Here is a 144,179-nt window from a genome sequence, read left to right as displayed (position 1 = left end):
CAAATAAACTTGATTTCCACATATTCAATTGCCTTTGCCTGCAAAGCTGCTTCACTCCTTTAAATAATAATTTCATTTTCATTCAGTTTTTACAGAGAACATTGGATTCCTTTTTGTATTTGAAAATCATGGACTAAGCAAAATGCAGGGCTTGTGTTGTTGGGCCTAATTTCCATAGACACTATGGCCTATTGGCATTAATTAAATTTTATAACAGGACCATGTAGTTGATGTGGATAGAGTTGAGGTCCAAGTCTCAGACTCCTTTACTTTTCTACAGGACAGTAGTAGGACATGATGTGAACTAGCGTCAGGTCCTTGTGATATATTTTGGTCTGCAGTAACAGTACTAGTAAAAGCTGAGTATCATCTGAAGAAAATGGTTTTACCTATTCTGACATCAGCACACAAGTGAGGTAACATCACACAGCTGGACAATCCCAAAAAGTTTTCTAAATCAGACATATTTTATAGTGAAGGGTCAGAGCAAAGTGACTATTTCCTACATATTAAAACACTAATTGTGTGGGCTATTTTGCTATTTTTTACTGAAGGCAATATAAAGATGAAAACATTTGAAAGCGAGTTGATCTAGTGGTCATCCATCGCTGCATATTTTACAGGTTTGGTTCTGTGAACACAATGAAATGAAGCACATCCAATGTATTTATTCACTAGACTGGTAACAAAACACAATATTCAACTTTCTGCTTTACTGCCTCTCTTAAAAGCAGAAGGCAGAGGCTGCTAGTCAACATGCTTGAGTGTCAGTCCAGCTCTGCTCCTATTAGTGTGGCTTGGGGCATGGAGGTTGGGAAAATCCCATAAGAAGAGAATCTCTCTTGTGTTTTCCCATTGAGATATCAAAATTTACATCACACATGCAAAAAATGCCAGGGTTAATGAATATCTCTAGTGAGTCTTGAGGTTCACAGGAACTTGTAATTTTTAAAAATGTGTTTTCCCTGCAGCTTTTAGTCCTGCTACCATCATTTAGACTCTGTGACAATATACCTTGATTGCAGTTGTTCTCCCAGGATTCACCTGTCTTGGTTAGCTCTACTGTCAGTTCCTACACCGTTATAGCTTTTTTTTTTTTTTGTTCTTTTGTTTTGAAGACAGATAGTTCTTTTCACCTGGCTCTTAGTTTTACAACACTCATCCCAAACAGCTCCTGTCTGACTCCGTTTCCTTTTCTCTGTGTTCCTTTTTGAACACACTTTGTCCATTCTTGCAGTCTCTGTTGCACTGTTGGTCTGGCACGAATGCTACCGATGGTGCAAATGCTTGGATAAATCGAGCACACATATTTCTACCTTCATCCTCTAAGTCCATGGTAATATGGTAAAATTAACAGACAAACTGTGGAAAGGTCTAATGAAAATGCATGTCACGAAAACAATGCCTTTTCAAGGGCAGTTTAATTGAATGAAATATCCACATTTGCAACTTGATCTTTAAACTTGTACACCAATTTTTGATATAAAAAAAAATAATGTGTGCAGGTTTTTTTAATTTTTTTTTTTTTTTTTTTAACTACAAGAGGAAGAGGCATCTCAATTTGCTTGGAGAATACGGGCTCTGTTGTTTTGGAAGCAAATGCTCATATGTGGTAAACCACAGGTACAAATTAAAATAATGTATTTTAAAAACTGGAATCCAGAATGTTTTGTTTTCACATGGAAAGCATAGAAAATAGTCTTGTGAAATGTCATTGAAAAGACTAGTAATAAGAGAGAACGTTGATAGTGATACATAAAATAATGACTAATTTTAACACATGCTGTGTCACTGTATCAGAGAGGAACAAAAGGAGATTCAATGAATTTGGAAGGAAACAAATTTAAAACTAATATATTGAATTTCCCTTTAGTACAGTGACTAACTGGCATACTTAAGTCATTACCACAGGATACAGTATCAGAAATAAACATTTCTGTGAGTAAGGAGAACAGTTGTATTAGGCTGCATAGAAAATTTATGTGGGATATAAACCGTCATGATTCAGGACATCAACTACTAAATAACAGGGGTAGGCAAGACATGTTCCTTACGGACAGAGTAATCTTATATGGTGCTTCTCATACTTTGCTGTGACACACTTTGAGGTACCAGTAAGTCTTGAAGAAAAGGTACCAAATTAGGTGGAACAGTGATATAATTAAACATGGCACTTCTTTTGCTCAAGCATGCTGTTTCTGAGCAGGAACTTTCACAGGAAGTATCAGATATCTCTAATGTTTAGATTATGCTGAACATAAAAAGAAACTTTAAATCTTTCACCTTATGTTATTTAAAAAAAAAAAAAAAAGACAAAATATAGTTTCATACTCAGTCCTCTGTCCTAGTGTTCCTAGTTTCCTATCTGATGAATTGACTCACTTCAGTAGCCCTGATAGTTTCACGCATTAAGCCATGTCTCTCTTTGCACTTCCTTTTCCTTACTTAACTTCACACCCTGAATTTGAAGTAGTGCTCAAGGCAACTGCTTGTGGTTTGTCCTGTCAGTTCCTGAATGGGAAAACATGTGATATGGCAAACTTCTTGTCCTACTTATCTTCATTCAAAACATTTTGCCCTTTTAATCCTACAGGGACATTTTGCAGAAACTTCACACCTTCATGTCACTTTCTGTTTAGTTTCAAGGTTGCCTGAATTGCAATTAATCGACATCTGGACTTTCATTCGAGACAATGTCACTTCCTAAGAACATTTCCGGATGACACAGTTATCTCTTAGGCTCTGCTGTTTAATTAGAGATTCCAATTAATTATTCTTCATGTCCCTTCATATTTCTTGTGCTTTGCAGTGGCAAGTCCTCCTTACCCTAAGGGTTCAGAGAAGAATTTTGTCAGGATTTGCTGCCTTCTTCCAACTAAGTGGAAAAATGGCCTACATTGAGTAAACTGCTATCATGATCATCTGTTTGTTTACTTTCTTACTGTGAGAGGATTTAATTACAGAAGTTACTGTAGAAGATTTAGATCGTCTTATTTTAAATGCAGAAGTGAACCAAAGTCTTAGAAAGATCTACATGAAGGAAAAGGTGTAGTCTTGAAACCTGACCAAATATAAGATCAGGAGTTTCCCATGTTGTCTCGATTTCTACTATTGCTTTCTACTTTATCCATACCTGAATCTCTTTAATTCAGTGTTCTTCTGCCTCATCTCAGAAAGCACATGTTTAATCTTACCTTATTTCACAGGTTGATAGTGTGAACATCAGATAAATAGAACTGCATATGCAGCAGTAGAAAATAATTTCTCATGTCTTTTCTTGTCTGTAGGAAGAAGAGAAGAATAAAAGGTAGAGATTTGTATTACGAGCACTTGATGTTAAATGAAAGAATAACAAAAAATAGTAGGACTCAGAAGATCATTTGAATTCCATCCCTTCACTTTAGAGTGAAATCAGCCATAAGTATGTCTTCTGTAGTAGGTGATTGTGTAAGATGCTTTTGAAGGCCTCTAGTGATGGAGGATCCTCAGCTTTCATGCACATGGTATTCCAGGATTTTCTTCATCCTGCTGGTTCTCCTAGTGGCTCACCAACATCTTGTTTGTTGCTGTTCAAGTTCCATAGTTTTTATGACAACAATGAATACAAAAACAGTTGATACCTTTCTTCTTTGCTTTTGGCTTTTGCACAACTGAAGCCTGTTTTGGTTTGTTTCCTCACCCCCATCAGCTTCCACTTTGTTTTCTTTAGCCTAACAGTGTCAATTCTTTCATCCTTTCCTGGGTAATGATTTCTAAATCATTGCTGCTTCAGTCTTCTGTACTGTTTTTGATGAATCAGCCTCTTTCTTGATTTGTCGTCCCCAAACAAGACACTGTTTACTGGCTGAACTGCATGAAAGGACTATTATCTAAACATCAGATACTAGAAAATAATCCCAACCACCAGTTTGGTTGCAATAAAGGTTTTTGTTCAGCAAGGAATTTTGACTTGTGTGGTGATCTCCTGCAGTCCCCGAATTCTTATTGGAAGGAACATGTCTCAGCTACATTTTCTCCACTTCGTATTTCTGAGGTAGTTCCCCCATTTAGTTTCATTTTTTTGTTTTTCAGACCATTTTCTCCAGTTTGGCAGAATCATTTAGAATTATAATCCTGGTCTCTGCTACACTAACTGTTCCTGCTAGCTTTATGTTACCCTCATTTCAGACCTTAATCAAAATGTTTCATAAAACCAGAACAAGAGCAGACCCTTTCTGTACTCTGCCTGATGTGTCCTTGTATTTTGATCATTTCCAAGCAATTAAGGTTCTCTTACAGCAGTTCAACTAGGCCTTATCTATTAAATCTCTCATATCTTCCTAGTTTGGTTCTGGGGATATTACGTAAGGCTATGTCAAAAGTCTAAATGACATCAAGGTATGACACTTACTGCTTCTCCTTTATTTACACAACTAATTGCTTATTGTATAACAAAATGACAATTGTTTGACGTGGTCTGTTCTTGACAAATCTGTGTTTGCTATCACCTGTTCCCTCGTGATTTTTCAGCAGTTACAGGACTCATATCAAGTCTCTGTGTTGGGTGCAGGTGCCCAGGTGTTGCCCCTGGGGGACTGCTGGGTTGGCCCCTGTGAGGATCAGCCGGTTCTGGCCCGTGCCAGACACAGCTGGCTCCAGTGGCTCCAGCGGCCTCAGAGCAGGGCAAAGCTGAGCCCCTCAGCCATGGGCGGGCACCTCGGGGAAGGCCTGGGGAAGAAAGGGCAAAACACTGCCCGGCAGCCAGGGCTAAGGAAACCATGTGAGAAACAGCCCTGCCAGCCCCGAAGGGAGAGCAGGAGGAGGGGAAGATCTACTCCCAGCTCCCCTGCAGAGATCCCCCTGTGCCCCTGGGGAAGACCCCAGTCAGGAAGAAAGAATCATAGAATGATAGAATCATAGAACAATTCAGGTTGGAAAAGACCCTCAAGATCACTGAGTCCAACCATAACCTAACTCTGGCACTAAACCATGTCCTGAAGAACCTCATCTACGTGTCTTTTAAACACTTCCAGCAGACGGTGACTCCACTGCTTCCCTGGGCAGCCTGTTTCACTACTTCACAACCTTTTCCATGAATAATTTTTCCTAACATCCAATATGAACCTTCCCTGGCACAACTTCAGGCCATTTCCTACTGAGACTGAGAGGAGACCTTCTTGCTCTCTAAAACTACCTGAAAGAAGGTTGTAGCATGGAGGGTGTTGGTCTCTTCTCCCAGTTAGCAAGTAATAGGAGGAGAGGAAATGGCCTCAAGTTGCACCAGTGGAGGTTTAGATTCAATATTGTACACCCTGGAGGTGTTTAAAAGGTTTTAGATGAGATTCTTAGGGACATGGTTTAGTACTAGAGTTAGATTATGATTGGATTCAATGATCCTGGGGGTCTCTTCCAACTGAAATGATTCTATGATTCTAAATACACTTGGTTTATCAAGACTAAATATCTGAAAGATTTGATGCCCACTTTCCACAGTTGATATAAAATATCTCATCATGAAGACTTGCAGTTTCAGTTCTAAATTGCTTCTTTAGGTTGAATATTACTTAAGAGCCTGAGAAAAAGTGATAGAAACTGACTTTTTTTTTTTTTTCATCAATACATCTATTGTCATTGACTACACAAAATAAAAGTCAAAGGGTGATGAAGAAGCCAATATGATGTGTCAGTGCTTCTGAAGGATTTCCATGTGCGTGGAGAATGCTCATCACCTAAGCAACCTAAGCCTTTTTCTGTAAGCAGCTGTAAATGAATGGCAGGATCTGGAAGTTTGTGTAAGTTAGCAAAGCATTATTTCTTCCTTTCTTAAGACACTTTGATTTATGAAAAGCAAGAAAGAATATAGCTGCAGGCTGTAAGAATATCCTGATACCTCTAAACTGTGCAAAGTAAAATGCCTTTGATAGAGAAATTGTCATGTATTCCGTGTGTATACAGTATAAGTTATTGTCTATGGCATAGTTGGAGATTGCAAAATAGTGCCTCTTGATTGAAACTGTGCAGCCTGATAACTCCATTCTGTTTAGGCTAAACAAGATAAAGCCCTCTGCTTTGTATAAGCCTCCAAAAATACTTTTTTTTTTTTTTTGCAAATCAGACCTTTGTGCCTCAAGCAAATGAATCTTCCAGACTCTTCTGACAGGCAGTGAGGTATAGAATCAATTTCATTTAAGCTATGGATCAAGCCCTGAACAGAAGGCTTATAACTAAACAAAGAAACTATTTGAGGAGAAGGAAAATATGTACATGGTAATTATCAATAGGAAATGCTTGTCACAAAAAAATACCTGACTCCATTATTCTTAGGAAAGACCTCTCACAAGACTGATTTTGGACTGCCTGATTTTGCCCCAAAAGGTAACTGTGTGTATGGATGTGCATAAGTCAGCACAGAATCTACATAAATATGTAAAATATACACATACAGTAAAAGTATTAGTCAGATAGAAACAGCAGATGAGCTGGAGTAAGCACAGTGTGAAACTATTTCAGCAAGGCAAATTCAAAGCAAACACTGAAACAAATGAGGTGGCAGACAACAGTATGAATGTTAATGAACCAAAAGCAATACAGTAGAAAACTATTAAGTGCAGTTGGGGTGCACTCACAATATATTGCTTTAAAAGGTGCTTTCCTCTATTGGTGGAATGTAAAGATGTAAAATTTCATGAAATATTTATGAAAAATTCAGTCCAAATATCTCATTGCTCATCAATGCCACATAACTGTGTTTGGAATAGCTACAAAAATCCATAAACCTTTTAACTAAAATTTCAGAAATCATTCAGATGAGTTTAGAAAAAAAAGTGTCTGGAAACATCAATAGTGATTGTGAATTCTCACTAGATTTTTAAGCCATCAGCAGGATTTTGGAGTCTGCAGAGCTCTGTTTCAGCAGCTATTTTGTCTCAGTCAAATTATTCTGACTCAGCATTCAGCTGTTATCTATCTCTGTTTACACGTACCTTGCTGACCAGCCCCCAGCAGGCTGTTGCCTTAGACAGGCTTTGGGCCACCAGACTTCTGCACATCCAAGCCCAACGTGCAGAACCCGTTCCCAGTGCAAAGCACTTGTGCACTTGATCAGCTCCTTTGGGAAGGGAGAGGTGAATCTCACAACTTTGTCTCTTGTTTACATCCTCCCTTCCTGCCTGGATTTAGCTTACAGGTGAAATGCATGAAAATAAGCCACTTTGTAGAGTAAAAAGCTCATTATGAGCAGCCTGTGTTAAGTTAAGCAAAGTAAAAAAAGTGGACAGCTTTATTCCTGGTGACCCAGTACATTTGTGAATCATTTACAGCAGTCTAATTCTGTGCCATCACTTGCATATTTTGCTCAATACTCAATTTGCTTTGAAAACAGCACCGTTGTGCCATAAAAGTGATATATGCACCTCTTTTGGACATCTTCCTATTTTAATGTTCATGAAACTTGAAAGAAGTTGAAACGTGTGCACTTCTAGCTTTCAGTTATCCCTGTTAAATGTGTTAGGCAGAAGCTAAATAAAATAAGCTGGCTCTCAGAGTGCTAAAACCAATTCATACGCGTAGAACACAAATTATGGATTGGCAATATCTATATCAGGTTTGCAGAACTTCTGCATTACATAATTGCTTTATCTCAGCAGATTTCAGTGGAATAGGTGCTACTCTCTTAATAAAATTAAACTAGTGACATCTGGAGCAGAAATACTGTCCAAAATGATACAATTCCAGCATAAAATCATGAAATAAAAGCAAACCCATTTATTATTACTTTTTGTAACCTAGCCAGCACTATTGCTCAAGAAAACAGATGCTACCATCCCTCTGAGATGCTGTGAGGCCTTTGGCATATGCAAGGGCTACTGCACCTTCTCCTGCGTTGCTTCATTACAGGTATGCAGTGCCCATCCATGCAAAGCAGTTTGTTATGGTGCTAAGCAATATTTCTCAGATGGTGATGGTCCCCTCCAGGCTTGGGAGTGGGGATCCAGAGCTGCTGGCACTTTACATTACATTTGCACTTGCTGTGGACATTTTTTTAATAAAAGTGGAAGACATCAGGCAGTAGATAGTCAAGATTCATCCTCAGAGCTCCTTCATGTGATCCAAGAAGGCTCTTCTGTCACAACAGCTAAGCATCTCTTAGCCTTACAGCAGCAGATTTTCTTGCTGTTTGCTTATGACAAGCTGTCTCTGATGGCTACTTCTTGTCTTGCTTTGGTAAAAATCCATCTGTCACCTACTTGGAAGATGAATCCAGGGAGGAAAGAGTCGCAGAAATACAGGAAAACAGAGCTAAGCCAGGAAACAACTATTATAAAGCTGATTATATCAATAGGCTGTGCAGACAACAATGGGTTATTTGATAAAAATAAAAATATATTGTAAATCCATGGACCAGAAATAGTCCCTATTTGAAAAGGTGAAATGTTTAAAAGAAATATATTTATTGCTAAAAATAAATAAGTAAATTAAAATAATTCTCATAACTTTAGTTGTCCTTTTTTTTTTTTTTTTTTTTTTTCATGGAGTGAAAACTGATAATTGCTTCAAGAAAGATTAGGGTTTAAAAACATGGCTCAGAAGAAGTCATTTTGAAAACCTCTCTCAGCATGTATTATGATCTACAATGTGAGAAATAATCCGAGAATAGTTGGACTCCACAAGCATTATGTAAAATCAAATGCTAGGATTTTTCATGTGCTAACTACAGGGAAAGCCATTTGTCATTATGCAAATATACACAGTTGTAAGTACACTCCTTGGTTTAAAGCTTCTATAAATTCTGTTGCATTTCTTTTTCTGATATTAGTAACTGCTGGTGTAATCTTTAACCCTTATTCAAACAAAACTCCCAGTGAATTTTACAAAATTAAACTGAGGTTGGGCCCACAATTTTCTCAAAGAGAGCTTCTTCAGGGCTATTTGTAGTACACAAAATTGTCACTACAAAAATACCCTGTCCAAGTGCCACTCCTGGATGCTGATATTTTGAAGGTTTTTGGCTTGTAGTTCCTCTACTTATATTGACTTTACTCTCAATATTCTAACTGACTCAGACTTGCAGCAGGACAATAACTGGAGTGTATTTCTTGACAATTTAAAAGTAGGGCCAAAATGCACAGTAACTTCTCCAGGTTTTCAAAAGAGAAACAGTTCTGTTGATTTTGAGCATAAGATACTTAAAGAAAAAGGTACCTTAAAAAAAAAAAGATCAAAAGGCTTTATCTCACTTTCTGCCATGCAGATTTAATGTCTATCTTTAGTTGGTAGCTGTGGGTTTTTTGTTTCTTTGATTCTTTAAAATTAAAACCATGTAGCTTGAAATCACCTACATTAATCACAGTGTCCAGAAAATGTAATTGTTTGAATAAAACAAAGATTGTTTCATGATACCTCTAGAAACCTACAGGATATTTTTTTGCATGTTGCTGTTCTCTTAACCTAATTTGTTATAGGTTTTAAACATGTGTTCAGTTCTCTGTTTTTTTTTTTTTTGACAGTTTGTCAACATCTCACATACAATAGGTATTCTCAAAGCTCAGTTCTAATGGGGAAACAGGTTAAACCCTAAAACTTGCATCAAAGACAGAACAAAACAATTTTGTCAAGAGAAGGTTGTAGAAATGGTATTAACCTCAGCTAAAGTTTATGGCCAGGCAAGAGAAGAATAAATTGGTGGTTGATCAATCTTAGTCTCTCCTGGAATACAGGGAGTATTGAGGGCTGCAGCTGTATTGCCCTGTTTCACATGGGACACTGTTTTTATAGGGCTATAGACATGTGAGAATGGGGGTGACCGGTCTGTTTCATCAGTCTTGCTGACATCTTACTCCACTGCTTTAGAGCAGATAACATGTCCTAGTTCTCCTCTATGGGTACATAAACATTGCATTTCAACATGATTTGGTGGATACTGTACAGAAGAAAATATTTAAAATATGAAACAAACAGGAAACAGCTCTGGAATTTAACAGGCAGAATCAGAATCAAAGTAAGAGCAACAACTGGCTCTCGTGTATCTGTTCTTGTCTCAGTGGCATTTCTTACCACAGATTTCAGTGCCAGAAATGATGAAAGGATGTGGCACAACAACGAACGATCCCCTCTCTACAAGAGCAGTGGTCAGTCCTCCTACATTTGCAAAGGAAAACTGCCTGCTACCTTGTGTGGGATCCAGCAGTTTGTCCCATGCATCTGTCAAGTACTAGTGTGATTCTGGTGGTTTCATGCTTACTCAGGTTATCACAGAAGCACTGTTTAGTCAGACAAGAAGGAGTCTATGCAATTTGCAAGTATGAAGTACTAAGACAGTGACAAAAGGTGTTGTACCTGATAATGTGAAGACCATCCTGACAAATCACAGACTAGGAATAAGGTTGATATGACAGCTGTAGCAGAAGCATTTTTTGTATACTGTCTTCTACAACAACGATAATAAAAGCTATGGGAAAAAAATACTGATCCACAACAGAGGGACATTCTTCCAAAATGGAGTTCTAACAAAAGGCTGCTACATTGTTTAAATCCTTGTAAGCCCAGATTTGAGGACCAACACTAGATATAAGTGATATGCAGATACAGTTGTAGGATCTCTGTGATTCTGTGCTTATGCTTTGTATTAATGAACATATTTTTGCTGTAGTTCCAGAACTGTATTTCCAGTGAGACCATCTCAGGTGGACTCATTGAACGTTTGCCCTAAACTGTCATTGTACAGGCAAAATAGCTCTCAAGTGGCAACCTATCTGGTCACACCTACTTCACTCTGTATGTTTGAAAATCTCCAGGTCACCCTGGGAGCATCACCTGGCTATTTTCTATGAAGAACGTGTGTATGCAGAGTTGTATATATATTGATTTGTATGTGGAATACATATATCTGAGTAGTTTCTGTCCATTCTATAGCATAACAAAAAGACCCCCGTAACACCAGCAATATCAAAATGTAAGAAAAACATATGCTTTTCCAGTAAAACAAAATAAGTTCCAGGTACTTGTAAAGACTTCCATAGCAATAACTTGAGACATGTTTCATCCACTATGTTGTACATATCAGACATGATCGGTAACCATTGATGTCACAGCTGAGGAATTGCGAAGGGTGAAAGCAGACAGCAAAGGGATCAGAATGAAACAGTTACAGAAAACTGTCAAAAATGTATGCAAAAAATAGCATAAGAGATACCACAGACATGTAGGACATAGTGAAATTACTGAAAAATCACCACAGTTACCTAAAAAGGATATATAATCCTAAATTATTAATCTAAATGGCTTTGTAAAACAATGCCAAAAATTTCAGCGTAAGCTGGTCACAAACATCATTGATTTCAAAATGTGAAAAATGAGATCATTAGTCCTCTGCAATCTGTGAAGGAAATGTACAACAGAGTTGGAGACCTTTATGCAAATATTTCTGAAAACCTCTTCTATCCTATATTTGGGTGTGTGGGGTTTAATTATGAGTAGGATCAAAGACATCTCAAAAAGAACTGTTCCTGTTTTATGTGTATGCAACTCCATCTACATTAATTATATCTCAAGATCACAGAACTTGGATACGAGCAGTATTGACAGTGATGCAAACTATATTGTGGCATTTGTAGGATGTTTCACCTCCAGCAGAAGCAGAATGGATTACTTTTCTTTAATTATGGCATATAGCCTTATGGAGATCCTATTCTGTGGCATAAATGTAGGACTTCCTCAATTTAAAAAAAGCTTGTTGTCATAATATTGCTTTTGTATTCATAATGGAACTTCAGTGCAAGTGTATTTGAGGTTAAATTCTCTGTGTTCGAACATCGGCATTATTCTGTCGATTCCAATGAAGGATGTGTATCAGAGAATATGGTCTTCATAGCAGAGCCATTTTAAGTGTTGTCAAATTTGCAAAGGATTTCACTGCTTTTTTTTTTTTTTACATTCCATTCTACTTTGAGTTTTCTTTTATTCTGGATTGGGCAAAAGTAACATTTCCAAAACTTCATGGGAAATATTTTCCTAATTTTCAGTCTTTTGGTCACTTTTTTTTTTTTTTTTCCTCCCCTCCGAGGTATTTCCAATAAATTTCATGAGTTCTGTCCCATTTTTTTTTATTCTCATTTTTTCCTAAGTTACATGATGCTATTTTGGAATTTTTTTAATGTTGCTACAATATTTCCTGTTTCCAAAGTTTAAAATGCTCCTTATCAGCTTCTCTAGTGCATTTATTACAGTTCTGATACGAAGAGTGTGTTTACCTTAGCTATAAAGAACAATAAGTTTTCTTAAGGGAAGTTACATTGGTAAGAAAAATAAGTTTGTTGAGTGGAACTCTAGCTTTGTATTTTCCAAGCTTATCCCTTTCATGTATGTGTCGTGGTTGAGACGGACGAAGGACATAGACCAAGTTCTTCCAGGATGAAAGTAGTAGATACATTTATTGCCACAAGTGCATTTTTATACAGTTTTACCAATTCATGTGTTTCTTCACTACTGGTTACAAGTTACAGCAGTAACATGTCATTGTCTATTTTTGCTATCATCAGTGTTACTCTTTTACTCCCTTCTCTCTCACAGGTACATCCTTAACATCTCCGGATACTTTGTTACTCACAACTTTCTCACGGGTGGGCCTTAAAGTCTTCAAGGTTAATTTCTGTTCCCATGACCTCTGTCAGGGAATTGACGGACCCACCCTAGTCCCACATGTATGTTTTTCAAATGTGGATAAAAAGATTTTGTGAAAAGGAAAAGTGCACAAATACTTGCATGGAAGGAACTTTGAATGTGAGGGAAGGTAAAAATCTCAGTAAGTAGTGAAAGGACAGCGTGAAAGGACAACTGTAGGGAAAAAAAGCAAATGGTCATCTTTCCCTATGCCTTCTTCTAATCCTTGAGGCAGAAGAATCTACCTTGTCACACAGTAGGATTGATAACGCAAAGGACAAATATTATTTTCTACCATTATGTCTTTATAAGCCTTTTCCTGCTGTGCTTAAGCGGTGCAAACTCCCACAGAGTTTTCTTTTGTAAGGATGAAATAGTCAGTCCCTGACAGGATAGAACCGAGAGACAGGGTAGGTAAGGTAGCATTTTCCTCACACTTCCTGAAATACATGTGGGCCTTCTTCCAAAGAAGTAAAAGTACATTTCTGAAATCTTAAATCTATAGTAGTTTACTACCGGTTTATATAAAGATAGTCAAAGGGCTAGTAAATGGTGCCTGATGCAAATCTAATGAGAATAACTCAATTTAAAGATATCTACTGTCTTGCAACAAACAAAAGTGAATCACAGGAAATGCACATAGAGCTGGAAGGATGGTGGTTGTTTAGAGGTGGAAAAAGTCCCAAACATAGGCAGGAGTGTCAGACTCTTCAGAATACAGTTCAATCTGCCAAGAGAGAAAATAAAGAGATATATTACCTTGGTTGCAAAGCAAGAGAAATAAGAAACTCTCCATGAAAATAGAATAATATCAAATTAGAATACTAGGGTAATGATGGTAAGAGTTGTGATAAAAGGATGTGATAAAAGGATCTTTTCCATCCATGTACAGCTTGTCAGAATGTAGTAGGGTTGTGTATCTACATATCCAGGCTTAACTTAATCTCCTTCAGAGTTGATGATGAGTAGGAGGTAGAAGAAAGAAGCAAAAGCCCATCTGCAGTTATGTAATAACACATCAACATGATTTTACATCTATCGAACGGTATACTGAGGAAATGCATTTGCATGCACTCAGATGACCTTTTGAAGAGGACCCAAATTCTGAATTGATGTGAAGCTACTCTGAACTGGCTTGTCATTTGTCTCAAAGGAATTGTCTGACAAAGTGATGAGGCATTGAACGAAGACTCCTTTGTTCATCAATGTTGGAAAAAAATTCTGGAAAATAAATAAATAAAGAAAAGTAAATAAATAAATAATCCTGGAAACATTTGTTTTTCTTCCTAATTTGATACCCATTGTAAAAATAGTGCAAAAGTATATAGTTTCAAATAAACGTGTGCACTGTATTCATACCAGCATCTTCAAACATGGTAAACTATGGAAAACTGCTAACTCAAGGGGCAAAACTTTGTCACTAAATATCTACAGGTTTTAATTATGAAATTCTGAAACCTGACAAGCAGACAAGAAAAGTTAAACATAACACCTGTCAGAATCCAGATGAGCTTGGAAACTGCAAATGAAAATATTACCTTTAAAAAATCTAACAAGGACTGGCACTACTGCATTGAAAAGACTGCCTGTTGAGAGTCCAAGATTTAGAGTCTTGATTTTACTTTGTTAAAACCTTCATTGACTGAGATTTGCATTACCTGCAACACTGGTTCCCTGCCTTTTTATGAGAACTTCAAATAGGTTTATTAGCTGGACCTCATATTGCAGGTGAAATTCATTCATGCTCCTCATATTAGTCTATTTTGTAAAGGGCTCAATATTTTATATTTTGGTTGGTCTTTATTAAGACCAACATGAAAGTGAGGTTTCTGATGACCTTTTCTGCAGATCTGAACTTCCACACAGAAACAGATACAAGAAGGTGCTGGTTTTTGAAACACATTCCTTTCAGGTCTATGAGGACTGCCAATGTGCTGAACCTTCAGATGATCTGCTCCAGGCATTCCCTCACAAGAGTTTGGGAAGGATGTGCATTAGGAGAAAAGGACTTCACAGCACTATTTTTTTTCTTTTATGGATGTTAATATGACTGAAGACATTTTTGTGAGGTAGTTATGTTTTAAGGTGTATTAGGTGCTCTGCTGCCTCTTTATATGCATCCTCTGCTCATTTCAATATTTTCTAAGAGTATCCGTAGAATGTGACAGGTGTTAATGTCACTTATAAAATCAAATTAACTAGGATGTTCTGAAATTGTCTTTAAAGGTCAAATTATAATAATCTTACCCAGAGTAGTACTTTTACTCAGGGGTAGATCTAGGTAAATCGATATCACTATAGAAGGAATAAGGTTAGATACATAAAAGGACTTCAGCACCACCTATCCTCCAGAATGTACTTATGAGTGCCTAAATTCACCAGTTTAGATTTGCAGTCTGAAAAACTCAGAGACATTAAAAATTTTACTCCTAAACTGTCCTAGATTTTCAACTTTATGATTTCACAGTAATATAGAGATCTGCTTCTGAGTGATCAGAAGACTAAATAATATGAGACACAGAGATACTTGCATCTTTCTTGTGTTTCTCCAGTTACATAAACTACATTTTCCTCTACTTACATTGCAAAACTGGATCCCAGAGATATTCTTAAAATATCTGAAGTAGAGACAAGTGCTTCAATCATCAGACCTGTGAGTACTCTGAACTATAGCTCACTCAGTCTTTCTTGTCGCCTGTTGTATTTGCTCTATGCCTTTAAACTTGTTCAAAGCAAGAACTGAAACCTCAACACTGGTCTGCAGAGGTAATAACCATAATCTGTGGTGCCATATTTCACTGACCTAATATTTGTGTAACTCCTTTTTTTGGCAAAGTAGAAAGCTATCTCTACAAGGATTAAGAAAGACCCACACCAGCAAATCCAAGCGTTCAGACCACTCAGGTGAAGGATGTGTATATGTGAGGATCAGAAGGGAATTTGGGAACTTGTTGCTTATTTATTCCAAGCAGTTGCTATAAACATTGAACCGGGTATTTTGGGTCTGCTGTATGAACAGAGTGATCCACTGTACAAACCACATTGTGACTAAAAGTAACCAATATAGGATTGGGCAGCTCCAAGAAATCTAACATTATATTTTTACTTTTGATAATAGTCTTAATGATGACTCCCTGATCGCTCCACTGATTTCTGTTTCTTTCTTTCTTCAGTGCTTAATTCCTCATAAGAACTGTATTAGAAGAGATCCGTTCTATGGATGGGTAACATCTAGGTAGCAGTGACCCTTAGAGTTTGGCTGATTTTGCAGACAAGTTCTTGGAACAGCACAGATAACATCAGTAAAGAAATGTCCAAATTAGATGTGATTGTGATAGCACACCTACTGGGAGCCATAAAGATGTGCTGTTGACTGCAGCATGCTCTATTAGGAAGCAAGACTTGTAGAGGCTTAGGCAGAAAACAAGGAAGGGTACCAAGCTAAGAGGGCTACCCTGAGTTTGTTTCAGGACTTTAGCTGTCCACTTCACTTTTGAAAGTGAATCTGACATTTTTAAGTGACCTACTGCTTTTGAAAATGCTATTGAGAGTGCTTCTCTTTCGCTTTAGTGTACTCTTCAGCATGCCATGATTTTGACCCAAACAGCCTCCAGTACATCTTCTAACATACTCAGTGGTGAATTTTGTTGCATTGCCTTGTGCATTGTGCACACAGGGTGTCACAGAGCTTCTGCCTTGGCAGCCCATCACAAGGGTAGTATAGGAAACCTACAGACAGATAGTGCAGATAGCAGCTGGGAAAATCCTAGCAAATTTCTTTGTTCCTTTCTAGCACAGAAATAGCATTGTGAAAATGAGCTGGAAGCTTTTCCAGTAAAATATTCTCAAGCATGTTTCTGATCCTGCATTTGAGCATGCATCGCCTCTCAGCCATGACTGAACGTTTCAGGATACCTTTTCTCAATGTTGTGTGGCTTTCATTCTTAGTTGTTTGTTTCAGCAGGTTTTTAACTCTAAACAGTGACAGAAACAAGTACTTGCTTGTGAGGACACAACGTACTGAGGCAGTCATTTTTCATTTCTAATGACTGTCATGACTACCCTTCAGCTGTCAGGTGCATCATTTAGCTCTTTGTTCTTGATGTCATTCATTGAACTGTCAGCATTTGTCACTTGCTGTGCATACAATCCTGTTGCAGATGTTAGTGTTTCTGTTATTGCTCAGTTTTGATACTTGCAAAGAATGGCTTGTTTCCTGTCTTCATATGACTTTGCATGGTCAGAGAGGCAAACCCTCAGGGCACCAAGTGTCTGCAAGGTTCCTGCTTCAGCACGCATTTCTCAGACCATAGATGTAACTAAATAAAACCTTTACTACAAATATTTCCAAGATTTGGAAGAGTCTATCTTAAGCTTCCTTTTGCTAATGTCCAGGGACAATGCATTTTCTCTCAATGCACTGAAGCTTTAAGCCGTCTCTCTATGAGCCCAGTTGGCTGTCATGTTGCTATTTGAAGTCTCATACTGAGGTGAATGGGAAGGGAGGTATTTTACAGAGCACTGTTTAGATATGACATTAAACAAGTTGCCCATGGGAACCAGAACTGTGTATGGCTACTATGCTTTCCAGGCACAATTTTCTTATCCTTTCCATGTCAAAATACTAGTCTGATCTTGTGTGCTTGAAGTGACAGCAGTATTTGGCTCTCACAAAGAAATTTAGGCCAGCAGCAAGCCTTTTTTCCACATTCTTACCTCTTTTTCTCAAAAAGAGAGAAAAACAGCCAGAACCCCAAACATGTATAGCACTGATATGTGGAGGGCATGTCTTCCTGTGTGCTCATTCTTGTTCCAGAGCCCTTATTGTATTAGAACAGCAAATGGGATCTACTGTCATTTGCTCTGCTATTCACAATAAAGAGGACAACTAAGATGAGGTAAAAGTAACATTTTCTCATTCCTGAAAAAAAAAAAAATTGCACTCACACACAACCCTAAACAAACAAAAACCAAAATCAAAACAAGCAAGCAAAAAAAAAAAAAAAAAAAAAGGAAAAGCAATATAAAGAAGAGTTAGTGCTATGCACAATGTTCCTGGCTGCACCATCAGGTCACTGTGAGTCCCCTGGCAAGCTACATACTTTCTTTTCCCAACATACAAAAGCTGGGAAAGCCAATGATGTTGGTGAAGCTCCTTGAGACCTGTGGGTGAAAAATGCTAACCGTATGCTGACTATTCTTTTTTTTTTTTTTTTTTTTTGCTATTGTAAAAGATAGAAAGTAACAGTGTGCCAAGAAAACTTTGGCAAACCATTTGTTCCCTGCTGTGTTCCCTATTTCTGCTTATCCCTGCTATATAATTACTTTCTAAGTCTTAAGTTTCTGGTTATAGTCTGCTGCTCACTCTTGTGTATCATATTCATTGTACATCAAGCTCAGAGGAGCCCTCATCTTTACTAGGTGTTTTAGTGGGCTGAATGAGACAGAGAAGAAGAAACCACCTTCTGGAGAAAAGGTTATGGGAAGAAAAAAGGTTAATACACAGAGGCTTCTGGTTTGTACTTAATCTAAAATTTCTGGAACAGTTTATCTAGTCACTTTCTTCTGCCCAGTGACATTATAAACCCTTCTGCTGTCATCAGGTTCACCTGTAAAGAACTCTCTCTCATTTATTGGAAAGGTTTTATGGAGAAAGAAAATGAGATTGTTTAGTTAGGTAATAGTTCAGGGTTGTCGAGATAGGCAAGGAAAATGACAACTGCTACCTCCTGTCCAATACAAACTGTTCTGTCTGCATCTGCTGTTTCTCTTCCAACTGCTGTTCATTTCCCTGCAGTTTTCTGGGTGGTTTAAATGGAGAAAAGTAATTCTAATCTTCACTTGAATGAGAGCACAGAGAAACTGTATTTTGTAGATTTATATCTACATGGCAATATGGGGTGTATTTGCTGATATTTAGAAACCTTGCTGCAGATTATTACTGGCTGCAAAATAGGAAAAAAAACTCCAGAAAATTTCTGAATATGTGAGTACTTTTAATCAAACATTATCTTAACCACAAGGGTGGGTTTTTTAAATTGTTATTATTTTTTTTAAAGATGTTGATCAAAAAGCTACTATAACGAACAGGGTTTTTTTTGTTGTTGTTTGTTTGTTTGTTTGGATTTTTGTTTGTTTGTTTGTTTTTGTGGGTTTTTTTGACATTTTCTGCTCAGGCCTGTAACTTACTGACTTATTGTTGCCTTTCCCAAAGCTAGTACTGAAGTTAGAACTGAACTATTACGCTATCTTCTGGTACCTTTAGAGTACAATATGCACTGATGTGAAGGAGGAAACTAACTAATTATTAATTTAATTAAAGGACAATTTTGCAGATTCCCATAAAAGGAATAATTGCAATAATCCTCACTAGTGTAAAAAAGTGGCCTGTGTCAACAAAATGAGTGGGATTCTCTCCTTTCCTTCTGTTGCTTTTTGTCCCTAGAAGGGTTTATTGACAGGAGTCAGTTGTGTGCTGACATATATTGTGGCACCTGTAAGCATTTTTGGCATAATAGACATAGTCCTGCAGGGTTTTGACAAGTTTGTCAACCTAATGAATGGGTAACTGAGCTTTAAAACCTACACTAAAGGTCATATAAGTTGTTCAATGGAAGATGAAAAATTTTAGTAACCAAATAGTAGTTTCTGACTTCTTCTGCTAAGCTGAGAAACAGCAGTTTGCAACCTCCCCCCTCCAATATTGCTTATGAAACCTAATGGGAAGCTCTGAAGAAGTTTTTCTGTTCTTTTTATAAGCAATATTTGGAAAAACGACATTTCTAGTCATATATTTAACAGGAATGGCTCTGCTTATTTTAGTGTAACTGCAGTTTTCTACTTATCACAACAGAGTTAATCTTGTTTATGAAAGAAAATGACTCGCCATAGTAGTAAAGCATCTGTAGATTGTTATAGTCACATATATAACCTTGAGGTTATAAATGAGTAAAAATATTTACTTTAAAAAAAATAATCTGCTTTTAACCAAAATAATTTTATTTTGCAGACAACATTTAGACCAAGCCAAACAGCTTGTACTAATAGGTTATAACAAGTAGACAAGATATCCACAAATCATTGAAGCTTTTCTACCTGTGTAAACAATTAAATTTAATCTCATATTTAGAGGAGACTGAAACCCTGTCCATGGAGAGTCACCACTGTTCAGTTGACAAGCAATACTTCCTTAGATTACTAAAACTTAATCACGGTTCACATCATAATGGAGCAAAAAGACATATCCAAAGACTCAGGATTTTTCTGTAAAAGCCCTGTGTTTTCCTTGCCCATAAGTAGATCTTACAATATTTGAAATAAATATAATTTTGTCTTACAAAAGAACTTCATAACTGCACCTTTAACTGTGCCTTCCAAAGGTCAAACATAAATTGGCCAAGGACAACATATATTAACCCTACTTTAAGGAATTACTGGCTTTTCTTCAATCACAGTTCCACACTCTTGTTTAGGGGGTCCAAAGCACAGAGGACTGCATTTAACTGATATTTCTCCTCGTTGACAAGGCAATGAGTCTACAGACTGACCTCGCTGAGACTGGGTTATTGACTGTGGTGGGGTTTTGTACTCAAATGGCAAAATAAACATCCAATCAATAATATGTTTTCAGAGCAAACCACAGAGTGTTACACTTATTTTAGCAGTCATCAGATAAGTTTCAATAACAACCTGACCAATTTTTACAGGATTAGAATTGCTTAATTGCAGTTAATGACTATTTGCAAGCGCATATTCTTACGGACTGTACTGAAAAGCTTTAGCAATCGAGAAGGGAGAGGGAGCAGAAGAGGAGGACCTGAAACTTTTGTGACTAGATTCCTGTGTTTAATTAACTGCTTTTCCAGCTGCATAAAATGGATACATTTTCCTTTCAGGGAAAGGTAGTATTTGTGATGCAGAAGGCAATTTTCAAGCTGTCTATGGGGAACTCTGGCCTCTTATCAAGAAACCTAAACAAAACCTCTTGCTTTGTATACACTGCCCTGCACGACACTTCTCTCTGAATCTGTGGTCATCTGGGGGTCATTGCACTGGTGGTTTACTTGACCACATTCCTGCAGCCTGGATTCTGCTTTAAACTGAGACAGATGTTAATGAGCTGTTACTGGCTCTTCACCAGCAGGAGATAGCAAGAGGATTTTTTTCTCTTTCTGAGTAGAAGTAGTAAGTAAGAGATTTTGGGAGATTCAGTTGCTGAAAGAAGAGGGAAGGGCTGAATGTAAAATGCCAATATTGACAGAAGGTAATCAGCTAGGCTTGATGATATTTGCAATTAGACAAGTAGTCAAACCTGTATCTTCATTCTCCAGAAAGACTGCACTTTTGTAATGTATCAAACCAGAAACATTGGTCCACACAATCCTGAACTCACTGGTGTCTAAAAACCAGATGAAATCAAAATTTTTGGGGATCTTAGCTTGTTTGTCTATTTGTAAAAATAAGAAAAGCAAACAAAAAAAACGAACAAAAAATGTCAAAACCACACAAAAGCACAACTTCTATGTTTATTTGTTGAAGTATTTATGTATTAAATTTTTAAATAACAGTTCTCTCAGGTATTATGAATATTTTCTCTTGCTTGCTCATTTTGCAGTGGAAATATTATGCATATGTTTTTATAGCCAATATTGACTTTATGCTGTTTGAGGGCTTTGGAATCTCAGAGGCACAAACTAGACCTTCTGAAGTGCAGTAACTCTAGTAATTTTCATGCAATTTAATAGCTGTAAAGTAGAAACTACTTTTACTCTTCTCTTTCCCTTTTACTTTAATGTTTTTAATCGCATTTTCCACTCATGCCACTCCAGGCTATATGACTCATGTTTCATCTGTTAGATTTGAACAAAATATTTGTTTTTTTATTGTTATGCACATCATTGATATCATTCTGCCATATCTCCGCTGATAATTCAGAAGACATTAGGGGACTGAATGTATGGGTAAACTAAACATTTACTTTACATCAGCTCCCCATGAAGGCAGTCAATTGAATAGTGAATTAAAAACTGTTAGTCTGCAACAGTCTTACAAATAAATACACTAATTCTTTTAAAAGGTTAAAAACGTTGCATTTATAACCTCCTAGACCAAAAACCTTCAAGTAATTGACAACCGCAATGGTATTATTTTTTTCCACCTGTTGTAAATGTTCAGGTGCTCTGGAACATTAGGATATTATAACAGTAATGAATTTCACCTGAATATCACTGAACTTCAACTTGTCACCTTTAAAAATGAGTGCTGTGGAAACAAAATAAAAATTGTGAATACTTTCAGTTTTTTCAAATACTACAGTGCAGATACCTATGAAAGCTATAGCTGAAACTAGAATATCATGGATTCAGTCTCGTGTCTGTAAAGTGTATTTGGAGCATGAATGGTTTTGGATAAAAACAGAGCTTAAATAGCTGTGTATTTAGTAACCTTACAAGTTAAACGAGGGATGGATTTGCTTGGAAAATATATTGTGTTATCAAGTAATTAAAGGTATTTCTCATGGAATAACATAGTGAAGGTTGAAAAGGTCAGCTTAATTCTGACATTTTCTAACCCATGAGTATTTGACTTCGCAATCCTAATACAGTGTTGTTTTTTGTTGTGTTTTTGTTTGTTTGTTTGTTTGTTTAGTTTTTGTTTTGTTTTGCATGAAACATGAGAGTTTTCATGGCAACTACTTTCCTGAATGTCTGTTTCAAAACTAAAAAAAATTACTAATTTTCTCCTCACAAGTCTCATTTTAGCCAAGCCTTTTCTATCTTTCCAATGCAGATATTGTTTGAGAGACCAAAAGTACCATCAGTATTGCAAGTGCAGCTGTAGTAACCAAGGGTACAGAAGAAATATAACCTGAGTTGCCCTGTTACAGGTTCCTGTGTAGCATCTGTCCTCTAGAACTTAACTTGTTTATGGAAAGATAAATGAATTTGAAATCCATGTTTAGTCTATAGCAAATAATTTTCAAATTTTACATAATTTGTGAAGTTAGGCAGTGTGCATGGGTGTAGAAGACACCCAGAGACAGTGATTTGCTCTCTGAGTTAGTTAAAAACAAGCAAGCTAATGAATAATAATAATTAAAACTTTAAAATTATCCATGGGGAGATGCTGAATGACCTCTAAAATATAATTTAAATTACAATCTCTATATTAAATGTTAACTACCCTTTTAAGGAGAGTGGTTGCTACCAGGTATTGAAAGCAAGGTGTAGGAAACCTCATAGTAGACAGTTACACAACCATTTTGCCACAAGAGAATGTTTATGTTTAATTGCCAATGGTTAATAGCTGGGTTAGGTCTAGAAACATTGAGGAGCTGCATTCTATATTGGTTTTATGCTAACATGGCTATCAGTGATCTTTACAGCTCCATTATTGTAGGTAATCGAGGTCTGGGAATCACATACTTTAGAAAAAATCATGGTATCTAAGCAATAGGAAAGATAGTGTGGGACATTTGAGGGGCTTTTCATGAGGCCAGACTGGAGCAAATAAGCATTTTCAGACCAAGCTTCTTCTTGCAGAACTTCTATTACGTCCATTTACTTGGGCTGAGTGGTCCTGTGCAATGAGCTTTCTCAGATCTCAGAGGAGGGTGGAGCATGAGATGAAGATAGTGGAGTTGCCAGTCCAAGAGTTTGTTTGGTGTTATGAGCCCAGCTTTTTTTTTCTAGCCACAGCTGGCAGTAAGCAGGGTTGGTTGCTTTCTGTAGATCACATCTCCTGTGATCTGGGATAGAGCAGGTTGGTGCTGAGGCATCCAAGCCAGCTCTGAATGCCTTTTTTCTCATACTTCTCTCTGCTTCAGCTAGTTCTCCTAGGTATTAATAATGCCTGGATATGGCTGGTGTAATTGGCTGGGAACGTGTGGCACATCTGAACACAGACTATATATGTCATCCACAGATAACTGACATGTGTCTCCAGTTCTCCAGATTGTACCTGAATGCCTGTAAATTGTTGCTGTGCGTGAACAGCAATGCAGCTGGAAAGCAATCAGGACCCTGTCATGATAAAATATGTTAAAGAACATCACCCTACTTTGCAAAAGTGTGTCCAGTGAATTTTGTGTACATCTCTTCCTGGACTGTTGATATTTGAATGCAGGTGGGAAGGAAAACAAGCATGTATAGGGAAATCACTAACTCTGGATATGGAGCTAGACAGATCCAAGCCCAGTTCCATGGACTGGCTGCTCTTTTATGCTGTTCATTGATGCACTCTCTCTTCCCCTGTTCCTCCTCACACACAGGATGGAGCCTAGGATAACTTTTACATGGGCAGATAAAATGCAACACTAAGAAATAGTGATCCACCAACTTCAGTGGCAGGAAGCCTCATTTTCTTATCCTTTAACCTAGTTATGCTCTTCCCTGTCCTACTCTCTTTCCCATGGTGGGAGGAGCCTACCCTTATTCCTAGTTATCCTTAGAACAATAAAATCCAATATCATTATCTGCCACGTCCTGAGCTCATTTGACTTGGTGTAGCTACCATAAGATATCCATAAGCTCCATATTGTGTGGCAAAGGGCAAAAGACAATACAGGGCAAACAGGGCAAATACGCATCCTTCCAAAAGCTGCTATCACAAGAAGAGGGTTTGTTGTTCAGTCAAAATCTAGGAAGTAACATGCTACTTTAGTCTCCCATTTCTGCTTCTGCATTTTGGAAAGCTTTTCTACTCAAGATCTTTTCTGATGTGAATACCTTCCTCTAAAGTCATGACAACCAAAAGAAAAGCTATGTTTAAAACAAACAAACAATTAATATTAATCAAATATTGGTGAACATGCATGATTAATATTTATGAAAGCTATCGGTGTCTTCTGGATATGTAAGATAAGAATCAGTTGTAGACTGTGTGAAAACAAAATTATACAGTAACTGGTAAGTATATGGTTACTATTATTAGGTACCATTATAGCTGAGCGAAGCTTTCAAATGACTTATTCACTTGCAGATTGGCTGACTGAAATGATTCATAAGTTTGGTAAAATATTTTGATCAAGAGCAAACTCAATATTTTATTCCGAATTTTTCAGAATATTTTATTTAATTTTCAAATTAATTCTTTACATCAAATGTGCCACAGTATAATTAAATATATATATATATTTGACCCAGGTTCTTTTTAGAGCCACATCAAAACAAAATGCATATTCACAATTTTGTTGTTGTTGGTTTTTTTGCTTATAAAACTGAAAAAATATTACTGGAACTGGACATAGTTCACTAAATTAGAATGTTTTATAGAAAGCTCTACTGGTGGTATAGGATGATTCTAGTATTTCTGTGTGTAAAAGGGAATTTATTTTTCTGCTTTGAGCAGTTTGCATAGACAAAGACAGCAAAGTCGAGGCTGCACCCACCTCCCACCCTTCCTCATCCCTCTTTGTTCTGATATTTGCAGGGGGATTCCAGGTTTAAGTCTGCAACCTGGGGGAACTTCTACTCAGACATGTTATGTTGTGGTCTGCTTGAAAAGTCAGGCACTTGTAACCAAAAATGCACTACTTGGATAAGCAATGCAACAATAGTTAATTGGTTTGGAGCTGAGCAACATTAACAACCGATTAATTTTGTTACTATTTTTTATATTGGATATTTTTTTTTCTTCACTAATTGCTAGGGAGTTAGCATTCATCATCTGTCTCATAGACTGCACAGTTTACCACTTAATTGTGAAGTCAATTCACTCGTATAGCCCATACTGAGATAAAGAAAAGTATCTTGGAAGATGTATGCTCATTATAAAGCGTATGAACACTACTTGTATATGTCAAAAAACCCTCTTTGGTGTCCTTAGGAAATGGTCTCAAACACTAATAAAAAGTTTTCACGTTACCTTTCAACATCAGTTCAAAGAAGTCGTTGGTGTCTGCATAAAAATAAGTTTCGTTGCAGAGTGATTGAATTTTAATAATCTCTTAGATTTTTAGGACTTCAGTTCCAGTTTATTCCTGTCTTATTTTCTTTCTCTTCCTCCCTCTTTCAGAACTTTCCCCCTTAATCTCTTTCTCAGTAGAAGAAAACTTGCCTCTAGGGTATAAGTAGGAGGAGCAGAGACCATGAAGAATCAAGCTAAATTAGGATGTCTTGAAACACAGGGGGTCACAACCCCACATTTTTCTAAGAGCAAATTTCCTTCTATTGACTCTGTAACACTAAGGAGGATTCCAATTGATTTAATTTTCAGACTCCCCTTGCCTGCTCCCCACCCCCCCCCCCCATTTTTCCTTTTCCCTCTAGGCAACAGATGTCAATGTCTTTTTAAGTTGTTGATTATTAACTGCGAACACTGTACTGTTAAAAACTCCCAGTCACATTTTTCAAAACCTTCAGATGTGTAACTGATAAACTGCACACACCACAGCAAGGAGCATGATCTTATTGCAGGTTTTTTGAAGTGAGAAACTTATCTTTCCCCGTTTCCTTCCTGCTTCATTTTGAATAAATTTAAATTCCTCCTAAAATGTATGCATCCTTTTATTAGAGTGGCATATGTAAAGATTTATCAAATGACTGTTTTGTTGTTTTTTTTTCCTTTGTTTTCTATGAGGAAGAGGGTATTTGCAGCACAACAGTATTTAAAGCAATAGCTTTTGTTGTGAGGCTGATATCTAACACTGTTACTAACTTAACTTATTCAGACCAAAGGCATAAATTCTTCAAAATAAATATACACAAGCCATGCCAAAGTGAATATCCTCATATAACTGGAAAGGCTAATAGAGATGTGAAAGTATAGTTGACCCTACTTTATTCTCATTCTGAGCTTTTCTGAATATTTCCCTGTATTGAATCTTATCCTGTTGTTGGGGATTTAATTATTTATATAAGGGGGAAAAAAAAATAAGACCTCAAAGGAAAGATAATAATTTATTTCCTTGCCATACACTTGCACCATGAAATACTGGAGTTCTACATGGAGGTGTTCCTATCTAAAAACATGAGATCTTATTTTTGTAACTTCTCAGTGACAATCAATGGTAGGTCAAGGGGTAATGAGTTCAAACTGGAACACAAGAGGTTCCACTTAAATTTGAGAAGAAACTTCTTCTCAGTGAGGGTGACAGAACACTGGAACAGGCTGCCCAGGGGAATTGTGGAGTCTCCGTCTCTGGAGACATTCAAAACCCTCCTGGACACCTTCCTGTGTGACCTCATCTAGGTGTTCCTGCTGTTGCAGGGAGATTGGACTAGATGATCTTTTGAGGTCCCTTCCAATCCCTAACATTCTGTAATTCTGTGATTCTGTGTGTGTGTGACTATGAAAAATGCAATTTTTTGGCAGGGGAGAATGATTTTTTTTTTTTTTTTTTCTGATTCTGATGCTTTAACAACCTCCTCTCCTTTTCTTTTCTTCGGGTTTTTTTGTTTATTTGTTTGTTTTGGTTAGTTGGTTGGTTGGTTGGTTGATTTTGCATTTTCAATGTTTGTTTGTTTTTTCAATTCCTCTCATGTTTTTTTAACCTTCCTCCACAGCACACAAAGAAGGATTGCTGCTACCTGCTAAGGCAACAGCAATCATACTTCCTCCTCTGTTTGATCAGAAATAATCTAGATATTGGAGCTGTCAGGAATCTCCTGACAAGGCTGTCATTGGGTCTGTGGCAGATCAGTTAGAGCTAATGAAAAGAATTACAGGTGTGGTAATTTGCCACAAGAGCTGGGAGACTATGGTTAATGCTATTCTAAAATGATGAGAAAACTAGCTGGAGTGTGGTCTGTCTAAACTGAAATCTTAATCTGGCAAATTCTTAAAGCCTAAACTGAACTATTCATCTGTGCAAGTCAGTAGCCGTGCTTGCATGTGCTTGCATGTGGAGATAAGTATTTGCATAAAGCTTTGCAGGTTGGTATTTTTATGACATAAAGTCCTCAAAGCTGTTTGTTTATGATTTTTGTTTTCCTCTCCTGTCTGCAGTGTTGCTAAGCTTTGACTGGCATATGCTCCTTACAGAGCTGTTAGAAATACTCATTGTCTAAAGCAGAGGTGTCAAACCCCTTTTCACCAGGGGCCACATCAACCTTGCAGTTGCCTTCAAAGGACCCTATAAATGTAACTACTACAGTTATACAGTCCTGAAATCACATTCGGCTCTTTGAAGGTAACTGTGAGGTTGATGTGGCCCCCAGTGAAAATGAATTTCACAGCCCTATTCTAAAGAATATTGACATTTCAAAGCTATGGTTGGAGTGATTAGCTGGACCTTCTCTGCGGGCAGGTGAACTTCATTTCCACTCCCACTACTGTACACTGATATCTTGCTGCTCACTAATGGTCTAAGAAATTCCCATGCCCATTGCCAAGTAGTTCTGAGGAGAATATAGGAAATTACAGGACCACGTGTGTCAGTGAATCTCTGCAGCCAGAGGCATTTCCTCTAAAAGGATACTTGCAGGGCTGCTGCTGCTCCTGCCCATCCTCACTCCCCAGCATTGCCTTAAGCAGCTCAAGAAATTAAAAAAGTACCAGTGGGGTGAGCATGTTAATGTGATAGAAGACTAAATAGGTGCTTAAGAGAAAGCAGAGATTTGAGTAGGACGGAAAACGACAGCCTTTTAGAGCTCTCTGTTGTTATTTCATCAGCGTGTTCTGAGTTTTCAGCTACTTCTAGAGTTTTTGTGGGTTTTTTGTTGTTTGGAGTTTTTAAAAAAGAGTTGTTCTTAAAAGGAGCTTAATAAAGAACAAGATTAATAGGTTTCTTGGTGTTTTCTTAAAAAAAAAATATATATCCCACTGTATGAGTAATTAACCTCCTCAGGATGTGTGTTATTAAGATGGCTGCACGCTTCTTAGGTGGCCAAAAGAGAAGGCACAGTGCTTTCATCCTCTTACCTAATGCAACAAATCCAAGGTAAGCACCAGTCAGTTATTAATGCACACCATGTTGAGGCTTAATGCTATTGTGCTTGTTCTTTCTCAAGCTCCAGGCTGGTTGTACAAGAAAATGCTACAGAACAGCCTTGAGAGCAAAAGTCACAGTTAGGGATTACATTCAAGCATTGAAGAAATTGTAAAAACTCTTTTGTTGTTTTCTTGTTTTTTGTTAATAAAGGACTGTTTTATTGGTTATACAATTTAAAGTAAATTTCTCAGTCATCTTTAGAAAAGCTGGTTTCAGCCACCTACACGTTTCAGAAGGAAAAAGAAATCAGGCTGAATTTTACCTGCTTTTCATATATCACTGTGATGTCAAAGCAGTTGTTTATTCCTTAATGTGCCCTTCATTTTCCTATTGAAACAGCTTAAAGCAATCTATTTCTTTTTTTCCTAGAAGTTGGAAGCTTGCTAACACAGGACATAGTCCTCTCCTGAATAAAGCATAGAAAGGCATCTTTGATGTTTTCATGATCTTGCACACCAAGAATGGCTATTCAACACAGTCCGTGCTTTCAAAATGGAAGGAGAAGGGGAGAAAAATCTCTTTGTAAAGATTAGAGAGGGATAGAAAATATATTTTCCATGATGTCAGTGGACAGAAATGAAATTATGAAGAGTGAGAAGTAAGAGCTCACCAAAAACTGGAAAATTTCAGAACAGCATTTTCTCAATTACAAAACATTTCTGTGTTGGGGAAAAAAAACCCTGCTTTTGTTGAAGTCCATTTTTCCCTGCCCTTTCAACCAGCTCTGGAAAAGATGCATTTCTCCAGTCTGGTGCATGTGTGAAAATGTGAAGGGTTCTGGTTTGAACATTTAGTATTCATTTGGGCAGAGAAGCTGGATAAGAAACAGGGTATTTGTTGTTCCTGACACGGTAGTTGGTCCGTCTCCTGTTTGGCACAGAAATAGTCCTCGTCTGAGAGAAGGCATAAATGCACATTACTGGGGGCTGGCCAGGAGCCCATTCACAATCCCTATGCAAGGACTGATGCTGAATAGAAATGGGGAAGAGGGGAGGTTCCTCTCTGGGCAGAGAGCTCTGCAGCGCTGACCCTTCCTCTTCCTCAGCTTGCACCAGGTACAGCAGTTCTGTCACGCCTGGCAGGTTCTCTTAGTCATTTTTTAATCAGCTGTCTTTGTCCTGCCAAAAACTGGAGGTGGAGCAAATAGGTGAATCAAAATGGATGGTTTGTAACATAAAGAGCTTGGGCTGTTGTTCTGTCTATACAGTCTTGGGTAATACTGCCTGGATCTCTGGAGGGCGGTGCAATAAACAAACCTGATGCGTATTAGGAACACTTTTATGCCAATCCTTATGACTCTTCTTATTATTATCATAATGCTACTGTTATATCATACATCAGTAAATTTAATCAGCTCCAAAATACCCATTACCTTAACTAAAATCATCCTGCAAACATGATTTAATGGTGTACCCCTGCAAATGCTTTTGTCTGATCATTACCTTACAAGACCCCATGGGAAAAATTTGCAGGATTATGCTCTAAGAGATTATAAATAAAGGAAACAATGGCCCCACTGCTGTATTTATACTCTGCAAGATACAATTTTAATGTATTAAACATTAAATGAAATAGATTAGGAGCCTATGTTGATAGGTTCACCTGGGTGGTTGCGAAGAAATGTGTATTAGCTTGTCTTCTGAAACTCAGGCTTTAGGATGGTAGCTAGATATTTGCCTTTCCTCCACCTTCTTTCAATCCTATGGAAGCACAGTTTTCCAATTACAGGAAGGCCTTAGGATGGGTGTATATGTGTGGCTACTTTTTGTGGACATGTAAAATTAATGAGTACTTATGCTTACCTGAATGAAACCATAGTCAAGTAGCAAATATCTGCTACACATCTCTTCCACGGGATAAATAACTTAGGTCAGCATTCCTATATAAATGTTAATAATGTGTCTGACGTGATTGCTATCAAGCAGTTTTTGTGCTCTGCCACAGACTTCAACCACAAGAGTCTGCTAAATGAAGTTTTATCTGCACTTTTTTAATTTTTTTTTCCTAGGTTGCAGTTATTATTTGCATTTTTGGCTATGAAATGACAAAAAAAGCTGAGACTTTCGAACTGTGGTGAACATCTCTATTTCATAGGGTTATAATTCATGTATTCCTTGTCTAAGTTACTGCAAATTTGGCAGAAAAAAACTCTACCTCAGCTTGAGACCTAGACTACAAATCTTGAAGCAAATGTTATTTGTGACTCCAGAATTTAGAACTGGGGATAGGAGCCAAATTTTGTGTTATAATGGAAGTCTATACTGTAGCCTTAATTAGAGGACTCTTGGTGTTCCTTAATATATCTTTCTCAGCCCTTAATGCTTTGAAATAAAGACATATGAGTAATGAACATTCATTTTTGTCTGGTGCCTATTCAAAGATCCTCAAGTGAAGTACAGTGGCAGAGCTCCACAGAGATCAGCTCACCTGGTTTACACCATCTTCAGTGTTCGCTCAGAAGTCTGAGGAATTCTGTATAGTCATGATGTGCTACCACTCCCTGTTTTGCATCAGTCCCGTCTTTACTTTAATACCTTTAAAAAATACCTTTAAAAAAATACCTTTAAAAAGGGAAAACTATCAATATACTCCAAACTGTTGCTTGCATAAAGCCATGTGAAAGACCTCAGCATGAATTCTTTTCTTGCATTTCCTGTTGAAGCAGAGCTGTAGGGAGGAAGCTGAAGTGGAGAAATGCAACAAGAATCTTTTCATTATTTTGTAGGAAATGGTTTCTGCCTCGCTGGATTACAGCCATTTGTTGCAGTTTGTATTTCATAATTTTATCAGCTTTTCTTGAGTATGTTAGCTTCCACTTTAACACAGGGTCTTTCATAAGTGAGATGAATAGTTCACTGCTTGGTTGCTGTGTCCTGGGGCATCTTCCAAATATAATTATCAAACGTGAATGTAATGGCTTTCCATTTGTTTCTGCACCAGGTCCATAGAATGATTATTTCAGCACAGGATACCGTATCAGTTTATTACAATGTCAGATGCCAGTCTTTTGTCTGAGACCTGGAACTACTTATTTTTCTAATAAATATTGTACACTATTTGCAACTCCAATATTCTCAGGTTTAGTAATGAATGAAAAACACAATCAAAGCAAGAGTGTTTCAATTCCAGTCATTATCAGAATATAGTGAGATGAGGAAGGACAATTTCACCCTGGAGAAATCACTGTGACCTATACACAGTATAGAATTAAGTAATGAAGACCAAGTGGATGTACATGATATTTGATTTCTAGAGAGAAGCTGGATGTGTTCAGCTCTCCCATCTGTCCAGAAATGAAATGTTTTAGAAGTGAATGGTGTTTTACTGCTATTCCAATACAGTTTTTCTACATGTTTTTTTTTTTTTTCTTCATACACAGAATTAAACTTTTCCCCTAGATTTATCTTTATATCTTTGTGTGTGTGTGAGAGCTTCCTGCTTATTGACCATAGGGGACTTCTTCCAGAAGTGTCAGAGTAGTCCAAGGGAGCTAGGCACCTCAATCCTACTGTTTTTCAGTAAGAATGAGGTATTGTTCCTTATAATCTGCTTTGAAATTAGGATTTTCTCTCATTATTTAATTTAAAATGAGAATCATAATACTGAGAGTATGCAATCATTATTCACACAATAATATTTTGACAAGGCAATTCATACTAAGGGAGCTAGTCATGGTAGAAATGATGTTTCATCCAGTCCAGTTTGATGTTCAGACTCACATATGGTTAACCAGCAAATCCACCTAGTGCAAAAACATAGTCCTGAAATTAAACCAACCACTAAAGGAGGTATGAAGGAGAAGACACTAATATAGATTGCTCCATCTTTCCTCCCACTTACAAAATACCTGCTTAGTTTGTTTTCCCTGTTCAAGAGATGGCAAGAACTGTTTCATTTCTACACTTCAAAGAACTATTTTCACAGGAACTACCTATGTGTAAGATGTTTTATTTTCAATGGCTTATTTAAGTTTCTCTATTGTTCATTTTTCAGGAATGTGCCTAGTTCTTTAAATGGCACAGTAAAAGCCTCTGTGTTGACAGGAAGCCTTTTCCAAAGGTTAATTATTTTATGAGAAAAGAAATGGCTCCTATATTGCTTGTTAACCTTTGTTTTCTCTCTCTCTCTCCTTTTTTTTTTTTTTTTTTTTTTTCTCCCCTTCTATTTCCTTCAGTTATGCGATTGCTTGGGAGTCCCAGCAGCTTTTTTCACTTTCTCATTTAGCTTATCTGTTAAATATTTTTTCTCAAATCTGAATCTTATCTTGTTAATCTTGTTTGTTCTAGAGAGAATAGATTAAATTCCTTTATCTGTCCACTTTATTAAATTCCTGGTATAATTTATTAGTCTAACAAATTCAGACAAGTAGGAAATTTAATTGCCTAAAAGTGCATAACCTATTGCTACCAGAGACTTTCTTATAAATGTGTGTTACAGTTATGAAAGACAATTAAAATGAAAATTGTTTTCTTTTAATTGGACTTTCATAATGAGCATTTTTCACTAGCAAAATAATTAAATTTTCAAATGATACACTTTCATTTAAAGATACTAACTGTATAAGGATCTTACCTTCTCCCCCAAAAAAAGGAATATCTGATTTTGTTTCCATTAAATGTGTCTCCATTTTCACCAACCTTGGTAAGGTAGAAAAGCACACTGATTCCCATTCTACAGGTGAAAGGTGGAGGAAGGTGGCATCAAAAAAGATGTTCACTCTACCTCCTTGGTGCTATTACAGGTGTTTTACTAGGATTTGAACTGCCTGAAATTTGTTGGTAGACTCTCTCAGTAGGTACTGAAATAGGCTCTTGGGGCTCCTGTATACTCCAAAATGGGCATCCCAGCTACCCTGACTCAGATGCCTAAGCAGAATGAATATTTTCATTGTCCAAAATATCACACAAAGTCTTTAGCTGATGCAGAAAACTACTTCCATGGCTTTGGTCAATAGGCTTTTTGTGGCATTCCAGTCTGGTGCAACACTGGCAGTTCTCAGTGATCTGTCTAGAAGGCTACAACCATGGGCTTTTAAGAGCATTAGTCACACCCTGTTATAAAGAGCTGGAAAAGACCTCCAGGTACCTGACTTGCATTTTGAAGGCAGCCATTGTACCAACTTCAAAGGCATGTTCCACCTCTTATTTTACACAGAGCCATGTACAGGCCGGGATCTGGCTTTAAGGAGTTGTGTTGGCAGATATGATTAAGAAAAACAACAGTGTATATGTCAGTGCTGAATCTCAGTATCTGACTCAAGGAGATCCCAATACTTGGAAATATCTTGACATCAGCTTTATTAATTCAAGTGTTTGTTGTTCCACGGTCCACCATATTCTCCAGCACTATCAGGCACAGGTTGTTTTTATAGTTGTTGTCCCTGGCAATAAGACAGCAGCAGAATTCCAAGCGAACATACCATTTCATCAAAAGCCAGATATTTACATATCTTCATATATTTAAATATCTTCAGATATTTACAAAAGCTGGAAGCCCATTGAAAAACAGGCCTTGTTGCAAATAATTTAGGTTAGAGGGGATTTTATATACCTTGCATTTTCTGTTTTTTATGCCATACTGTGGTGGTGGTGTTTCATTGGCTTTTATTCTATTATTCCATGCCCAAGTGCATTTTCAATGGTAATTTCTTTTTTTTTGTTGTTTTGTTTTGTTTTGTTTTAGTATTTTTATACTCTTCCTCTTCCCTGAATATTAAAAGGTGTATTTTGACTTTAATTACTTACCTCTTCTTACTAGTGATGAGAGGAACTTTCTAGATAAATGTACTCATTTTTTTTAAGCCAACATAGCTAAGAGATTTGCTAAGAGATATAGAAGAACATTGACCAAAAGAAACAAAAAAAATGTAACAGAACACAGAAGCATAGTGCTGAGACTGTTTATTTCATGTTCTGGTTATGAGTTAAATGTCAGTATCATTGGCTTGCTATTATTAATAACTAAGTAAAAACTATTGTAGGTCTTGGTTTTACAAAGGATGAGGCTGAAGGATGAATGACTTTAAACACCAAAGAAGCATCTTAACTAAATTTTCTGAAAGGAAAAATTGCATGATTATAAGGTAAAATTCACTATGAAATATAAGGCTTACACTGTGTAAACCTCCAATTAAGACATTAAGTACAATTCATTCAGTAATGAATGGATTCAGTAAAATGCATACAGAGTGTGCCCTAGCTTTCAATATTTAGCTTTTGAATCTAGTAAAAAAAGGTGTACAGGGCTTTCAATTAGCTTTTGACATCAGAGTTGATCTTTAGTAGTGATAGAACGTAAAACCTGTAGACAGGATGATCATGGATGTCTTCAGATGCTCAAGATGAAATTTACCTGAGTTTTCATGAACTCATACAAGAACAGATAATGCTTTGACAGTTTTCTCTCTTATTTCTGATACATCCAAGTTACAGTGGAGTTGTGATAGTGTTACATGTTCTTAAAAGAAAAAGAATAATGATCTAAGAAGGTGAAGTCTGACAGATTTCTCCAGTCTTAAATTTTGAAAAACCTTCTCAACTTGAGCCCCAAAATAGGGATTCTTCCTCCTACGTGCTTCATTTTTCTGCATGTAACTTTCCTTGCAAATCATGTCTGTCCACCCCAAGTTTGGGTACAACTGTTGCCTATTTTCTTTCACTCCTATAGAAAAATATTCTTGAGTTCTGTACTGCCACACACATTTTCAACAACAGAGTATTTGTGTGACTACACTTGCCAAAAACTTTGTGATTTGGATCCCCACTCCCAGTGTCGTGTCATTGTCTTTTTTTTTTGCCCTGCAGTTGATACGGTTATTGTTCTTGTTTGCTATTCCAATCTTTAAACAAAATACAAAAGCACTTTGCAAAACTCACCACCATCAAGGAAGGACAGAGCAGACCTTTATTCTGCAGGGCCATATGCCTCTTGGAGAAAGGATAACTATTGGGAATGATTTTTGTAAGAACTGGTACTTTTGGAAGCCTGCTAGAGGAGAAGATCCCAAATGCCTGACTCATTCCTCTTTTTCAGATTTTGTTCTCAGAGAAAAAGGTTTCAATATAACTGTCTGAGACAGCACAGTATCTTCTAAAGGATTGAGGTCTTATAAAAGTACAGTAACAGCTGTCAGAAAACTGAGTTTTCTACTGAGAAGAATACTGTGCAGTCCGATACATAATTAGCAACGTATTCCTCATCTGAGAGAGGTGAATAAAACAGTTTGCCACATTTTCAAGAGCTTCAGCCCAGCTTGTGATATCCTGCTTACAGTTTTGCACATGCAGTCATTTTGGTCAGGATTCTTCTTCTTCCCAGAATTTGTGCCCAGGAATTGCAGCTATCAGAGCTGCTTCTGATGAATCCTCCTTGTATGACCCAATTTGGGCTTTCCACGAATTAAATCAGCCTTGTGTGACCAAGAGCATATTTTTCTTTCTAACCCTCAGGCTAATTTGTTGTACTTGAGAGACGTGTAGAACAGCTCAGCAACTCTTAACTCTGGTTAGACAGTTGATGAACACCTAGGATTTATTCCAGCTGTGGACATCGGCTGCAGGTGCTCACAACATTTTCAAAAACCAACTTATAATCTGCAAAACTCCTTGGTTAGAGGTGTTCTCACAATAATGTTGCTTCGTAGGAAGTCAGAGGGAAACAGTTGGTTTTGATATTCCTGCAAGGGAAAGTAGCTTTCAAGGCACTGTGCCTATCAGTTATTCCATTCAATACATTGTGAACATGTCCAGGTAAACGTATCTTTGATTTTGCCTGCCTAGTTCACTCCAATCTAAGCAAGTTCTTGGGTTATAGATTTCAATGAATGGGTTACACAGAGTGGATGGAGGGTATTTTGAGCCACAAATTCCATGGACACTTCTTATATTGCAGTAATATGAGAGTTTGTTACCTCATAGGCAAGGTCTCTGAAAGGTACTTGTTTGTTTTCCATAAATTCCACCAGAACTGGCTGTTCTTCATTAACTATTTCCCAGTGTGGGAACAAAGAAAAGCCAATAGTTTGTAAAGAAGAGAGTGTGCTGGCCAAAGAATTAGTAACTGGCCTAACAGACTTTCTCAGAATGTCAGAATTACTGTGATTTTCCGTCTTGTTTTAACCATGTCTAACAAATGGATCATCTGTAATGTATAATATTTTCTTTTTCTCATTTTTGTACTTGGATTTTTAAAATTTAACTTATTTTTCTTTTGAAGGGAATAGCTTTTATTTTCCAGCTCTACAGACATAGCCAGGTAGAAGTCCAAAAGGCCTTACTAACTCTTGTCTTTGCTAAATCTTCATGGCACTATAGGAAAGCTCATTTCAACCTCTTTTTAACTGAGCCTCTGATGTAACCATTTTTTCAATACCGCTTACAGACCTACGTGTGTGTGGAGGGGTGGGTCTGCAAGGCTTTTTTGCTATTGGAAAGGAATTGCTACAGAGTTAGAGAGTTGCCTTGGGGAGATCAGTGGTCTTTCCCCATTGCCAATGCTAAACTGGAGTTGTCCGGGGAATTTTGGCAAGTGCTTTCTGGACTTACCTGCTTTGAAAGAACTCTGTGTCTGTAGCTTTCTTTGATTTCTGGGAAATGACCATTTTATTTGGTGAATGGCAGGCTCCCCACTGTTCCTCTCCTTCCCAGTTAGAGAGGCTCCCGTATGCCTCCCATTGTCCATGGTTTGCTCTGAGGTTTTGCCATTTCTGTCTGCATGTTTGATTTCTCACGTAACACCAAAACTACTGGAGCTCTAGATAATACACATATAACTGCATCAATAGGCTTTTTGAAGAGAGTGAGTCCATTGGTGCACACACAACTGTAACACCTGGAAAAGTGCTCTTGCTGTCATTCTTCTGTATCGTCTCATTTTACATCTGTCTGGCCTTGTGACAATTAATCTTATTCTGTTACCATGTATGTCCCTTAACATGGGCCCCTGTCCCTTCAGCTTTACTTAGAAGCTTGACTGAGTTTGGTAAGGGAACCAGAATATGTGGTTTTAACATTTCCTTTTTCTTGGGTCTGCTACATTGATGTAAGATTACATCATTGACCAACTTGTTGTGCTCTCTCTATAGTTAAGGGGTGGAAAGTTAGCTAAAGCTTGGTGAGGTAGGAGGGACACAGGGAATTTATACTGATGATGTAGTCACCTGTGCAATGTTAGAATATTGCCACATCAGAGAAAGGACCTCAGACCAAGATATAGTGTCCAGTTTTATATACTGTACTTGAAGAAAAAGGTGGTTCAATGTGAGAGACTCCAGAGACTGAAGGGCAGGCTGTGTGATCAAGGACAGAACATGTGGAGCAGTTCAGTCAAGAGAAAGAAGGGCTGGGATGGAAAGCACCTGCTTATGTGACACAAAATATGAAAAAAAAAAAAGAAAAAGAGAAAAAAAAAGAATTTATACAAATGGAAAAGTAATAGAATGTTCTTTGTGCCCAGTGTGTCAGAAATAAAATGTTTCTTTTCAGCAAGGGAGATTAAGGTTGTGTATCCATCAAAGCTTGTAGATGGTCAGGTGAGTTAAACATTGGAATAAATTTTCTGGGCAGAGAGGCAAATATTCTTCAGTGATGGTCTTTAAGAGCAGCTTAGACCAACATTTGATGGTAAAGAAATAGTTTATAACTGATTTTGTCTTTGGGTAAAAGGGTGGAGTAAAGGATGCCTTTAGGTGCATTTCAGCCTATTTTATATAATTTTTCATGTTCAGAGCAGAAGGTGGTGGTGGTGAGACAACTTGTATATATCCAGGGAGAAATTTTTCTCTACAAAACCTATGGAATGTTAGCTGTCCCTCAGCCTCTCCACATGCAAATCATGGACTTTAGTTTACAGGTACCACACATACAGTGTGTTATGTAATGGACAATGTTTAAGAATAATGCAATGAAAGATTAACACTTTTCTATGCCAATAATCTTCAGATGCTCCTTGTTGCACTGCTTGCAGCACATTCCAAATTTGAACTGCTGAGGTCTACATAAATTCAGGTTATCCATACAGCCGTGTGGAAAATCTCCAAGATGAGTTCTGTGTTAATAGTAAGAAAGGGTGAGTCAGTCAGCTAACTTAATGATCTGGCTCATAATTTGAATCCATTGAAAGTTGTCTGTAAGCACCTCTGGGAACAGAGATCAAGCATGACCTTGACTTATAGTTGTATCAATTAAATAATCTTGTAATATTTATGACATTGTTGTCACACGAACAGTTCAGATTAACAGAACAGCACAGTTGACTTCTTGTAGCACATTCTGTTTCCTTTCAGTGTAGTCTTTCTTTTCTTTCAAAGGATGCTCTTACCACTGTTTTTGATTTCCTGCATTAAAGAACTGAAAGGATCCCTCTGACAATGTTAAAGCTCACACAAGGACAATGCATTTCATATGTATTATTGTACTTGCATGAGGACTTTCCTTTTTATTCTATTACATAAAAATGATTTCTGGTTATAATGGATAACATATAGCCTTGACAATAAGGGGGTAGGCAGGACCCAGTCTAGTATTCAAATACAGTCAGTTCTCCAGTCCTGTATTCAAATACAAAGAAAAAAAAGCCAACTTGTCTCTTTCTTCATACCATAGCATTTGTTATTCATCCCCTGGACCTGGCTACTATTGACTTTTTTCTATGTGATACATCATTCCTGTGGGTAGTTAGGTTAAATCCAACCTCGGTGCTTTCATTACCAGTTCTTTGACGTAGTTTATTTTTTTCTCGCTATTTTTTCTATCAGGTTGGAAAGTAGATTTCAATACTCTTTGCTCTTGTTTATTGACAGTCTTTTATACATTCACTTGCAGAGAAAATAAGTGAAAGCAAATATAAATAAGAAATAGAGTCTACTCATCCTTTTAGTAGCTAGAGTTATTTCCTCTTTTTGAAACAAAGGAGCAGAGAATTAGGAAGGATAAACTTTATAGACACCGAATGCATCCCATTTTTTGAGGCTCATGTTCCTTTTTGCCTTTTTTTGGGTTGTTTCTTTGCCATCTTGCTTGAACTGGTATATCTCAACAAAAGGGGATGAACTACTATTTTTTAGAGTTACACCATCATCATATTGTATTGTATAAGAAGCCAGCATAACCTAATGAGTCACAAATGAAAGACGTTTAGTCAACCAAAAAAACGCCACAAAAAACAAAACAAACACACACACGTATACACCCCAACCCAACGAACAAACCAGTTGAAAAATCTTCTTCATAAGCTGATTGTGGTAGTCATGAGAGCAGCATGTATGGTGTAAGCAGGTAATTTCAGTCAATGCAAGCTTGTAATATAAATTAATTATTATTTCCTTCTGTCTTCAAGCACCGCATAACCTACACATTTCAACCTACACATTTTAACCATTTCAACCTTTTCACATTTCAACCTGATTTCATCCTGCTCCACACAGCACATAGTGATTTAATTTTATTGTAGTGCCTCTCTTTTTAAAGACGTTTAAGAATGGAAGTGATATGAGTTTTGAAGGTTGTGTATTACAGAATGATATTAAAATATTTGACTGTTTCTGAATTGTAGGAAATTTTAAGTCTTCAAAACTGAAATTACTATGCTTCTCTTAGGAATAGCAGAGACTTACTAATTTTTAACATTTTCTTCAAGTCAAAACTTCAGGACCATGATTTGATGTATGATATGTTCCCTTCCTGCATTTTCATTTATTAGTAAATGATCTAAATTGCTGAGGAGTAATGTGGTACAATTTTGTCACGTGTGGTACAGTCATTTGCAAATAATACGTCTTCTGTGTGCTGTTTGCAAAGAGAACAGGGAAAGAGTAAAGCCACAGTGCCTATATTTCAACAGACTTTGGGAACATCAAACCAATTCTCACTGTAGGTTGACATCACCTCAATGAAGAAATGAAGCTTCATGTTACTGTCAATAGATATTGTAGTATATTCGGTGTCAGCTTCTTCATGGAACAGAGAATTTTACTTTCCTCTTTCTCCCCAGTGTAGCATTTGTTATTTATTCCCTGCACCTTGGCTGCTATGGACATTTATCTACATGATATGCTGTTTCTGTGGCATGTTAGGTTAAACCCAACCTGTTGTATTTAAGCGTACTTTCTGTCAGCCTCCTAGAACAATAGGAGATTTTTCTTGTATGAGTTTTTATGTGCATGCACGCACAGACACGCACAAGTGAATATTACAGCACAGGGTATGTATAGTGCACCTGTCAAATCTATAAACACAGAGTGGATACAGCTATCTGAAAGAGATAGTGTCAATCAGATCCATGAAGGCTGGGGGCGGGGAGCATTGTAGTAGATGGCATATCTGCTGAAAGCAGGTAATTTTAATTATCTACGAGAGTTTGAAGCTATGAATAATTTATTACCCATAGAAGTCTTTTTTAAGGCTTCTAATCCTGGTGAGCCTCTGATATTCAGATCACAGTCCCTGATGCTTCCCCGTTTGAATTGTTACTCTGGAGGCACTAGATGGAAACTATATGTTTCTCTGTAGCTAGTCAGCATAGATTGAGTTGTTTTGACAGCCCAGCATGAGACTGTAATAGTCCAGCTAAAGATCTGAAAAATACAATACACAGTGGAAAATAAAACATTTCCTTGGACACTGATAACCACACTGAACAACACAACACACTCCAGCACAAATAATGGAGAGTTTGGAGGCTGGCTTTGGCTGGTTGGGGCAGCCTTTCTCACAGCTATGAACACAGCAATATTTTCCTATAAGTTAACAACAATTAAGAGGAAAAATACTATTAGAGTACACTATTTAGGCTCATTCACAGGTCTGTTTGAATTCCTTAGAAACCTGCAGTTTGTGTGTTTCCTACACATTTGCTACAATATAGCAGCTAATTTTCCTCCCCAAAAAGCCTGTTTCTCTGTGGGCCACCTGTGCTGAATGAGACAGGATCACAGCATTGGCACATGGGCAGGCCGGAAGCTTGAAAGCAGAGACACTCACTCTCCCACTCAATACCTTTTTTTTTTTTTTTTTTCCTTTTACAAGTGTCTAAGCAGCAAAGAAGGTGGGGAGACTAAATAAGAATGAGGAGAAGGCTCTTGGAAGAAGAAGTGAGAAGTGAAAGACAGGAAAGCAGAGGTGGGAAAGAGGTGGGAAATTTACATGGTGCGTGCAGCACATGTGTGTCGTGAGGTAGGCAGGATGGATGGGGAAAGAGAGCAGCTGAGGAAACACAGAACAGGCTGACTTCATCGGGGTGGTTAAAAATAGGATAGACCTCCCTAGATCTTCTGAGAAGTCCATAACACTCAAGTCTTAAGTTCACAATGAAGGGCTAGGGGCTTCATTAAGCAAGGTACTCAAACAAAAGCCTAAGGCTTGTGACATACAAAGGGATCTTAGTGAATTGTGGCTAAAGGTAAACCATGGCTTAATATCATCTGTAAGCCTTTGCTACATTTTGAGAGGCTGATGCATATGACAGAACACGGTTTTCTGTCTGTATGTGTCCTTTTGAGGTGATGAATCTGGAGGCCTGGAAGGTGTTCAGACACAGGGTTCAAGAGCTTAGAGACTACCAGTGTGGCATGGAAGGGGACTGAGGAAGCCCTAAAGTCTTTGCCAGATTCCCTTCTCTACCCTGAACTCCCAGCCCAAACATGAACAGAATCAGGAAGTGGGAATTTCTTACATTCAATGAGGAGTAATTACATCAAAAAGAAGCACAGGATCAAGCTAGCCCATGAAAGGCAGGGGATGATAATATATTGAGCATGGAAGCTAGGTGAAGAAGCTGAAGGAAATCTGTCCTATGTAATGCAATACAATCTACTACCACTTTCCTTCTTAGTTACATTCTGTTCCTTGTTAACTGTACTGCTTTATTGTCTAATGCATATTATAAAATATGTGGAATTCATGAAGTGACTGAGGTGATTTTGTGGTAGGAACTCTTAATTGATTAATTGTTTGATTTTTACACGCTTTATTTCTCTAAGGCAGTAATGCAGTGTTGCTGAATTGTATAGGCAACATGCATGTAAAGAAGACACAGAACTACGTATATATACAAATGCCCCTCCTTGCATAACCCTGGTGAGGATTTTGCTGAATTTCCATTTTATAATCTGACTTCAGTGTCAGCCTTGCCACCAATTTATTTTAAAATGAGTTGTAGAGAAAAGCCTCTTGAGGCAGCAAAACAGCAGGTGGCCTGCTTAGTTTGTTGTGGTGGCACCTTATGAATAACTCAATTGATCTCCATATGCTTCCATTCACTCTTGCTCACAGAAATACTACCTTAAACACTGAGCATTCCACATCTGATAGCAAAGGTTTTATTCACACAAAAAATGACATACTGGAAGGAAAACATGTTTCACTGCAGACATGGCTTTGTCATCCAAACCCATTTTCAATGCCAAAAACTAATGCAAAACTCAGGTATCAAAGCAGTGAAAAACGAAAATTGCATGACTTGTTTGCAACGATATATTAAAACACACTCTAAGATCACATCAGATTTTTTTGGTAGAAAAATTTGAAATTCACCTACACAGAATGTTTTGCTCCAGTTTGAGAAATTTCTGAGGCCAATATTTCAGCTTTGGAAAATAAACCTGGAAGTTTGCATCTGGCGGATGCCTCAATAGTGTCCCTGTCCACCCACTTGCAGCACACTGTCAGGTATTAGGAGAGTAGAATCCTGTATTTCCTGTGCACTGGAGTGTGATCTAGGTTTCTAAGCTAATGCTGATAGGAACAAGCGTGTTCACATGTCATGGTGATACTAATGTAGTTCTGGTCTTAGTGTCTGATACCAGCACAGAAGCAGACTGTTCTCCTGAGTGATACATCTTCCTTTTAGCAGTGTGTGTGAGTTTCCTTCAATGCAGTGCCACACTAGTGCACCTCTACCTCTTCCAGTTCGGAGCTGATAGAACCATATCTCATTTAAGCATAACATAGACCTGGTGTACTAAGGTGGCCATGTGTCAAGGGAAAAAGATATAAATGGAAAGATTAACAAAGCAAGCTATACATCCTGCTCTGAGAGGCAAGTCCCAAAGAACAGCGTATAATGCTATATGGCTTACCAAGTTTTAGTCACCTGCCTATGGAATAGGGTCATAATAACACTCGATGTTCAAAAAGGAGAGGGAAGACTTGTATTTCCTAGGTTTGAGATACTTAGATACTTAGATATTCAATTTAGATAGTTAGTCATCTTAGTTAGTTAGATGAAAAAGAAACTTCCCCGAGAACTGCAGCTTAATTTTCTGTCATAAATAGTTCTGTGGAAGAGCCTTTCCCTCTCACTGCTGTGAAGTTGTCTGAAAACTTTACACTCTCATGGGGTGATCTCTCCAGACTGTATCCAGCAGTGGCTGTAAACAGCGTGGTAGTCCAGAAAGTGGCAAGAGACTCAAGTGACATGCATGGGAAAGGAGGTAAAGACATAGCATAGTGGACTGGGGATCATTCTTTTTTTAGTTCATAGCATTGTATACATGTGGTTATCCCCAACCCTTGGGTGATAGTTCACACCCCAAAAAAAGGAAAAATGTATGTATAACGCTTTTTTACCAAACAGATAAACCTGAGCAAAGCCACATGGTGCTGTAACTAGGATGCTTCTGCTATCAGAGATGATTCTGGGCTGTCAATGCATGGTAGTGGCAGATGCCTGTTGATGGCACAGAATAGGGCATTGAGCCTTGGAAACAGGTGCTGTTAAAGGTCAGATCTTGTTCCTGGTATTTCCTTGTTGATTAGTTTATCTAAGAATCTTGTCTAACACCTAATTTACATATCATCTTTTTCTTCTCAGAAGGTCAGCATTAACAATGTAGGATATGAGTGTGCTGATACAATAGATATAAAATTAAATGGTTGTCTGTCAAGCCCAGTAATCAAATTTCTTGAATAACTCTGTTTAGATCACTGGATGTCACTTCTGGTTTTATGCTATAGCTTGTTATTGAGAAACCCTCTCCAGCACAGCCTCCTTTAGTAAATGTTATCACAGGATTATTGCATTCCTGTCTTTCATATGCTACCCTGTTCACTCAAATTATTTCCAGATACACTTAGAACACACATTTAAGTATGGAAATGTGGTTTTAAGATAAAAAGTCATCATGGACTCATTTGAATGATCAGTTTATCCTTTAAAATAATCTGCTTAGGTTATATTTGTCTAGCTATGAAGTGGCTGAGTGATGCACTGAGTCAAGTATGGCCAGGTATTGCTACATATTACATCCCAGTCTGATTTGTTGATGGATATGAAAGATGACAGTTTTTAAAGGGAATGTAATAAATACATTTTATAGGGTTTCTATGTTTTAACTTTAGTGCATACTTTGGTTTCATGGCATTTTTTGTATTTCTGATGTGATTTTTTGTTTCACTTAAAAGACTGATATTGGCCTGCAGCTCAGCTATGATTCACGGTGGCAAAAATATCTATTTTCAGAAGCAAATGTTCTTTAGTGCTAGTAGGATGTACTACAGATTATATAACATTATGAGAAAAATCCTCAATATATGTTTAATTGTTAAGTTGCTTAGTATGCATACTTTTTTTTTTCCTATATCTTTCTTTTATTATCCCCTAACTCTTCCCAGTCCAGTCTTGCTTAATGAATCTGTCCTTAAGATTATTGTACTGTGTTCTTTGAGGAGACATCTTTCTAGTTTGAATACATACAAGATCACACTTAGAAAACTGTGCAAGGTGTAGAAACATCTTGAAGAGATCTTGTCATTTTTGTTTTTATATCTGTCTGTACTTATATCTTTACTAGAACATAATTCCTATTCCTTCAATGTGTCTTACAGAATAAATACTGTGAAAACAGTGAAAACAACTAATGCTATTACAAACAAAGCCTTTTGAAGGACAGAATATTAACAATAATAAGTAAATTCACTCCGAATAACTCAGTGCTTGTCTCTGAGGTTCAGAAAAAACATATTAAGGCCAGCTACTCTGTCCTAATGTAGTCATTTTTACATGACCAATGTACATTAGCAGCAGTAATTCCACTTTCACACTTAATCTGGGTGATGAGACCCAGTTGTGAGGATCAAGTAATGTTATTGCTGTTTCCTTTCAGATTCTGCAATAAAAGACATTTTAAACTTGTCCAAGACATCTTTGCAGCCCATATTACAAATACCACTCACAGTTGTACTGAATTGCAATGATGGTTCAGAGAACCTACTTTCCTGGCTTGTCTCAACAGTTTGCTTTCTTATCCACTTTAGCTACCTAATGTTTTACACATGATTCAGTTAACAAAAATTAATTGTCTCAATGCAGTGAGTTTGCATGGGTTTTTTTGTTTTTGTTTGGTTTTTTGTTGTTGTTTTGTTTTGTGGGTTTTTTTGTTTGTTTGTTTGTTTTTGTTTTTTTCCTTGTAACCTGAATGAGTAGGTTATAGGACTATATGTTGGTGGTGTGTGTGCATCAATCACTGATTGTTTCTGTATGTCAGAAAGAAGAAATTTCTGAGTCCAAACACTGCTGGAGGTACATCAATAAGAAGTCTACATTATCTATGTCACCTTGATTCCATAGTACACTCAGTCACAGCTTCAATCAGTTATTGTTAACAATAAAGTTCAGGAGAAATCCCACAAAATTGATAAAATAAATTAACAATTTTAGGAATAAAGAAGAACTTTATATTCAAAGTATTATGACTTTTCTATATATTTTAGGCTGGGGAGTGGGAGGAGGAGGATAAAATAAATCTCAGAATTACCAGATCTAATAGCTGTTGATTCTTTATTTCACCAAAACTCAGATGTGTTCTGAATCTTCCCATGGGAATATTTTACTCCGTATTATTGGAGGTATTTCAAAGTTCCAGTGAAACAGAAAACTACAGTGTTGAGCTCTTTCCAGCCATTGCTGTCTCCTGTTTGCCGCACTGCCACAACTTCTGTATCTATTTCAAATGTAGTCAGAACAACAGCAGCTGTGGGTAGCCTGAGGCTACTTGCCCCCATATAATGCCTATCTTGTCCTTGGCTTGTGCCAAATCCAAATAAATTTCCTTTCTTGCTTTAACATCAGATTCAGTGAAGGTGGCTATAAGTCCAATATTAGATCTCCTTTCACCTCTTCAGTCAGCTAAAAGACTCAGCTCTTGTAATTTCTGTGTGCTGGGATGAAAGTTCAGAGGCTCATTGTCCCTCTCCCCCTCAGTGCCCAACTAATGAGCTGTGCACCTTTATGTTTGCATATAATTTTGCAGATGTTGATTGTCTAAATGCACTTAGCCTGGCAGCTTTCATTCTAACACACTATTTTATCTCTACCTTTGTCTTGGAAAATTAGACAGAGAAAGCACTGAAGCACAAGCTTAAATCTATCTCTATGGAGGAAAGCACTCAGATATGTGCTTAAATGTAAATATGTGCTTAGATCCTATCATTAAGTCAAAGAGACTCAAGTGTGTGCTTCAAGTTAAGCATATGCTTACATCCTTTTTGAATAGTGATGCTTTCCTGAATTGGCACCTTAACTTGGCCAGAAAATTGCCACATTTCCTATGAAAGAAAGGAAATATTTCTGTAAAGTCTAAAGGCACATTGCCAGCTTTCTGAGTTATAGGTCATTTAAAAATATGCTGATATGAAATTTGGATTTCTGTCTTAGCTTGTCTTTTCATCTATCTAACAAGAACAAAAAAATATTTGTTAAAACTCAAGCTTTTGATATTGGCTACAGTTAATACCTTCAACTGTTATAATAAATGATAAGTAAGTTTCTGGAGAAGCTCTAAAATCTGATATTTATGTTTCATACCAATGGCTGATGTTTAAAGATCATGTATGAACTCAATGTGGAGGCACAGTTTACCTTATAATTTGTTGCCAGGAGGTACTCATGCACTTAACTGGTGCTGCTCTTTGGTGGAGACGTAGGATTGGACTAGACAGAACATTTAGCAGATTGGGCACGTCATCTCCTCAGTTACCACTTGGTTATAACTCCTTCAAAATAATTTGTCTATATTTGAAGGAAGTAGATGGTCATAAGGTTATAATCAAGTTAGTACAGATATCTGGGAACAAATCCAATTCATATGGCTCTATGCTGTTTATATGCTGTTTAATTGCTCCTACTCACTTGTAACTGAGGCAAAAGAGTGTTTTTTCTTTACCACAGAGCTTGATAAGTATCAAATTCCTATGCCATAGATGTAAATATGTCAACTTCTGCATTAGAAATACTAGAAGGATACTTTTATACTGAAGAGCAAAGAAAGCTTACTTTGGGTTGAGTAGGCTAGAGCTAGGTAAGTATGACACATATCTAAGAAACTTTTTTGGTTTGGAGACATTTCTGTGCAAGTCAATGGTATATGTAACCTTCATCACTGTGTCTTCCCTAGTGATTGTAAGGATTCTGGGAAATTTCTGGACTAATGAGCCCAACTGATACAGAGAGCTTTGCTTCCACATAAGAAAACTCTCCTAGCCTCCAAAATCAAGTAGCTACATGTAAACTGCATCTTATGAAGGTCCTTACCTGTTTAACTCCTGAACTATAGCATATGCCAGCTGTTTGTCAGGTATTACTCCAACAGTTTGGCAGCACAGATCTTTGGATCAAAACCATGGAGACAAGATATATTTTAAGTTCTATAGACTGCATAATGCTCAGGGATCTTCTTCTGTGGAGGAAGAGAAGTCATGACAGTTGGTAACATATACCTTTTCTAGAGTGACATTTTCTCCCTTTGACAAAGGGGAAAAAATTGAAAAGTTTTGAGTGTTACAGATTGGGATCTTCTATAGTTTGTTCAGGCATGGCAGTCTTCCTTCAAACTACCTCATGGTTTGGTGCAATAGATTAAAAACAAGGGCAAGAGAAAGTGATAGACAGCGGCCCTTCTTTTTTTTAAGGTTGCGTAGTATCTTACCTGGCTATCTTTGCAATACCCTGTGCTCCAACTGCAGCAACTGACTTTCAGTCCTCTCACCTTCAAATGACTGAACTTCAGAGAACTCTCATATGCCCTTGATTCCCATTCCTCTACATCCCCAGCATTTTCCCTGCAGTTGGAGCTCCAATAGGGAAGCAACGTAGAGTAGCTTCCCTTTATATTCAGCACTGAGGAATGCATTCCTGACACTGGAGGAGCCACAAAAGGACAGCAGTTTGGAACACAGTTGGGGGAATAAGACAGTAATTCAATTGCTGAGTGGAGCTGAAGAGCTAGAAATTGCTCCTGAGCTCTCTCAGTGAATCACAAATACTGCTGCTTTGCTAATTCAGAGACTTTATATGAGATGAAGTTCATTAATGCATAAGAGGTGTTTAGACAACACTGTGCTGAGTGGCAATGTGAAGTCAATGCCTCTATCATTAGTAGCTTGTGAACTGTTTTATAGTCTCTCCTATAGTGTTTTCTCTGTCTCAAATTATGTCATTTTTTTTCTTTTAGAGAGATACCATCAGCAGGAGGCTCAGAAATGTCAACTGTAATTAAAAATGTAATTTTCAAAGGCATTTTGCAGTTTATTCACATGGTAAATGGTTTCCTACCCTCTGAACTTTCAGCCTGCTGAGCTGAGCTGAAGAGTTAGACATTTTCTTAAAATCCTTACATTCTCTCACAAGTGTAACAAGGCACTTGTCAGCTGAACAAGTTGGCAATGAAGAGTTCAGTTAATGGTGTAGAGCTTGAAAATATAAAAAAGACCTTTGTTTGTTCACCAGAGTTTTCATCCCTGTCAAATTAGTTGCTGAAACTTCCATTCTGCTCTATTTTAATATTTTAGTCCCTTGTTTCTTCTCTCACTCCCTTTCTACTTCAGATGTGACTTTCTTGTTTCTCTATCCAAATGGAAATACAATCCTATTAACCTCTAGTCCGATCTAAATCTGTCTCTTTTTTGGTCTCTGATGCCCTAGGCCTGTTAGATAGCTGATTATTCTTTAAATGTTTTCTCACATCTGGTATCTGAGTTCCTAACAATCAAAAATGTTTTTTCCTTGTGACATTTCTGTGAGGAAAGGAAGTGATATTATTAAATACTTCATTAAACAAGAGAGAGGCTGATTCCATAGCCCAGTGATTAGGGCAGTCACCAGGTTCATGGTAACCTTAAGTCCCTTGTCTATCATTCCTTGTGCAAAGTAATTGAGCCTTACTGAAAGAAAATAGCTTGTTTTGAGCTATTCTGTGGGATGTGGAAGGTCTCAGGTGCAGTTTCTGTCCCACACTGGGATTTGAATCCTTATTTAGGACCTCTCATTTAGGGCTAACTCCATTCCTACCTATTTTCCTTGTAGTCCCAGCTGTCTGCTTGTAGGATCAGTGAGACTCTGCTCCCCATTACTAGCCTATCATAACTCTGCTGCCTAGACTGACAGGTGACAAGTTTTAGGATATCCTCCTGACCATTGTGGGAATCCCTTTGTGAAGATTCAGGGTGAGCCAAAACCCTGAGCGGCTTAGGAGTTGTTGAGTGGTGTCAGTGGTCTGGCAGATTTGGCAATGTGGACTGGCAGAAATGCGGAGGTTTATGAAATTAGGTGGGGGTTAAGCAATGGTTCTGAGACCTGCCAGGGTTTTACGTGATAAATGGAGGTTTCTGCCATCTTGGAAGGGCAAGGTAAGTGTATCAGGCTAAGTCTCTTAACTATCCTGGGGATTTATCTCATGGATGTATTGTACAGAGAGAGGGAGTTAAACTTTGGTGGAAGAGAGTCATAAATTCAGTATATTGTAACTCAGAGTAACTGTTAAACACAATGAATTTAGTGCATTAACTGAATTAACACATTTTTTTAAAAAGGAGGGTGAGGGGAGACATTCTGTAATTAACAAGAGCTACTGGCTACTGCCTTTATTTGTTTATTGTTTTTTCCAGATGTAATTTATCTTTGTCTTTTTAGACTTTAGACTCTGGAGCAAAGATTGTCTTCCTGGGCTTAGAAAATATGCCATTTTAATGTAAATGAGCTTCTGTAAAACACAGACCTTATGACTCTTGCCTATCCTTGTCTTTTAATGTGAAAGGTTAATTAATAATCAAACCTCAGACATATAGTTGAGCATTCTCTTCTTTATAGAATTTTTACCAAAACATGTCAGGCTATTTTCAGATCTAGTAGAAAGCTTAATCCTTTTTAGGTGTGAAGCTCAGACTTTACGTGGGAAGACAAACCTAAGACTCTGACCCTGCAGTGTGCTGCAGGTATGCAGAGCTTTGCACCCAAAGTCATTGGCACTGCCCACATGTACTGGAATGTGCACTGAAAGGCTACAACATAACCGGAGCCTAAAAGAGAAGTTCCTTCAGAAATTTGGTATCCTGAATTTTTCATATATGATTGCTCAATTGTCCTTCGGAAGCATGCAGTGCTCCGTGTTCACTTCAATCACAGACTTTGCAGAATGATTCAGACTTTCTCTGAGGAGGTACCACTGACCACTGGTCGATAAACAACCTTGGTTCATTAACATCCTGTGTTAGTTCACTATGATTAAATACCGACTCCCATATTGTCTATTACCTCAAAAAGTCTGAAATGTAGGAGGTCAGGTAATTGTACTCGCCCTTTTCTCTGTCAGACTTCCTTCTACCCTCCAGAGTAGTTCTGCAGGAGAATGCACTCTTTAGTACTGCACTCAGGAAAAAACAATGTATCAGCCTGATTTCATGACAGTGCATATTGTAGGTGTTCCACTTCCATTTGCAGTACCAATAAACTAGATTAAAGAGAATGTTGGCAGTCCATTTTGCCTTGGAAAATACATTTTCTTCAAATTAATGTATCTAATTATGTTTGTTTCCCCAAATATTAGATAAAACAATAAATAATAAGGGAGGAGAGTGACCATCTTCATAACACTGCAGTGTCTTCTTTGAAGTAAAACATTTGAAATTACTTCTGATTTTGAATGACAATATAGAGCATGAAAGAAACAATTTCCTGAGATAATTTTCTTTGGGAAAGAGTTCTGAAATGTTTGGAGCTTTTTTTTTTTTTTTTTTTTTGTTGGTATGAATCTAACTTTCAAGATCTTGAAATCCTCCTTAAATTGAATTTAAATTCTCAGTGTAGTTCTCATTAGCAATATATAATTGCCTAAAGCCACAAAAGGAATCACAGTATTTACTAATTGCATTTCAGACACTTTTCCCCACTTTGTTGGCAATGCCAGAACTCTCCTTCCCCTTCATCTGCAATTTTTCTTCCTCTTCTGCCCAACTCCTCTACCTGTTGCTTGTATTCATACCGTACAAGATGTTCTTGTACATTGCTGAGACTATGACAACAAAGCTAAAAAAAAAATATGCAGTAAATATATAAACTGACTACAAGAAGAGAACATAGAGGGAAATGTTGCCATATATTTAACAATTGTCAATGCAGCTTTAAAGAGCACTGAGACTGATTTGGATTTTTCTTTCTTTTTGCACTCTAGTGTTTAATTCTTTAGCTACATCAATGTACCAGTGAGAAGAATCCATTCCAGTTTTCTCCTAATGTATCTCCTAATAATGACTAGCTAAGACAGCCTTTAAGGGCTTATCTTACCTCCTGCAATACCTTATATTTGATGCTTCAGAGATCATGTAATTATTAAAAATTCAGGCAAGTCTGTTGATTCATTGACACCCGCTGGCAAGCTGACTAAAGTGCTAGGGAAATATTTTATTAATTTTAAGTGAAACAGCAATTAATTTAATGTGTAGAACCCATTTAGTACTGTGTGATAACCCAGAGGCTGGACCAGGTAGTTTTCCCATAGACCTTCATTAATTAGAGATAATTCAGTTGAGTCTCTTTAATACCCCTTTTGCAGAAGAAACAGTTCTCTGTCTCACAGTAACCTTGACTCTAGGCATCCATAGCTGTCCACTTTTGGTCACACCAGAAAAGAGTTTGGATGTTTCTCATCAAGCACAAGAATCATTCATGATGACTGGGCTCACTAGCTGGGTTGAACTATTTGATCTCTTTCATGATATTCAGTCCCAATGCATTTACTGCTCAGCAGGAGTCCTCTGATTTCAGTTTAGATAGACTGTAATAAACTTCCAGAGGAGAAAGTAATATACCGACTTTTAAAAACAGTATTGATATTTAAAATCTCATAACTGCAAAGCATTTAGCAGTATTTGAACAATGAGATTGCTTAATTGACTTACTGTACTGAAATGTGTATTCTATAGATTTCTCATTCACATTTCAGCTTTGGCAACTGTAGTCAGTTGACTTTCAGTCATGCAAAGCTCATTTAAGAGTTTAATCTAATGACCACTGCATTCCTCTAGGAAGTTTTTTCCCAGATAATGTTTTATTTATTTATTTATTTATTTATAGTAAGTAAAAATAAACACACAAACAATCTGTGCTAGAGGATGAAAGTCTGATTGGATTTACAAATTGTGTACTACTTGATTTTTCAAATCCTGTGTAAAGAGGCATTTTCTCTGTAGATTTGAAGAGTCTGCCCCAACACACAGCACATAAGTGACAGAATCAGTCCTGTATTTCACATTTGTGAACTTTCTGAATTGCTCAAAATTTTTCTGAGAGGGCAAGAAAATAAAAATTAAGCTAAACATAATTGCATAATGTACGTTAGTTTGTCAACTGTGCAATTAGAAACACATTTGCACCATGCTCCAAGGGAACTTTGTTTTGTAATTGGTGTCTTTCATCATAGTTTATGTTGATTATTTTTTTATTATTATTTTTTTTTTTTTTATGTGATCCTCCTGCCCAAGCAGCTCTTGAGTCCTTGTTTAATTAAGAGACACCCTTAGGACATCATGCAAATTTGTCAGCAATGTATTGTCACTTAAATACTTCAGCATTAATCATGAAGTCTTTGTCTTGGGTTTATTTGAGTCTAAAAATAATGAGAAGAAAGGTGAGAGTTGTGCTTTTAGTGGCTCTTCAGTGCTGTAGCAAATTGCAGTCTGGCATGTTTCCTCTCACAGGTCACATCCCTTCTTTAAAAATGTCCTCATCACTGCCATTTTGGGAAATCTTTGAATGTCTCAGCACAGCATGCCTGTCACTGCAGTGCTTTGCTGGAAGCATTAATTCCCTGAAGAACAGTCAACAATAAATTTGTGCATTTGATGTGGGAAAGGATGAACAAGAAAGAAAGAGCTAAGGAAAGGGAAGAGGCTGTTTTCTCTGAGATTATTCCTGGGTATTAGTTCATATCCTTTACATCTTGAGGATGTCATCCTATAACAACATGAAGCTGAATTTACAGCAATTTTCAGTGAAGCATGGCTGTCTTAAAACAGAGTACTGAAGCAGGGAAATAGTTTGGAAGCTGGAATAGCAACAATGCAAAGAAAGGACTGGTTAGGGGCTCCTGCATCATGATTATGACAAAATAGCTTGGTGTCCAACAAGTCAACGCAGTTTGGCAGTTTGCCACAGGTGGAGCTGAAGGGGCAGTCCTTGTCACAAGACTGAGTTAATGTCACTGGCACAACAACTTCTTCTCCTCAAGACACCTTGAACTACTATAGCAAAACCCTGAGGCCCAGGCTGTCCTGGGAAGAACAACACAGCCCCTCCAGCAAGGTTAGACTTGTACAGCTAGTGCTGAGGTAACAGTCTAAGCCTTGCACAGAAATGGCTTAGTCAGAAGCAGTAGCTAGTGGTCCTGTATAAATATATACCTGTGAATGCTCTAGCTTATTATTCTTTCTTCACAACAATAAGTAATGTTTTTGGATCTCAGCCTCCCTTGAAAAAAAGTGATAGTTTTGCATATCTTTTCAAGCTCATCAGCAGCTGAAAACTGCTTCTGCCATGGGCTTCCCTTTAGCCTTTGTTTCATCCACCACCATTTGGATATCTCACTGTTTCATTCTGCAGCACACCAAGCTCCTGGTACATGGTGCAGGAAGCCATGAGCTGGGTGGATGCAGAGCAAGCCCAGGCACAGAAGAGCTGATTCATGTGGGTCCTGTGTGGTCCTTTGGTCACATAGTGAGACTCACTTATCTTCCATGAGTGACTGATGTCATGTAACGGCTTTCACATGCAGTACTTGTGGGTAATACTCTCGTCTATGTGTTCCAATGGTCTCTATTTCTGTCCAGGTGTGCTCACAAATCTGGAAGTGGGAATTAACTGCTGTAGCTTCTCATAGTGCACTTTTCCCAGGAGAGCAGTTGAATGTACAAGGACTCTTCTCTGAAATGTTGCTTCTCCTTTTTTGCTGAAGAAATGTTAAAACTGTGAACAGCAGATTTTTGTATCTCTGTTAATTGCGAGTACAGAGAGTTGGCCAAGTATGAGGTACTGGGTCTGCTAAAACACAACTAAAAATATGTTTTCCCATGAGAGGAATATCTGGAGGGTAACTGTCATTATCTGACTTGGAGCTGAAGGGCGAGTGATCCTTGGGCAGAAACACAGGGACATTCTGAGATGGCTGTCCTGACAAGACATGGTTCATTCTAAGAATAAAAGTTTATGTCCAGTTTTATATGGATATGTGTTATTTTGTTTTAGTATCCTGGCTGTATACTTCCTTGACTGCATTTCATTTTCTGCATTCTTTTTTTTACATTTGAAATATTCTTGTAGTTGAAACTTGAATCTCTGACTTAGCCACTAAATCATGTTACCTTCACTTTAAAATACTCCTTCAAAAAATAAGAGGCATCTTTCTTTCAAAACCTGTCTGAAATTGTTGTCTAAGATTTTCTAAATAGAACTTAGGATTTCTGTCAAACACCTTATCCCAGATGCAGTACATATCTATCTCACTATGTATGGTGAAGTGTGTTTATGCTAGACAGAGAAAGACAAAGAAAGTGCAAGGGAGTTGTAGATCTTCAGTAGTAAAAGCTTTAATACATATCTATATTTTTTTCCATATCATATTTGGTACTTTAAACTGCTCCACTGCATATCAGCACTAAGTTTTACACCTGAATTTCAAACATGGACAGGTACTCAGCCAGTAACATAGATTGTTGATTTCAAATGAACTGTTCTGATAAATACAAGCAGAGGGCTGCCTGCATTGTGTAATATAAAGCCTCTTGTCTTGATTCTTGTATGAACAATAAAATGCAATGTATATCATTTTTCACAGAAAGTGTGCTGAGTCATTTGGAGAGGTGGAGCCAGGGATGCTGAACAGCTTATGCCAAGCAAAAGTGTGAACTGCAATTCCAGAGTATCCTGGAAGAAACGTGGGAGAGAAAACCTGTGTGGGTGCCTTTCTGCACTCTCAGCTGATCTTCTTTCAAAGAAAAATAATGCAGTGGGCTCTTTTGTGCAGGGCTGGAGTGCCCAGCATGTCACTGACCCCTGGTGTGGGGAGGGCAAAACTTCCCTGAATCAGTGTCCACATGTGTGTGACGGATATTTTTGTCTTCTGTTACTGACACAGACCTTTTTATTCTCTCCCTGAGCAGATGATAAAATGATGGACATTGAAAACTGCATCCTTCTCATAGAAAAGTTGTCTACTTGCCCAAACAGCAAGGTAGAATGAAATGCCCTTTTACGGTGGGTTTCTTGATGTTAACCAGTAGAAATTAGGGGGAAGAAAGTGGGTAGGGAGGGCTGCGGGGTACTCAAGTAATCATCCTTTATTTCTGTAACTGTTTGTGTACACGTGTATGTATGCAGGTATTTTGTCCTCTTAGGAGAAAGAGGCGTACCTCCCTTATTAGGCAACACTACTATCTTGTCAGTCCAAGGGCTGGGATTTGGTGCAAATACAGGGGACTAAAAGAAAACTGCTGTACATTTTAGGGATGAGATACAATATTATGTTGTAACTTCCCCTCCTAGAGGGACTAACATCTGTAATTACTCCAGTGTTGAGGGTCTTGGCTTTTTACATAGCTGGATCTCTTTCTAAAAACATGGATTTTGCTGTGTTTTCTGGGTCAGTTTTAGGTGTTAAGCCACCAGTACTTTCCCAGGAGTTTTCCCATAAAAGCCAGGAAATTACATAGCCCCTGGGCCAGCCATTCTGAGCCTCAAATTAATTTACTCAGTGGAGGAAGGTGGGAGAAATAACAGGGTAGAAGAGAGTGATGTGGGCACTGCCTGTAGCAGAAACATCTAGAGTTTGACATGCGTTTTCTTCAGCAGGACTGATTTTTTCTCTTGCTGAATTTATTCTATTGTTGTAGCTCTTTCAAATTAAAAGAAAAGAGAAAAAATGAAGCCTTTGATTAATATCTGATTTGATTTGAGCTTTGTCAGTGATGGATGCATTTAAATATTCCTGTCAGGGTGAGCAAGAGAGGTATTTCTATTAGGAACACAGCGTGCAGCCTTCTAAAGAAACACAAACCCTGCATCTTGAGTTTTGGAGCTGCTGAACCAACGGTAAGACTGGACATGAAAGTTTCCATCAGTTGGGAACTGTAAAATGAAGTAAAAAGCAGAAAGAAAATGTTCAACCCCTGATCAACCAAGATTGTATACATTGGGGATATTATAATAACCCTCCCTTACTTAATATTGTTACATTTTTTCTTTCATGATAGAAAAAATATAAAAGACAAAATCTAAACCACAAGCAGAACATTTCAGAGATAGATTCTTGGATATGGCTCGTTAAAACTTATGTACTGTAAACAGGACACCGGATCCACAAGTAGGGAAAATTGAAATACTTCTTCTGAAGGCAAAATCTCTGATAAAAATTGAAGTCAGCTGAGTAACACCAGTGAATTCAACCTGACAACCTGGCCTAAGGTTTCATCAGACATTTGAAAATCTATCTTTCTTACTAAAATAGGTTTTCTTTTTCTCTCTCTCTGTCTCTCTTTTTTTTTTTTTTTTTTTTTCCTACTTACAACACTTTTTATAGGCTTCACAGCAGTTGCTCACCATAAATACAAATCAACTGTTTGCCCATTCCCAACTTACTCATCCACACACCAGGACAGCAAGTTAATTGCAAGAGTTCCCCATGGGGAATGGTGAACTTAAATATGCCTGGTATGTATTGTTTAGGTAGCAGAGTAAAGAAAGGTAGAAGTCTTGAAGAAAGACACAAGAGTGGAGCTGGGCACTAAAAAGGATATAAAAAAATCCTCCCTGTCATGGGCCAATTGACTTTGTAAATAATTGCCTTGTCCCCCTGGGAGGCTCAGAGGTAGAAAGGAATTTAAAGACTGTTTATTGCTTTAGGGCAGGATCCACAGAAGGACTCTGGTGTTTTAGTGCTTTTTAGCAGAATCCGCAGTCACTTAGGGGTGTCTCATAAATGGTCTTTATCTGCCATTTACACTCCCAGATCCAAAATCTATATTTTCATAAATGATTGCAGCTGCTCCATCCTTGAAGGTATCTACAGAATTTAGAAACAAAAATTCATGGAAGTAAAGCTCTTTGGTCTGGACAACACTAAGTGGCCTGGTACTTTTCTCAGACCTGTTTCCCTGGTTAGTGTTTTGTCATCTCCAAAGCAAAAGGCTTTGCTTTCACAGATGCTCTCAAAAACAGGTTGTGTGTAAAGCACGGCTAACAGAACAGGAGCAGCACGTGCTTTTTAGCTGGCAGCATGCCAAGTAGCATAGTCTCTTTAAGTGGCAAAGACCAACATTTAGCTTCTCCCACTGCCTGAAGGGATGTGAACCCAGCAGAATAATCCTGCTGATGTTGTGATGCTACAGAAGCAAAACTCTCAATCTGTCCTACCAACAGACTTCAGCGTCGTATGGAGTAATAACTTTGGCTGTTGATGTAGACAGTACCAGCCCTAGTAACAGGGCAATAAGCACAAGGGGGGAGCTTTTTTCCAGTTTCAGCTCTGTGGACTTGCACATTAAGTACTCAGTTCAGCATGCCCTGGTGAGTCATGACTTCTTTCATTTTCCCCATTTGTTTCCGTTAAATACCCAGTTATTCCATGCAAGAAAAGATTCCCTTACATTCACGTACCTGTTGAAACGCCGATGTGCTAGCAGCTAGGGCACTGTGGAGGAGATGGATGGTCAAATCTCTTTAGCTGGAGAGTGGATGTCAGCTCCATCCTTCACTTGCTGGATACCAGCTGTGAAGCAGTCAGGATGCACTAATCATATTTGGATCCAAAATTGAGCTCAGCACGTGAGACAGGTGAATCTTTCTATATATGTGAACAGCATAGACTGAATATTGGGATGGTCTTGATGCATTTGAGGTGTGTCTTGCTGAAGAAACCTGTGGATGTGCATCAATAATACATTAGATAGTTTTGAACTGTATCTAGTTCTAGGGATAGCTGGAAAACAAGTGTTTTCAAGATTTCTGTTCTGGCTTTGAAAGCTTAGAGTAATGCTTGGCAGCAGGTGTAATTTCTTACATCTCTTCTTTTCCATGTCTCAGCTCTTGAGCTCTATCCAAATCGTTGGCCTGAACAGGAGATACATCTTCTTCATACAATGCTGAGATAAGAAGTAATCATCATTTGCTGTTTTATTGGTATCAAAGTAGTGGGAGCTGGATCCTCATTTTGCTAGACAACAGTCAGTAAGGGAACATCCACCTATGCTGATTTTAGGTAGAGGAGAGTTTGTTAGCTGTTATCAAAGCCCTAAGGGTATACACAAAGCCTATCAATAGAAAGGATACAAGGAAATAGTGATGCAAGTAACTAGTCAGTTTCTAAACAAATCACAGGTTTGCTTTAACAGTCAGGTGTATAAAGGCCTGTATCTTTAAAACAAACAAACAAACAAACAAACAAACAAACTTTGGGATCTGTGTTTGCATGATTAACTCAACCCTGGAAAGTGCAACACATAAGATGTTACATATGGCTTTGTTGTGTACCCAGCAGTCTGTAACATAAAACATCAAGAGGCTTTCAATAAAACTTCTGAAGCTGATAACATGCAAGATCAAATCTCCTTCTTGTGTACTTATTGGTTTCCTATCTGCTGCCCTTTGCATCAGAATCAGGGCAATGTGACATTTACTTCCTGCATTGGGCTGCCAAGATCCTGAGTCACAGAACCATCAGAGAATCATTTTTGCATCCTCCATGCAGGGTAGGTGCAATGAAGGGATGATCTGCTGCTTTTGGCCCTGTGCCACAGCTGAGCTGTCCTGGGTCCCACAGCTGTCTGTGCTGAGAGCAGACACTCAGGCAATCACAGTGCCCAGGGACCCTCCTCCAGGAACAGGAACAACAGTGACATGAGAACTTTTATGATAAGGTGGAAATCAAATGGGCACTGTGGGGTGGTGGAGAGATTTAGCTGCTGAAATTATTAATGGATATCATCATCTATGTCTTTGTTTCTTGTCTGTAAACCATGGAAAGTGACACTTCTGTGGCTCATCAGGAATCTGTAAGGATAGACAGACTGTGCTCAGTGAAACTGGTAATAAGACAGGTGCACCTAAGATATAGAGAGCTTTGTGTCACTGAATACATTTGGCCTCTTCTATTGATCATGATCTAATCCGATATGTTTAACATGAAGATATAAGTTATGCAAGTTTCCTTTTATAAAAGGAAATGTTATTGGACAGTTATAGATTTTCTCGTTGTTTTCCTCTGTTCAGGATTTGAGTAGATTCTAAAATTATCAAGGAGACTCAAGGCTCTTCTGCAACAACTAGGAGTGCCCATACACACTACCCTGTTATTTCCTCCACATTTTTATTCCATGTCTACATATGGCTTTACATGACAAATTGTAATGGTGCACTGCAAGCTGTTATAGCCTGTTGGGTAAATTATTAACATTTCAAATATATTTATAATTTAATTTCTAAATACTTACTCAAAGGACTACAGTGGCTCTATTGTAATTTATCTTATATTCAATCCAATTTTTGCAACATTTATTAATTCCTTTTATTACTGATTCAGAAGTATAACAGGCCACTTAGAAACAGATTAAAAAGCCTATTTACTCAAAACCAATGTATGCTATTAAGTAAATAAAACATTGTAAAAAAATCCCTGATTATGCGTAGTGTAATAGCCATGCTTACAATTACATATTTCTGTAGTAGACTGTAATATTTAACACATTCTCAGCTGGATTCACCACTCACTGGATTCAACTATGTGTTTACACTCTTGTATGAAACTCAAAAACTTTCTCAGGTGTTTCTACCTTAGCTTTCCACAGTCTTTCTAGCAACATAGAGCAGCTATAATTTGTGCTACCAGACTCCGGGTAAAGAAATGTGTTGAACAGCAGCTTCTGGCTGCTCTCACAAGACACTTGGCTGCTGTAGCTACATGGAGTTTTTCACATATTCAGTTGAGATCAAGAGGTTTCAGCATATTAAAGGACATAGGTTTCTTATTTATTTTTTTTTCCCCATACAATACAAGAGAGGGATAAATAGTTTCACCAAAGAACAGTACCAAAAACAGAGGGCTTTACATTTCCTTTCTATTCTGCTAAGCCAACAGCTGGAAAAGGATGACTCTTGTTCTTATTGGTTAATTTACAGCAGCTGCACGAATACTCCCTTAAAGTCACACAAGGTTGGAAACAGTCTTATTCTAAATTCCAGCAATCAAATTCCAACAATAAATTCCAGGCACCTTTATTTAAGCACCCAGAGTGCATGCTCTGAAAGGGTCTAGGGAGCCTGGGGTAACTCTGCTTATCATGACAGCAAGATTATGACTCCATTTTTATTGAAGTCAGGAGAAGAAATAGCTGCAGCTTTTTCTTTCCACGTAACTCAGCATTTGTTAGGAAATGCTGTCATTTTCATGTGAGCTCAGGCATGGAAACTAAGGCCTATGTTCCCTATCACAGGATTATATTGCATACCAAGCCTTATATTTGAGAAAGTAAGAACGTGCAAACTTGTAGAATATGCAAAATCCCCTCCAGAGATAGGAAGGAGCATGGGTAGGTAAATATATCTGACTACTAGGTGTAGTAACCAAGAAGGTGAAAAATAACCTATGTGTTTTTGACAAGGGGTGTCAGAGGCTTCTCTCACGACTCCACACAATCATTGAGCCAGCCCACAACTTCTGCTATGACATGCCATAGGATAGCAACCAGGTGTAAATGTGTATTGTTATGACAATATATGAAATAATGTTGGCTGCCAGAAACATTGGACAAGCCTGTGGCTTAAATCAACTCAACCAGAATCCATTAAATTATTTAATTTTTGTCCATCCAGCTATTGATTGTACTTACAGTGCAAGAACAGCAGTGACAGCAGCAGTCCTGAGAATCTGAACACAATTATTAAAAGACACTGCTTGGCAAAGTGAATGGATGTCTGATCAGAAAGACTTAAAACAATAAATCTTTTACAGCACTGATTCAGTCTTTGTGAAATGACTAACTGATTGCCAGAGACTTTTAATGTCAAAACATCAGATTGTGCATGTGCCTGAAAATAAGAATGCATTGTAATATTGGTGTCTTTTATTTTTTCCTGGCAGTAAGGAAATGTTTTCAGGTGTTACAAAAGAGTATGTGTGATATGAGAAATGAGGATAGCACAGACTACTGCTCAAAGGGGAATGCTAATGTGTTATTATGGGAATGACAACATACTCACTGTGCATTTGTGGTGCAGTGGGTTTCTATATCCAGGTAGATGGTTAATTCATCTCTCTAACACATGACCTATATCGATGGCACAACAGCCTCCTAGCCATTAAGGTTGCTGCATAAAGGGACACAAATATATTTTCAAGAGTCTGGGGCCTGGAATGTGCATCTATTTAGCCATAGATGCCTTTACTTTTGCCTTGCAGACTTTCTGGAGCATGAGAACATGAGAGAGTGAGTTTGCCCTCTCCTGGTTTGCCAGTGGCATCATAAGGTTTGCAGATGTGGTTCAACTACCTGTGAGTAAAGTCTTTCTGACAAGCAGAAGCAATGAGGTGAATAGAGCACATACTTATGCTTAATTTCAGTCTAGATATGCAGATAAGTAAGTTCATGTGGCTGTCTTCATGGTTCAGAGTATAGGTGAAGAAGGAAGAAGAATGGATAGAAAATTTGAAGCTATCAGAGCCTCTCTGTATGGTCAGTGTAGCGCAACTGGCACAAAGCAAAGCTGAAATCCACTGGTGGATTTCTGACAAGTGAGAAGGGGTTGGCAGAACTGATCCACAGAGAACTAAAGCACTTTGTCGTGGCTCTGGAGGCACTACCTCCCTGGCTGCTGGTCCTTACCTGCCTGCTCTGGTGCCTCCTCCAGCCCTGCCTATGGCTCTAGTTCTGCCCAGCCTGGGGCCAGCCATCCCGGTCACTATCCTCAGGTGCTCAGGCAGTGCAGGAGGGTGCCTTGGAAGGAACAGCACTGCCTGTGCTGTGGTTGTCCTCATCTCCTGGCTTGTCCTTCCCTATGAAGCTGCATTGCTCCTGCTGCTCTCTGGCACATTTGTAGGACCAGCCTCATCCCCAGGAAAAGCAGCACCTGCATGTGGGCAATACCCCAAATCTGTCTGGTGCAGACTGTCAGTTGTACACACCTGACTTTCTAAGCATGCAGTAAACTGTGTGCCAAAAGTTACTGCAGCACTATCTGATCTCAAGAGCCCAGGTGCTTGTAAGGTTTTCAAGAGTGCTCTAGAAGTATTGCAAAGCAGGCTTGCAAAAGGCAGAAGTAAAATGAGCTGAAAGCTAATTTCCAGCTTTTGTTAGGATATAAACAAGGGAATAAAACCAATCACACTACTGTACAATGTGCCTTTGTCCTCAGTGTTCTGTACCAATGCATAAGAAACATGTACTACAGTATCTTTGAGATGGATTCTTTGTACTAGATATTAATGACTTTCATTGCAGGCTTCCACTAAGGGCAGCTCTAGAGGTGGACTGAGTTAGAAGTGGGAGTGGGAAAGCCCAAGAAGACGTGGGACAAGAGAGAGAAGTAATTTGAGAAATGATGAGAAGGTAGCTAGTTTTCCAAAAAGTCTCCATCAAGCTGAGAAAGGCAGAGCAGTAAGGGTAAAGTATAGAGAATATGAGTAGTAAAACTAGTAGGATTCTTTATGAGCATACTTGGACTGTCCTCTCTGCCAGCTTCCTCTGCTCCTTGGCAGACAGACTGAAGAACACAAGCCTGTCTGTCTTTGTAGGACCACAGAGGGTCTGCTTACATCCTGATTTGCTACAAGTATTTGGGGAAAAATTGCCAGCTGCATTCCTCAGAGGCAGAGAGGAGCAGAGCAAAGAGACAAAGGCAAGTTCACAGTTGACAGAATATCCCTCCGGACATCAGTTAGTGACAATGCCGATGCAGTGTTGATTGGGCTTTAATTGTCAGTCTTTAAAGGACTCTTTTGTGGTAGTGAGAAAACCACAAGACAGATCCCTGTCTCTTCCCTTACATGCTGCAGTAGCAGAGGTTGACGAAGGAGCAGATTCCTCCTGTTTCGAATCCCTTTACCAGATTCCAGAAAACATTAACAGAAGAGATGTAGAGCGTTTGTTTCTCAATACCAGCCCTGTTGCATCAGACCCTACTGCAGTAAGGATCATCTGTCTTGAGCCTTGCTAGGTTCAAAGACTGTAAACAAAGGTTGTTATTCCTTTTCTACCAAAAGGAAGTCACATGAGGTTAGAGTTTTAGTATACAAACCATAGTTACAACACTAATGACTGTTTGATTGCAACAATGTTATTTTTGCAAGAGGCTTGAAAGGTTTTGCACTGTATTTAGCTTGAACAGTTGCCATGTAAGATGTTGCTGGTGCTATTCTTATTTTTGCCTTTGTAAGTGTGGCTTTACAATTTTGAATGCAGAAATAAAATAAATGCTTCTCCACAGGTTGTGGTTTACATTTTGCCTAACATCTTACTGAAAAATTTCATAAGACCTGTTTGTAATAAAAAGTAAAATCCATTGTCATGATCACTCCAATGGAAATGCATAGTACTTATGTATTACCTTAATACCAGTTTGTTTAAGGAAACATACAGGAAACAAATTTCTGCCACTTGAAGTAAGTTCTTTAGTCACATGTTTCATTACCCACTTCCTACATTGTACATAAGCCTTGCTAGAATAGCCACATCTGGCTCTTGTTGCATTTACACAGTTATAGCAGTGTGTAAGGCTGGACTCAGATTCTTCTTCTCCCGTAGTTAGACTACAGGGACAAAAGCGTATTTTTTAAATGTTATAATACAAGAAAAAAAAAAACCACACCAAAAACAAACAAACAAACAAAACCAAACAACAACAAAAAAAAACAACCACCTTCATTAGAGCAGAAAACAAATATGAAAATGAGAATTAAGACTAGGTATAAAATGAAGGATTTAGTGTGTCTAAGAGTTATTATTGAAACTGCTGCTGAAATCAGTAACAAAATTTAGCCCTCGTTATCTGCAGCATTTATGTTTGATCAGATGTTGAAGTGGAGGTCTGCCTATAGCGAACTGTTCTTTTTATGCTCTGAAATACAAGAACATAAACTCTGTGACACAGAATAATATATGAATATATGTTTTCTTCCATTGTTGGGGGGCTTCAAAACAGCACAATACTGCACTGTCTAGTCTTGAAATCCTTGTTTTAATAAAAGCTGTTCTGGCCTCTCAAAGATGTGCTCTTGTTAAAAGCATGGAAAAGAATCACAGTCACACGCTTATACATATATATATTCACACACGTATATATATATATATGAATGTATATGGTCAACTACATGGAGGGCATTTGCAATGGTGGTGGCAAATAAACAATTTTAATTCCTTTCAACTTAGTTTTCATTATATAAAAATTTCAATAGCGTGATAATGGCTACCATCTCTGTTTTTGCAAGATAAAATCTTACTATTTTACAGTGCTGGGTTCCTTGATGACAATTGCCTGTGATTTAGAGGAAATGAGCAGTTCTACCAAACTTACTGTTTAAAGTGTTGTAGGTAGTGTGCAGTCTCTGTCTCAGATGTGTGGCATCTGTGACAAATAGACTACCACACATTCTGCAGAAAGGTTGATGGAGGAAAGGTGAAGTCATCTTGGTTCCTGTCTGCAAAAACTGAACCCTTACATCTTGATAGAGTGTCAAGCATGGAAAAAAGCATGCCATGCTCTTGTACCACATTCATACCTAGCACTTAGAAGGTCATTGGGTGCCAAAAGCTAATAAACTGAATTATTTATCTGAGAAAGTATAGCATGTTGTCCTGTTAAATGTCACTTTAACATTTAGAAACACAAGGATAGCAATTCCAGGTCAGATAGATGGTCCATCTGGTCTGGTTACCCAGAGAAAGGTCAAAAAGTCAGTGAAGCAAAAATACCTGCTTCTGGAGAAGTTTCTTCTTGATTCCTTACCACCTTTTGCCCTTACATGTATTTGCTTTTTTTCCTTTCAAAATCTTCTGTGTGTGCTTGTTCCAGTTGCTTCCTGAAGGTAGACCTGTGGATGAGAAGTACAGGTGACAGCACAAGCTGGCATGCATCCTGCAGGCAAGGGTGTTGGAGGTGTCCTTCAGTGTGACATGTTCTAGGACCCCAAGTATGGTCAGCAGATTTGATACCAATCAACATTTTCAAGGTAATGGAAGGTAAAGCTGTCATCTGCAAAGAAGGCATGTGTGTGGGCCATGGCTGGAGGGGAGGATGTGTTGAGCTCATGGATGTTCTAGGGTCTGCTATTTCACCTTAATGGAACTGCAAGCATTGTCATTATCTGTGGGAAAGTAAAATACATTCCTGAATCTCAATTTATTCTTGGTCTCCTGTGATATATTTAGCAATAAGTTCCACAGGTTATTGATGTATTTTGATATGTATTATTTATTCATGGTGTATTTCTGAACATGTTAATGAATGTAACTTGATTTCGCTTTTAAGGAGGATAAATAAGAACTCTTCTTTCTTCACTCTTACTGTCATTTTTTATATGCTTTTCTACTGTCTTCTGTAAGACTGTTCCAATCTGTTGAATTCAGTGTCAGACTCCCAACAACACAGATGATGTGAACTTTAAGAAAGGATATAATAAAGTAGGGGATATTATGAATAAAAGCTACACATCAACCTAAGTCACCCACAATTTTATTTTTTTTTTTTTAAGCTGAACAGGAACACTAAGGATGTGTAATATGTTCCTCCTCCTTTTTTCTTTTCCACCCCCACTAAGAAGAACTTTGGAAGGAACAAGTCTCCTTGAACAGCCAAAACCACCAAACACTACTGCAGCTCAGGAAATAACTTCTGAAAGAAGTTTAATTTCTGAATCACCAGTTAGGAAGAAGACAAACTTAGTTAAACATTTAACATTAAAGTTTAACTAAAAGATCTCTGCCTGTTCAAATACTTAGAAGTGGAAGCTTTGATGTCCTTAATTTATGAGTATGAAATGAATGTACTAACTGAAAATAGAAGTGGTATTTTGTAAAAAAAAAAAAAAAAAGCCCACATGTTCTTTGGTTTCAGAATCAGAATTGAGCTTTATACTTTACTTTGCCCCTGGTCTGGTTGGCATTTTACACTCAGTCATTTCCCACCACAAGGTTTTCTCTGAGGACTTAAATATTTTGAGGTTCTTTTTTTTTTTTTTTTTCTGGGTTCTGAGACATTAGAGTGTTTTTTCCTCTCCCACGTGATGAAGATTGGAAAAATACTTAAGAAAATATAGGATACATACAGATTTAGTTGTTAAGGATGTAAAATAACATATCCACGTTCACCTCTGTGCCTGGGAAGATCATGGAACAGATCCTCCTAGAAGCTATGCTCAGGCACATGGAAGACAGGGAGGTGAGTTGAGACAGGCAGCATGGCTTCACCAAGGGAAGTCCTGCCTGACCAGCCTAATGGCCTTCTATGATGGAGTAATTACATCAGTGAAAAGGGAAGGGCAATGGATGTCATCTATCTGGACTTCTGTAAAACCTTTGACATGGTCCATCCACAACATCCTTCTCTCTAAATTGCAGAGATGTGGATTTGATGGATGGACTGTTTGGTGGATGAGAAAATGGTTGGATGATCACATCCAGAGGGTAGTGATCAATGGCTCAATGGCTGGATAGGCACCGGTGACAAGTGGTGTCTCTCAGGGGTCCATATTGGGAGCAGTACTATTTAACATCTTCATCAGTGCCATAGACAATGGGATTGAGTGCACCCTCAGCAAGTTTGTGGCTGACACCAAGCTGAGTGGTGCAGTTAGCACACCTGAGGGATGCCATCCAGAGGGACCTGAAGAAGCTCAAGAAGTGGGCCCATGTGGACATCATGAGGTTCAACAAGACCAAGCGTAAGGTCATGCACCTAGTTTGAAGCAACTTTCAGTATCGGTACAGGCTGGGGCATGAAGAGGTTGAGAACAGCATTGATGAGAAGGACTTGGGGGTACTTCTGGATGAAAGGCTCAACATGAGCCAGCAATGTGCATTTGTAACCCAGAAAGCCAATCATATCCTGGGCTGCATCAAAAGGAGCATGGCCAGGAGGTTGAGGCAGGTGATTCTGCCCCTCTACTCTGCTCTGGTGAGACCCCACCTGGACTCCTGTGTCCCGCACTGGAGCCCTCAGTACAGGAAAGACATGGACCTGTTGGAGAGAGTCCAGAGGAGGCCACCAAGGTGATCAGAGGCAGGGATGGAACACCTCTCCTATGAGGACAGGCCGAGAAAGTTGGAGTTGTTCAGCTTAGAGAAGGCTCTGGGGAGACCTTATTATGGCCTTTCAGTACCTAAAAGTGACCTGTAAGAAAGATGAAGATAGACTTTTAGCAGAGTCTGTTATGATAGGACAAGGGGTAATGGTTTTAAACTAAAGGAGGGTAAGATTCAGGCTAGACACAAGGGAGAATTTTTTTACAATAGGGGTGGTAAAATGCTGGAACAGGTTTCCCAGAGGAGTGGTAGATGTCCCATCCCTGGAGACATTCAACACCAGGCTTGATGGGGCTTTGAGCAACCTGATCTAGTTGAACATGTCCCTGCTCGTTGTAAGGGCGTTGGACTAGATGACCTTTGAAGGTCTCTTCCAACTCAAACTATGCCATGATTCTCTGATTCCGTGATAATCCCCAAATATCACAATAAAATCATGTGAGTTGCTAGCACTGCACACAATTAAAATCATACTGAAATGCAGGAATTCAAAGAGTCATGGCATGAAGAAAACAAACACACACTCTCTCTCCAGATGGTTCACCAACACTTGAACATATCACAGAGAAGGGAATGAGGATTACCTAGTGAAAGTTCTCACAGTGGTTTGAAGAACATTGCTAATTAACTTTTAGTCTTTATTATTTAATTGTGAAGTCCTCCAGATCTCATGTAGCTTGGGACTTTATTATACACTCCAAATTCAGCCTAATTTCAGTGAAAGGTTTATGTACCTTTCAAGGTAATTTGCAGTTAGCAAATAACAGAAGCTTTGTTAAGAATTTGCTGTGAATACAATTAGGACTAAATCATAGGAATTGTGATTTGTAAGACATTTAGGTTGGTCTTTTGTGTGTATGTCTGTTGACTGCACTCAACTAAACTCAAACTTTCATATTTCTCATTAAATGGAAACCCGCAAATATGTTTTGAAAAGAGAAAAAAAAAAAAAAAAAAGAAAATAATTCAAATAAAATACGCTTCCTAGGGACTTAAAGTTGCTGAGTAAAAAAAAGACGTTCTTGTCAGTTCTGCCTCTGATGGCAGGTTCTTCCAGCTACTGAAGGGATCTCTGGATATGGGACAGCACAGCCTTGCTCTAGGCACTGTCTTAAGCCAGGGACTCAGGTTCTTCCCACTGCCATTGACTCATTCAGACCTTGGCAGGACTAATGTTATTTTTATAAATTAATTTTTTTCCTAAGAATTCAGGGATAACTCTTCCCTGATCTCATCGCAAAAAAAGGAAGAAAAAGATGAGGAGTGAGGAGAAGCCTCTGTCAGCTAAAATATCTGAGCTTTGCAGACTCTGAGACCAAAAGAGACTGTTCAGAGGAGCTAGTCTGACCTCTTGCATAACACAGGTCAAAAATCCTCCACAAGTAATTTCTACATTAAGCCTATTATTTCTACTTGAACTACAGTATGCTCTTCACTCTCATTAGTGGTGTTTCTTCCTTATTATTATTAGAAATGCTTTTATACTAATAATGTTATTTGTATAGGTTGCAAATATTCAATATTTAGCTTGAAATAAAATGTGATGCCAGCTTTGAACAATTTATAATCTAATCTTTCTTTGCTGTGATGTCTGACATTGTCTGGACTCTTTACTGCAGTGTAATACTTTTTATTTACTGAATAACATTGTACCTATTTTTCCTTTTTTTTTTTTTTTTTTCCTCTGTTTGTTTTTCCAATCTGTCTGGATTTATCTAATGTTTGGGGGTTTTTTATATTTTTTTTCTGGGGGGGGGGAGAGTGTGTTTTTTTGTTGTTTTGTTTTTCTTTTATATATATATATATATATATATATGTATTATTTATAAGCTGTTTATCTCGTCTTTAACTTTAAAAATTATCCTTTGCTTTATAAGACTCACCTGGGACAGCCAGCCAAACAACTCAGAGCTCTTTCACTTAAAAAGAAAGAAAAGCTCAGCGTTTACTCTCTAGGCAGATTTCTTGGAACTTGTCCACCACTAGTTTAAATTATCTTCATGAGGCTGTTGTTAGCAGTTGCACTGTTGCATTATGCATGATTCCTGACTGCTCCTAGTATGAACAAACCACACAGTGTTTGGTTAGTGGTTTTCAATTTTATGCTAAGCTGTACAATTTGTTGGTGTTATTTAGGTTAATATGCTATTATTTTGCATATTTATAACTCACCCATTACATTTTTATTAATAATGATGTCATGTTTGGTAGCAAGGATCAATAAGACCTCTAGTGTGTAATGTTTACATATTTATATTATTACAGTATAATAAGTCTCTTAGGCAGCTCTCTGCATTGAATCACTTTGTAGATACATCTTTCAGGTAATTTCATGCTTGCAGTGGCTGCCTGAATAGCAATGATACACAGTGCTGAGATGAAATCTAACCTGCAACTAGCATTTAGGTATCAGAAAAAGCAATCTATCTTCAATGTCTGCATCAGATAATAAATGGTGATGCATTACATCCATTTCCACTTCCACTGCATGGATTCTCGTTTACCTATTATGCTTTGCCCTTCCACAAGTGGTATTTTCTTTAGCATTACTATGAAGAGCACTTCTGCACTCTATCCCCTAGTCATTCCTTCTACAGAGATATATTGATCTTGTGGATATGTACAGCATCTCTTGGAAGAAAACATTCAGATTCTTCCTTGTAAAATGCCCCTTCCTACTCTCCAGATGCTTTACTTCCCTCTGCATTGGCAGAAAGGTTCCTTAGTTGGTGCTATACCCTGCAAAACAACAGCAATATCATGAAAAAAAGAAATGTTGCCCCTGTTAGTGAGTAAACCACTTTCCTGACCCCTTCACACACCAGTGACCCCGACTCAGTGGCAGAAGTACGGAGCTGCACACCGGCAGCTGGTTGTTATAACTGGAAACCCTTTGGGCAAAAAGATTTTTTTGCTGATCTCACACTATACTGCTTATTCTCACTAATAATAGTGATCACTGTAGTGTGAATGAGTATCACTGACTAATTATATAGAGCTAAATTATGTCCTGTTAAGTCCTTAATGAGTGCAAGAAGCAATCCCTCTCACCTGTTCATCTGCCTGTGTGTTTGTGCAGGAGCATGCAAAGCTGCAGTGGTGCATTGGAGTGTGCAGACACCTTCCCTGCAATGCTGGCCAGCTGAAGATGGATGGGAAAAGCTGAAGTCACCTCTTCTCCAGTGGTTCTCTACCCTGCCTCCCTGTGCCCTGTGAGGACACAGGCACATCCTGACCCCCTGACCCAAACCAGAGCTTCCTGAACAAGAGTCCAGTAGGTAAGCTCTTTCAGGTTGTGTAGAGGAAACACAGTGGTAGGCTCTGAAGTCTGCAAACATGTTGAAAGGTCATTCAAACTGACTGGCACTGCCAAATCTATTGTCAGAAAGTGTCAGAACATGATGAAAAAAGCAAAATGGAAGTAAGTTTTTATTTAATATTGCAGAATAAGAAACAGGTCAATAAGTATAGCATTTCACAAAATTTCACTCTTGTGTTCCTTCTAAAGGTGTCTTGCTGGCTCACAGTGGACTCCTATTCCTCTGTGAAAATGCTTTTAGTTTATGATGTTTTACCTCAAGGGAAGAAATGTTACCCAGGACATTCTTACTGAGGCCCCAGAGTAGCGACGGAAAGCTGGATCATGGAAACTTTATCTAAACAGATAGCTTCTTCTCTTTTCACTCATCATTCTTTAGGTACTTTCATTTATTATTTTAAGCACTTAGTTCTTGAGGTTTCTAGGCTTTTGTCTTTTACAGTAAACATTTTCCTTTCTTTAACAATGTTAAAAAATATTCCTTGTTTAAGAAAGTCATGTCATAGCACAAGACTTACAATGCAACTCTGAGAAAAGTTGAACTTTGGTGATATGGGCTGTGGTGAACAGCCTCAGCTATGTCTGACAAAAATGCAGATCAAAAAAAACTCCCACGACCAGCCAAACTCTGTCAGGAATTGTACCTATGGATACAGCAGTGATTCCTGGAACAGTAACCTAAGAACACACATGCATTTCCTTTCTCTCCTCTGCCCTCCTTTTTCTCAAAAGTCATCCTTTGATCAGAGCCATGCCTTCTTGCAGAGGTGTTGCAGGAAGCCAGAGGTACAGAAGGTCTCTGAAAGGCTTGGGCATACATCCTCCTCTAGAGAATGTCAATTCGATGTCTGAGGTCATTTTTCAATTTCAGTTCCAAGAAAAATCAGATTTACACAGTGTTCCTAACATTTGTAACTCTAGAGAGAAGAACAGTACACAAATTTTATTATTTGCTTTTTTAGGATACATTGGTAATGAGTCAAACACTAGTGACTAATTACTGCAAAGATTTACAAAATGCTCAAATGTGGAATTATATGAAGTCGTCCATTCACATGCACAAACTCTGAGTATGGGTCTTAATTTCATTTATGCCTCTCATTCCTGAAAAGGACAATGCTGGTTGTAGTCAGCTGCATTACTTCTTTCAAACTGTGTTGACATCTGCTGGTCCCCAGGCTTTATTTAGTCTGGGCCTTTGACTCCTTCACATGATACTTCACATTGACACAGTTCCTTTAGTCTGGTGTCAAAATTTGCATTTTCATTAATTATTATTAAAAATTTAGGTTTGTGTTTATGGCATTAGGCTAAGGTTTGGCCACCATTCTCCACCAGTGTTGTTTCAGGGTCTTGTACACACATTTTTTATTAAATGTTGTGGTATCCTTAAGGCCACAAATGCATAAAAACAGGCTACACGTGTTTAGCTCCCTTTGGTGCTGCTGAAGAGCAAAGTAGTTTAAAATTTATCCCTTCATCTTTCTACTTTCAATTACTGTATTGTTGTTTCATTTTTCTGCTAGTAGTGTGATTTAGGTAGCACGTCACCTAATCTTCATACCAATAACCTAAACACAAGGGTCTTTACAGAGCAGCAGGTCACATTTGAATTTGTTGTATGAATCTGGTCTAGAGCTTTTGCCTCATTAGAAGTGACAAAGCTTCAGCTGTTTGCACCCTTCCTTAAGTTGCTAGTTCCATAAATCATGAGAACTAATTGTTATAATGCTAAAGTCTTAGGAAGAACTTGAACAGTGTTCTTCCAAAACCTAATCATGTATGACTGAAGTCGCTGTTCAAGCATTTTCAGTAGTGTATTTGTATTGTGGCTAGGACACTACACACACAGAAGAATATCTACACATAAGCAGCCATGACATACTTTAGTGGATAAAAATAATACATATTGTTTTGCATTCAGATGGTCAAACAGCAAGCATAAGCCTTACATTGCATGTAGAGATGACTAAACCCTGCTGTCTGCATTCTCTACAGTTCAGAAGTACACTTGCAATGCTCAGGAGACTTGTACAAGTGAACACAGGCACCAGAGCAGCATACAGAGCTAGTTTCTTATTCTGATGAGGCCAAATGTCGTTCTTCTGTATTCAACCTCTGAGACTCACTATAAAACCAGCCGACATTGATTCTGTTCTGATTTTATTTACGGACCATAAGAGAAGCTTATGAAAATGTCAAGTTGAGATCACTGAAAAATGAAATCCTCTGTTTATTCTAATTTCGGCTTCATCCACACACTTTTACTCTGCCTATATCTCCATCTATATGGAAATCTTTTGCATCATATTGTCATAGAGTGGAACTCAAAATGAAAAAGATGACTAGAATACTGTTTAAAAACTCCTGCACGGAAACACACATACAAAAATTCATACTCATCTTAGTAGCCATATTATAACCTCAGAGATTGTAAGCTAGGTATCTTATTCTCAAAAAAAAAAAAAAAAAGAAAAAAAGAAAAAAAGTTTACGTGTCTGATTATTCTATCTTTTGCAACAGATTTATTTTGCTTTCTCTCAGTTGTCTTGACTAGGTTATGACTGATGTAACAGAATGTGAAATCCAGTCAGTTGAACACATAAACACTCATTTTAGAAAGCCATTGTAGCAGCTGCGTGTTAAAATTAGGAATTTAAGTAGTGTGACATTTTTTGTGTGAGCAATTGGATGACTGACCTTTTAAAAATGTGAGATTCAGGCTAGCCCATCACCTTCATGCTTCTTTGGAGACAGAGGTTACTTTTTAAAGTGTATTTATGAGTGTCTTGAAATACTCACTTTACTCATCCTTCTTACGGTTGCCAAATCATGCTGTATTTGGCTGTCCATCACAATCAGTGCAAGTTGGTATGACAGGGCAACTTTGGGGCCTGTGTTCCCAAAGATTCATCCTCTAGGGCCTTTGCTGTACTGGAAAGGATATTCTCAGTTGGGAACACAGTGTTTACACAGTTTACTGGTGTCCCGTTTATCCTAATTAAGGCCCCAATAGTAATTATTTTCACATGGGGACAAGTCCTGGTTTAGTCTACTCCTCCAAGCCTTGCTTTTAAGCTGAGCTTCTTCACAACTTTACTTCGGAATCTATAAAAAGAATACAGAGAGTTGTTTTTATTTTAATACTATACAGACAAACACATATGCCTTTTACATATATACACATCTATATATTCATAGAATCTATTATACACAAAATATATCACAGTATCACAGTATCACAGTATGTTTGGGATTGGAAGGCACCTCAAAAGATCATCTAGTCCAATCCCCCTGCTGGAGCAGGAACACCTAGGTGAGGTCATGTCCAGGTGGGTTTTGAATGTCTCCAGAGAAGGAGACTCCACAACCCCCATGGGCAGCCTGTTCCAGTGCTCTGTCACCCTCACTGAGAAGAAGTTTTTTCTCAAATTTAAGCGGAACCTCTTGTGTTCCAGCTCGATCCCATTACCCCTTGTCCTATCATTGTTTGCCACCGAGAAGAGCCTGGCTCCATCCTCATGGCACTCACCCTTTACATATTTGTAAACATTAATAAGGTCCCCCCTCAGTCTCCTCTTCTCCAAACTAAAGAGACCCAGCTCCTTCAGCTTTTCTTCATAAGGGAGGTGCTCCACTCCCTTAATCATCTTTGTTGCCCTACGCTGGACCCTCTCCAGCAGTTCCCTGTCCTTCTTGAACTGAGGGGCCCAGAACTGGAGACAATATTCCAGGTGTGTTCTCACCAGGGCAGAGTAGAGGGGAAGGAGGACCTCTCTCGATCTGCTAACCACCCCTCTTCTAATACACCCCAGGATGCCATTGGCCTTCCTGGCCACAAGGGCACAGTGCTGGCTCATGGTCATCCTGTTGTCCACCAGGACCCCCAGGTCCCTTTCCCCTACACTGCTCTCTAATATGTAATTTCCCAACCTATACTGGAACCTGGGGTTGTTCCTGTCCAGATGCAGAACTCTACACTTTCCCATGTTAAATTTCATCAGGTTATTCCCCGCCCAACTCTCCAGCCTGTCCAGGTCCCGCTGGATGGCAGCACAGCCTTCTGGAGTGTCAGCCACCCCTCCCAGCTTAGTGTCATCAGCAAACTTGCTGATAGTGCACTCTATTCCCTCATATAAATTGTTAATGAATATATTGAATAATATTGGCCCCGATACTGACCCCTGAGGCACTCCACTAGATACTGGCCTCCAACTAGACTCTGCACCATTGACTACCACTCTCTGGTTTCTTTCCTTAAGCCAGTTTGCAACCCACCTCACTACTCTATTGTCTAGACCACACCTCCTCAACTTAGCTGTGAGGATGCTGTGGGAGACTGTGTCAAAGGCTTTACTGAAGTCAAGGTAGACTACATCCACCGCTCTGCCATCATCCATCCACCTTGTTACATTCTCATAAAAGGCTATGAGGTTGGTCAAGCATGACTTACCCTTGGTAAAGCCATGCTGACTGCCCCTAATAACCCTCTTATCCTCGATATGCCTTGAGATGGCACCAAGGATAAGCTGTTCCATTACTTTCCCAGGGACAGAGGTGAGGCTGACTGGTCTATAATTACTTGGGTCCTCCTTCTTGCCCTTTTTGAAGACTGGAGTGACATTTGCTTTTCTCCAGTCCTCGGGCACCTCCCCCGTTTCCCAAGACTTGGCAAAGATGATGGAGAGCGGTCCAGCAATGACTTCAGCCAGCTCCCTCAGCACCCATCTGGATGCATCCCATCTGGACCCATGGATTTATGGATATCCAGACTATTTAATTGCTCCCTAACCCAGTCCTCATCGACTAAAGCAAACTGCTCCATTGACCTGGCTTCATCCGGGGTCTCAGGGGTACAGGGCTGACCAGGACAGCCTCTAGCAGAGTAGACAGAAACAAAGAAGGCATTCAGTAATTCTGCCTTCTCTGTATCTTCTGCCACCAGGGCACCCACCCCATTCATCAGTGGGCCTACATTGCCTCTGGTATTAGTTTTATCTGCTATGTGTTTGAAAAAGTTCTTTTTGCTGTCCTTGACCCCTCTCGCCAGCTGTAATTCTAAGGGGGCCTTGGCTATCCTAGCTGCCTTCCTACATCCTCTAACAGCAGCCTTATATTCCTCCCAAGTGGCCAGCCCCTGCTTCCATGACCTGTAAACTCTCCTCTTCTGCTTGAGCATGCCGAACAGATCCCTATTCAACCATGCAGGCCTCCTGGCTTCCTTCCTTGACTTCCTTCGTGTGGGGATGCTCTGATCCTGAGCGTGGAAGAAGCAATATGTAGCTGTTAGTTCTAGTTCTCATTTGCTGCATGGTCAGGAATCTGGTTAGCAACACAGGACCTATAGTACATCATTATAATTTCAGTCTGTTGTTTCAGAAACACTTCCAGACCGTAATTTCTAATCCTCATTCTTCTTTTTGAGGGATGAGGTGGAGTGAGATGGGTTGTCTTATTATACTGTATGCAAAGAAACACCTCTTGTGTTAGCCAGATTAACGAAACTGAGGTTACAGTACCGTGGTGGTGGTGAGGTCACACTTTGAATACTGTGTTCAGCTTTGGACCTGTTACTAGAAGGTGCTGGAGAGAGTTCAGAGGAGGGTGATGGGGCTGGTAAGGGCTCTGGAGCACAAGTCTGATGAGGAGCAGCTGGGGGAACTGGGGCTGTTTAGCCTTTAGAAATAGAGGCTGAGGGGAGACTTTATTGCTGTCTACAATTGCCTGAAAGGAGGCTGTAGCATGGAGGATGTTGGTCTCTTCTCCCAAGTAGCAAGTGATAGGATGAGAGGAACTGGCCTCAAGTTGTGCCAGCAGAGGGTTAGATGGGATATTAGGAAAAACTTCTTCATGGGGTTGTGAAGCACTGGAAGAGGCTGCTGCAAGTGGTGGAGTCATCATCTGTGGAGTTGTTTAAAAGGTGTTTAGACAAGGTTCTTAGGGACATGGTTTAATGCTGGAGTTAGGTTATGGTTGGACTCAATGATCTTGAGGGTCTCTTCCAGATGGAATGACTCTATGATTCTATGATTAATAAAAATCACAGTTAATCCCATGAAGCTCAGAGATTGTTGTTGGTTTTTTGTTTTGTTTTGTTTTGTTTTGTTTTTGGTGTTGTTGTTGTTGTGTTTTTTTTTTTTTAGTTAAACAGGACCCATTTTTATTAAAATACCTTGTTGGTTTTAGAGACACAGAGAGGATTTCTGATGGATGGTATAATGGTGTTTAACAGAGAAAATCTGCATGGGTGTTGCTTCCCTCACCCTTCTCAATCACCAGAAAAGAAATTGAAAAAGTGGAAACAACAAGATCAGGTCATGTGAGTGCATACTTAAACATTTCATAGAGTGCAGGGTGCAGAGCAGTGATCTGTTCTCATGTTCTATTAATTCAGAGACAGCTGTCATTTATCTTTTCATGGAAGCTAGAGGTTGAAATGCTTGACACAACATATCAGGCCTAATATGGAAAGATAAGAGCAATGTGGAATGTGGGCTCAGTTCCGTAAAAGTGAGTTACTGTGAAAAGAGATTCATAATTCCCCTTCTGACATTTAAAAGAGAACTTTGGCCACATTTCAGCAATAGCCATAGATTAAAAAAAAAAAAAAAAAAAAAAAAAAGGATTGCATGGGGAATTAACCACATAATTTCTTTGAAAGACTATATGAATTGCATGGCTAAATCCTTGTGAAGCTTCCCAAATGCTTAAGAGCTTTATGTCTACAAAAGAGTCTTAAAGACAGCTTTTGAAATGCAGGTAGGTAGGCAAAAAGTTAAATAAATTGGTAGGGAAGCACTTCTTTCTGCCTCTGGAAAAACTGACTGCAAGATGACAACTCAGACATACCTACTTCTTTAGTTGTCAAAGTATCAGCATCTGCAAGTCAATTTGGTGGGAAATGCCATTAAAAAGATAAAAGAGAGCAAAACCTAAAACAATTTCAGTAAAGACTCACACTGATAGTGCTGTAGATCCAAGAGAATAAAAATGCTTTCTATAAAAACCAAAGTGTGTGGGGGGGTTGACAGGAAGATGCAAAAGTGAACTTCTAAAAATCACATTTAATGCAAGAAGCTTCACTATATGCAACAGAAATAGCAGAGAAAATCAAAACAGCACATTCCTGACTGAAGGGATCTTATATGTCACAAGGGCTTTAGGGGCTTCAGGTGATGCTTGTTCAACCCTATATCTTACCCTTCCCTTGTTTTATGAATGAAAATGATTTTCCACCACCTTCCACAATTCAGATGGGATTATTAGGGGTATTAGGGTAAGGCATGTTTTTTGCGCTTCTGGATACACAAGTCTTTACAAGTCACATCTCTATGAAGACAGTATCTCACTGACACTTCTGCCCTTCTGTTAACAGTTGAATGCATCTTATCTTTCCTCGCATGTTTGAACAGATAGTATTAACAACTTGGAAAAGAGGTGTTGGGAAGATGTCGATGTGCTTTTGCACAATGTATGGGTTAATAGTGGACAGCCCAAAGCATCAGCCCGTGTTTCACAGAGGAAAGCTTCAGAGACCACCTGGTCTCACTGATCTGATTTTGGGAACCACAACTTTGAATTTACAGGGTGACACTTTGTTCTCCTTAATTTGTAGAGGTCACAGAGAATAGGTGAGACCAGACTTTCAGTGACCAGATATACATTGTGAATTACTGGCTCTAACAGCTCCTGTTCATGACACACATTTTTTCCAGCCTAATGTGAGGTGTTGATACTAGTCATATCATTTTGGTGAAGGTCTGAATTTAAATTTGGAATTACTGCCTCCTGAACTGAAATGTTCTCAAGGTCAGATATTTTCATTAGTTCCGTCTCTGGCAGGGGGACAGAAGCAGCAGAAATTACTGACATACTTTCAATTCAACTTCTCATGACTTTTATAAACTTATTCTGTCATAGAACAAAAAGTTCTGTGCTTGCCATTGCCTAAAAGTTATTATTGTTTGGTTTTTGTTTGTTTGTTTGTTTGTTTGTTTTGTTGTTGTTGCTTTTATTTGTTTGTTTGTTATTGTTGTTGTTTTTATCTTTGCTTTAGTGTAACAATTTTTGAGTCTGAAGAAAACAGAGGTAAAACCCTTTTCCCCTGATAAAGAAAAATCACTTAAAATATTTTCCTGCCAAGGCAAGAAAGAAGAGAGTTGAAAACAAAAGAAAAGATCTATAGCAAGAATTGCCTTTGACTGCGATAGAAAAAAAAGTTTTAATTGGATCAAGATGCCTATCTTTTTTCTTTTTCTTTTTTTTTTTTTTTTTAAATAGCATACTGAGGATTAATATTTTGATTTGCTTTCTGAAAAATTCTTCACCTCTGCCTTTTTAGGGTTTTTTTAAAGTATTATGAAATACTTTGTTTCAAAATACTAGGACATCCAGTGCTGTGGGAAAATCTCCTGTGAATCTTGTAAGATGTTAAGGATCTCTAAGAAAGCTTTGGTATACTTGTAGGAAAAACAAAACAAAACAAAACAAAAAACAACACCCATATGATTCAATATCACATTATTTAAGGAATGTGTCTTTCTGGGCTATTCTGATGCTACTCGATGAAATACAACGTTACTTGGAGTAAGCAAGATAAATGAATCTGCACATAAGAGCTATTTCGCTTTAGCTGCAAAAAATCATGGGCGGGGGATTCAGATTTTATGAGCTGTTTTCAGGGTAGAAAAGTAGTGGAAGGTGCTGAGAGGGAGGCAAGGAGCGAGGAGCCTCCTTTTCCTGTGGTCCCCCAGACCATGTGTGAATTTTGTTATTCCACTCATGCAAAAGAACGGAATATGCATTTACATATTGCAAAGACACTGGCAGTACCCTAAAACAATTAAGAAGGGAGAAACAAGAGTCTTTGTGTTCATTGCCATGGTTCTGTCATGCCTTGGTTCTGTCATGCTGGGCTGCAGCACAGGGTCCTGGTGCATTTGAGGAATGTAGCATCAGGCATGGTATTGGGTACCTGGACAGCCCTGGACAGACAGGCTGCTGCTGCGTACCTTTCCAGTAGGTTTGTTCCTCTACACAACTGTAACGCTTTGGTGGCATCACTGAATCTCGCTGTCAGAGCATCAGTCTGACTCACCTTGCCTCCAAAACATCTCCTGCCAGAGGTGGGCAGCAATTTGCAGCAGGGTCTGTTTGGCGATTCTGTGTTCACGTTGTAACATCCCACTGCAAAACAAACGTGTCTCTGCTTTTGACATACCTCCAGTTACGTAGTCAGTGCTGCAGTTTGAAATGCTGAGCCAACTTGGTGTTTTAATTCAAATTTCATCTGAGATTTCTTTGATCCTTCTGTTCTTAAGGAAAATAATCACCATCTCTAGGGTTTCTTTACACTTTCTGAGAATATACATAATGACTAGGGAGGCAAAAGTTCTCTTGAATAAAAATGAAAGCAAAAAGGTGAAAAATGTAGATTTTCTCAGAACAACCTTAAGCCCTTTATATAGATCAAGGTCATGATGACTAAATAAAGGGGATACAAAGTTCCTTGTGCTATTGTATGTCCTCCTTAGATCTTTCTTAGGTTCATTCCACAGAAGAAAGAAGGAGTTTCCCACCCCACTGTGAGCAGGAAGGGACTGCAGTGCATACGAAGTTATCAAGTGTTAACTGAGCTGATGCAGAGGAGGTGGCATGTCTCCCACGTTGCAAGGCTGGAACAGATTGTGGCTTTCCTGTTCTAGGGGAGAAGTAATTCTTTTGCAACTATATTTGTTGGATAGTAGCAAGACCTTTTTCTAGAGGCATAGTCAGTTCCTTAGGGCTTCTACTAATTTAATTAAAGATGGGTTGTTTTTTTCTGCCTGTTTTTTTATAGCAAGCACTAAATGGTGATCAGAGATTACCTCTAGATGGAGGCTTTGACAACATTTCCGTAATCTGCCTTGTTAAAACAAGATTGGCACCTACTTCAAGACATATACAGTAGCTTTGAATTGCTTATAAGTCAGATTGGATAGGGTAATATAACCTTGCCTTCCCCTTTCTCTTTTTCTATTTTTGTTTCAGACTGTTCAGATTTAAGGAAAACACTAATTTATATAAGGCATGCTCAGAGGCTTAGCATAATTATTCCCAGAGTAACATGACTGCTTCCATTAGCATAATTATGCCCATACTCATTACAAGATTCATATTCTTCTAATTTTTTTAGGAGTCACAATTCCCCACTTTATTAGATTAGTCTTTTCTAAAGAATTGTTCATTTTTTTTTTAAGTTGTCCCTTGTTTTTCAATTTAACTTTCAGAGGTGAAATAGGAAATTTGGTTTCTTTCTGAGTAACTTTGCCTAGTTGAGACTGTGACTTGAGCCACTATAAACTATGGGAAGATAAACTAGAATTGAAGCCTATGGCTCTTAATAGCTGTGCCTACCTGATTTTCCTGTTACATTTGGCTTTCATTTTTGTTCCTAAGACATGGGGTTAGAGCTGCATTCTGATCCGTACTCTCTGCACTCTCACTGTTTCCTTCTAGTTGTTAAAAGGATCATATCACCCCTACAGCTCCCTAACTACGAAATACATATTGTTTGAGTTTCAAGTGCTGCAATGTGGGTGGGTGCATATAGACCTAACCAGAAGCTGAATGGACCATTTAGCAGATAGTATTTTCCTGTATCCAGATGCTTACACATAGAAATGCAATAGGGATTAGCTGACACAGACTATGATGGGTTTCTTCAGGTTTAAAGAAGTTACCATATCCTATTTTAGAATGCTTGGTCATATGGCAGCCTTCAGGAAACTGTCCTGTAAAGGAAAATAAATCCATATTTTAGAAGTCTCATATATATATATATATTTAAACCATTTGAAGTTTAAGGATGATTTATTCAAAGAAATTATCTTAATGTACAGGCCAATGAAAATCCCATGTCCCAAGAAACAAAGTTAAATGAAATGATTATGCTTCCTACAAATGACTGGACTTTGGCGGGGTGGGAAATGAGGAAGGAGACAGTGGAAATACAAAGCTACAGTATTTCTTTAATTACTTCTTACGTGGGGGGAACTGATCCCAGGAAAGCAATGTCCCACCTTCTATATTCCGTATGTAAACTACTATTATGTTTGTAGCTTTGTGTCAAACAAATATGATGAATCTTCTTTTTCCCTGTGAAGGCACATTTTAGTGTGTTGCTCTCATTTTTACATGGACGGAGATGTGCAGAGTTTTCAATTTCCTGGTTAGAACAGTGCACCTTTTCTGGCAGTTCCCTGATTAGGAGAAGGGCTGGGAGCTAGATTCCTCTGATCAGTGTGATGCTCTGAGTGTGGTTTTTTGGTCAGAATTGCCAGCTGATTAGAGCATGGTCTGGAGGACTGGCCTCTGCTTGGCCTCAGGAAGTCCTCATTAATACTCACTGCTGCTGAATGACAGCCAATGCTCAACTAAAAGGAGAGAATAAAGATTCATGATGTCATGATCTTCAAACATCCAAATTAGGTTGGAAATCTATGCTTCACACAAAAGAATTCCTTTATCTAGAGCTCTGAATTAACTAACTAAAAGGAGTAGACTTTGGTAGAATGATCATTCTCCTTTGCCAAAACAATTGATTCCTCTGCCTCAGTTAGTAAAAGTCCAGATAGTTCTACTGAAACTGATAGATCCTCACTCCATATTCATCATTGCACAACTCCTCTTGTCTCTTTTTCCAACATGTTGAAAAAACCAAAATTATATTTACAAGGGCAAAAAGTGGCTTTTATCAGAAAGGGTGTTGTTTATTCCAGCTCAGTGTGGCAAATTGCTGTGCAGATGCCTTTGAAGAGTTGGACTTGGAGTTTCAAACTGTTTCAGCATCCAGCAATTTACTTATTTTTTTCTTAGAATTTTTTGAAGTCTGTGAATGTAAAATTTTTGATGCTTCCCTCTGTCTTGTGACAATGAATGTCAATTGGCTTCTTGAAGAAGCTTATCCTCTGAGAAGCACCTAACTGAAGAGTTCTCTTAAACAGCAGTAGTCCTCCATTCTACCTTCAGAATCCATAAACCTGGTGGATTTAAGCACCTGCGAAAGTTTCCATCATGGTGAAATTTTGGTGAAATATAATCCTAGTGAAGCTGCTGATGTCTCTTTAAGTCCTTGAGCTTTCTCACTATATGAGCTACTTCCTCCTAGCAATACTATTTTGCTGACACTTTCTTTGACATCCAGACTGGCTAAACAAAGTAACAATGCCTTATTTTGTTTTTTGCTTCATTGCTTTCTGCCATCAGAACAGTTGTCATTCTGTTGGATCTTTCCAGTCTCATCAGAAGGCCCCTCATGTGGGACATTCATGTCTTTAAAAAAAGTTGCATTGGGAATGAGGTGATTACTACTGTAAGAGAAACTGATCAGAGCTGTTAAGTCCTTTGTATTACCTAAACTTCACCAAGTTTGGGAATGTAATCCTTCTAAGATCCCTATTATTGTCAGCTGAATAAAACCACACTTTTAGATAATTATGTAGTCCACCTAAAGTCTGGGGTTACATCTTTGTCCCTTCATTGATGATAAGAGAGAATATAATTGTTTCAATTAAGTGAGATGCCTCTAGGTCTGAGTATCAAAAACAGAAGAAAAATTTACTGGAGAACAAATACCCAGTACTAACTGACATTGCTTCTCTGAAAGGATGTTCAAAGTCTCTATGCTTGAGTGTGGTTGTTTTGGGTTTTTTTATTTGTTTGTGGTTTGTTTTTTGGCTTTTTTTTTTTTGGGGGGGGGGAGGTGTTTTTGTTGTTTGTTGGTTTGGTTTTGTTTTGGCTTGTTTGTTTGTATGTTTTGTTTTTGTGTGTGTGGTTTCTTTGGTTTGGTTTGGTGTTTTTATTCGTAAGTTCTTTTCACATAAACCGAAGAGTGCAATAGATTATGCATTATTCTCCTTTTGGAAAAAGAAATAATGATGCCTTTATTTATATTCTTGTACTGTTATATGGATGCTCAGGAGCAGATAGTTTGATTTTTTAATGAGAATATTAGGAGTGGAGAATATTAGGAGTGGAGCTCCTCCAAGAATCAAATCATAACTTAGGCTAGACTAGAGCTCACCTGCCCCAAATGTTGTCTCAAAGCAGCTCCAGTCAGATCAGGTGCACAGGACCATTTCTAGTCAAGTTTTTAACATTTCCAAGGATGGAAATTCCACAGTCTCTCTGTGCAACCTCTTCCAGTGTTTGATCACCCTCTTGGTGGTTCATTTGTTTGTTTGCTTGTTTTTCCCCTTATACCAAATTGGAATTTCCCATATTCAGGCTTATGTCTGTTACTTTTCATCCTGCCAACAGAAATTGTGGATGTCTCATCATTGGAAATGTTCCAAGTCAGGTTGGACGGGGCTTTGACCAACCTGATCTAGTAAGAGATGTCCCTGACCATGGTAAGGAGTGGTTGAACTAGATGATCTTTAAATATCTCCTTCAGCCCTTCCATAATATTCTATGATTCAATGATTTTATGAACCTTCCTCTGTGCACCTCTGAGAAGAGCATGGCTTATTCTTCTCTATCCCAACACATAACATTGTCATTCATAGCAATAAGGGTTCTCCCCAGACTTTCCTTCTTTCGGATTGATGAGCCCAGGTCTCCTAGCCTTTCCTTGCACACTATGAGCTCTGGCCTTCAGTCACTTTGGTGGTCCTCTGATGGACTAGTTCCAAGTCTATGGACAAGAGTCTGTCTTGTACTGTGGAGCTCAAAACTGGACACAGCAGCCCATACTCCCAGGTCCTTTTTTGCAAAGCTTCTTTCCAGCTGGATGGACCTCTGCCTCTATGGATGCAAGGGGTTATATCTCCTCAAGAGAAGGACTTGGCGTTTACTTTTGATCATCTTCACGAGATTCCCATCAGCTCAATATTTCAGCCTGCATATATCCTTCAAGAATTGACCAGTTTGATGCTGTCCAGAATTTTCCTGAGAGTATACTTTTTCTCATCATCCAATGTCATTAATAAAGACACTGAGTAATACTTGTATTAGTCCCAGAAGGACACTGCTGGTAGCTGACTGCCAGCTGGACTTCATTCTTCTTTGAGCCCAATGATCCAAACAACTTTTCACCTGTTTTTGTCTACTTTCCCAGACACTTCCTAGGCCCATCTACCTTGAAATAAATATTTTGCAATGGAAGGGCAAGTTTCTGCTTTGATCTTTCAAAAAATCCAGGTACAATAATATAAAAATATTTTTCTACTATTTCATGCAAAGTTTTCTCACTAGTATCTCTGATGTAAGTGGCCCATTTTAATACAGGTATGGTTTAACATTTTGTGGAAACCCACAAAGGGAAGTGGATAAAGTTGAAAATTACATGGGTTAAGCATATTTTATTATTATTTTATTATTTTATTTCAATATATTTTTTCACGCATCTCTGATAATATCATGTGCTATCTCCAGGGTGAAATGTATTTGAGATCTTTGGATGAAAAAGTACACAATAGCAAGGATCTGCTGTCAGCATGGTGGAGAAAATTACTATTTCCTTATATTATTCAAATATTTATTTAACAGAGAGAAACTAAGTAAATAATTGGTCTCCTGAAATGTTGATTCTGCTCTTATACACTGAAAAATCTCTTACTTCTTTTCTGTGACAAGTGTACTTAAAAGAAACAAGAGAACATGAACTATTTTCCTCTCCATTTAGCTGTGAATGAGTCCCATGACAAATGAGCACCCTAGGGAGACTCTGGAGTTAGTGACGAGACCCCCCCTCTGTGGCTTTCCTGATGATTTCACTTTTATCACTGCATAGCAGGACTATAGTGGCATAGTGGTATAGTGGCAGAGTGACTGAGTAAAGCAGACAACAAATGCTTTACTCCCCATACATACTGAGACAAGGTGAGACATAACTATGTTATATTTGAGATAATGCTTGTTTGCCAAGCTACCTCCTTGGACTCTGGACCTCTCATCCTTAGAGTGCAAGTAATGCCCTTTTTGTCAGTGAAATGGAAGAGTAAAATTCAGCCTTCATGTAAGTAAGTGTTTGCAGTGTTGGGGCCCAGCTTGGTGGTATTTTCAAGGAAGTACTTGTTGTCAAAGCTAGACTTCACCTGATACCTGACTAGGTCAAGGCTAAGCGCTGTTATTTGAGTACATTTTGGTCACTGCTACATACACAGGAAAATATGTGGTGGTGTTGTATGCATGTTTATCATAACCTAACAGATAGTCACCCATTAATCAGCAAAATAGAGACTGCTACACTAAAACAGTTCAGATGTCCTTGTCCCTTGTCTCATGTACACTAACACCAGTCACTTTGGAGAAAAGCAAAAGTAACCTTGTAGAACAATTATGCCATATATTGGCTTAGGAAATGTTCCCTCTTAGTGATGATGACATAGCTAGATTACGCCCTGAAACATGACAGATTAAATCCTAGAAACCTGAATTTGATCTTGAAAGTATGGATTTCAGTAATGAGCATCTTTGCTGCCCACACACCTGTGTAGCTTTTTCTGAGTCCTGTAAACTGCCTTGATTTTGCAACACATTGATAATGAAAAACATGGAGGGAGTAGAAGGAGGAGAGAGGGGGTATATTCATATAACTTACCTTCTAACTAGGGAATGGAGCTGTATCTTTAAAGAGGTTTATTTTCCTGGGCTCCCTGTATTGCTAATGGAGACAAATAGATTCCTCTAGAGAGTAGCTCGGGGCAGAAGCACCACTTTGGTGCTCTGACTTCTTCCAGGGTAGAGTGTCATTTCTCTCTCTGTTGATTGTACAACCAGCACAGAAACATTAACCTGCTGCTTGAAGCTGTCACTCCCACGGGCTGCAATGGCTTCCACTGTGCAATATCCTTTTCCAGTTTCCTGTGTGCATGTTTAAGAGCTGGGATTATGGTCTGAATTTTTCAGTATGCACAAAGGGCCTTTGGAGGATGAGGAGTAAGGGTAGCAAGAGAAAACAACATCTGGAAGTGAAAGCACATTGTACTTATTGGATGTGACTGCTCACATTGTAACTCTGTTTTCCAGGTTTCAATAACAATCTCACATGGCTGTGGCTGAACCATCTCATGCTATACTTTTACCGACTTTTTAGTATCTAACAAAATATTTTGAATCAATATATCCAATAGGGTGTCTCGGTGCTGTTGTATAAAGTAATGAATGGTTAAATAAACCTAGAGCTAAAAATGGATTTTTGAAAGATTTTTAATCTTATCCCTTTTCTATTGCAAGATTTTTGCTGTTACAGTTAGAGCAGCCAGTGACCGTTTAGAAGTATGATGCATGCAGGCCCACATTATAATGATAGCTGGACCCATATATGCTTGGCTTTGTGTGTTGGCTCAGTGTGATTAGTTACAACACGGAGTAGTTTCACAGCTGGATTACTAAGGGGAACCCTGGCTGGTCGTATGCATGCCTTTACCTGTTGAACATGACTGCAGAAAATGTTAGGTTGTGAGCCCACAGCATTTTGATTAATTTTAATAGTCAGATGTAGAGGAATTGCTAAAAATGAACTAAGTATAGAAAAGAAGTAAACTGGTCTGGGCCACAGCCAACATTTAATGGTCCATATCTATATGATCACAATCGTTGGTGCTAATCTCAGCTTCTGCCTTACATAAAAGTTATCTGTCAGTATTTTTCCAGGGTAACTAGCCCTTGAAGAATTTATCCATTGCTAGAGGTGAAACTGTTACAAATTAATTAATGGTGTGCTCATAGCTGCTTATATTAAGACTGATGAAATGTGAAAACCTTAGCTGTAGCTCTTGTGACAACTGGAGGCAGATAGGGGACCACAAAGAATGTAAAAGGATGTGTGGTACCTAACAAATAGCTTTCCCCACCACACTTGTTTTCATGTTTATTTCTTCAATAGATTTGTATCCCCTTCATCTATTCAGAGAAATTTGCCTGTTCTAGAGCAGGTAAAACCAAACCTATTTGGTCACCTGGAAAGCACCATTTAAATGGGGAACTGCAGCACACCAGCTAAATCAGAACCTCCGTATTAAACTACATCTTCCTGGATAGGTCAGTTTCAAACAGTGCCAACCTGGTTACACTAAACCCCTTAGTGAATCCAGTGCCTGATCTTTTTGTTTTCTGTTTCTACACGTCATATTCAACGAGTGTGTATAGACAATCCAGAGAGCAAAGAAAAATGCATATTTCTTTGAATATCTGCTTGTACAGCACATGGTGCCTCTACTCCTTTTTCTGAGCTCCAGAGCCCTCTGCTTTTATCATCTTTCCCACTTCTGCTGCCTTTTAGAGCGACTTGCCTAACCAGCCAGCTTCCTCACCCTAGAAAGCAACAGAATCTCCAGGGTTATCCATGTCATTAGAAAGTAAGCACTCTTACATTTTTCTCAGCATAAAAGCCAAGTTCATCCTAAGGACCAAGGGCACCCCACAAAAAAGCAGAGCCATAGAGCGGTTCTGTGACTATGGTGTCTTATGTCTGCAGCCATTGATTTTCAACCTCCATTTCATACTGTGAGCAATGCAGAGGAAGGAATATCTCTGTGCTCTCAGATCTCCATAACTTAGTTCAGACGACATTGTCTGTGAATATGATTTCAAATGGCAACATCTGTGTATTTCTGATTGAACCATAAGTATGTTAGACTGAATCAGAAATATCCTGAAAAAAAATGGAGAAATACTGATTTTCAAAATCACAGAATCACAGAATCACACAGAATCACAGAATCGACTGGGTTAGAAAAGACGTCAGAGATCATCGAGTCCAACCCTTGGTCCAACTCTAGTCCATTTACTAGATCATGGCACTAAGTGCCGTGTCCAATCTCAGTTTAAAAACCTCTAGGGACAGCGAGTCCACTACCTCCCTGGGCAGGCCATTCCAATGCCTGACCACTCTCTCTGTAGAATTTCTTTCTAATATCCAGCCTAAATTTCCCCTGGTAGAGTTTAAGCCCATGCCCCCTTGTCCTATTGCTAATCGCCTGGGAGAAGAGACCAATCCCCACCTGGCTATAACTTCCCTTCAGGTAGTTATAGAGAGTGATGAGGTCACCTCTAAGCCTCCTCTTCTCTAGACTAAACAACCCCAGCTCCCTCAGCCTCTCCTCATAGGTCTTATGTTCAAGTCCCTTCACCAGTCGTGTTGCTCTTCTCTGGACCCGCTCCAGCACTTCAACGTCTTTCCTGAACTGAGGGGCTCAGAACTGAACACAATACTCCAGGTGTGGCCTCACCAATGCAGAGTACAGGGGAAGGATCACTTCCCTTGTCCTGCTGACCACGCTATTTTTGATACAGGACAGGATACCGTTGGCCTTCTTGGCCACCTGTTGGCCTTCTTGGCACACTGTTGACTCATGTTGAGCTTCCTGTCAATTAGTACCCCCAGGTCCCTTTCTGCCTGACTGCTCTCCAGCCACTCTGTGCTCAGCCTGTAGCGCAGCAGGGGGTTGTTGTGACCAAAGTGCAGCACCCGGCACTTGGCCTTATTGAACTTCATCCCATTGGAATCAGCTCATTTTTCCAGTCTATCCAGATCCCTCTGCAGAGCCCTCCTGCCTTCCAGCAGGTCGACACTCCCTCCCAACTTGGTGTCATCAGCAAATTTGCTGATGATGGTCTCAATCCCCTCATGTAAATCATCAATAAAGATGTTAAACAGGGCTGGACCCAACACTGACCCCTGAGGAACACCGCTAGTGACTGGCCGCCAGCTGGATGCAGCCCCATTCACCAGCACTCTCTGTGCCCGGCCCTCCAGCCAGTTCTTAACCCAGCGTAGAGTACACTTGTCCAAGCCATGGGCTACCAGCTTTTGCAAGAGTATATTATGGGAGACAGTGTCAAAGGCCTTGCTGAAGTCCAGATAGACCACATCCATGGCTTTCCCCTCATCCACCAGCTGGGTCACCTGATCATAAAAGGAGATCAGGTTGGTCAGACAGGACCTGCCCCTCCTAAACCCATGCTGGCTGGGTCTGATCCCTTGTCCATTCTGAAGGTGCTGTGTGATTCCACTCAGGATGATCTGCTCCATAACCCTGCCAGGCACCGAGGTCAGGCTGACAGGCCTGTAGTTGCCAGGGTCAGCTCTGCAGCCCTTTTTGTGGACTGGGGTAACATTGGCCAGTTTCCAATCATGTGGGACCTCCCCAGTGAGCCAGGACTGTTGGAAGATGATGGAGAGCGGCTTGGCAAGTTCTTCTGCTAGCTCCCTCATCACCCTAGGATGGACCCCATCTGGTCCCATAGACTTGTGAGGATCCAGATGGCTCAGTAAATCACCAACTATTTCCTCCTGGAATACAAGGAGCCTATTTGGCTTCCTATCTCTGTCAACCACCTCCAGACATGAGTTGTCCTGAGGGCCACCTGTCTTACTGGTAAAAACTGAGGCAAAGTAGGTATTAAGTACCTCAGCTTTCTCCTCATCTTTGTTAACTATATTTCCTTCAGAGTCCAAATATGCAAGGAAGTTCTGTTCTCTAAAGCTTTTAATGACTCATTCAGAGATTTTTTTTCTTACGCTTCATCTCATTCTCTAACTTACCAAGTTGTTTACTGCCTGTTATTTTTCAGAAGTTTTTCCGTTCTGAATTGCCATCAGGTTCTTCCTCATCATCCGCTCAGGAATCCAGTAATGGTGATGAAATTTTGCCCAAACACAGTATCTGTCTGAAACTTCACATTATCTATGTTGCATTCAATTTTTTTAATAAAGTACAAAGAAATAGTAGCAAAGGATTCTCTTAAAAGTTGGTTTGCCTCTATAACTGGAAACCTTACTAACATCGCTGTTCCCTGTTATATCAGAAAGAGTAATCTTGGGCAAAGATCTATGAAGAAAGTTGCTCCAGTATCTGATGCTTTCTTCTATTCAAATTGTTTTGCAATGTATTACTGTGTTCGTTCCTACAAAAACACATCCAAAGCTGTAGGACTACTTGCAAATATTGTACCCCACCACCTTCCCCCAATTTTGCCTTTGAGTAATTGCCAGGAGTCTCACTCTGCAGTATAGAGACAACAGAGACTGTGTTCTGCAATTAAAAGGGAGCTTTTAATGAGAGCTCCAAGGCTGATTCATAGTTCAAAGTTATGCAGGTGGTTTCTTCTTTTTTTGTCTCTTTTTCTTTTATTTTTTTTTTTTCCCTTAATCAAAAACAGACAATTCATTTTTATCTCAGACAAAAATATGATAATGATTAATTCATTGGGAGGACAGAAAGAATGTAGGGAGTTACCGATAGAATTTAAGTTAAAAAAAAAAAAAAAAATAGAGGTCTAATATTTTATTTCATTTCAGAAATGTAATAAATCTCATAAAAGACCTTACACAATTTCTCCTTGAATACATTGCACTATGAAAATGATGTCATGCCCTTGCCAGCTAGTTTTATGATTTGTTCAGGTTATTTCAATAATATCTACATTTAATGGGAGAGTATTTACATTCAAATCTTCTCTGAGATTTGTCATGCCCAGTTGTCATCATGTTTTCTTCTGTGTCACCTTCAAGGACTGATAGGGCATGAGAATCCTTAGGAATAAACAGGACTTGAAATCCCCAGTGAAAGAAGCTGTGCCTCAGCCCTGTGGGGAACTGAGCTCCTTCGCTCCCACTGATGCCATTAGCACTCCAGGAGACTCAGCGCTTTGGAGGGGATGCTCAGTCCCTAGCAGAATTAGGATGTAATTGCAAATTTCAAGCCTATGCACTGAACTGTGTCTCAATCCAAGAGATGGGAAGGAAGTAGCAAGTTGGTTACAGAAAGTCATACGTAAACATCGGCATTTGCATTTGTAGAAGTAGCTGTCGCTTCGGAGAGAAACTTTTTCATTTCTAAAGACTCCTACACTGTATTAATGTACAGCAGGTTACTCAAAAAGAAGCACAGCTGTGCTCCCAGAAGTGCATATTCTCTCTAGCTAGCATGTTTGATTCCTGGAAATGGAAAGGAGTGTAAGGAATAAAAATGTCTGTGTTTAATCAGTTTACATGCTTATCTTATTAGTTACTCCACATAATCAGAAGCTTTCACAAACTGAAAGAATTAACCTCTAGCATAGCACAGGGAAACTGGGATTTTATTGCTGAGATTGGGGTTAATAGGGAAATTTAGATGATAGAGACAGGTTTGAGACAGGTATGAGAGACTTGGAAGGCAGTGACTGGAAATTACAGTGTAACGGATCCACTAACAAGGGGTAAATAATTTAGGATTTGTCTTTATAGTCTGGGACAGTTATTTTCAAGACAGTTTTTGTTTGCATATCAACTAGTTAAATCAGACCATAAAATGGCAAAGGTGCCTTTAAAGAAACTTTAATCTTTAAGAAAACTTATTTTGTCACCTGAATACTTAGTTTGGGGGAGTGGAGAGGTGAGGTAGCCTATGAAAGTGTAGAAGGGTTGGTCTTTTTCTGACTTATATTTTGTTTGTTTCAGAATATTTGAAATGTTTTATTTTTGAAAGCAAAATCATTTCTGGTCAAAGCAAAACATGGAGATAAAGATATATAGAATTACCACAGTCCCTCAAATAATCTTATAAACTTTTAATGCTTTCAAAATAGCAACAGTATACAGAAGGATGGACTATGTGCCTAGTTTTGTGGTTAATCAGCATTTTCCTTTCCTAATAGTGTAATGAATGTGCTGACTTTGTTTATATTTAATGCACAATAAATCAGCCCTGCATCTATCACTGAACAACTGTTAAAATGCATAGTGTTTTAGACACCTAAGAAGTGCTGCCTTCAACAGCAATCCTCATTAGAGCCACGCTATGGCCCAAATGTAGCATTGACCTCTGTCCATAGTCATCACTGTCACTGACATCACCTTGAGTATCACTACATATTTGAGCATAACCTTGCATGGAGAATGCAAGTGTATTTTTATGATGAATGCCAAAGTCCATCAGGAAATAACTACAGGGACTTACACGAAATTTTGACAAGTGTAACTACAGTCTAAGAAAGATCCTAAGTTGAACCCTGTGGGTTTTTTCCACTTCTAGTTTGCAAGACTGATTTTCCCGGTGCTTCTCATAAACTGTGCTTTGCACAAAGTTGCTACTATGAGAAATGAGGCAGTCAATAACCTACAGACAACACCTACCCCTTCCCAACTGGCTCCCATCCTAGAAGGAAATGGGGTTGCCATTATAATGTCTTCATGGCAGTGACAAACTTTGTGAGCACAAGTACAGCTAGATAAGCTATTCAAACTGCCTGCAGCTTCCAGAGCACATTTGGGCACCAAGGTTGGTCTCTACTGCTAAGCATTGCACGAGTCCTGGAGCAGACCTACAAACATTGAGTCCCTGAATGTGCACATTTTCCTTCCTTTCCCGAAAGCTGGATGCAGTATGGCTTGATCCAAAAGCATGCTAGGAGTTTTTCCGAAGCAGGGTCCTAAAACTGAAGGTGTCTACCACAGAAGTGCCTGAGGACAGAGCCCCCTGACCTCTGTATGTTTAGACACCTGGGCACCAGCACTGAGGGTAGGTGGAAGGCTGAGTCACTACTGTGCTTATTTTTTGGTGCAGACACCGTAGAAGATGGTGTTTAAAAGTAACCTGTGGTCAGAATTAGCAAATGCAATTTACACAGCCCAAGCAGTTCACTGCTTATCAAAAATTCCCTCCAGTCGACCTGATTTGCTCAATTTGTTCAAAGAGACAGAGCCAATCTTTGCCAGCTAGGTGGTGTTACACATTCCCAACATTAGCATATTTCTATTAAAACATATGTTATTTTGTTCAATTATGACATGTTTCATCGTTTTTAGCCTGAAGCAATATTTGAGATATCACCCCAGCACTCTGTAATTATAAAGATATATCCTATACATTGCACTGAAAAATTGTAAGACTCAAGGAGCATACAGACTACTCAGGCATTCTATTCTTTGAGTACAGTATGAGAATAATTATGGTTTCTCATATTCTCTGAGTAATTAATTTGAAGAATTTAATTATATTTTGCATATTAATTATTAATGTATTATTCACCCAGCATAGTCAGTTCATAATTCATAGATGTATTAGTCAAGTAATTTAGTTGATGAATTTCATAGTTTTGAATAAGTTATTTAATTTTTTTTAATTATTCACCCAGTTCTAGGAGTATCTATTGATGCTGAAATATTAGTTATAGTACGGCAACTTCTTTTTCTGCAGTCTTGTGAACATTTGATGCTAAATTTAAAAGCTGGCAAAATGCTGTCTAGCCTGAAATTTGTATTTATTTAAGGTTAGTTTACAAACAAATGACAGTTCAACCTGATTGGCAAATTCATATTTGGGCGCTTTATGCCTACTTACATTTAAATTTCAGCTTTCTTACATTATATTATTTTTTTTTCCTACATTTTCTTCTCATTTAAACTCATATTAGAACCTATGGCAAAAATCAGTCCTCACATTTACTTTTCAGTAGTGCTATGATTACAACCATGATTATCTACCCATTCATTAGTCTATTAATTTCATCTTGTAGCTCATTAATTTTATGCTCAGACAATTCTATTTACATCAGGAAACTTCTAATTGGGGTAGAAGAGAAGTAAGGTTTCTATGCTGCCAGTTCAGTAGGATACTTTATTTTCCTTGGAAATAGTCTAGTCTACTTAGATACTTATCGTTTTGGCTAAGATAATCTCATCACACTGGGAGCAGCGCCTCTGGATGTATATCAGGCAGCAATTCTGTTGTGGTAATGGGATAACACACAGGATGAATTATCAAATCTTTCTATATCAGGATTCGGTGATGGTATTGCATAACTGGGATCTGGTAATGCTGGTGGAAAACCAGAGTAAAACACATGTGTATATATATATATGTATATGTGGGTTTATGTGTTTTTTTAGACCGACTCTTGTGTGTGACTACATACCGTAATAGTAAATACTGAGAAATGACAGGGTAAGTGAAAATCTTTTAGTGACTTATAGCTTATTCCTGATATTTCTTGGTCCTTTATTATTTCAAACAAAGTGTTTGGGTTTTTTAATAATCACATCTTTTTGTCTAAGAAAGTTTGCTCTCTATTCTAAAAATAATTGCAAAAACCTAAATACATTCACATGATGATTGGAAAGGTTTTAATAGTAAGCATAGCACTGTACCACTGGTCCTTGGAATGCAATGCGTATTTTGGGATTTTCTTCCCTGCACGGACCTCAGGGAAGTTTATTTTTAACAGTTCTTTAAAAAATAAAGGCATTTTTTCATTGGTTCCAAATTCTTTGCTTATTAATGTTATCACATTTACCATTTGTATATTATTGTTTTATACAACTTCAGTGTCTATGTTAAATCCAAAACACAGAGGTATATGCCAAACCTTTCATGACTTCCAAATCCATGATTATGATACAATATTCTAAAAGAAAAATCTTCAGCTACAGGTTGCTTCTTAGACTGCAGAAGATGTTTTTGTTCTGGGTTGTTACCTCACTAGCAGGCAAACCATATGGTGCTAAATCCTGTAAACTAACTATAACTAGGTATAAAATTCATAGAGAAATAATGTAATTTATCACAAGTGCACAGCTGGTGTCTGCTTCTAAGCGGTTGTTTCCTAATCTGATACCAACCTGTTCACAGCCCTAGTATGTTATTGAGCTATAAGATCAATAACAAATAACATGCATGATCCTCTGAGAGATTAACCGTTTATTCTTGCTGTGAAGAACATATGAAGGTTAAAACAAGGGAGCTGCTTTAAGAAAGGTGTGTGCATGTTTGTAGGTATGTGTGCACACAAAATAAAAGAAAGTGGAGGAAGTAAGTATCTTTTTTTATGCTAATTGATGATAACTGCAATAACAATATAGGGTGGTTTGCTTGTTTTTGATTATGGTTGTTTTTTTTAAGATGCTGATTTTCAAGCTCAAATTTACATGCAGTTTGCTTTCTGTGTACTCCCCAAAGTGTTTGATATATGATTTATGTCTATTATTTTCCCAAAATGTTTCAGTATTACTTTGCTTTAATCACAACTAATATCTGAGGGAGTACTGCCTGGGGCAGATTGAGCATAAGCACAGAAAGCTGTAACAGTAAAAAATATAGCGGACAAAAAATTGTCATGCTCTTTCTTCCTGGTTCACAGCTGTAAGAGCTGTGGATGTTTTAATGTGTGCATGAGCAATGGGAAGGAAGTGAGAGATCAGAGTCATGGTGAGCAGCAGCAATGGTGAGAAATGGGTGTAAGGAGGGAAAGCAGGGAGCTGACCAGGTCCAGGTGGGAAGATGGGCACCAAGGGTGACCAAGGGACCTGGCAGGGCACTGGGGAGAGCTGCAGGTGGTGTGTGTGTCATGGTGGCCCCTGAAAAGGGGACCAGGGACAAGTGGAACTGTCACAGGATTTTGTGTTATTCCTAGGGACTGATTTTGCTGGCAGCATATAAAACCTCATTTTTTGAGCAAAATACAGATCTTATCTTTAGATGTGGCAGAACTGAACTGAAACCAACAGCTCCAAAGGGAAAAAACCACCCTTCTTCTGAGTCAAATTCCTCACTGTTTGATGTGCAAAGATAGCTGGTATAATCTTAACACCAAGACTCTGTCTGTCTCCCTGCACAGCAGTTAGAAAGATGCTATTACCATTTTAATAAAATTAAGCGTTCCTCCTGTGATCTTTGGATTTTTTTCAACCCTCTTCATGACAGTGCTTAGCCCCTTGTATCAGTAGGTCTACCTTCTTCATCTCTAAGTCGGTTGCAATCCATTGATTTGTGCTGTATGTAGTTTGTAAACACTTTAAAATGAAAGACAGCTGTCGTGATTTTACTTGAGCCTGACTCCACCAACTGCAGAAGTATTGTTCCCAGTTTTGCTGAAACAAGATCAGGATTTGACTGCAAAACACCCCAGTGAGAACAGTATTATTAATATTAATATGTATTTTGTGGAAGGCTAAATTGAAACACGGGGTTTTAGTGACTTGCCTGAAGGCATTACGCTTCTCTGTACCATAGCAGAGACTTGAATGCATGAATCCAGCTGCCAGTGTCCTTGCTCTAAATGACAGATGAACTCTGCAATCAGAATTGTGCTCAGGTGGAAAAATCTACTAACATCCATGGAGTTAAAAAAAAAAAAATGAAACAAACAATCAAAACCAAGTTAAGCCAGAGAAGAGTCAGACCTCTGCCTACTTTCAGGAGCATAAAAGCAATCCTGAAATACTTCTTTTTTCTGCAACTGTGACAGCTGTTTATGGGATAGGGAAAATCCTCTTTGGAAAGGTGAGCTCTGCAGGTTTGGAGACTGTTCTGTAACGGAAAGCTATTTTTTTTTCCTTCTTACCACTGTGAAGGGTACAATTAAAAATAACAAAAACAAACAAACAAAACTCTCAAAGAAAAATGTGTGCCAAGTTCAATTTCATATTCCTCCCCCACCTCATACACACTATTTGTAATGTAATGCCCTAATTATAAAGGTTTACTATAGCATCATAATCGTTTATTCATCAATCTGAGACACAGTGGAGTTCCTTCACTGGGAGCATTGCAGTAAAATTACAACACACAGGAGATAGATCAAGCTTGTAACATTGCAGTCTCATGGTAGGTACTGAATATCTTCAAAGTCAACACATTTTTTGATCGACAATAGGACAGAAGACCTCCAGTCCTCTGTTCTCTTTAGTGGCTCTCCGTATTTTTTTTTTTTTTTTTTGTGTAGTCTGCTTTATCAATCATGAAGCCAACTCAGCTCAGCTCTGGTCTTGGTGGCGTTCTTTCAGACTGTCAGATGGATACACTATCCTCAAAAATGCTGCATACCCATTGTAAATGATGGGCAGCAGAGTCAGAGCAATGGGGTCAGTGCCAGGTCTGAGTTTTATACTGCTTGGTCCCTTTGCAGATGTAATGTTAGAAGAATGATGCACTTTAATGCTGAATCTTGGGAACTGTTTTGCAGTAAGAAATTTGGTGTAGTGGATATTGAGAAGAGCTGACAAAGAAATTATTTGATGGTCCTTTTAAGCCTGTGTAAAGCCTGCTCTCAGACTGTAATTTCCTGGATTTTATTATTCACAATTAGTCACTGTATTTTGTTTTGGCAAATCTTTTTAACTCTATTTTGATCATGAACAGTCTCCCATGGACAATCATTATTTCAGACTGGAGCTGTTGTGATAGGTCAAAAGAGAGATATGACACTGTCTGAATTTGCAAATAGAAATGGAAGAAACCTGCTCCGGCAGGGGGATTGGACTAGATGATCTTTTGAGGTCTCTTCCAATCCCCAACATTCTGTGATTCTGTGTGATTCTGTGAAACCACTTCTAGTGCATCATTTGCAAATGTGGATATAAAATTTGGCACCTGTAAATATTCATGTACCTACACTTGAAACTATGCTCTGGGCTTGATCCAAAGCCACTAGAGTAACAGGAATAATGAATATTCATGTTAGTAAAACTTAATTCCTAGATGGGTCACTAAAAACAAATGTAAAGAGAAAGCAATATAAGCAAAAATGCATTATTGCCACTAAGTATTCACAGGAAAAGAGGTCCTACTTATTACATTCAAATACAAGTGGGGTTTCATTTTACATATATGTTAAAGAAATAACACACATGCACACAAACTTGATTATGGTCTCCCTTTTAATGCTATCATTCTAAACTATGGACACGTTGACAATTAAAAAAGAGAAGATAGAAAAAAGCTAGAAGTTCAACATATGTGAAACCAGTCCAGTAGAAAGGAAGCACTTTTTTTTTTTTTTTTCTTCTCTATAGCAGGAAACTGAAACAGTTGGAGAATTTTATTTGATTTTGCATACTTTTCCACAAAGCTCGATATATAATACTAACAGGAGCTAGTTTTTCACTGTGGACTTGTGAAGCAGGACATGCATCTAATCTCCCAGTTATGTAAAATTACCTATATTTCAATACCCCAACTGAGCAACATAGTAGAGCAACACAAAAAAAAGAAGAGCACATCTCATAACTTTGAGTGAGCTGTTACTATTTCTTTTTTTTTTAATTTCTGTTTTTCTCTGACAGAAAGGTAAAAGAAAAAAAAAAAATCAAGAGACAAATGCTCTTGAATTAGTCTGAAGAAGCAAATGCACACCAAGAACACAGAAGTGTCCCTGTCAGACAGATATTGAATTTGGGAGATGCCATCATTTGAAGCTATGTTGGTTTTGCTTCAGTTGTGTTCATCTGATGACATATAGTCAACTACACAAAAAACTGCTAAGGGCAGCCTTCAGATGTTAGCCTCCCACACTGGACCTGTAAGTCAAGGTCAACTCATTCGAGAGAAAATGAGGTGTTAAGATAGAATATCAATCATATTAGATGATAGATCTTTATACTTTACAAAACTATATCACGCCCATGATCAGATAATTAACAGAATTAGTGCTTATAGTGCTCTACATCTTTATAATTTGCACAATATCAAGCTGAATGGAGATGTTCATGCATGTCCATTTGCCTGTTTAGCAAAATATGAATATATACAGTCAAGAAAATACATTTTTGATGCAGAATAACCTGTTGTTCTGTACTATAAACATACGGGCTGTATTATCATCTTGTATAATAGAAGTCCTACTGCCACTTGAAAAGAGCTGTGCTGTCTTGGAATGAGCTCTCATTTTTTACAGGCTTCTTAAAGCATGAGCATAACCAACAATGCAAGTAACAGGGCAATATTCCATATCCTTTGCTTTCAGAGTCCAAGAGTATTTAATAGTATGTTTGTATGTACAGGGAGGATTTGTCTGGTGTTATAAAAGATGAGATTGAACACCAAAAACATTAACAAATTTTAACGCAAAGGTGAACAACATCCTGCTGTAGACAAAGGAAGCAACCATAAATGAAAATAAAAGCAAACAAACAAACAAATAAATAAACAAATAGATATAACACTAATTATTTTCCCAATGGGATAGTTTGTTCTCAGCACAGAGTATTCAGAATCTCTGAGACTCCACAAGACCGAGCTTTGCACTTAAACCACCCTGTTTCATCTTCCAGGTGTTAAGAACAATGTCCTCTTTCCACAGGATTCAGTGACTGATTAAGCGGGGGCAGTAGCATTGCAGATTTGAAGGAACAGCCTCCTCATTTGCACTCCAGAGTTTAGATAAATAAGCAGATTCTTTTTCCCTGTCACTACTTCCACTGCAAGCTTTATAAATTGGGTGACAGGAGTTTTTCAGAATATTTTGGTAACCCCTTTTAAAACAAGTGTTCTTTTGCCTCGACAAATCTGAAGGTCAATACTGGGCAGCCGTGAATCACAGAATCACAGAACCATAGAATCATTTAGGTTGGAAAAGACCTTTAAGATAATTGAGTCCAACCATTAGCCTAGCACTGTCAAGTCCACCACTAAACCATGATCCTGAGTGCTAAATCTACATGCCTTTTAAATATCTCCAGGGACAGCAACTCAACCACTTCCCTGGGCAGCCTGTTCCAATGCCTAATAACCTATTGTGTGAATAATTTTTTTCTACTATCTAGTCTAAACCTCTGCTAGTGCAACTTGAGGCCATTTCCTGTCATCCTATTGCTTGTTACTTGGGAGAAGAGACCAACACCCACCTCACTACGACCTCCTTTCATATAGTTGCAGAGAGCAATAAGGTCTCCCCTCAGTCTCCTTTTCTCCAGGCCAAACAGCCCCAGTTCCCTCAGATACTCTTCATAAGAATTGTTCTCTAGAGCCTTCAGCAGCTTCATTGCCCTTCTCTGAACTCTCTCCAGCACCTCAATGTTGTTCTTGTCTTGAGGGACCCAAAACTGAACACAGCATTTGAGGTGGGGCTTCACTAGTGCTAAATACAGGAGGATGATCACTTAACTAGTCCTGCTGGCCACACTATTGTTGATACAAGCCAGGATGCTGTTGGCCTTTTTGGCCACCTGGGCACACTGCTGGTTCATATTCAGGCAACTGTAGACCACAACTCCCAGGTCCTTTTCTGCCAGGCAGCTTTCCAGTCACTCTTCCTTGAGCCTGTAGGTTGAGCATGGGGTTGTTGTGACCCAAGTCAGGACCCAGCACTTGACCTTGTTGAACCTCATACAATTGGCTTTGGCCCGTTGATCCAGTCTGTCCAGATCTCTCTGTAAAGCATTCCTACCCTTGAGCAGATCAATATTCTGCCCAACTTGGTGTCATTTGCAAGCACAAAAAGACCTGCAAAGGGTCTAGTTGCTGTAACTGGCAAGCAAGGAAAGCAGCTCTTCAGCATGGATTCTAACTAGAACAAAACATTTCATATAAACCATATACAATTGTATTGCACTTTAAATAATGTGAAACAGATTTTTTTATTCTCCAGAAGTCCTTGGAGTTTGAGGTGAGAGGAGGAGTTACCTGGAATTCTATATTCTATTCTTTATTCTATTTCAGAAATGTCTTTTGTCTCGCACAAAATATGCTATTTCTTAAAAGATGTGATTTCCAAATCATTTCACTTCGGAAATATCTAAGCAGTCCCATGGCTTGCTTGATTTTATTAAGGGTAAAGCATTTTTTTTTTAAACTTGTTCTGAATTTTCTATTATTAGCTACAGAATAATAAGGTTTTTGTTGAATAATATATATGTTTGTAAAATCATAAATCAAAACAGTTGCTGAAACAAGGTTCTTTGACCTTGGCAAAATGAAGTATTTAAAAAAATCTTGCATAAAAAAATTTGTTTATTTGTACATTCCAGAAAAAGTTTGATGTAATTGAACCAGTATTTTTCATCATGAAACTGCTCTATCTGTGAAAATAATAGATCAACTTTTATCACAAGGCAGAAGTAAACAAATAAGGAGATGATGAAAAAAATCTTAAATGAAAGACAGTGGTTGTGCAAGATTTTCAGAAGGCATGAGAGGTACAGGAGGTCAAAATATAATATCACTGAAGCTGATGGGAACTCTGTCAATTACTTTAATGTGACTATTGTTCTACCCTGTATCTTACAAAAACTCAGCAATGTCCATTTGAACGTCCAGAGAACAGCAGATATTTCTTGAGGCTAAAAATGGCAGAATCCCAGTCCCTTTGATTTCTTTGGTGAATAAATAGGGGTGTGTGTGTATCTCTATATATTAATATTATATAAATATACACAGTTAACTGGGGATGCAGCACACCAAAGTGTAGCACCTGAGGCTGTGGATATTGGAGCCCAAATGTATAATGAAGCTCCAGTATTTGTATTTTAAGTCAAACATGATAAAGTAAGTCTGCTGGGCAATGCCCCTTCATAAGTACTTTCGATGCACAGTGGATGGATCAGAATGAGATGTTGATTTAATTTCTATTTCTGCCCTTACATCCACAGGACTGCAGCTTTAGCATTGTTTGCTTTTGATGCAAAATTCATTTCTGTATCAGCATCTGTTCGTGGACAGGAGTGTGCTTCTTTTATGGTACATTTATTGCTATTTCACCAGTGTACGTTGCTTGTTTGTTTGCTGCTCCTGCTTGCTTTTTACAACAGCTATGCTCTTTCTTCTCATGTGTGCTGTGCCAAACCTGTATCTACATTTAGCCATGTTTCTGCCTCAAGCATTTGATTTGTCCTAGCGAGGGATGGTCTTCAATTCCATTTTAAATTAATCTGCTTCTCACACAGATCTGAAATACAGAACCAGAAAAATAAGAAGAAAGGTTACATACAATACAATAATTTATATTTTTCAGCTACTTTTGCAAAGACATAGGTTGAGGCAGAAAGTTTCTTGTTTCCTATTTAATGTCCAGTTGTTTAATGTTTGTGAGTATATGTAGAGCTTTTATCAAAGATTTAGCTGCATGTTGCAAATCCTACTGATATTGATAGTAATTATATAATAAAGTATTTGTAGAAATATTTGAAAATATAAAAACAAATAATCTATTTTTTAGTGTAATTTTTCCTCCTTTTTTTTTTTTTAATTGTTCATTTTGTGATTAGAAATTTTCTCCTACAAATTCCTGATCAATATCACAAAAATAAGTGTCTTTCTGTAGCAAACATTCTGTAAACTCCTCAAAGACTACTTTTAAGACTTTCCAGAATATTTTCTCCAGGGTTTTGTTGCTAGAGAAGCTGGTTGTTACTGTGAGGTGCTATGGCGTTAAACAGGTAAGCTTTCATCCATTTCCATCCATTTCCATCCATTTCCATCCATTTCCATCCATTAATTTAAAAATTTAATGAACTATAACAAGGGCAAGTGTAGAGTGTTGCATCTGAGCAGGAACAACCCCAGGTTCCAGTATAATTTGGGAAACAACCTGTTAAACAGCAGCGTAGGGGAAAGGGACCTGTGGGTCCTGGTGGACAGCAGGATGACCATGAGCCAGCACTGTGCCCTTGTGGCCAGGAAGGCCAATGACATCCTGGGGTGTATTAGAAGAGGGGTGGTTAGTAGGTCAAAAGAGGTTCTCCTTCCGCTCTACTCTGTCCTGGTGAGACCGCATCTAGAATATTGTGTTCAGTTCTGGGCCCCTCAGTTCAAGGACTCAGTTCAAGTTCAGGTAACTGCTGGAGACAGTCCAGTGCAGAGCCACGAAAATGATGAAGGGAGTGGAGCATCTCCCTTATGAGGAAAGGTTGGGGGAGCTGGGTCTCTTCAGCTTGGAGAAGAGGAGACTGAGGGGTGACCGCATTAATGTTTATAAATATGTAAAGGGTGAGTGTCATGAGGATGGAGCCAGGTTCTTCTCAGTGACAACCAATGGTAGGAAAAGGGGTAATGGGTTCAAACTGAAACACAAGAGGTTCCACTTAAATTTGAGAAGAAACTTCTTCTCAGTGAAGGTATCAGAACACTGGAACAGGCTGCTCAGGGGGGTTGTGGAGTCTCCTACTCTGGAGACATTCAAAACCCACCTGGACGCCTTCCTGTGTAACCTCATCTAGGTGTTCCTGCTTTGGCAGGGGGATTGGACTAGATGATCTTTTGAGGTCCCTTCCAATCCCTAACATTCTGTGATTCTGTGTGATTCTGTGATGAGAACCTTGAAGCGTACCTGTGGCACCAAATGCATCTAGGATTAGCTCCAAGGGATGACAGAAGTTCACCAACCATGATAATCTCTTTCAAGAGCCCCTGCTCACAAAGGAAATTGTCTGAAATAACAAACCAGTGCCAGAGATCACACTGTAAATCAAAGAAAGAGCCTCTTGGTTTGAAAGCTTCTTAGTCACGCAAAGGATGATGTTCAGATAAATTCCACGAGTCATCTGCTGACCTTATTTGTGCTGAAAATACACTTGGAAGTTGTAGATACATCTGTGTTAGTGAACTGAACATTGCCAGGGCTTGTTTTCTTATTCTGATGTTAGCTGACACAGTCTGGACCCCTTCACATTGCTAATTTCTCTTGTCTACAAGGCAGGCTGCTAACAACTAAGCTACCAACTGAGGACAAGTGGAGAACAGTCTTGCTTTGTGCTGACCCCAATTTATGCCCCAAACATGTTTGGGAAAGGCTTCATTTGCTGGGACAAAACTATGTCAATTACTGTTCAATTATGAATAGAATGTGAACAACTAAATTCCTAAAATCACAATTTAATTTACTGGTAAATATGTTCCCTATGATTTTAATGAAAGGTATGTTGTCAGGAAAGGAGGTGTTACTTAGCATAAGTACCCCATTCCAAAAGTCACCTTTTAAGGTAGCATTTTCCTCTTTATATAGTGTCCACAGAGAGCAAAAAGCAATAAGTTCTCTGTGAAGAACCTTGCACTTGCTATTTGCTATAATATAAGAAATGTGCAATTTTACATATGCATCTTTAGAGGCTTCTGAAAAAGAAAAGCAGCTTGAAGACTATGCTGGGAATATGATAATTAAGAGATGTGATTGAAATGTTAATCAAGATTGTCTAAGGCTAACAAAGGAAGGAGATGTCTTAATCTCCACATTAACATGAGGTCTCCCATTGCCCAGTCAAAGCAAAGAAAAACCAAGTAAAGACAAATTGAGGTGGGGGGAGACCCCACCCATAGTGGGTTAAGTGTCTCTTCTGTGCCTCTAATATTTGCAGTCAATAATGACAGAAAGCTGAAACGGAGCTCTGAAACTTCTCCTGAGCACGTCAGATCAGGAACAGACTTTCAAGGCTAATTAGTAAACCTCAAAATCTTGCAATGATGAATTGTTAACAGCAGCCTTAGCAATTTATTTTTTATTTAAGTTGTTTGCAACTTTGTTCTTTAACTGCAGATCTGTTTTAAGTAAACATGCCATTTAAATCTTGTCTAGTAATAAAGCGGATGCTAAATAACCTGACAAGACATTGCACTTCAAAAAGTATGTTGAACTCAAAACTGTCCGAAAAGATTGGACCTCCTTTTTGGTGTCGAGTACCTGAATGCATTTATTTGCAGCACTTAGGTGGCAAAACAAGATGCACCTCCACTGAGTCAAGAGAGTTTAGGAGCTGGTAATGTTGTTTTGGGCTAGATGATCTGCTTGAAATCAGTGCTAACCAGGCATGTTTCTCTGCCAGCAAGATTGTAGTGAGGGGGTTTTCAGACATATTGGTGGTTTAAAAAAATCTCATTAGTTAATTTATCTATGCAGCAGTTGTTCTTGCAAATGGTATGTATTAGGTTTCTATGTGGCTTTTGGAAGGAGTTGCCAATTTGTGCTCATGAAACTCAAGGACAAGGGAATTTTATGTGCTGCTGGCATGCTCCTAAAGTTAAAGATGTCTTACTTGTTGTTTTCCCCCCCCCTTTTTTTTTTTTTTTCCCTCTGAGTAGTGTTAACAAATACTTTCCTGCCCTAACAATCTTGAACTGCCTCTTTATGTATTGGATGTCTGAAGTGAACTTGTTAGGGTTGAGAATTCAAGTTGTATACTACATCTGTTTCTTAAGGCAGGAATATTATTTCAGACTACGCCTAGTGTGGTCCCACGGACTAGAAAAATTACTAATATTTGAACCAGGTTAGTTGTGCTCTTGGTGTTAATCTTCCAGTTTAATTTCATCCAAGAGGGATATTGTTCATGCTCTGTTAGACTGCTACATGGTGCAAAAAGATTATGTGGCATATGGGAATGATTGAGCTATTTGCTTCAAAAGTGCACTCCAGATCTGGACTAAAACACCAATGTGGAAAAACTCTGTTGTTGAGATGTTGTGAAAATACAGCTTCAAAACTTACTAGAGATGTCAGGGTGATTTTGATGACACTATTCATCTAAACAAGCAGGAAGAGGGCATTTAAACATTTTAGAAAATTGTTCTGAAACATAACATCCTTTGCAATTTTAAATATCTCTTGTGAACACTCCAAATATGAACATTAAAAAATTCAACAATGAAGTACTACAATTACAGAAAAAATATTAAAAGCTTATGCAACCAAACTAATGTGTTTACACCTGTCATTTAAGATTAGTTGGCATTGGTATTTATGTGGAGCATTAGGATTTTTGGTTGGTTCATTGAGTTGAGTGTAGAATATTGTTGTTCTTCTTTGCTTTTAATTCTTTATGTAGTTGACCTTTCTGGCACAGCAGTTCGGGACCACCACTGATGAAATGTTATTAATATCTTAGCACAGTTACATTAATAATTCAAAGGAAACACAGCTAAACATGCTCTTTCCAACCTGCTCAGTGACTTAGCACCAATGGTGTGCACAGCTGGTGTAGGTGACCTGTTTTCAGCAGGAGCACTGGATACCCTCGTCCCCTGTGGTGAAGAGATGATCCTGTTGGCTGCATCATCCTGGACTGACACCTTATTCAAGGCAGAAGCTGTTTCTCAGTACAGTCTTTGTGAGCTCAGGGTAGATGACTTTGCTGGAACATCAGTTGCAGTGGATGTTCAGTACCTCTAAAAACTCAATGTAATATTTTTTGGGACTCCAGAACCAAAATACAGACATTTGAGTGACTAGGCAATTTTGAAGATGTGACAAAAAGAGTTCTGTTTAAAACTGCATGAAGATTCTCTGGCAAGGCCAGTGAGAGGGTGTAAAGCTTTCTGCCTTCCAGTTCTCTTTCCAGATCACAGGCTGGATTGCTTCGTCTTAATAGTTCATACGAACTGTTGATATTATTAACATTTATTAATATTTATTAACCCCTCCTGCAGACTGTCAATTAAATAATGCAGTCAAACCTTAATTCCTCTGGTGCTGACTAGATATCTCTTCCTCTTGACACAATTTCATTTGTCATTACCCTTCTTCCCTTGTGTTTAATTTTGAGATAAACTAAATGCCTGCTTTTGGTATTTAAGTTACCACATTAAAAGTGGCTGTGAACATAACAAACAGTGCTACCAGAAGTTGGCACAGTGAAGCCAATAAACAAGCCTGACTGTAGAAATTGCATCTTCAAAAGTGTGAGGAAAGAACCTTGAGCAAGTCTGTCTTCTAAATTAAACTTATGAAGAATAGTAGTTGATAAACCCTTGCTGAAATGTGGCAATGTTCTCTGCATGTGACAGGTTTAGGTTTACACATAAATGTTGGAGGGAATGGATGAGCTGATTGCCCAAAATGTGATCCTAAGTTATGGTAACCCTTTACCCTAGCTTGACTTTTTATTATATCATGCAGCTGTGAGGCATACCAGAACTAAAGGAACAACTTGATAAATATTCTTTTAAAGCAGTTAAGCTAATACTCCAATAAAACTTGGGGAAGTATGCAAAGTAGTATCCTATTCTGGATGCTGATAAAAGGCACTATTTAGAAATACAAAATAATTGTTTGGCAAGCAAGATAACCTTTTTCATGGTTGGTGCTGTACAATAAACAATATCAGAGGTTTCAAAATTCTGGTAACGAGCACTGGGAGAGTGGTGCTTCTCCCACCGGAATTTTGTATTGATTCCCAGAACTGACTTGAAAGACAGGCTGCAGTTCAGAAAGAGAAGACTGGTTTGAGGATAAATAAAGACTGCCTCTTAGATGATCACCCTTACAGCTATCCTTTGGTAGATCTGTCTTTTCTCATATGCATTTTGCCCCAGCAGTGCTACCTGGGGACATGATTTTCTGTACTGAGTGTGGAAAATTTGGAAAGGAAACCGACAGTGGATAGTGCTTATCCAATAGGGCAGAAGGCTATCACGAAGAAAACAATTACCATATTTATTCTTTTCTTCCACAAACATTACTGAGAAAGGCTCCTCCACCTCAAAAATAAAAATACATGTGGTGAAATACTGAAAAAGGTACTACACAAGTGCAGAGCTTGTTGTGTTGGTGTATCTCACAATTCAAAAAGGGCAGAACAGACTTTCTTCATCTCTATAAATAACATGCTTCTTTTTATCTGTGTTAAAAGATTTACAGAATCCTTTCTTTTGGCACTTGATCACTCTACCTGGCAGTATAAACATAGGAACTCCATGAACACAGAAAATCAGAGAAGAAAAATAGCTGTGCAGTCCTACTGGGATCTCTCAAACCACAGCAGTATGGCCTCTCACACATTAGATATTGCTGATTTTTTCACATTTACTTCCAACACGGACACAGTGGACAGAGTGCAGGTAAGGTAACCAAGTGTCTTTCCCTCGGATTCTGTCATTGGTCACAAAAGAGAAGAGGTCAGTGCCTGACTCTCCTCCTCAACTTGTGACGAAATGGTAGACCGCAATGAGGTCTCCCCTCAGTCTCCTCTTCTGCAGGCTGAACAGACCTAGTGATTTTAACTGTTCCCCATACACATCCCCTCCAAATCCTTCAATAACTTTGTAGCCCTCTTCTGGACACTTTCCAGTAGCTTTATATCCTTTTTATCCTGTGGTGCCCAGAACTGCACACAGTGCTCCAGGTGAGGCTGCACCAGTGCAGAGCAGAGCGCGACAATCACCTCCCTTGCCTGGCTGGCAATGCTGTGCTTGATGCACCCCAGGACACAGTTGGCTCTCTTGGATGCCAGGGACACTGTTGACTCATTCTCAACTTGCCATCAACCAGAACCCCCAGATCCCTCTCTACAGAGCTGCATTTCAGCATCTCATCTCCCAGTCTGTATGTACAGCCTGGGTTGCCATATCCTGCGTACAAAATCTGGCACTTGCCCTTGTTAAGCTGCATACGGTTGGTGGCTGCCCAGTTTTCTAATTTGTCCAGATCCCTCTGCAGGGCCTCTCTGCCCAGGCTATATCTTAACTGGATTTGATGCTATTAACAAGAAGATTAAAAATGTAATGTTCCTTTACTATCTGCTATAAATATTCTCTAAAAAATTTTGTTCAAAATCATATTCACAGATACACTTTTCCACTAAATTTTTTTTTATGCAAATATTATATTGCAAGCCTGCTTTTGTATGATTTGTATTTGTATGTATTTGTATGTATGTATGTATGTATTTGTATTTGTATGATTACATACAGAAGAAAAGATATGAAAATGAATGAGATCATGTCTTTATCTATAACTGAAAAATATTTTTTCTTACCCAAAGTTGATACATGGTATATATTACCCACATATTTTAGAATTCACTTTATTCAGCTGAGTGTTTTCTTATAAAAATCCAGTTGTGAGGTCTATCCACAGAGTATATTACTGACCCATGTTGATTTGATATGCCTGTGAATCTGATGTTATAGGGAAGAAATGTGTACCTTAATTAAAATCGTCAATGAAATAATATGTCATTATAAGATCTCCCTCTCCATTTCTTCTTCTCAGCTGTCTGAACTTATCTTTTTCTATAGATTTTTGTATTTTCATAACATAAACTTTATCATATGTTCACATCAATTTAATGTACAATATATTTTTCAGTCATTGTATCCAAACACCTCATGCTAGATACAAAAATAATAAAAAAAATACTTTAGGTCTGTCAATTCATGTTCTAGGAATTCAGTAGGCAATGACGGGCCTCACTGACAGTCCACATACAGCAAATATATCTCTGCAGGTAGGTAACAACAGGGCACTTCGGTGGCTGCAGAAAGGGGACTCCCATCTTCACTGTGAATGTAATACTGCATCTTTCACTGTTCCATTAAAGAGAGCTAACTAGGCATCAGGGAAGATGAGTTCAATGGAGACATACCAGGAAACAAGACTAAAACAGAACAGGAGGTATCAGCCAGCAAACACCACTGGGAAGGGAAAATATTTGGGATTGCTGGGAAATGGGACTGCTGCTTCTGAGACAGTTTCTGTGCCACCAAATTAAATTATGTCTTCTGTTTGGGTTGAAAGACCTAATCTTAATATATAATTGTCTTAGTGACTCCATGAATCTCATTGTTTCCAGCACAACAAGGCACTATTATTTCAGTATTACAGACCCACGAATATCTTATTTTGAGAAATCATACATTTACAGACATGAAGTCTTGCTAAGATTGTCTGGTGTAAATGTTTGAGCTATGTTGATTCACAGTAGCTGAGATCTTAGTTCTTTATTAATAATAATAATAATAATAATAACAGTAATTTGAACTATCAGCACATTTAAGTATCCTGAAGAAAAAAATGAACTTTATCTTTACAATTCTTATTATGTAGTCACTGTTGTTATCTTGGCTCTCTCTATGCTTGAACAAATAATAGCAAGGTTTACATCACCAAAAATGCGCTGCTTTTGTGCTTACTGTGTCAAGACTAGTTGGTCTTTACTGTAAACTTTCAAAATTAAATACCCTTACTTAAAAATGAACATTGCTTAATATAAGCAGATGGCAAGACTTCAAAAGATTGTTAGAAAAAGGAGTAAACAGAATTTTTTATATTATTTGAAAAATGGCCTTACAAATGTTCTTTTCAAGTACTGTTTATATACTAATATCAGTGTGTACATTCTACTGTCTGAATCTAGTTCTGTTTAAGACAGTGAAGTATATACAATTTTTCTGTGATAAGAGTTAAGAGAAACTTACAGCTAGAAATATTGTGAAAACCATCTTTCTTTTGCTACTTCAGCATTTCTGTTCTAATAATTCATAATGAAAATTTACAAGAAATTTGAAAAGAAAAGAAGTAAAAGGTTCTTCATCTTTCCTCCTTGATTCTGAAAATTAGAAGAAATGAACAAATATTTGGAGATAAATTTGTTTCTATTCTTTTTTCATCAGTCACCAAAATTCTTTTGAAAACACAAGAGAAACGGTTGTAAAAAGCATCCATTTCAGTCTAGAAGACTGTGATGTTTCTCTGGCATGTTTATTTGTACAAGAAAGAGGAGGTAATTCTGAGTGTTTTGCCTGTATTTTAAAAACAATGCTTTGTGCTCGGGTTTATTGTTTTGCTGGGTTTGTTTGTTTGGTTGGTTGGTTGGTTTTGGTTTTGGTTTTGGTGGTTTTTTTTGAGATAATTTGGTAACAAAACATAGTATTATGATCAAGACCTCGATTTGGATGCATTTAATATGTAGTATAAGGTCTTGTAAAAGTACAGAGGATATACTTTCCAGAATACAAGTACATGAAAATACCACCGCACATATGCATTTTCTCATAATAAGACCAGCAGGTCTGTAATAAGAACTGTATATCTGATGCTGAAAATGCTACCTTTCAAAGATTATTTCCTTTGGCCCTGACCTCTGAGCCTGAAATTGTGCTTGTTAAAAATTCAATATTTAAGTTTTTAATTTTTTATTTTTAAATTTTCTGGACTGTGTATCTCAGGAGCATGTAGCTTTGAAATGTTACATCAATTGATTAGTATTAACACATGCAAAACACTGAACCATGGCATTTAGAAATATAAACAGGAAACTTGATTACACTTAACTCTCTAGCTGATATCTGAGGGACACAATACGCTATACAATCAGGCCCTGATGGCAGCACTAGAAAGAAATACCCAAAGTAGTGGTTTTTAAAATGTTTTTGTGTTTTTTTTTTTAAATAAAAAACTAGTTTCAGCAAAAGTGAGACTTCCCATGTTAAAATGTTGACACATTTTTCCTTAACATCTAAAATTTTCCATCACACAAGCCAAACCAAATTATTTTAAGAAAGGTAACATTAATATAACCCCAAGATTTCTCAGTATCTTACAGGTCCTGAAACTTAAATATTTAGTGCTCCTATTTTCTTCTGTGACTCACACTTGTTGTTGAGTCCATTTTCCCTTGTACAGCTCAGCCTCCCCCTGGGTTGAATACAGATCCACACTGGCAGCAAGTATAAGCTGCATTCAATCCAGTAAGGCAAAGCTGAGTTTCTCTTCAATCCAAAGCTGGTCCAGTAACCAATGTGCAGTGCATGTACATCCCAAATCACTCCTGCCTGTAAGAGGTCACATTAAGGAAAACTATTACTGAACCACTGGAACAGGCTGCCCAGGGAGGTTGTGAAGTCTCTTTCTCTGGAGACATTCAAAACCTGCCTGGACACGTTCCTGTGTAGCCTCATCTAGGTGTTCCTGCTCTGGCAGGGGGATTGAACTAGATGATCTTTGAGGTGCCTCCCAATACCTAATATTCTGTGATTCTGTGATTTTTTTTTTTTAATAAAACACAACAAATTTTAAGTACTGGTTTTGGCTTTTTTTCTTGTTTATGTACTACATGTGACTAGCTGATTTTCTCATCAAAATGTAAACTAAGAGGAAGATAAAGCTGAACACATAACTTCCCATGAAATGGACTTTGGGATTTTTGAAGACCTGCAGAATGACACAATGGTACTACCAGACTTCCCAAACTAGAGACGAGCAGGACAAGCACACATGCTGCCTCACAGCCAGTGTAGGAACTCCTATAGGGCTGAAATGCAAATTGTACAGAGATTTAGGGCACAGGTTTAAAAACCTGGAATCTTTTGGGGGGAAAGTCTAAGTCATTTGCCACAAATATATAAGGCCTATTTTTACATAGACTAAGGACATTTTTAGTACTTTCACATGGAGTAAATAAGCTTTAGTGGAAACATAAATACAATTTGTTTTGCCATTAAAGACCTTTAATACTGCCACAGTGAGAAAACAGCAGTCTGATTCCAAGTATTATTCAAGTCAATACAAGTTTTACCTTTTCTTCTGCGAAGTTTGCCCCAAGTATTTAGCTCCTGACTCTTCAATAACCTTAAGTGCTTTGTGTTGCTCTGTGACAAAAAATGTCTTTTAGGTTGAAAATCCTCTGCTCTGGTAGCTTGTAAATGATTTTTCTTTTGAGACATGAAGAAAATATATTTCTATGTATCCTATTCAGTTTTCTTGGATATCACATTGAATTGTAAACTTTTATATCTGTACAAAAGTTGTAGATACAGGTTTGGAGATAATATTAAATATTTTTCAGAATTTTGTTTCTAGCAGAGAGACCAAGAGTTTATATTCATTTGTACTCTATTTTTCTGATATATTGCCATGTTGATGTGTATAAAGGTGATCAACATCGACTGAGCACAAAACTGTTTAGTAGAGGAAAAGCTGGCTTTATTTTTTCTTATTGTTTTGCCTGTATTCAAGCTCTTTTATTTTTTAGTTTCTTGTATTTCCTTGCTAATGGTAAATAGGCAAAAAAATTAAGAGAGAGAGAAAATAAGGAAGGAGGTAAACTACAGGCCCAGGATGTTTTTTTGTTTTGTTTGTTTGTTTGTTTTCTTGTTGTTGTTTGTTTTGATTTTTGTTTGTTTGTTTTTGTTTGGCTTTTTGTTGTTTGTTTGTGGTTTTTTGTTTGTTTGTTTGTTTGTTTTGCAAGATTATCAGTGAGAGAAGACAGAACTCTTCAAAATTTGCAGTTTGAAGACAGCCTCCTACAAAGCATGTTCCTTCTCTTTCAAGCATCTCATTTGTATTTTTGCAGAGTTATGAGCACATTTCTTCTGTGTGTGGCAAAATGGAAGGTGCATTGTGAGTGGCAAGGAGGTACCAGGATTTCCTCCCTCTCCTTACCAAGAAGTCAGCTAGTTATAGTGGCTGTAGCTGCATTCCTCAGTGTTTTGACTTTGTCTTCTCTGAGTGAATATTACAGCCTTCCTCTTCTCTCAGTTGCGACTTAATGATTTTCTCAGTTAAAGTAGACAAAATTAAGGATCTGTTCTGCTGTGTGTGTTTAAACACTGCAGGGGTGTGTACATGGATACAGGGCATAAGAATTCCTCTTCTAGGTTTGTGAGAAATGCCACCTGGAAAGAGCTTAGAAAAAATACAACAGTTTAAATTTCACATCAGGTTTCTGAATATAACTTACCAATGTCTTTTTTCTGGTCATCTGTTATCTCCTGACAGCCTACTTTCTTATCTTCTCATCTGTCAGCCCTCTTTGCATGCATGTGAATGATGATTGAAATGCTTCAGAAGCTGTTGTTTTCAACTTTTATTTATGTTTTGCAACTCATTCTCTTGTTTTCCTGACAACAGCCTGCCAAAATCACTCTCTGGTGAATTCTAAAAGGGTCTGGATAGCAGAAATTGGACACAAAATTTGTTGCAGATAATTACTCGATCAGACTTTTGTCACAGAAAATATTGACAGCCCACACCCCTGTTTTTAAACAGTCTATAATATGAAACTTCTCTTTCTTCAAGCATAAGAAGCATCACTTTAGATCAAAGATACTTCATTTAACTGGGTAGCATATTTGATTCTGCATGATTTTTTGTTGATTCTAGAGACTCAGCTATTACATTTTTGAACTCATAAAGTTTCTTGTACAAACAACAAACAACCACTACTTCAAAACCTGTCTGTCATGGTCTAGTACCCTCTGAAGTCTTTAGACTTTTCACACATACATCTACTGGAGTATTCTTTTAAACATTGTTTGTGCCTAACAACATATGAATCAGTTAAGGTTCACTGTTTGAGCGCAGGTTAAATCATACAATGTGTGATTACTTTCAGCAGCAGCGCTAGAGGTCTTGCTGTTTAGGTGAAGAGATTGTGGGTGATTAAGTTGTATCATGTACTCCAGAGGGCACACATTTGTTGGAGAAAATCTTGCATGAGATATCCCTTTACCTGTTTGTTATTCCATCAATAGGAAATGCAGCAGTGAAAGCTAAACTCTGGAGTCACACATTCTTACAGGTTAATGCTAAATCATCAGCATGCCTGTCTTCAGACATTACCTGACAAATCCTCACAGCAGCCCTGTTTGTGAAGCACTTATTATCTGTTTTATAGGCTGGGTAGACAGGAAGGCTTAAACCAGTCATTTAAGACTTAGACGTTGCTGGACTCCCCAGACAAGGATTTCTGACCAAACACCAAACCCATAGGTTAATCTCAAAATAGGCCTCTTATAAAAAGAAAAATAATACTTGATGGTGGAGTAAACACAGTCAAAATGAATAAATAATCACTTCATTAGAAGGCAGTAGAAAAATTATCTGTAAAACAATGAGCAAAATAAAGAAACATTTTGTTTAATTTATTAGGTAAGTAAAGCCTTATATGTACATAAAATTATTGCAATAGCTGGGTTTGGTAATCTTATATGTACATAAAATTGATGTAACTCTGGCTTTAGAAATTAACCCCTCCATAGGTTTAGAAGCTGCATGATTCTTTGAAAAGAAAAAAGTCATGGGTATTTGCAAGTCTGTCTGTTTTCTAATAAGTAGCTGTGTTCAAGAAAGACCTTGATTCTAAATTTCAATATCACATTTTAAGTCAAATTGCCTTCAATTACACTGAAATCAAGTATTGATTAATAAAATCTGGTACTACACTGAATTCAAGAGGAATTTTGTGTTCACAAGACTCTGGAACAGAAAAATAGAAGAGTATAAAATTATTCAACTAATCTACTTATAAAATATGGAAAATAAAGCAGTTGAATCAAGTAGAAAATAACAAGAAAATATACAACATGCCACTCACACTACCCCCATCTTGGAGCTTGCAGCCACCCTATTGATACAACAGGAAATCCTAATTTTACCAGGCTCTTGCAGTGACTATGGCTGAATATGCTGGTGGGGATCCTCAGTATACAAACAATTGACACTGCACCCTCAGCAGGGTTGAAGCCTTCAACTTGTAATTGAGATACCTTGTATTAGGAAGAAAAAAATATGTCATGTAGTAACAGTACTGTACTGTGTGTGCACAATAAGCACCTGATTGTCTGTTGGAAAACTCTCTACCAGCAACTCTTTACCTCTTCAACAGCATCTTGTTTTTAATCTTCATTGTTTTCAACCCTTTAATTTATTTTTTTTTTAACATCACAGTTGAAATTGGCTACATCTGAGCTCAAAGTTGCCAAAACCTGTCACATACAAATTACAGCCATTTGTTTTTTAAAATAATACCCCTGAACCTCCTCAAAATGTTCAGACTCACAATTCTGACATGTAGAATGAATCTAAATTATTAAGAAATGCATGTGTGAAAGGTGTAAAGAGGGAGGAAAAAAATCACTGGTCCTGAAACACCATGGTCAATAATACTAATTCTTGTTTTTGTATTAGGCTGAAATGTGAAAACAGTGGAGCACAGCACAACAGAATTTAAGCACTTTTCTTTGCTTGGGTCGGGTTTGCATGGTCTTCTTGTCAGTCTGGAATATACAGGGTTCTTAATTTGTAGGACTACAATTTACAGCCATCCCAAATAACTTTTTAATTTTTAGATCCTTAACTTAGTCATAAGAAGGTCTGAATGTTAATAGTATAGTTCCAGCTGGGCAATATAGTAGGAAATGAAATTTAAACTTTTTCAACTAAGAGAAGTGGTGAAATTTTTAGGAAAATGCTTATTGTTACCTTTGCTTCTCACTTCTTGTTAGCTCTAGCTTTAAATGTAGCCAGAAAGCTAAGGTTTAACTTACTGCTATGAGCTTTGTAGACCACAAAACAGTGGTTTTGGCACCAATGGCAACATCTACAAAGACTTCCAATATTAATGGTGGTAGATCAAGAAAAGCTGATTCAATGGCTGTATTAAGTAGCCCAAGAAACTTTAGTGTAAGTTGAAGGGATCATCAGAAATATGGTGCTACCAGAAATGTGAGGAAAGTTGACAATTGGGCAAGGCTGTGAACATAAAGAACACTTTATTAATGGCAGAATTATGCTTGCAGTGATTTTTCAAATGTGAATAGCAAAACAACCACCTGTTAAATCATATTGATTTAAATCACAAAAGCTATTGAATTTTCCATAAGCAACTGGATGTTCTGCTGTCATGTATTTTCTAAAAGATAAAGTAAAATGAAACTGTAAGAGACAGAAACTGTGAGAGAAAGAGTGGGGAAAGAAAGGTCTGGAGTTCCCATTATCTCTTGGATAGATAAGCCTTTGCTGGATAATTGTAATTTGGATTGATTTGCTGCCTCTGGCACTTTTTTTTGGAAGATGACTTCTATTTGTCCCTCCTTCCCAACTTCTTCCACCTTATTATTTAAAACCTAATTATGTTATGAAATACTAATTGCCAAGCTGGGCAACCAAATTTCCAACCTGCAAAGTCTCCAGAATCTCCACTTGCCATTTTTGATGCAGAAACACTTGCAGGAACAGTTTTACTTTTGTCACTAGTTCTCCAGCCCACCATAGACAGGAGTTCAGACACACCACAAGATCCCACTCTTTTGCCCGAAGCGGATCCCTCCATTTCAAATTCCTTTTTCCTTCTCCCAGCCTTTGGTAGAATAAGGAACCTGATATCAAATGAGGGTGGAAACTGGGAAAATGAGACAGCTCTAAAATCAGTGTGTGAATTTTCTAGGTCTTGTTAGAACACAGCAGATGGACCTGCCTGCCCCGATGGTAAACAGCAACTGCCTAGAACCAACAAAATCCTGCAACTCTCTACTTTCCAAGACTCACATTTGTGGGATTACATGATGCACAACCCATGAAACATGAAATGAAACTCAGAGATTTTAATATTCTTGAGAAGTCAAAGATAGTTCATCTGCAGGTTGTTTTACCCCTACATGTTATATTCGGTCTTTTTCTTCTCTTTTACACTTCTCCTTCTGTAGAATGAACCTGCTGAAGGCAGATAACACCTGTATCCTTTTTGTATTTTAAATAGCAGTGATATAGCCCACCTCCTGCACACTTCAAAGATAAGGTTAGCAATATATGACTTAAAAGTACCACTATATTTCTAGCTTACATCTGCTCTGATGTTAATATTTTGGTGCTGCTATGGAGTGACAAAAAAGAAATCACAATAAAACCCCATTGTGTGGCACAATTCCCGAGTCTATTATAGGTGGACCTAGAAACAAAGATCAGACCAATACAAACGTATTTTTTTAGCTATGTCTGGTAAAATTAGGCAGCTCAAGATTATTAAAAGGGATGTATATTGAATTTTCAGTTACCACCCTTGATGCACTGTATATGAATCTTTTGTATATGTCTCTGCCAATATGTTATGTTTATTTGTCTTTAAACAGCTCCACAGCAAATCCCTTTCCAGTTCAGAGAAAAGAACTTTTATCCAAGGGAAAATTAGCCAGCCTACCTAAAATTACTGAAACACTAACACTGAGAAATCAAGAGCCAACAGCTTGATAGGGTCAATATTTTGCTGCTGAATTACCATGTTTATGGGTGAAGGATGAAGTACTGTCTCTTTTGAAAGCCTTATCCAGTATCAGTTATTTACACTCATCTTTGCAGAGTGTATTCTCAAACAGAAAATAGGACTGAAAGGCAGAATGAAGGATAAATAATTCAAAAAGGAGACCATGCCTTCATTAAGGTAATCTTAAGGACGGTTTTGCCAGATTATACATGTTTAAGTTTTCATCTGGAATATCATGTTAAATTTTTGTTATAAACTATGGTATTAGCTCGGACATTTTTTTTTTTTTTGTAGTCTATAGAGTTGTCCTTATTTGCTTTTGTTTTAAATCTATGTAGCTCTGTAAATATCATTTGAGTTGTTTTACGCTGTGTAAATTAAGTTAACATCCAGCATTTGCTTTTTCTGACCTGCTCAGTTATCATATTTCCTCCCTTATGAATCTCTGACTAATGTATTTACAGCAACAGTGCTCACAACACCACATGGCTGGTGGTACAGTCTGGCATTGGGTTAATCTGAAGGAGCGGAGAGTCGACAAGACTGCAAAATGCAGCAGTAAAAAAGGCTTTTTTTAAAAAAAAAAAAAAAAAGCATATAACTTTTGGGGGATGCCTCAGGATAATGCAGCAAAAACTTTCACATTCAAAATGTAACTGTAAGGAAAGAAAATTAAAAACAGGCAACCTAGAGTTCATCATGTATCTCCTGTGCTGGGCTCTATACAGGATCTACCAACTGCAAGATGTTCTTCCTACAGTACCTGCCTATAAGGTAAGCTGGAAATAGGAATTCTAAACTGCTCTAATGAGAATCAGTGAGAAAAACTGCACCTAAAACTTCTCCTTTTCCAGCAGAAAATGGCTGTTTATCACAAATAAAATGTTTCTTAGGAACAACACAGTTTCAACTAATTTTCTAAGCACATTTCATGTTTGTCTTTAAAGTAATTTCCATTGACCAGAAACACTGGCTCAAGCCTGCTGCTGTCAGGACTTCCAGTTTCCCAGGGGCTCCCCATGGTTGTCTTGGGGAGAACAGGTGTGTTAGGTTGCCTGTGCATCTAGGTTCTTTTTTATAGCTGGTCAAGTAAGCAGACAGATTTTGGTACCGGTTGTGGAACCATGTTAGACTGCTTCAGGAAAACTGATATGGAAGTTTGGGCTTTTGTCTCAACTCCAGAGAAATGTAAATAACAAACAAACAAACAAACAAACAAACAAACAAACAAACAAGTTGTTTTCTCCTTTTTTTTTAATATATTAAATATTTATCATTTGTTAGCATCTTGTAATTATTTCTATTTTCATGGGAAATTTTCATTTTGTGTTTCATTTACTCTGGGTCTTAATTAGTACTGACTAACAGAAAATCAGAGTTTAACCAGAAAGGTGGAAATTCAAATGAAAGTCTATAATTTCTTAGAGTTCTTCTCCCTCTCCACAGATTTTTATAACTGTCCTTGATGCTACAGGATTTTCTAGTTTGACCTGATGAGACCTGAAGCAGTAGTGGATGCAGTTTGTTATTTGGATCTCTGCTGTGTTAACAGTGTTTCTAGCAAGTTGGGTTTTTTTTTTGTTGTTGGTAGTTTTTGTTTTGTTTTGGATTTTTTTTATGTTTTTTGTTTTTGGTTTTTGTTTGTTTGTGGGTTGTTTTTAGCAATTCTTTCTGTTTCTGTCTTTGAGTGATTTAATCCTCAGATAAATCCTGCTGACACACCGCTCACTATGCAAGCAATAGAGGTACCCTTTACTTCTTCCCTGGTTTTCTGCGAGAAACAGTGTCACCGGTTTTAAGTAGATACCTTGACCTCTTATTAGCATGCCAGGTTCCATACTGTAAAATGAAAGAAAGTTCTGATACAAATTTGACTGTGGGAGACTTCTTTGACTACTTGTGGATTTTTGTGAGCTTTGTTATATAAAGGTTTTAGCTGGAAATAGCCTAAATAAAGGGCATTGTTCTGCATTAATGATTTTACACAAGCTCTTGAGATGTATTTCTATTATACTGTGTCTTGTTGGTGAAGAAAGACTGACTCTTCATAGATGTGATCTTTGTGCTTCTCTTCTGGCATCGTATCTTCATGAGCAGAGTGACTTTATTCCTAGACTCTGCTTCCCACAGTCTTCATCACTTGCACACATCAACAATTTTATGAGCATTTTTGCGATGTTACAGTTCCTGGGATAAAGGACAAATCCTTCTAAACAGGAAAACTCATTCCTCATTTACTTTTTGCTATTAAAAGTTTGCCGAAATTTATTTTATTCAGATGAAGTAACAATAAAGGAAAACTAAAAAAGCAAAGTACTTAGAAGCTTCACATAATTGCATGGTATTTTTCAATGTCAGAGGCAAGTCTTCAGTATGGGATCAATGTATTGATTTATATCTACTGAGGACCCAGCCTGACAAAAAAAAAAAAAAAAAAAAAAAAAAGTGCCTATCAGGAAGTGGTGGTCTCATAAGAAAATATTCTCTGCTGTTTATTAAGGTTGTAACTGTAGTAGATTCCTAATGTTGCACCTAGAAACCTTGTATTATACTTTTATTTTAATACTTAGGTGCATTCTGTGCAATAAAACAGTTTGATGAAGGGGAAAAAGGTCTGTTTAACATATTGGTGATATAATCCTTGTGAAGCTAACTTCTGTTAGACAGAGGCTGCTAGGCATGAGACAGGCAAGAGAGGAGGCAAAGAGAAAAGTTGGAAAATGTTGCCAAAATGACAGTAAATGTTAATGATCCGATCACAAAAATTGTCCTTCAAACTAGAGTGTGTAGTAAATAGTAATGAATAAATGTACTTGTCAGGAAGATTTGATTTCTCTAGCAAATCCTTACTGACATATACACTCATTTACTACTATATAGCCTTTTGAAAATGCCATTCCAGCAGAGCATAAAAAAGGTTACTTAAATTAAGTATAGTAACAAGATGAGCAGCATACTGAGTTCATTGGACTACAAACACACTCATTTAATATCCAGTGCTCCATTACTCTGAACGAAGCTGTCCCTGAAAAAAAATAATAGGAAAGAAACAGCATATAAAAACAAGCATAATGGTCTAAAATAAAAAATATGATCTTCAGTGTAATGCCTTACACCACCAGTATTGACATTCAGTCTGTGGATGATAATGTTGGAAACACAGAAAGGTATTATATAGTGCAGAAATCATCACTATCACCCACCCCCCTTCCTGACAAAAAAATTGTGAGAGCTAAAAAGATAAAAATTTGCCTCCATGAGTAACACTTGAAGTCAGAAACTCATGTTAAGAGTGGGAAAAAAAAAAAAGTCGAAGCCGATGTTACATGGTACCCTTAGGTCTACCTTCCTCATTCAGGGGAATTAGTCAAGGGGATCACATTCTGCACCCAGCTTCACTTTGTCTTTCTTGAAAGGACCATCAGCTATTAAAAAAAAACAGTCTTACTTTAGGATTCATTAAAGCAATGATAATATCTCATTATGTACTATTGGCTTTGAGTTTAATGGATACATACCAGCTTGTATTTTTTCCACACCTTCTCTTAATTTTTTTGCAAACTCAAGCCAGCTTAGGTCTTTCTGTAAACATTTTCTGCTCTTACAGGTTAACAGCTTCACATTCTCTTCCTTCAAACCAGCCTTTTGTCAAGAGCAGTTCAAGCATGACTGTCAGGTCAGTCATTATTATGATTGCTTCCTTGCACTTTGACAGTGCAGGTCTGACAAAGAAATAAAAAAGGAACATTAAACTAAATCCAAATATGGAGCCAGAGGAATGTACATGCATGCACACACACGAATGTGTGCTCGTGCATGTGTGTGTGCATGCATACACACACACATATAGGTGCAATATAAAGGAGCAACCCTTTCACATTTGTGAGCAGTACCACTCTACGTTGTGATGAAAAATATGTGCAGAATACTCAGATAGCAGCATATAGATAATATATGGCTATGCCAGGGGTTTCAACTACTATTTTTTATACCAATGAGTAGTATATAATGTAAATATGCTTGATTGTGTTTTGTTTTTTTTTTTTTTTTTTCCTGGAAGCATGTGCTAAAGTCTACATTTCTCCAATGTATGCAGAAAAGAGAGAAAGAAAAAAGGTTATTGCACTGAACTGTATTAGCTAATAAGTAATATGTTATCTTGTTACCCTGGCCCCTGGGTCAGATGCCAAAATAAAATGTCTTCTCTCATTAGCAAGGCTGAGTGAAAAACATGTCTGAATCTGCTTAGCTTGTGTGGTCTTTAATATGTCGACCCCACTCTGCCCAGTAGAACTCGAAGGTCCTCGCTGAGGTCCAGACTTTTTTCCTAGGCAAACCAAGCAGCAGTTTATGCACAAAGACTTTACACAACACCTGTGTAATTGCAGCTACATATTCTGCTTGTATCTAGGAGGAAAGTGCAATTGTTTGAGCAGAGTATGTTGTCAAATTGGCTCGTTGCTATCTCTTGACTGAACAGTGGAAAACAGAGAACAACTTTCTACTTCTACTTTCACAAAAGGCAATTACTGGAATTATTCTGGGGGCTAAAGAAGGATTCCCTAGAAGGTTGCATGGGCTCATTAGCTCCACCGTCCTTTATTTCTTTCTCTTTCCCCTGAGGTTTTTCCATTTTTGTAATCCAGGCTTGGCTTTTTTTCTTTTCTGAGGAAGAAACAGTTCTGGCATACTTGCGGCAGAGCAGAATAATCAGACCAGTTAAAAGGGCAGGAGATGTAGAGAGGAGAGAGGAGGAATAGAGGAACATGTTCTTTCTTCCTCTGGCTTCCTTTCCCCAGGTCCTACTCTGTTGTCGTTCCAAAGATGAGGACCAAATAAATTGGCTTATGCTCCTACGAAGCCTTGAATTGGTACCATGCTGTGGCAGTAGCACAACATGCACAAAATCTTCAACCTAGTTTAAAGAGTTTAGTTTATTTGCTCACATATTCTCATTACAACTTACTGGAAAATAAAGCCTGGTTTTCTGTAGGATCTCTTATTTGTTCATTTGTTTGTTAGTTTTGTTTTAAAGTGATTATGGCATCAAACTAAATAAAATTGTGAAACACAAGACTGTTCATTACTGGATTTTTTTTGAAGAAAACAAAAACTATGCATTGAAACATTGTTTTTATTCAAAAAACTCATTTCTATGAAAAAGGTAAAAAAAAAATCAAACAAGAGCATTTGACTAGCTACAATCATAAAACAAGCACTCATAGAAAGCTCTTTTACCTTGTGCATCTTTGAAAACCAACCTACATAGGCTCAGATAAAGCCTCTCCTGGGTACCTAGCTATGTCTGCAGAGGCTGATACATGTCTCCATGCATACTAATAAAGATCCACAGCAGTGCCATGGTCTCTGTCTATGTGTCTTTCATTTTTTCTCTCCCTCTCTGTTCATAACAGTATGCTTTCCTTGAGTGCTTCACTGTAAAGCTGAATTATGTGCTTATGCACAGCAAAACATTCTAGGATCACAATGTGAGTTTAATTGACGGAATGGATGTTGGCTGAGCACTCATATTATGAAACTTCCTAAAATGTCAGATGACACCTTTACCATATTGCCACTTCTAGCCTGAGCAACAGACCTGCAGTTAACAGCTAGATCCAAAGCTCACTAAGACAAATAAGAGCTTTTACACTATTCAGAGCCAGCGGGATTAGACCCAGGATGTAATTTGGGCTCGCTCATTATCACCTTTATGCAGGACTGTGAATCACCATTTCAGAGCCTTCACCTCTTCAAACAAAAATAGTTGCTATTGGACAACTGTATATAACAATGAAGATTCCTGTCCTCATATATCCCAAATCAATAAATAACTCACTTGTAATTGAAATTACAGAAATTTTCTTGCTCTTCAGCTGCCCATTGTGAGAATACAAAACACAAAATCTTATTAAATTATTAAGCAGAAACAGAACCTTTTAAATTCCCTGTTTAGTACTCACGGTACGATGCAAGTGCCTTATTTCCCCTTAATTGGCTTATCTATAAAAATGATAATTTTCAGACAGTTGGTAATAAAATCTCTCAGGACTTCAGGAAGCATAATTCTCTTTTTAAAATTCTCTACATTTATTAATGAACTTGAAAAATAACACTTAAAATTGCTCAGTAGGTTTTCCCTCCTGTGCATTGTACTCTCTACAGAGTTTCATGGTGAACTTCAGGCATTTCTTCCTCATTTTTACCTTCAGGCTATCTTTCCCAAGTGCTAACTCAGATAATCACTACTAAATCCTGCCCATTGAATATTTGTGAGAAAATGGAAGGTTGCAGATCACACATAGTTCACCAGGGCTAATACATGGGAAGGGAGTGGTATGCTGAGGGGAAAAAGTCACGCTCACCCTGTCTTTCATCACCATGCTTTTCAAGTCTGCACTTTCTTATTTTCATCATAAAAGAGAACAAATTAACTAATTTTAGCCTTGCTAACCTGGTTCACATTGTAGGAAATGGGAAGGTTCAAAAGTGGATTCTCAGTTAACTCTTAGGTACTAGGCCTATCTTTTTTGTTCTCTCATCTGTATAGGATCCAGCAAGTTAGAGTCTAGACCTGTCATTGGACTCTTCAGTATTATCGCAATGCAAATAAAAGGTTTTAATAGCACCCTGGAAGCCACAAACTGGTCACATATTCTATAAATGCTGCAATTTTCTACAGAGAGCTAGTAAGAACTGGACGTTTTTCTTTGCAAACTGATGGATCATTGAATCTTGTTGTAGTATAAGAAAAAACATTTTTTGCACACATGGACTCAGCTTAAAGCCAACAAATTTAGAATTAGTTCTCCTCAACAGAGGATGTTATTCAGAAACCATTTTATAATTTTGGTATAGAACAGAACATAAAGCAGTACAGGACCCAGCTGGCCAAGAACACAAACTTCTCACACAAAAAGACAGGATTTTTTTCTGTTGTCTTATGTAGGATTTCCTTAAGCGTAACCACCAGAGGAAGTAATCTCAAAGGTTTAGAATAAACAGTAGTCTAACATTCCAGTCTTTAGTTTCTTATTGAAGACCGTAATAGGGACATCAACTCAACTGACATCCTTTGAAAAGTGATCTAAGACTTCATGTAGGTCCTAGAGCTGAAGTTACTGTTGATTTGTTCTCTGTCTAATTAGGTCATTTTTAATTTGATAACCCTGAAACAAAATCTGCCATGTGGTTATTATAGTTCCTAATTAAACCTTGGCAAACAATGCTTGTATGGTGCTTTGGAGAGCAGGCACTCTTAGTCTTGAACAAATAAGATCCAAACATGTTGTCCAAGCATTATCACAGAAATACTTATCTTTTCCTAACATCCTTTTCTCACTTCTCAGGACAAGAAGGCAGAACACTGAATATGCATATGCCTTGTAGGAAACTTTCCAGTAGATTAAAGCAAGATTTGTAACATTGACTGGGATGAATGACATCCAGGGAGGATTTGACTGCTGGTGGGAGAGAGACTTGGACCTGTGAAGATTGTGGTGAAGAACTGGAAATGCTGGCAAGTGATAAGAGAATGTGGTAGGCTGAGGTATGAAGGGAAGAGTGTCTGCAGAAATTTGGCAGTTAGGTTGTGGGTTTTTGGAACATAGTTTTGCAAAGGTGGTTTTAAGGGATGCTAAGTAGCACTAGTCAGGAATAATTTTCATGTGCTATGTTCAGATGAAACAGTGTTTACAGTTTTCAGCCTGGGTGAGAATCCTTCTACTCTACCAGATCTTGTGAAAAGAAACCCTGTCCCAATCTGCAGACAGTCCAAACAGGTAAACGGGAAAGAAGGAGGAAGAGAACTACAAGATGTTTATACTGTGACCAGAATGTGAGCCCTTTATCTCAGGTAAGATTTTGAACATTAGTGTTACAGATCTGCTCTTACTTTCCTCAGGAGAATACTCATTCACTTTGCCATGTAGCATGCTGAGTTTCATTTCTAATTGAATTGGGATCACCTGGTAAAAGCCAAGCCTGCAGTCACATCTGCATTTGAGGGAGACGTGAAATATGACAGAGGTGTAATTCAGTGTAACTGGCTAACTAGCCAATTTTTGGAAAAAAAAAAAAAAAAAACAGGATGAAAAAGGAAAGGCGAAAAACAGAAGAGCTTTTTCTTGTTAATTAAGTTAATTCTGCCAAGGCAAATCAAGAGCAACATCACTGTACCAAATGGAACTATAATGGTGTAAAACCAGGAAATGCAAAGGGAGAGTAAGTCTCAAGTTTTGTTAACGGCCTGGATTTATCATTTGTGGCTGTGGAAAGAATGCATATTTGTGATTTTTCTGCTTTTTCTCTAATGTTTCAAAGAACAGATACTTAAAAATCCCTCAGGAATTTCAAATGGAATAGAATTTTGTTTTATTTTATTTTATTTTATTTTATTTTATTTTATTTTATTTTGTTTTGTTTTGTTTTATGTTATTTTTTATTTTTTATTGTATGTTTTGTTTTGTTTATTATTGTCCTAGTAAATTAGAATACAAAATTAATATCTTTTTACATTGTCTGTTTCCCTATTGCCTTAATTGTTAGTTAGTTCATTTATACTCTTCTTTTTTTTTTTTTTGTCATATAATCCTAAGGTACATTAAGAAAGACTAGTGTGGACCTGATCAAGTCAGTGGAAGCTGCAGAAGACTGAAACCTAGAATAAAAATATTATCTTCTTTTATGTGTAGGCAGATACTTCTAGATTACAAAGAGCTTGACTGCAAAACAGGAAATACGCTCATTTTTTAGATTGGGAAGATACAAAACAGTGATGTTGCAGTAATCAAAGCATCTGGGTTTCTAAGTTTGAATACTTTGTCTACTGAATCATACTGATAAATAAATGAGACATGATTATCTCTTTTGCATTACTATCCTTGTGTGATCTATTCTGTGAATTCAATTAAGAAACATTTAACACAGTGCAAAACCAAAATCCCTCCAATTTATCTCTAGCAAGGATCCAACACAGAGTTTGAACCAGGGGCACTGTTAACAAATCATCTATGCCAACTTATCTAGGTGGTTAGGTGTTTCATGATGTTTTTTGTTTCTTCACTGACTGAATGATCATGATAATACTGCAAGTATAAATATTATCATTCACTTTTGCCAATATACTGTCAATACTCATCAAGTTTGAACATAAAATAAGGTGCAAAGAAAAACTGATTTTATTTAAAAAGTGGGCAAATATTTGCAGAAATTATTTTGAATTATTTTTCTCCTCTGTTCAGCATTCTCAGTTCCCAGTGGTATGATGAGAGTTTGAAACACAGAATGTCTCCCAGAGGTGCTCACCTATTTGCAAGAACAACCCTGCAGCTCATATCTCTAGTTCAACGGCTTCAAAATAAATTAAAATATTTCTGTTTTCTACTGACACTGATAGAGACTAATCCATGAATAGGCAGAAGCTATTTGAACAACTAATTAGGAAGGCACATCTTGCTGAGTTTTATTCCTTTCAGCTGGACATGTTCACCAATGCATTGTTTTTGTTTGTTTGTTTGTTTAAAAAAAAGAAAGGACACTAATCTTTTTGTAACATGATTAACTGTAAAAGTTCTCTTTATAAACTGCAGATCAACTACATTTAGTATACAGACCATCAACGTTGTGCAATGATGAACACTTTCATTGAAAAAAGGTGGTATATGTTCTGAGGCACTGGCAGATATTGATTATGCTGGCGAACTAGATATCTAATCCAACATATTACAGGTAATGGACAGGATTAATCTGTAAATGAAGCTTTATTTTATCAATTGTTTCAGAAAAGTCATGGGGACAATACCTGGTAGTTAAATACAGGCATGTCCATTTGATTTCCGACACTTAATATGCAAGGGATTACAAGCTATGACTATAAAGAATTAAAGGATGTTTCATAAAGTATTACACCCTATGACTCATAGATATCAGAGTGAAGGCATCAAGGTGATGCAAGTCATACTGTAACACTAAGAAAGCAAACTATACATGTGAAGAGAGAAGTTTTAAAGCATGTCATAGCAGTGTGATTACTCCTTTAAAAGATCTCTATACCAAATCTTTTTGTTTTCCAGACCTTTGCTCATCCTATGAAGTTCTCTGCCTATTTCATTTTGGTTAAACTTGTTTTCTCTCCATTGGGCTTTTGGTGAAAAGATTGATACTGATAATCGGGTCCCAGCATTCAACATTTAGATGTTGGTTAGTTATGACTGATAAGACAAATTACATATTTTTCAAATTCTCTGGTGTAATGGGTCACTAAACAATTGACAAAAAATATCTAAGTGTAAGCATAAGAAATCACTTACTTTTTTATGATAAAGATCCAGCTCTCTAATTTTAGGCCTTTGAGTACTAAACACACTGTTTTCCCATTGCAGAATGGGACTCTCTGTCTCATTGATACTTTTTTCTTGGCTGTAAATTCTCAAGTCTAGGTGCAGAGCCCTGAAGTATGACAATAATATTTTTATTTGCAACCCTTTCAATAAGATCTTCAAAACATTTTCTCGAAAACCTATTAAGAAAGGACCTAATTCTGACCTGCCCAAGAATTAATACAGCTATTAAAATTACTAAAATATTTTCCTGTTTAATAAAGCAGACTTGAGGTTAATAACCCGTGAAACTGACCTACTCTTCGTTACTATCACCGTTATTTTTTTAATAAGTTTGCAGAATCTGTTTTTTTTTAGTTCCAGATGAAGAACTTGGTAGTATTTTGTTTACAATAAGGGTGCTTTCATGAGTTTCTCTACAGAAATGCGTCGTGTATCTATTCAATGGTAATGTTCCAAGTATTGTGATACATGTAAACTTTGCTAGAATGTCATATGAGGTATAAAAAGTAGATTATCTGCAGAAAAATGGCTCCCAGAGGGAAGCAGAAATAGCACAGCTTGAAATGCCTTGTGCTTTGTAATGTCCTTAGCTACCAGCCAGGCAAGTGTCCTGTGGAAAAGACAAATGCCTAACATGACAGTATATTCAAGGATGTAGCACACGAAAATTTGCTGCATAATTTTGAAAACACAAGTGGGAATTGGTTCTTCTCTCACAGCACTCCTATTGGCAGACAACTTTGGGGGACTAATCCTGACTGGGATCTAGATTAATAAAATAGATGTTTTCTATTTTTCCTTAAACCCTTAGCTTGAGAGTAAGAGAATGGAGGGAAAGAAAGATCACACTTTGTTGCAGAGGAAACCAGTACAAATTCTGCCTACAAATATTTCACTCTCTAGTTTCTCAAACAGGAATCTCTACCAGAGGCATTATATAGCTTCCCCAAAGGGGTGACACCTTAAAATTTCACATTTTTTTCCTTATTCACTCTGTCTTCAATTTATTCCAGTAAAATCAGCCATAAACTGTAAAAGCAGCTACCTTCTCATTTATACTGAAGGAGATTTAAGAAAAATATTCAGTTGTTATTGATATCTGTTGACCCAAGTTTAGTAAATGACTTGCCAGCAAAACGTTCAACTTGACCCACTTAGAAGCTACCGTCTACAGGAACAATGATAGTTGAGTATTAACTTAACTTTAAACTTTATTTGTTTACTTTAGTGAAAACTAGCAATTTCAGAAAAGCAGCATGCTTGGCACAGATGTAAATGGTAAGGAAATTTCCAGGTGAAAACAGGATAAGGGCAGTATCCTGCTTTATCCTCTACCACATTCAAAACTTGTACTTATTGTAGTAGGACTGGTTCAAGTGCTTCATCACCTAAAATTTGAAGCTTGTTTAAATTCCATTCCAAAGAATATGTTTTATAACAATAAGAGAAGTATCCAAGGTGTACAGTATATTAGAAATCCACTGAGGTTAAATACTGGTAGATTAGGTTAAAACATACCAGTTTTTAAGAGGACTTGCTCTGTCTGTGCATGTGTGTTGGAGAGAGAATGTGTGTTTTGCACACCTATATACACCCAGAGATGATGACTTATTTTGTTACTGCTCCTTATTTTGTCTAGTATTTAGTTATGTCAGTTTAAATAAGATATAAATTCTGTCAAATGTTACCAATTTAAAAAAGTAGTGTTTTACAGGCTTCACTAGTATACATGTTCTTATGAGCTACAGAGCAATTGTGACTTCACTCCATTAAGTGCATGCCATTTGCATCACCATCATGAACCGTGCTGTAAATCAATGAAGGATTATGAATACCTGAAGGAGATAACAAACACACATTCCTACTACTATAGCAAGAAAAGCAGGAGAAAAACTATTGCTGACAAACTGTAAACAAATTCAATCATATCTTTTGTAGTCAAAGTAAAAACAAAGCTTAAGGAATTCTTTCTTCTAGGGAAATTGAAATACATGCTGATGAAATGCAAGCTGATGAAATTCTCATACAGCAACTGAAGAAAATGCTCTTGGTGAATGTGCTGCCGTTCAGCAAGGCCTGTACAGTCTGGAGGACTGGACAAAGAAGAACCTGATGAAATTCAACAAGGGCAAGTGTAGGGTTCTTCACCTGGGGAAGAATAACCCCAGGTAACAGTACAAGTTAAGGGTTGACCTGTTGGAAAACAGCATTGTGGAGAAGGACTTGGGAGTTCTGATCAACGACAAGTTCACCATGAGACAACAATGTGCCCTTGTGGCCAAGAAGGTCAATGGTATCCTGGGGTGCAGTAGGGAAAATGTGACAAGCAGGTCAAGGGAGGTTATCCTTCCCCTGTACTCTGCTGCATCTGGTGAGGCTGCATCTGGAGTATTGTGTCCAGTTCTGGGCTCCTCAGTTTAAGAAGGATGAGGAATTACTGGAGGGAGTACAGCAGAGAGCTACAAAGATGATTAGAGGTCTGGAGCATCTTTCTTATGAGGTGAGACTGAGAGAGCCGGGTCTGTTCAGCCTGGAGAAGAGAAGGTTGAAAGGGGATCTTATAAATGCTTATAAATACCTCAAGTGTGGGTGTCAAGAGGATGGGACCAGACTCTTTTCAGCGGTGCCCAACAGTAGGATGAGGGGCACTGGGCACAGACTGAGGCATAGGAGGTTCCATCTAAACATGAGGAGAAACTTCTTCACTTTGAGGGTGACAGAGCACTGGAACAGGCCACCCAGAGAGTCTGTGGAGTCTCCTTCTCTGGAGGCACTCAAGACCCGCCTGGACACATTCCTGTGCAATCTGCCCTAGGTGAATCTGCTTTAGCAGATGGGTTGGACTAGATGATTTCCAGAGGTCTCTTCTAACCCCAACCATTCTGTGATTCTGTGATGACTCTAACCCAATCTCCTAAACACAATCTCCAGCTTTGCCAGTTTCAAGTCTAAATGTCTTCAATAATTACACAAAATCAGGGTCAACTGAATACTGTAAATGTTCAAATGATTGATAGATTATCAGTAGAGTGAGCAGGAAGGAACACAAAAGGCTGTTTGTTTGCCTTGTTTCAGCATTTTATAGAGCAATTGCAACTGTGTGTATGAAAAGATTTCAACATTAAAAAAAAAAAAAAACACAGCGTGTTACATGGTTATTACTAGCTGGGTAAGACATAGAAACCTAATAGTAACAAATCTTCATGATGTTGCTAAATAATGTTTCAAAACTTAAGTCATTTCAGTCTCTAGATAGATGGAGGAAATCTCTGGTTTCCCATGAAGGAGAATAGCATTAGTCCTAAAAGATCCTTTTTATAGCTACTGCTTGGTTCAGTAATAAGAGGGGTGGTCCTACAAACTGACATTTGGATTTAATTTCAAAAGTTGACCTCTGCAGCTTTTCATTAAAATGTATAACATTATGTGATTAAGACGTTTAGGGTTATAAATAACATATCTGTGACATACAACAATATAAACTTTTTCCATGGAATTATGAGTATGGAATAATACTAATAAAAAAGTAAATCCTAAGTTTATTTAACATGTCTATGCTCTTTGACATTTAATATACTTAGATTTCGGTTCATTCTCCTTCAAAGGCAACATTGCCAGTTTAGGTAATGTTCCATGGGTTTGCATAAAGAAAAGTCGGAGATTATGATATCTCAACGTCAAAGGTTTGCAGAGATAAAGGTAGAAAGAAAAAGAAAACACAGATAAACACAGATCAGACAAAAAAGAAAAAAAAAACACATAAAAAAATGAAGGGTGGGTGGATGGAAGAGAGAAGGCTGATATAAAAGCTAATTTTGGAAAGGAAAATACTTTGTTTAGGCTTAGTGTAAATCTCAGTGTCCAGCTGAGTAACATCACAGATATTAAGCATACAAAGGAACTATGGTAAAAGTTCATTCACAGTGTAAACTTTGAGTAGTGTTTTTCTTTGTTAATGCAGGGGGTGAAAGGAGCAGACATCTCCACTTGTTTGGGTTTTATTCTCCTTCAGTTTGTGCTGAACTTCATCTGTATGGGTTACAAAAGCCTGGCACATACCATAGTTCAGGGAGGTTTGCACTGATGGTTTTGAGTGGACCTATGACAAAGAAAATGAATAGCTATTTAATTTCTCATGTAGGTTACAGGAGGTTAATTTTTGCCTGAAATTTAAATTAAATAATTGGGAATTAGGTAATTTCAGAACTATTTCTTTTTCTTTCTATTTTCCCTCTCTCCAAATCTTGAGAAAAATCAACTCTCCTGTGGAGGGTCAAACAATTTTCACTGTGTTCATGGTGGCTGAATATTACCCTGGAAGTTACCATATTATTGGCAGTTGTCTCTCCTATTACTCTTATAATCAGTATGAGTTTTTTTTAAGATTCCAGTTTTGATCTTGAACTGTCCTATGGGTTAAAATTTAATGGTGCACTTAATTTTTTTCATATTGATTTTTATGCTTTCTGTTATTTTGTTGAGCTGTCTTCAGAGATTTGGAGTTGAGCTCAGTAAAGAGCAAAACAAGTCCATATTTACACTTATTGAAAACAAATCTGTATTAAAAATTAAGATGGTGAATTTTCAGAAGTCCCTACAGACTTCAGTTATCTGTTTTAAATTTTAACAGAGGTAATTGCCAAAGACTCTGAGACTCCCTTGAAAGACTCACCTTTTAAAATGCTCCTGAAGACAAGAATTATGTCAGAGAAAATGTTCAACTCCTTTGCCACAGATCTAAACAGATCTGATGGCTAACTTCATGCCCATCACATGCAATACTTTTCGCTGTTTTATGCAAGAAACACTGAAGATAAAGATGATACAGGGCTTTTTTGGAGCAAACTTTTCTGAAAAAAGGTGTGAATTGGGGACTGTTTATTCATTCATAGGTACAGTATGTTTTAAACATTTCTTGAAGAGTGATGAAATATTTTGTAAGTTTTTACAAGAGTTAGGAATAAATCTATCCTTCTAGGGCTTTGGTAACTTGAGAAAACACCTATCTCCTTCTGCGTTCTGCCTGTTGTAACTGACCTACCATTTGCTCTCCATTGCCTTCAGAACATCTTTTACCTTCCTAGAATGATGCAGTCAGACCTCTAACTACCATGAAAGGATTAATGTTCAAATTTCTGTTTCACACCATTGCATATTTAAAAGTTCCAAAATGCCAAAAAGTCCATAAAGAACCTTTAGCTGAGGCAGGGACTTTAGCATAGTCTGGGTTGTCAAGAAAAGCGACTACATTAGCTTCTGAATCCAAGTCCAGCCAGATTTGACAGGCCTACTGATGTCAGTAGAAGGCTAAGCCATTTTGTGATTATGCTTAGTTGAGAATGAAGCCCTCAGAGACAATGTTTCCCCTTTGTTCCTTCTAGTGCCAAAGCCTTTCCAGTCTATTGTTTCAAACGGCTTAAAATCACATCTCCTTTGCATGGTAAAGGAAGGGTCTTTACTCAAAACTTGATTCCAGTAGTAACACAAGGATACAGGCAGGAAAAAATGCAGACTACGATAACTAAAGGAGTAGCCTGTCCCACTTCTCTTTCAAATTCATTGGAGCAAGATGAGAAATTACATTACCTAGATGATCCTCTCATGAGAATCTTTCTGCATTGGCAATCAACAAAAAAAGGAGAAAGAGGTATTTCTTCTTAGTGGTCACAGTGAATACCATCTATAATGGCACTGCCATGGGGAGCAGGAAATGGAGGAAGCAGAGGTATCTGTTCAGTGGTACACACATTGAAACACTTCCATGTGCTTCCACCTTCCTCTATTCAATGCGTATTATTTCCAGGATTATGTACTTGTCTAGTTTTTATGATATGCAGAACTGGCAAACCCAATACATTGACTGGTTCATTTTGCAGGAAAGTTTTGTTGTTTTTATACCAAAACTTGCATAGATTACTTACTTAAATACATGTACTCCTCCTTATTTTCAAAGATAAGTGCTTAAGACATTAAAGAACTGCCAAAATCCTATTGTTATAATTGGTAACATTTTCTTTTACTTCAACAGACTTTAGATCAGTATCTCACATTTTTTTGTAGGGAAAAACAAACAAACAAACAAACAAGAAGACAGAGTTTCTTTCTCTTAAGCTCCAAAGGTCAGTTGTGTTAAAAATGGGATTAAGTCAGCTTCCTTGAGTTTAGAAACATACTTTTTTTTTTCATTCCATCACACATTTCACAATTACCATGAGACTTTTTAGAATACACAAGAATACAAAATGCTTATTGTTTGTAGTAGAAAATAATGTGTTGTGGCTTTTTTTTAACATTGGTTTATGGATATAGGTGAAAACTGGGCACAGATTTGCCATCAAATGAACTTCCCAGAAGACAGTTTAATTGGAACTACAAATTAAAGTGAGCAATATAAAATATATGCTGTAAGCTAAACTTGTTTTCATAATAGTGACTATTTTCACTGCAGAAACTGGAGTCTAAGAATGAATTCTGTTGGAGAACTTACGTTTCTTTTATAGCTTACAGTTATCAAACTTTCAGTTCATGTAAAGCATTATGATTTCATAGATTTTAGTGGAGCTATGCAGCTTATACTACTCAAATATCTCTTAGAGGTGAAATCAGTAAAAGTAACATGTATTTCAAGTACTGAGTACTCTGATAAATAACTCCAAGAAAGTTTTTAGTAATCCATTCAGAATACTGAATGAACCTAAGCTGCATATTTTCCTAGAAAATTACAAAATATTCCTTTTACCCGTTGCATGTATTTCTATGTACATGGGCTTGTGATTCATCTCTGAAGGTTTTTCAACTGGTGTCTTAGAGACGTATCTAAGGTGATCTGCTGTCAAGGTTATGCTTGTATCTCTTCAAATGAGGTGACGTTTTGTAAATATTATGTCTTTGGTAGCCATTGTTTTGGTTGCTGTTGTCATGACAGCTAATAATACTGGCAAGTAGGCAGAGCTCTGTTTCTTTAATCTATCACTTGTTGATCACTCTCATCCTTTGTTCTTGTCTCAGCTTGGACAGGCCTTAACAACTTCCTTGATGCGACCATCTCTGCTGGAAACAGTGGGTGAAGATGCCTCGTCCTTATAGCCCTCTGGATGTCTCTGCAGAGGATGCAGTTAAAGGTTTGCTGTGATGTGTGGAAGGTATGCAACTGTTCTAATCACAGCGTTCACAGGAAGTAGCAGCATTACTGGGTCAGACATTGAATGTGACTCAAACGTCAACGAAACAGGTGTCATCATGAGGCTCAAGAAAAGGTAGGTTTTGCTTCATTCTTGTGTCTGGATTGAGAGCTGTTGACCACCCATGAGGGATTTAGTGGGTAAAGGCAATTTGTGGTAGATCCTGATGAGACCATTTTAGTTCTGACAGGCCACAGAAATCTGCAGTATTTTCAGAATCTGAAATGACTCTCCTGCCCAACCTGTTGGCCTGCTGAGAAACTTTTTTCTCTCATTTTCAAACATCTACAGGCCAGGAAAACAGAATGGCAGGATGCCCTGTCACATCAGGATGTCCCAGTAGGAACTGCTGAGGTAGACCTGCCCCCCATCATTTTTTCTCCAAACAAAATTTTGTTGTGCTTGTGCCAGCTGAAGCTTCTTTACTTTCTGTGCATGGGATGACCACTACTGATGCTCTGGCTGAACAGTGTTGGATACCTACAGCCTAAGGGCATAGAGTAGTGCTTGTGGTGGTGGACTTGTTTTTGAAGCCAACTGTTCTTGTTCCACCAAAGAAGCTGCCCACAGCTCCTCAGACTGCTGCACATTGGTCTTTGCAATACGTGTTTTACTGCCATGGTCTGCCAGATCACATGGTGACAGATCAAGGGGATCAGTTCACTGCCCAGTTTTGGAAGAAGTTTATAGGCCTGCTGAGGGTCCAACTCCCTCTTCTTAGCCCATATCATCTGCAGTTGAATGGTCAGATTGAACAGGTGAACTGCTTTATTTGCCACCAGGTTGACTGAATGTCAGAATTGGCAGAATTTGTCTATACCAGTAGCGTCTATTCTTCCCCACAGCACACCTCTCTCACACAGTATAGTTTTCATCCCTGTGGCCATCCAGCTACTCTATTAGCTGTCCAGTGGTTTTCTTCTGAGGATTCCTTTGAGTGGTTGCAAGGTCTACATTTGTTTCTTCAAGAGCATCTGGAAAAAGCAGGGGATGATTGCAAAGTCTGTTCAGACAGACATTGGCAGCCAGTAGAGGACTTTGTGGTAGGGGACTACGTTTGGTTCTCTGGTGAACATGTTCATTCAGTGTGTCCTTCTAAATTGGAGCAGTGTTAGCTGAACACATATAAGACAATGGCCCAGGTTAGTCCAGTTATTTTCATTTGCAACTTCCATGTTCTTTCCAGGCTTACGCTGTTGCTCACATCTCCCTGTTAAACCTGTTCAACTAGATCACTTCCAGCCACAACCTTGACCTCTGCCAGCTCTGTTTGACTAAGGCCAGAGGGAATTCTGTGTCTGGGCTATTTTGAATTCCAGGATATCCCTGGATATCCTCCAGTATTTCAGTGATTAGGCAGGGTATGGCCTGGAGGATCATGCCTATGTCAGAGGCGCATGCCCTGACAAAGGTTTGAGCTTTTCGCACTCGTTACCCTGCTAAGTCAGGTCTACTGGAGGGTGTGGGACATACATACCTTGGGTAAGGAGGCTTATGGTTGCATCCCTTTGAAGGAGATGGTGTTCTGTAAATATTACATCTTTGGTAGCCATTGCTGTTGTTGCTGTTGTCAGGAGAGCTAATAAAAACAACAAGTAGACAGAGCTCAGCCCCTTCAAACTACTGCCTGTTAAAGTCCTCACATCCCACTTTCCTGTTCTTTGTCTTGGGACTGCCCTAATTCCTGCCTATTAGGCATGACTATCCCTTAGACTATATGATTAGTCTGTAGGCAGCTAAGTAATACAGTGTCAATTCTACCAGGGATATTTGGAAAACAAACCAACAAACCGGCCAAGCATTTTCTTTAATATCCAGTAACGTAGATTAGAATACAATGGGAGCCCAATCTGGGATTCAGCACTTGCATCTAGCTAGAAGACGTGTAGAGAAACAGCCACAACTAGGCCCTTTTCCCATTAAAATCTACGTAGAATGAGAAAAACTGTTCTGAATGGAAGATTAGGATAGCTGTATGAATTTTACCTTAGTGATCTGCTCAGAAAAAAATGTGAGGCATGCTCAGGAAACCTTATAATGCATTACTGAATGGGGCCCCATACGGTAGTTCAAGTGAAGTGTTAGTTTTCATCCCAGATTCCCCAGTGTGACTGAACCACAAGCCGTGCTGCTAAGAAAGCAACAGCAACAGAATGTGTATAATAATAATAATAAGAGTATGAAGAAAATGTATCTCATGAGGGAATTGGCTGAACATATAAGCAATGAAGACACAGTAGACATCCACAGTGTACTGGTGCTTTGCCCTATGAGGACTTTAGCCACACTTACACAGAGACAGAGCTATACTATTACTAATATACATCAAGACTTTCTGGTTTAAAAACAGCTTTTTGTGCTTTATAATTTTAATTTTCTTAGTGGCTGGCGATAAGGGAGTAAGTTCTTTTGCTGTATTAAGCATCAATATTTAGGTCAATCAAATTCCTTTTAAAAAAGCCTCCCTTGTTTTTTTTCATAAGAAAACAATTTTTTGTTGACTTTGTTACCTCACTATGCTTACAATGACCTGGAACAGAGAAATTAGTGGTTAGGTTCTCTTGCTGTTTACTGTCTTTTTAACTGACAGTGCAATGCTGCCCCATTCAGTTTTGAAAACACCTGCCACTTTTAAAAATATTTTTTTCCTTTCACCACATTTGTTTTGTAGCTAAATGATTTGACAGCAAGTCCATACTACTGTAAACTTTACCACCAACTTCAGTGGGAGAACAACTGGGATCTGTACAGCTCTTTCTGTTTGCTTGAATAGACTTCAGGTGATTATCTATGGTTTCAATTTATACTCAGCTGTCAGTCTTAAGTTAGAATGGAATAACAATACTTTCTCAGGTGAAAAGTACAAAATCTTTTTTTTTTTTTTTTTTTAATATGCAGTATACCCATTGACATATTTTTGTAAGTATTTTCAAAGGCAGCCCTTCCATAACCTTGAACTTTCTGTATACCACTTACCTTGTATCACAATTGTTGTATATTAAATCATGAAGAAGTCTAGAACTTCACAGGACTTGTGTTTGCATATCTTGGCAAAGTATAAAGAAAAGCAGCTGAGTGCTTTATTTGAGAAGGTTCCTTAGTTGCACATCACTTCCCATTCTTAATTCTGTAATTCTTTTTCTTCTCTTCCTTGGAGAGGAAGGGCATATTTTGCAATTATCACAAGGGCGTCATGAATGGTCTAATCTAGCTGAGTATTTTGCCTCTTGAGATCAGCAATAAACTTGAAGTATAACTCACGTAAGGAATTTCAGCATTTCATAAAAAAGAACATTTTTACAGTTCTGGTTGAAAAATAAAACAAACCTGTTTCTTACATAGTCAACTCTTCCTACAAAAGTGGATCGTTTTCCCATAGACATACCACACACATGCAAGCTTTTTTAAAAAATCCAAACTTTCATGGAGAAACACTTTTGACAAATTAAGTTCAGTTAAAAGTAATGGAAATAATTAAATAGCAAAGAGGTCTGAGGTTCATTTACTTTCCTAAGAGTAGGGGCATTATAGGCAGTCAGCTTTTGAGGTTTTTCTCTGTCCTTGTCTCAGGATAGAGAATACCTAAGCATAATCAACAGGGACAGTTGGTCAAATTTTAATTGTGTTAAAAGACCAAAAAGTGGGAGATAGTCATAGACAACTCTCTTGTATGGTAACATACAATTTAAGTCAATCTTTGTAGTTATTGAGATATGTACAATTTGTTTATTGTGCTTTCTTTTTATATATGTACATATCTCTGGAGAGATGATGGCTTCTTTAATTTGTAGTTTACAATCTGACAATTTATTTTTTTTTATTTGTTCACTGAATCATATTTCAGGATACTCTCAATACTTCTGGCAAGATGGAGCTTGACAGAGTTAAAAACAAAATAATAAACTCAAAAAACCAGTTATTGACTGCAACAATCCAGTTCAATTTGCAGCATCTGGAAAGAAAATCAAAATCTTCCTGTGAAGAATTAGCACAACAATAATGATTGTAATAGTAAAGCATAATGCATAGTAAGACATATTTTGGTCTTGTGTCATTCAGTATTATCTTCACTTCAAAGTTAATGTGTAAGTACCAGTATCTTTTTCTACATATCTCTAACATTTTAAAAGTGTGCATGCAACTTCAGATTCTCCCTGACCATCTGGCTACCGAAATCTTTAGTAATAGAGACAATGAAATCCAAGCCATGGCAAGTTTCCATCTAAAATCTAGTGGGAACAAATGTGTTCATATATGTTTCTTTGAATGACAGCACTGCAGGGCTCAACATTAACCTCTCATTCTTTTTCGTTAGTATCTATCACCTAAAGGACATCCTGATTGGATTGTTGCTGGTGTTTGCTATTTGACCAAGATGTCTTGTTTTTGGGGAGGTAACACTTGGTTCAGCTTTTAAAAATACAAAGATCTCCTTAAAGTCAACTTCATATTATTTTTCTGGTTTTATTTAGGTAATTCCAGATGCTGTGAATCACTTCCTATTCCAAATTCCTGTCATAAAACCTCCATCCATGCCTTCTACCTCAAGGATAACACAGCTTAAATTTCATCTAAAGATCTGGCCTAATCTCTTTAAATTAGTTAGTTGAATTAGGACAATCTGTTCAATCTCTAGAGGTATGCTACAGGCAAAATGTCAAGGTGGATGTCAAATAGTAGACAAAAGTCTCTGGCTTATGAATAGTTCCTTTCATGCATGAGTCTACAAGCACCTTAAAAAATAATAAAGGCAAACAGCCTTGCCATCATTTTACAGCTGGAGAAATGAAAGTCTAAAGGGAATTGTCGTTCTCACTGTTACACTACAGTAGAGGTGCAGGCCTGGAAACAGAAACCAGACCTGGTCTTAAGTCAGTTCTTGGTTCTGAAGTAGAAAACATAATGACAAGCACTACATGAAAAAAATGCTGCAAGACCTTTATATGCCTTACTGGCATTTGCTTAAAATATATGGCAGGAGCCATCATTTCAAATGATCTTATTTAGTCTACAGACTTTTGTAAAAGAATTTGGAGTTACCATGGTCTCTCATTGCAGTTTGTTTATGTATTTTGTAGTCTACTGTGGCTTTTTAAATTTTTTTTTGTTACACAGAGTGATGTACAGTGCAGGGACAAATCACAACCTCACAAATCATTCCTCACAAACTCCTCTCATGTCCTACTATTTGACAGTTATCACAATCCGTTACTAAGAGGATGGACCTATTAATCTACTGTGAAGCAAAATAGGACCCTCAATACCAGGTACCAGACTAATGAAATAATGAGAAACACAAGAAACTGAGGTGAGCAGAAATAGGTTCCTTCAGACAGTAACCAGACATGACCAGCAAAAATGAGGTCCAAGAAAAAGTCTGTGTTTTTTATGTATTTTTATGTTAGAGTAGATCAAACATCTACCTGGTGAAGACCGATAGCAACTTGTTTCAAATGGTGCTGACTGTAGACAAGTGACCTTGGCTCTGGCAACTGATACACAGCCCAAGTCAAACTGCATAAGAGGTAAGAGGCTCTTTTGAGGATTCAAATCTTCCAGATTGTCTTGAGTTTATTTCACATTTCTTTGAAATATGACTCAATCTAATAGTTATTTTAAAATGGATTAACAATTTTGGAATGAATTTGCTTCTAATAGTTCAGAATGTTGTTTCATAAAGGGCCATTTACAATTACAGGGTGTTTCAAAAAGATGGACCCAATTTTAAATCCTTGTATCTTTGAATTTGAAACTCCCTGTAATTTATACATATATATATATTCAAAACCTAAGCATTCTAGAAAAGCAGAAGGCTGAAAGAGGTTTGCTTTGATAGTAGCCCTGAAAAGACTTTAAGAAACGTATTTGCTTTGATGCAGGCCATAGTCATTTATCCATTACACTTTCTATGTGAAGTGATTCCAGGTCTAAAATGAAACAATACAATCCAGTACAGAAACAATGCAAAATGTTAAAGGTATTATCATGAGCTAATTTGAAGTTCCTAATGACAATTGAAATAGTTTTGACAGCAACCTGAACGAAAGAAACACTTCTAATTTGTAACACCATCAGCAAAATCCAATAAATGCTTGCACATGGAATGGTATGTCAGATTTGGAATGACTGTATTTATCAGGATTTATTTTTTCGTGGCAGATATTGTATTTAATATGTAGGTTTCCATCAGCATGGTGAAGCTCCAAATTGCTAGTCTAAAGAGTATGTTTCAGGATGAAGCTATGAATTTTTTAAACAAAATGTGTTTTGTGACAAAGTAGATCATCCAATCATGCAAAAGAAACAAGTACCTGGCTTTAGGCAATCAGACGCTGATCCCCAAAGGTATACTTGCAAGCAGTCAGTTTGCCATAACACAGGCTACAAGTTGCTTGTGCAGAATAATCAGCAAGCAGTTGAGAGGAACAGATAAACAATAACAATCATTGTCCACTCACAGGTAATTACCATAAAAAGAAAAAGAGTTAAAGTAATTGAATAAAATGTACATAGATTGTTTACTCATCTCTATTAGCATCAGGCAGCGTGCTCTCATTAAAAGTAAAGGACGAGAAATAAAACATTGCTTAGAGCTTCAGTGAAACAGTGATATTAGTTTCCACAACATTACCTGGCATTTTAAAGAACACTAACAGAACACAAGAATTCAAAAGGACCCTATAAAAATATTTGCAGCATAAAATATTCTGTATGGAGTATGTACTATGAATGGAATGCAGTTGCCACAGCCAAAGATTTGACTGGAAATCAGACAACAATTTAGGAGTCGGATTTCACTCCTTCTGCCGTCATGAGAAGTTTCCTTTTATCTTTGATAAACCTTAGCAACTGATACTAGGAAAAGAGATAAAAATACTAAAGTCCAGTCAGAGCTACAAGAATCTTTCAGAGGTAACTTTTTAGGAGAAAGTTATTTTGCAGTCTCTTTTTTTTGTTTGTTTGGTTGGTTGGTTGGTTGTTTTTTTTTGAATGTGCTTCTGTGGTTTTGGAAGACTTTTTTGGTCTTGATACTTTCTTTTTGTCATAGGGGAGCTAAATTTTTATCTTCTTTGAAGCAATATTTGTTAGCCCATATGAATCTTCTCTTCCTTCTTTCAAGCAATTTTCTTGGCCCAAATGAATCTTCCCCTTCACTTCTCTATGTTTCATCAAAATGATCAAGTAATTTTTCCTTCTAAAAAAGATAGAACTGAGCAAGTCAACTTCTCTTTACTCATACAGCAAGTCTGTAAAGATTTCACTTCCCTCAGGGCTTTAAGTATGCATCAGAGCAGTGACAGGATAGCTATAAGACTAGTTTTATTGCTACACCATTCATTTTACTGTGCAAACTGTCCTTAATGGAAGTCACACAGTCCAGGTTTACGAATTGTAGTATGGTTACATAGACACTACCTATAGTTTCTACACACATATATAAATATATATGTGTATACATACACACATATGTATATATTAATATCTATATCCAACTATGTCTACATATTTAAGCGTGTCTTTGTCTCCTCTCTGATGCAATTCTTCCTTTATTTGAGCATTTTAAAGATACCCATTATCTTGATGATCAAGCTAAATCCAGGTCTAAAATGAAAACATTTCAAATATTAGCTAAGATTAAATTTGAATTGCAACTTTGCTTTTCAAGACAGTCTTTAAATGTAACTCGCCTACCTTTTTAAAGTTTTAAACAACATACACAATGAAGTCATCCTTAAAACCACCTTTACATTAGTAGATCATAAAACTGAGTCCACAAGGAGAGAACCTTATTTATCATT

At 37.9% G+C, this 144,179-nt stretch overlaps 1 long non-coding RNA gene across 1 annotated transcript; it reads left to right on the top strand.

Annotated features, from left to right (window-relative positions):
• Window positions 1-65,893: 65,893 nt before the first annotated feature.
• LOC135578844 (uncharacterized) lies at window positions 65,894-128,200 on the top strand. Its single transcript, XR_010470984.1, has 3 exons — window positions 65,894-66,038; window positions 71,189-71,387; window positions 126,206-128,200. It is a non-coding gene; the product is annotated as an uncharacterized LOC135578844 (long non-coding RNA).
• Window positions 128,201-144,179: the final 15,979 nt, after the last annotated feature.

Source organism: Columba livia, chromosome 2 (genome assembly GCF_036013475.1).
Source record: "Columba livia isolate bColLiv1 breed racing homer chromosome 2, bColLiv1.pat.W.v2, whole genome shotgun sequence".
Taxonomy (NCBI): domain Eukaryota; kingdom Metazoa; phylum Chordata; class Aves; order Columbiformes; family Columbidae; genus Columba; species Columba livia.
Note: the sequence above shows the minus strand (reverse complement) of the source record. Positions and strands in the feature narration are given on the sequence as shown.